At 39.6% G+C, this 144,179-nt stretch overlaps 9 protein-coding genes across 13 annotated transcripts; 7 read left to right on the forward strand and 2 right to left on the reverse strand.

Annotated features, from left to right (window-relative positions):
- Window positions 1–437: 437 nt before the first annotated feature.
- crtc1a (CREB regulated transcription coactivator 1a) lies at window positions 438–22,582 on the forward strand. Of its 4 annotated transcripts, none has more exons than XM_034196096.1 (15): window positions 438–607; window positions 2,481–2,597; window positions 4,131–4,256; window positions 5,154–5,215; window positions 5,763–5,857; window positions 6,468–6,553; window positions 6,644–6,684; window positions 7,075–7,265; window positions 7,424–7,569; window positions 9,338–9,430; window positions 11,301–11,399; window positions 13,758–13,862; window positions 16,265–16,348; window positions 16,488–16,665; window positions 17,579–22,582. In XM_034196096.1, exons 1-15 carry the CDS (start codon window positions 482–484, stop codon window positions 17,782–17,784), a joined length of 1,755 nt encoding a protein of 584 aa, XP_034051987.1. In that variant the 5' UTR covers window positions 438–481; the 3' UTR covers window positions 17,785–22,582. The 4 variants fall into 4 exon arrangements, with proteins under 4 accessions (XP_034051987.1, XP_034051988.1, XP_034051990.1 ...); XM_034196097.1 differs by having other exon boundaries at window positions 11,304–11,399; XM_034196099.1 differs by lacking the exon at window positions 13,758–13,862.
- A 1,732-nt stretch (window positions 22,583–24,314) lies between these two features.
- Window positions 24,315–29,769, forward strand: crsp7 (cofactor required for Sp1 transcriptional activation, subunit 7). The gene is made up of 3 exons (XM_034196186.1): window positions 24,315–24,649; window positions 25,677–25,751; window positions 25,841–29,769. The coding sequence occupies exons 1-3, from the start codon at window positions 24,578–24,580 to the stop codon at window positions 27,539–27,541; spliced, it is 1,848 nt and encodes a 615-aa protein (XP_034052077.1). The 5' UTR covers window positions 24,315–24,577; the 3' UTR covers window positions 27,542–29,769.
- Window positions 29,770–37,254: 7,485 nt separating this feature from the next.
- On the forward strand, window positions 37,255–45,189 carry cnn2 (calponin 2). The gene is made up of 7 exons (XM_034196153.1): window positions 37,255–37,491; window positions 39,795–39,916; window positions 40,001–40,067; window positions 40,372–40,509; window positions 40,633–40,749; window positions 43,088–43,234; window positions 43,918–45,189. The coding sequence occupies exons 1-7, from the start codon at window positions 37,438–37,440 to the stop codon at window positions 44,221–44,223; spliced, it is 951 nt and encodes a 316-aa protein (XP_034052044.1). The 5' UTR covers window positions 37,255–37,437; the 3' UTR covers window positions 44,224–45,189.
- Window positions 45,190–50,091: 4,902 nt separating this feature from the next.
- Window positions 50,092–53,159, forward strand: rps15 (ribosomal protein S15). Its single transcript, XM_034196046.1, has 4 exons — window positions 50,092–50,191; window positions 50,589–50,674; window positions 51,281–51,515; window positions 52,995–53,159. Exons 1-4 carry the CDS (start codon window positions 50,189–50,191, stop codon window positions 53,106–53,108), a joined length of 438 nt encoding a protein of 145 aa, XP_034051937.1. The 5' UTR covers window positions 50,092–50,188; the 3' UTR covers window positions 53,109–53,159.
- A 467-nt stretch (window positions 53,160–53,626) lies between these two features.
- LOC117532656 (dipeptidyl peptidase 9-like) lies at window positions 53,627–74,568 on the forward strand. 2 transcript variants are annotated; one of them, XM_034196047.1, is made up of 21 exons: window positions 53,627–53,782; window positions 55,776–55,867; window positions 56,007–56,245; window positions 56,491–56,603; window positions 58,278–58,451; window positions 59,011–59,182; window positions 59,439–59,549; window positions 59,703–59,831; window positions 60,025–60,086; window positions 60,178–60,278; window positions 60,421–60,598; window positions 63,249–63,408; window positions 63,506–63,585; window positions 65,669–65,821; window positions 67,692–67,827; window positions 70,769–70,914; window positions 71,005–71,151; window positions 71,280–71,432; window positions 72,095–72,237; window positions 72,913–73,024; window positions 73,495–74,568. In XM_034196047.1, the coding sequence occupies exons 2-21, from the start codon at window positions 55,812–55,814 to the stop codon at window positions 73,585–73,587; spliced, it is 2,658 nt and encodes an 885-aa protein (XP_034051938.1). In that variant the 5' UTR covers window positions 53,627–53,782; window positions 55,776–55,811; the 3' UTR covers window positions 73,588–74,568. The 2 variants fall into 2 exon arrangements, with proteins under 2 accessions (XP_034051938.1, XP_034051939.1); XM_034196048.1 differs by having other exon boundaries at window positions 59,014–59,182.
- A 3,510-nt stretch (window positions 74,569–78,078) lies between these two features.
- On the reverse strand, window positions 78,079–84,463 carry angptl4 (angiopoietin-like 4). Its single transcript, XM_034195916.1, has 7 exons — window positions 83,795–84,463; window positions 82,876–82,986; window positions 82,679–82,766; window positions 80,307–80,420; window positions 80,069–80,164; window positions 79,530–79,814; window positions 78,079–79,419 (listed from the first exon to the last, which is right to left on the reverse strand). The coding sequence occupies exons 1-7, from the start codon at window positions 84,353–84,355 to the stop codon at window positions 79,235–79,237; spliced, it is 1,440 nt and encodes a 479-aa protein (XP_034051807.1). The 5' UTR covers window positions 84,356–84,463; the 3' UTR covers window positions 78,079–79,234.
- Window positions 84,464–108,090: 23,627 nt separating this feature from the next.
- rps28 (ribosomal protein S28) lies at window positions 108,091–111,292 on the reverse strand. The gene is made up of 4 exons (XM_034195933.1): window positions 111,078–111,292; window positions 110,737–110,784; window positions 109,797–109,919; window positions 108,091–108,226 (listed from the first exon to the last, which is right to left on the reverse strand). Exons 1-3 carry the CDS (start codon window positions 111,114–111,116, stop codon window positions 109,797–109,799), a joined length of 210 nt encoding a protein of 69 aa, XP_034051824.1. The 5' UTR covers window positions 111,117–111,292; the 3' UTR covers window positions 108,091–108,226.
- A 1,024-nt stretch (window positions 111,293–112,316) lies between these two features.
- Window positions 112,317–116,614, forward strand: si:rp71-39b20.4 (potassium voltage-gated channel subfamily V member 2). Its single transcript, XM_034196201.1, has 4 exons — window positions 112,317–112,855; window positions 112,973–113,606; window positions 114,452–114,577; window positions 115,762–116,614. The coding sequence occupies exons 1-4, from the start codon at window positions 112,317–112,319 to the stop codon at window positions 116,089–116,091; spliced, it is 1,629 nt and encodes a 542-aa protein (XP_034052092.1). The 3' UTR covers window positions 116,092–116,614.
- An 8,374-nt stretch (window positions 116,615–124,988) lies between these two features.
- insl3 (insulin-like 3 (Leydig cell)) lies at window positions 124,989–125,665 on the forward strand. The gene is made up of 2 exons (XM_034195975.1): window positions 124,989–125,181; window positions 125,463–125,665. The coding sequence occupies exons 1-2, from the start codon at window positions 124,989–124,991 to the stop codon at window positions 125,663–125,665; spliced, it is 396 nt and encodes a 131-aa protein (XP_034051866.1).
- The last annotated feature ends 18,514 nt before the right edge of the window (window positions 125,666–144,179 follow it).

Raw genomic sequence — 144,179 nt, forward strand, 5'->3', positions numbered from 1 at the left:
TAAGGAGTAAGGTAGAGCTAATTTTTACATTCAAAAAGCTTTATTCACACGATCATAACCAGCAAACGTACTTTTGGGAGTATCGTGGATAAAGCTACCAACACGTCTCCCCCCCCCCCCCCCAAAGGATCTATTAATAATGATCTGCAAAGTAGATACTGCTGTAAAATCAAAATATAATGGGCTGAAATGTGAAATTATGGCATTCCAAGTTTACAAAATAGCATAACATGGAAATACTAGTCTACAAGTTGCCTACCTCAATTCGGCTTCCGTACTCAATAACCTTCTTAAGTCAATTCACTTAGTTACATTACATCAAAAACCTCTAAACACAATTTTAAACTGCACTTAGGTTAATTTGCGGTGTTTTTTCTTGTGTGTTTTTCTTATTTCAGCGCCTCTAACCGGAAGTCGTGTGTCCTCACTGCGTGCCTCTTGACACTGACCATTGAAGGAAAACGGAGCAGAAGAGCGAAACATGGCGACTTCGAACAATCCGCGGAAATTCAGCGAGAAAATCGCTTTGCATAACCAGAAGCAGGCAGAGGAGACAGCGGCGTTTGAAGAAGTGATGAAGGACCTGAGCATTACGCGGGCAGCGAGGGTAACGACACCTCTTCTTGTTATCCCCCTCCTCTTCTTCGTTTGTTTTCAGCGAGCTGTCAAATATGCATTTGTATCGCGGAACCGCACGCAGCCAGGGCAGCATAGGTAAACAATAACAAACGACGCTTCCTGCCAGCGGTAGGCTTTTTATCCCACGACTGACAACCACCACAGCTGGCAGGGGGTAACAGTCCGGTAATGCAGATATGAGTGACAGTGACCCTCGTCCGAAAAAGTTATTACATTTGTTGTCCCACGCAAGAGGAAAGCAAAGGGGCGTGCATGCGTATTTGACTGCGCGCCTCGACCTGCAGATGATTTTCTCCTCGTCTCGTGCTTTCAGATAGGAGGAGATAAGCCAAACGCTGTAAAATATAAATATACATTCTGTAATGTTTACATTTTTCGTAATGTAGGCCTGTGTGATATGAGGTGTGTGTGTGGCTGGGAAAACTTGTCTGACAGGTCTTCAGGCCTGTGCTCTGCAATATGATGATAGACATTTTCACAAAAGATGAAGGCTAGCAGATTATGTGGACATTTAAGCCACATACGGCACAGGCCTCCAAAATAAATCCTTTGGAGGCAGGGCTTTAGTAGTGAGTGCTACAGAATGATGGGAAGACAGCATTTAACAGCAAACATGCAGCTACTGCAGTGGTTGTTGAATGCTTTGGCTGGCAATATATACAGGAAGAATGACCAAAAATATTCTCAATACATCCCTCTTGTAATCCTAGTCAAATGAGCTTCTGCTACTGTATTATTTTAATATCAAGCAATTGATTTCGCTCTCTTTAAACTGCAATTTCAGTCTGACCAACCGGCTAAATCCGAAACACAACCCTTCCTCTCTCTCTATGCCACAGGAGACATAACATGTCACAGTAGGCAAGGCACAGGTGTAAATAATAATATGAGTGATGGCTGAATTCCATTTAGCTGATTTGTTTTCAGGCTGGAGATGAACATGCCGGCCTTAATGTAATTATTAACACCTGTGCTTTCCCTACTATGACAATATCTGCTGTAAAAATGGCTTGGTTAAGGAGCTTTGGCAGATGTGTTTTTTCGTGATAAAAGATTACCACAATTTATAAAATCACACTATTTTTATTAATTTGTCTACATACTAATTGATGACTTAGTTGTGTCCGAATGTTGTAGGGTTGAAGAATATGGAGGAAATCAAACATCGCAATATTTCTTGAAAAGATTAGGGTTCCTCTCTTCCTCATCCTGAAATGTTACAATAAGTAATCCTATGTCAACAGAGTTGGTCTGAATGTGGATACAGAGATGCACTCTGAGGTTGAAGGCTTATCACAAAACACCAGTGATGCAGGCATAGTAATTGCCATTATTAGATGTTCTGCCCTGCCAGCAGTGAGCAGTAGGCTTGCATGAGGAAATGTAATTGACCGGTTATGGTTTCTCTAATCTGAAATAAAGCTGGAGGTCGCTTTGAAATAAACACAGTTGTAAAGTTCTCAGGAATATGCTTTTGAAATGTTCAACGTTGAATCATTTCTGACGTGCTCGCACATTTAAAAGTATTTGAATTCCCATCACACTGCTGGGATGACTGCTGAAAATGGAGCAGCTTGCCTCGTACTTTGCCAGAAGACATCTAGCGTTTATCTCACGCAGGTGGTTAATAAAGAAAACATCAATACGCTTGGTGCTCTCATTGTTGCTGCCTGTTTACACAATTAAAAGTCCCAAATGGGATTAAGGTGGGATTAATATAAAAGTGTAAACATTTCCACTTTGCAGTATTTTCTTTCATTTTGCTGCCATTATTAATTATATTATTGACTCTAGTTTTACACATTTGCCTCTAGTTTTACCTGATGTTGTTCTGTTTCTAGTTGCAGTTGCAGAAAACTCAATACTTGCAGCTGGGACCGAACCGTGGGCAGTACTATGGAGGATCTTTGCCCAACGTCAATCAGATTGGAAACAGCGCTATGGACATGTCTTTTGAGGTGAAGGAATTTTTTGTTATTATTTTTGCAACTTTTCACTAACAAGTAAAATACTATGTAGATGATAAATTAGTAGGTTTATCCATTATACAGTATGTTTTCCATTAATCACCCACAGTTTATAATTATTAATATTCATTGGACTGCACTATTTATTAACGTCGCTCTATAAAACATTTTACTTTTTCTTTTTCAAACAGCTACAATTATATCCTTTTTTCCTGGGATAGATTATCTGTCTCAGAAGAAGTTACATCCTCACTGTTCAATTATGTGAACAAGAGCACATGCCAAACCAGCAGTGCATTTTTTAAATAATAATTCATGTGTCTGAGAAAGAGACTTCCACCATGACTTTGAACCTTATATATTTATCCCACAACATATCAGCAATGTATGATGCCAGGTTCGACGTTTAAGAGATACAGCAATGATGTGCCGTACCAAAGTAAATAGATTATAGCCACAGTTGTGTATTGTTGGCTAATTGTTTGATAAGAATGCAAGTTTCATGCAACTGTTGCAAAAGTTAGTTTAAAAAAATACAAATGAACCTAGGCATTTTCTAGTTGTGGGGAATTTTCTTTTAATTTGCGCAATAATGAATAGTTATAAAATTAAAATAAGACAGAGCTTGAAAGTTGTTGGTTTCATCTAAAAAATATATGGCAATGCTATCATCTCTGTCCATCTGTTTATATCAGAGTGAAAAGCCAAAGGGAATAAAGCTGGGTTAGGGAATATCTTAGTCTAAACTCATATCAAGACATTTTCAAAAATGCTCATCTAGTGCTGCAGTGAAAAAGAGCTGGGAACCTTTTCCTATGAATATTAACATTTCAATCCTTGGAAGAATGTATGTAAACAATATACTGCCATCACATGAATATGTAGTAAAATACACTACTTTAACCTAATAGTAATTCATGGGATCAATGTAGGGACATCAGTTGTTTCTAAGACCTCTGTTTTACTTTATAAGTAAGATCATTCTCTAGGGACAGAGATACAAAGAATTTGGTCTGAGACCCTCAGGTTGACAACCCAAACAACTTAAGAAGAAAGTGCTTTCTTGGTTTCTCTTCAGACAGAGGATGGTGGGAGTTAGCTGAAAAACGAAGGCTCATGTTGTTACTCATGAAATACGTTTACAAGTGCGTGTCAACAGAATGAAAGGGCCTTCCTGATCTTAATTTTTACTTTCACAGTCATTGCACAGTTTTCTATATACATTTTTCTCTGATTGGCTTACGTCCCTGTTCTACATGCTGCACATATTTTTCTCATTAATCAGACCCAAGCTTTATTCTCTGTGGGCCAAGGCCAGTGTAACTGGGCCCAGCTACATGAACTAGTGCAGTATGTATGACTTCGAAACTTAAGAAATGCTTTAGTTGTCTTTGCACATCATATTCAGTACTGTCCAATACACAGACTCAGTTAGAGAGACCTTCACAAACAAAAAATGGTAATTAAATTATGGAATCACACTTTGACGAGTAAATAATATTTGTTCCTGTCTTTGTTTTTCAGAATTCAGGGCTGGACATGAACAGATCGACGCGACACCACGGGCTGGTGGACAGAGTTTACCGGGACCGGAGCCGCATCACATCCCCCCACCAGAAACCCCTGTCTGTTGACAAACATGGACGCCAGATATCCTTTAATACCGCCGGATTACTTTGCTGTTTATGTAGATACTGAGAGCTGTATAATATTAGGATGAAGTTGTTTCTTTTTTTGTTGCCCTAACAAGCCCTAACATTATATTTATGGAGATGTTTATCAACCTCAGTCTGTTCAAAAGTTCACAGTCATTTAATATAATTATCCAAATTGAGATGGGATTTTTATGTTAATATTGTGATGGTTATTATACTGTGTTTTCTTAAATTATGCACTTTAGTTGAAGTAAATTAAGGACAATTCCTTGATTTGCATTGGTAATGAATTACTGGCTTAAAAGTGTTCATATTTTCTGAAAACACCACTACAGGCTGTGGTGTAATTGAATCGAGTCCTGTTATATTGAAATATAAATATCTTTCCACACCTTTCAAATGATTTTAACACATTGTAGAACCACCTATACATAACCCAGCCTTCAGTCAAGTAGTGGGTTGAGTGTGACATAAAACAGAACATATTTTATAGCTGGTAGTCCTTGTAACTGTATAGGATCATATAACACATTTCTATCAGCTATCACTAAACATTTCAAAGCTATATGATGTTTTATAAGATTTTTGTAGCTGATGGATGTTTCAGATACTTCTATATTGCAGAATGACTTCAGTCTATTATTAATTCAATCTAAATTATTACTCTGTTTGTAATAAGCAGCATCTACAATAATCAGTCAGTATTACAAATGAACTCTGACTAATATCAGACCTCACTTTTCGTTATCCCTCACTTTGATCACGTGCTGGTTTATTTCCCCAGCACCGTGCTTCTTAAAATATACATCCTAGTGTTGAAAGATTTTTCCTGGAATGAATGCGCCAAGAGTATCCGGTCTCATGCTGGATTTTTCTTAACCTGCATTCTCACATTGACAGCTGTCCATATGGTTCAGTATATCTGTCACCACCACCTGATACCAGCTGGAGGAGGTAAGACGGTCTCTAAGGAGGAAACGCCGTCTCTGCATGACTGTTTATTTTAGAGTTTACGCTTATAATTATGATAAACCTTCATATTCAAACTCGACACACTGCTCTGCACTATTTGCATATTTTATTTCCTAGAAATATGCATGGTCAGATCAGAAAGACACATTTGGAACATAACACAAGACTTTTGTTATCTTAATTGACGTTATACATAAACATGTTGCACAATCACACATTTAGTGACCTACTTTCACAGTTTACCATCATGCTGCATTTAGATTTTCATCACGAGATATTATAAGATCCAGGATCACATTCAGATTATTTTATGTGTTAAAAAGCAAAATTATTTAAAGTAGCTAAAGGTTAGCATGACTAAGTTGTGTTAACAATTGTTGTTTTAATGCGTAAACTTACAGTATATAATATTAAAATGTCTTACTGTGTTTACAGTGAGCGGTGTCTTTGCTTCACAACAGACCGTATCTGTTTCTCAGACTTTACTATACAAAGCACTTTGTAATCTTTTTTAATTTTTGTGCTGCAGGACGAACTCTGACTCAGCACTGCACCAGAGCACATTAACTCCGGCCCAGCAGGCCTTGTTTACAGGAGGATCCCAGGAGCTCCAGCCAAAAAGATGTACGCATTATCTCATTTGTTTTATAGTATATTTTATAGTATATTATTTATATTATATAATTTATATAGTGTGAAACATATCATATTTTCCTCCTTTCATCTGCAGTAGGTAGGGATGTGTTGTTGTATGTTTTCTTTCTTTATTTTCTGGTATTGTGCTGCTTTCTCTTGACGGTTCAGTCGAGTGCCCTCCAGGGTGTGATGAAAGGGTCTGGATGTTGCTTTGAAGGCAGAGGAGGAAAATGAGAGGACAGAGTGCATCCAAGTACCTGATGAATTTTACTGCTAATGGCCGATTATTCCCATTTCAGGAGTACTTTGATTACATTTGTATAAATCTTCTTGGAGACATTTTTTAGTTTGGTCCATTATTGCCATTCAGTATTCAAGTTTAAAACAATATTTGTACTTTTAGTAACGCCACATTAATATTCATCAGTTTTCTTTTCCACCTTTCCTTTTTGTTCTTTTCAAATGTAAATATCCCTTGGTTATATTAACCGAAGACACGTATGCTGTGCATATAATAAACTCCAACAGTTTGGACATCTTTTAAGTCCAGAGTCTATGATAATTGTTTGCATTTGTTGTTATTTCTCCATCTCTTCAGTTCTCCTGCTCACTGTCCCCGGGGCTGAAGCAATTAAACAGGAAGTTGATGAAAATGGTCAAAACCAAAACTGGGAGTGCAAAAAGGTGGAACCTCTACACTCACATACATGTTTTTTCAGTTTTTATCTGTGGTTTTCACAAAAGTCTGGTTGTTAATTGTTTTTTTCTCTATAGAACATTTCAAGATCCAAACCCTGCAAAGTTCCAGGGATCCAGTGAGTATTTTAATGTCTTCCTAGGCTGTGAGGAAACGTTTTTCTTAATCTCTGTTGGTGAAAGTGAATTGAAAATGGCGTTTTAGTATGCACAGGCCGCCTTAATATTGAGTACATTCAAATTGAAACCATCTGACAGTAATTGAACATATTTTTGGTTTTCTCCGCCAAAGTAATAAGAGTCCGGAGCCAAAGCATTTGCAAAAGTATGACTGTCCAAATGCATGATGTCCAAATATCTCTGGCATTGTTTGTCTTGGAAAACATTTCCAAATGTTGCTCAGAAAACCACATATTTAAGTTTCTGTTCCTTCATTTTGTCATTGACATCAGCCAGCGTGTGTGAGTGTTTTAACCAACAATTGCCCTGCATTCTTCTGATTTCTGCAGCATATTCCCATCTCCTGACCAGCAGTTGACCACTTCATTAAACCCGGCAGCCCACAACACTGGCGGTTCTCTTCCCGACCTGACAAACATCCAGTTTCCTCCTCCGCTGCCCACCCCGCTCGACTCAGATGATGTGGTGGCCGGCTCGTTCAGCTCCTCCAACAGCACACAGGCACTGGCCAACACGCAAGGTAGCACCAGGGACAGTCTGCTTACATTTAATCCAGAAAACGTCAGATTAGATAGTTATGTGCAGGACGTTAAATACTTCAGATTTCATTTAGCACTTCATGCCAATTTCTCGATGAAAAAAAATTCTTTCCTTGTGCCATTTCTGTGAACTGGGTAGGAGTGAATACCTCTCAGCCCGTAGTAACCATGGAAATCCAGTCTGGGCAGGACGACATGGTTCCTCTCATCTTGAATGCAGGAGACTCCCACCAGCACCAGAACCTGCAGCTCTCTCCGACATCTCCACCTCTCTCTCTCTCTCAGGTACTCTCAGGGCCGGCCCTGACCAATTTGCTGCCCTCAGCAAGATTTTAGCTGGCAACTCCCCCCCAAAATGCAGACACTCACTATGACTCGCGCATGCATGCACGGTTGTGGCATGATCACCAAAACAGAAAGATATGGACACAAGATGTGTGCAAATGTATTTAGTATCCTATCCATTTGAACATGATTAAAGTAGGGGGTGCACCTAACCTCCTCTTGGGGGTTCGTCCGGGAAGATATATATTTTTAATATTGAAGTTAAAAGCATCAATCTGGTGCACTTTGAGAGCAACATTAAGAGATCTATGGATACATCTCTCAACACCCATATGAAACAGAACTGCAAGCAGATTTTCTTTTTCTTTATGGATATTTTACAAATCACTCCCCTTTTAAACTGTAATCTTGTTTATTAATTTATTAACAACTTTTTTTTACTGTCATATAGTATTTTATACTATAAGAGAATAGATGAAAATCTATTCTCTTGTTTTTTTTATAACTATAATCATATAAAGGTGTGCCTTTACCTCACTGAGCTGAGGTTATCAGAGCCTCTCAGTCTTTCAGGAGAGAGCTCTCTAAAGCTCTCCCCCCCGCGGCCGCTTACACAGTAAATTCCAATGTTAATAAAAGCTGTATACGTTTTTTGGGAGTTTGATTTATTTTAAATTAACACAAATACCAAATGAAAACCTATAATTGCACACTAAAACCATTATTTCAAAAAAAGAACTATTTCACATAAACCTCTCTGGTTTTTACTGGGGCTGGGGCGGTTCAACTTGATTTTGGGGCGGGGGGGTGCGCCATAGTTTATGGACGTTGTACGCAATATAGGCGTAGTTCTGTTAGTATAAGATAATAAGATGTACTTTGTTGATCCAAAATCGGGAAATTGTGTTGTTATGAAATAATTTTTTATTTCAAATTTTTTATTTTTTATTTTATTTTCGGCGCCCCCCCATTGATTGATGCGCCCTTAGCATTCGCCTATACTGCCTATGCCAAGGGCCAACAACCAGGCTGAGTCGGGCTGAGTATGTTAAACTAGAGAGAGAGAATCGCTGGCAAGGGGGCTACAAGTACAACTACAACAAAATGAACATATTTGACCGTGATTTAATTATAATACACGTTTCAAAATGATGCCGAAGTAACAATATACTGATACCGGTTAGTAAAAACCATGAATTAATGCTTTGACAAATCTGCAGACAAGACGGCAGGCGAAAAACCTTTTAAAATGCGTGTTTTCTGAATGGAGATTGGCTAAGCTAACGCAGTATATGCTCCGACCGTCCACACTCACAACAACGCCCTATACAGACATAAATAAACCAGTGACTGTATACTTGTTTAACTTTTGTCTAGTTTCTGAACAGATATGAGGAGCTGTGAGCTTGAGTGCTAACAGCTAACGGCTGATGTTGTTTTTCTGTGGTTCGCATTGAAGATGACGTCACGGCTCCGCCTGCACTGCGTTACAATAGTTACTGCCCCAGCTACTAAACTGTAATGGAAATGCAGCATAAAGTGAGCCTGGCCTAACAAGGCCTAACTATACCGTACTAAGCCGACCGAGGCCCTGCAATGGAAATGCGCCATTAGTGTGAATAAGCAATGTTTCAATTGGCAGCAATAACATTTTTTTTAAATGATTGATTTGGAGATAATGCATCGCAAATCATTCAACTGTGCTGGTGTTATTGCATTTCCTGTTAAGCGTAACCTCATGTGTTATTGGTTGCTGTGCTCCCCTCAGGCGGCCATCAACGCCATGAACCTTGAGCAGCAGCTGTCGCAGTACACCTTCTTCAACCAGCAGCCGTCGTCCCAGAACCACCAGAGCCAGCAAGTGAGTTTCCCTCCAGCACTTTATCCTTTAGTGCATTCATTCTTGCCATTTTAAACTATTGAGTTTAACTACTCTTTGAATTGCTGGCAACAATTGTTAAGTTTTGTCCTATTACTGCAGTATGCAAATAACAGGGTTGCAATGAAAAGCATGATTTTTACCCATCACTGCTGTTTAAAGGTCCCCTATTATACTGTTTTTCATCAATATATAATAGGTCTCAGATATATATACAAAACATGTCTCTGAAGTGTTTGGCTCGAGATACCAAACAGATCATTGTAGCATCCCATAAACCCCTCTGTTTCAGCCCTGTTTCAAAAGTGCTGATTCTGTGTCTGTTACTTTAGATGAAAATAAGGAGCCACTCCCCACGCCTCTCTGAGAGATATTTGGTTAAAAAGAACACATTGGTGCTCTAGGAGGAGATTCAGGTGGTAAGGTGTTGCCTTGGTTGGTGATTGGCAAATGGTTACACAAGCCAAAAAATCGTTATGAAATCATAAAGTGGCCAAAATCTGATCAGCTAATTTTCAGACAGGTTGTTATATAAATGGATCAGGACTAAATGTGAGCGAATCTTTTTTCCTGAAACTCTCAGAATCTCTTTACACAGAGGGAACACATGTTTATGTATAAAAGACATGAAAAAGTGGATATTGTATAATAGAATAAACTGATGTTATAGGTCAACATTGTCCACACATTAGGATTTTGTTCACCCCATTATAGGCTTGTGTATATATCTCAAATCTACAGCCAGCATGTTATTTTTCAATAATTTGACTGACAGCATACCAACAGTACCTCAATAGAACACCAATAGAACACATTTAGTCTCAAATGACCTTTTAAGGCAGAGACCTCAGTCATGTTTGTCGTTGAGTTGTTGTTAAGCCTCAGCAGACACTTCTCTCTCCCTCACTGATTGCACTACACTCAGGGCGCCCTACTAGAAAACACTGTTGTAATAGGAAAGAGCTAATATAATTCTGCTTATTAAAGCGCAGCCAAAACCATCAATTTTTCCTGCAATGAGGAAACTCTTCCGTGTCCTTGGATCAACACTTCAGATACTGAAGAAAGCCCTTTGAGGAACATTTTCTCTGATGTACACTGCAGCAGCTGCGGTTCATAAATAATAATGATTCAACATCATTTGTTGATATGGTCATGAGTAAAAAATGAGGCCCCTATGATGTCTTATTCTGACTAATGTTATGTTATTAATATTTGAGCATAACACGTTTTTATAACGATGTTTGCCATTTGTTTGACATAATGTAAACCAAATGTGTTAAATGTACTTATTTAAGCGTTGTGTCAAACACATGTACAAGATTTGATATACAGGATATTTGCATATGGAGTGTATAAGATAGCTGTAAAGTTGGAACTATAAACCAATTGAAAAACAACTTTAAATAAGCCGTGTAGTCTAATAGACATAATCATATCAACATTTTTTATTTTTTTATTTAACCTTTATTCAACCAGATAAAAAGCATTGAGATAAAATCTCATTTACAATGCTGACCTGGCCAAGAAGGCAGCAACGTTACACATTATTACACATAACAAAGACATGTAAAGTACAGAGAACACAACTAAGTAAACAAAAAGACGGAAAGCAGTCACTACATTGTGCACATTTTGGACAGTAAGAAAGGTACACTACTTATTACTGCAAGAGCAGCTGGTGGTAAGGACCTCAATTATGTTTTAATTGGTTTATCAGATCTGCCAACATACTATAAAAGCAGATATTGATGTACTTAGTCAGTGATAAGCCAGTATCAGAACTGTAAAATGATACCTGATAAGTACACAGTGTCTGTATTTATTTATGAGCCCGCTCTTTTTTGTCCAGCAGACAGGTCTGGTCCAGCTACAGTCCTTGGTGAACTCCTGCTCCACGTCAGACAACCAGACGTCCTCACAAAACAACATGACGGTGGACATGAACACGGTGAGCAGCCTGTCTGCATTACATCAGCTTATCCCGATCGCTATTTGTTCCTGAAAATGTGTCTTCAGATAGCATCAATGTGTTGCTCTTGATGATACACATTGTCCTGTCAAATTTATATTCAGACCCCTTCGCATATACATTATATTTATATATAGAAGAGTGCATTTGGAGTTTCATAGGGATCTTTACCATCACATAGGAAAGAAAATAAAAATGTATATTGAGTGTGTATTTTGCAATTTTAAAGGTCACCTATTGTGCAAAATCCACTATTTCACGTCTTTTATACGTTAACATGTGTCCCCTCTGTGTAAAGAGACTCTGAAAGTTTCAGGAAAAAATATTTTCTCTCTTTATGTCCTGATCCATTTATATAAAAACCTGTCTGAAAATGAGCTGATCAGATGTTTGCTATTTTGTGATGTCATAATGTTTTTTTGGCTTGTATAACCATTAGCCAATCAGCAACCAAGGTAACACCCCCACCTTATCGCCTGAATCTCCCCCTAGAGCACCATTGGTTTCTTTTTAACCAAATATCTCTGAGGGGCGTGGGGAGTGGCTCCTTATTTTCATCTAAAGCAGTGTTTCTCAAACCTTTTCATACCAAGGACCACTTAACCAATAAAAAAACACTCGCGGACCACCTAACTCCACAAATATCCAAAAACACATCGTTTTTTAAAAATCGCCTGAAAATTGTACAAACAAGTGGCAACATGTGTGATGAAGGTGTTTATCTGGGCTATATCATGCAATCGAAAGTGAAACTTAAGCTCGTTCCATTGCGGAGATATTCCCGCGAGAGTGCGAAAAACTTAAATAAATGTATTTATTTCAAATGTGAAATGTTACCAATATACTCACGGACCACTAGGGGGCGCTCACGGACCACCAGTGGTCCGCGGACCACACTTTGAGAAGCACTGATCTAAAGTAACAGACAGAGAATCAGCACTTTTGAAACAGGGCTGAAACAGAGGGGATTATGGGATGCGACAATGATCTGTTTGGTGTTTGGAGCCAAACACTTCAGAGACATGTTTTGTATATATCTGAGACCTATAATATATTGATGGAAAACAGTATAATAGGGGACCTTTAAATTCAATTCAAATCTTTTTTATTTTGCACAGAGCTGAGACAAATACTCCCAAATAATGACATTATAACACAACAAAATGTGTAGGACAACAAGAAATCAGACTGCTTTTACAAGGCACCGTACATCCTTCAGATCTTGGCTCTCGCTGCTCTTCTTCTGCTGCAGTGGGAATGTGTTTGGATAAGTGCAGAAATGAAGTGGCCTACATTCTCTTGGTCTCAGTTATTGCAGTGTGGGGTCAAGTGAAACATTGTGAGGAAACACAGCACGACACCAGCTTAGATCTAACGTTCAATGGTTCCCCGGCCTAGATGTACCACTTTGTTTCAGAGATGATTTTGATAGTTTGTTTACATTTCTAAGCTGTATTTTTCAGGTCTCCATCAAATACAGTTACAGCAATGTAAAATGAATTCTGAAAAATATTTCTTTCAGTTTCATGAGTTCAATCAGGTCTACTCCAGAAAGGGTCATTGCACTAGTTTATTTCTGCTTCCAGAGGCTTTGAACAGCTTTATCACTTCTCTATCTCATGCTGCCAATATTTGGATATCTTATCTATCTATAGATTAGAAATAAGGAGGTTGAAACTCCTGTTGGCTTTTGCATGATAAGAGATTATAAATCTTGTTTGATACACCTTTAAACCTCAGTGATTTGATAGTGTATCTGTTATTTACTGTGATAGTAACTTTGATATTTTCTTTCCACAGTTATGGCTTTATGATATAGCTCAAGTCAATTTGATCTTGTGATCCAAATAAAATCATTGTTTTTTTAGTTTCTACAAATGTTATTTTTCGGTTGGACGAGTAGATTGAAACGGGCAACTATGACTGAAGATTACAAAAGGGTGTCGGTTCTTTCTGATCCTCCAGTTCTTTCACAGTATTCACTTGTTTAGCTAGCATGGCTGGCAACATTTCTCCGCTCCTAATTAATCCCCTGTAGCTTTCTCCGTTTCTCCCAGATCTTTTTCAGTATTACTAATGCATCAATGTGACATGTGCTGTTCATCACTCTAATTATTTTAATTGTTTTTCAGCATTAGATGCTAGCATGCTGGGTTACAACTATGAAAAACAGGGAGTCAATATTTTAGTTAGTCCTCAGGCAGGGTACATGTTGTTTATCCAGCTGCAACTGGAAAAAAGTACCACAAAGACATGTCCAATATGAGCACATCTACACGTTCCCCAATAAGGAACACCCTCCAATGTAAATAACTCAAACATGTCCTCTTGTATCAGGCCTCCTCCCTCCAACAGTACCGCAGTAGGATTGGATCCTCTGCCAATCAGTCTCCAACCTCCCCCGTCTCCAATCAAGGCTTCTCACCTGGAGGCTCGCCTCAAGTAAGGGCGTGTGAACCAGCGAGCTGCTGCCTCGCTCTGTTTAAACGTCACGGTCCCTGCATCGTAGTCCTGTGGTTATCGTTGGCGAGTAGGGCTCTGTGGCTGCCCCCCCCACCCCTACAACTGCTTGTGTTGTGTTGACGTTAGCAGATCTGGGCAAACAAAAGCATGTCAGTTTATTCAAGAACATGAGCAAGACAATTCAAAACAGGCTATTTATAGTGTTTATTTTGTTTCTGTAAATATTATATGCCGTACAGTTGCTCATTCAGACTTTTTAGTGTGTCACAGCAGGAAATTCACGGCAGGTGTTTTCTCTCAGTGTAATTTCCCAACGCAACGGTATTCTGATTATTTATAACTATTATTACACCTGCCGGCTATAACACAATAAAAGGAGGTCAAACAAAATATTTCAGAAAACATTCTTAGAGATCACGAAGAAAAAAAAATGATAGTATATCACGAAACATGATGAAAAACCGTGTCATGATGTGATTCCAGTTATAGATATAATGGACATTATGTCGTTTTGCCGAGATCTAACTACCAGTCTCTTTAAACACAGTGTCATTGGTGTATTGTTATGTAGCTGTTCCCCTGACCTTCCTCTTCTGCTGCTCTTGTGGTATTGGGTTGCGTCTCCACTGTCTCCTCCCAAGTCTTGCTATGTAAGACACCGTACACCGAGTTTTTGTTGTTGTTGATGTTTGTCAGATTTTTGTGTTTTATTGTGGTTTTTGCACCAGCATTGAGGTCTAAGGTAGCATGGGCGGGTATATGATATTCTTATCCCCTCAATGCGTTTCTTTAAAGAAAAGCTGCTTCTAATTCCCCTGGTTTAACAAACTCAACAAACTGCACCTTGCTATCAGGGTGGTGCTTTAAGATAAACTAAGCACACCCAAGGTAAACATAATCAGGGTGGTTAATCCATGTCTTTAGTATAAGCATTTAACATTTGTAAAACACGGTACTGGAATTTGTCTTTAAGGAAAACGGTACAGTTTTAGATGAAGTACTGAACCAGATTAAGATAGCATTTAAAATTAGCATTATCTTGATTCTACTAATTTACAATTACCACTATGCGTGTGTTTGAGATGAAGGAAGTGGTAAGTGAGGGTGTATATGCATTTTCTTTTCACATGTGTGTGTGCTGCTGTTTGCTTACCAAACTCAGGTCTGTGCTGATCTGAAGTGTCTCACTCGTGGTGCTGAGTTTATCCACAGGCTAATCCACAGCTGACAGGCTGTGTGCTGTATTATGCTGCTCTGCCCTGTGGGGACATCTGCAGCACACACAGATAATTTGGTTTTGAACTAGGAGGAGCACGGCCTGAGAATATGATCCAATTACTTATACATTAAGAGGCCGCGATGAAATAGGAGAATTTCTGTCGCTGGTTCAATGAGGACACTGAAACTTGACGAGGATTAGCTTGCACTGGATGAGTCAGTGGGGGGAGAATAAAGTCACAGAGGGGATTATATTTTCAATGATTCCCTTTATTTCATGCAAATTTCACTCCATTTAGTCATTGTTAATTAAAACACCAAGGCCAGTAGGCAGCAGAGGAAGAAGCTGCCTTTTGGAAGTAAAGCTTGTCCGTCCTTATCTTTAGCCGACTGATTTTGACGTCAGTGGTTAGTGTACATGACCATTGGGATCATGAGGAAGGGATTCATATAATTAATGAAGTCCCTTATTCATTTGTTTGTAATTCATTCATTTATCTGGTTAGTCATTATGCACCAATAGGCTATTTTTCGTTCAGGTTTAAAAATCATTTCCATGCAATATTTAACTGTTCTTGAGATAAATACAATGAAATGGAATATTCATGCACTTTTACTTGTGATAGTGGATGTACGCCTGCTACACCTGGATATCAGAGCAAACTGTAAATATTGCACGGTTTTGCAAACATCGCAGGGACTGGTTTAGTTTGCATTTATTATTGAAACAGCCAGCTACAAATTCCTCAGTGGGTTGTCACATTGTTCCGTGTGTGTCTTATTTAATTGTGAATAAAGAAGTTGCTCCTGAATGATGTTTTTGTTACATGAACATTTACTGCTTCCTCTGTGTGCCATCCTCATTAAGCTATGTAATACTACAGAGTTACAGAAATATGTATGAATGCACAGCTTACTCCTCTCTGCAATATATACGCAATCATTATATCATACATGTACAGAAGTGCATTAGCATACATGAGTTGAGCGTTTCCAGATCTTGTTTCAGCCTTGTTGCTGCCATACCTTTTCATATTCTAAATGTTATGTTTGATGTATAACTTCTGCTGCCCGGATGATGTTCATAGTTGTTGGTCCGCACCAGGAGTTTTGTCTTTTTAAACCAGAGTGATATTAAACATTTGGCTTATTTGTTGTTGCAGCATAACTCCATCCTGGGCAGCGTGTTTGCAGACTTTTACGACCAGCAGCTCCCGTCCATTCAGGCCAGTGTTCTGTCGCAACAGGTAGATATGAATAGCGTTGGGGATTAATAAAATATGTCTTCTTCTTCTTCATCTTAGATACAAGTGTCCATGTTTATTCCTGCTTTGGAGCATTTACATGCCTGATATTATTGTAATATTTCTTTCTGTTGTGTTCCAGTTGGAGCAGTTCAACATGATGGAGACGCCCATCAGCTCTGACAGCCTGTATAACCAGACCTCCACCCTCAACTACTCCCAGGCGCTCATGATGGGTTTGACTGGCCATTGCAACCTTCAGGATTCGCAGCAGCTTGGCTACAGTAGCCATGGCAACATCCCCAACATCATTCTCACAGGTGCTGCTTCCTCGACAGATCATGTAGCTCACTTAGTCTCACCGCAAGCGGCTTGTAGAGGACTGTGGCACACAGCTGCTTCTGTTGAAAAGCCTTTGTTGTCCAAAACCCCCTGAAAAATCATGATATACTGACAGATACTATGACACCATGACAAACAACATCTGATATGATTCATTGCAGGGATGTTACGTGCATTAGATTATACCGTTATACAACCATTTGGCTTTAAATTGCCTGCGATTTTTAATAATCCGACACTCAATGGGGGATTAATATATTTGAAGGATAATGTAATAGTGTGAGATCGGAATTACTGGAGAGCACTGATGAATCCCACACTAAAATGTGTGCATTAAAATAAAAAAGCATGTTACAGGAATTTTTTGTCCAACTGAATTTACCCTTACAGTGTCTGTTGTTAAAAGAAATGTGTAATTAAGAAGTCAAGCCTCTTACATGAAGTTTTTATATAATCACAACCCACACTTGTTTCTTTTATAAATTGAAAATTCAGGAAGCCGTCCATCTCCCCCTTAAATTTCATTTTTCATTTCAAACCTTTATTTATCCAGGTGTATCCCATTGAGATCATTGACCTCTTTTTCAAGGGAGACCTGCTCAAGTCGGTTCCACATGAAACATAAAAACATAAACAGAACAACAAAAAGGACATCTTACAGCATCATTACAGGGATTTACAATTTACATAACTATCCACATGAACAGGTACCAACAGCTTCCGATTGAATAGCATCCAACCGAGCTTTAAAAACATTTAGTGGCACCAGATTGCTCAGTTTCCATTTCAATTGCAGACTATTCCAAGACAGAGGAGCTGCGCATCTAAAAACTTTTCAGATAAATATCCTGATAATATTGTATTTATTAATTTGCTGTGTTGTTTCTCCAGTGAGCGGAGAGTCCCCCCCCAGCCTGCCCAAGGACCTGACCGGCTGTCTGTCCACAGATGTCAGCTTCGACATCGACTCACAGTTCCCACTGGACGACCTGAAAATCGACCCGCTGACGCTCGATGGCCTGCACATGCTTAATGACCCGGACATGATTCTCACCGACCCCGCCACAGAGGACGCATTCCGCCTCGACCGGCTCTAACCTCTGCACCACAGGCTCATGCACAGGTGTGTGAATGCTGCTGCCCCTGGGAGGGAGACAGGGGATTGTTTGTTTCTGACGGGATAAAACCAAGAGGAGCAGATTTCTTCTTTTCTTCTGGTCGAGACCTCGTCTTGGCAGAGCTTCGATTCCACACCAACCAACCAATCAAACCCCTGAGAGAGCTTTTAAAAGAAACACCCTGCTTTGAAGTTTTTCTGAAGACTGGAAACCTTGAAAACCTGGAAAGATGATTTACGACTGATGACATTCAAGTTAAGGTATGAGAAATATTCATGATTCTGTCACTACTTTTCTTTTGCAAATGGCACATATTTATCTTTTGAGGGATTTTGATGGAAATATCATGAAGGCAAAAGGAGGCTGGGCTCCTATTCTCCATCAACTGACTGACTGAACTGACTGACTAAACCATGTCGGCGGAGCAAACCCTAACAATCTACAGAATAGCTGGTATGGCTCGATGACTCAGAGGAAACACCTGTCAAGTTGACCCTCCCTCCGATCCCAGTTGGCTGCACTCACCGGTACATTCAGTTTGGATTTTAATTAAGTGCTAATCCCTTTGTAGTTTGTCATATAAGCCAAAGTCAGGCCTGGTTTAATTTATCCCAAATCTCCTCTAAAGTCTCGATAACGATGAGTCATTATTTAGCCACCTAATTTATTTTAAGGAGAAGCTGAATTCAGATTTTACCATAGTAAATAGTGGTCATAAATTATGCATGAAATCACAAATCACTGTGCATACTTGTTTTGCCTTAATAGCTTGACATTTTTGTTTTCATGCAAAGATGACTATTATGTAACGTTGCTGCCTTCTTGGCCAGGTCAGCATTGTAAATGAGATTTTATCTCAATGCTTTGTATCTGGTTAAATAAAGGTTAAATAAAAAAATAAATGTAAATGAGAAAAGAATGCTAAATGTCCAGTCATTTTTACTGTTTGGTTTGGCCTACATAATTCACAGTTGCATTACTGCCGTTGTATTTTTCAAGTGCGCTGATCTTTACCCATTACTTCATCCATTGTCACTACCATCATGTCATTAAGTTCTTTGTTATGAAGTACATGTTTACAGGCTTGTTATGTTTTATATTTTACACGTACAGAATGTGATTAGGTTTTGCGTAATAGTATCTATGCAAAACTACAGGGAATTGGTTTAGGACTGTAAAATGAAACGGATAAAATGAAACCTTAGAAAAGGAAGCCAATGTGCACAGTTCATATAAACGCACAGTAATGGTGCCATGTCATATTTCTTTTTAATAGTTTTGAAACTCTTTACATTTTCCTTTTAGACTTCGACAGTGTAGAGAAAGAAATGCTCAGTGGTCGTGTCATACAGTAAAAACTCTCCTGGTTTCCTCCCAAAGATGTGACCTCAGTGTAGTTGAGATATATATATTTTTCCAGACAATTGAACTGCCTCTATACTAGAACAGCATTGTTGACGCAATGAGAATGTATTTAGGTCACATCTGTACAGTTGTGTTGTTGCCATCCTGTCATCGTCATTGCCTCTCATCTCTAGCCTTTATGTACTGTAAGACCAAATATGTTCCACCTGTTGTTTGTTCTCCCTTTGAAGGAGATGTGGCATACTGATCTATATGTGACTGTGTTTGTTTCCTTGGTACTACAGTGACACTGAATATCTGTTTCCTCGTCATGCTCGTGTGGTCTGTGCCGTTCTTCGATTTATTTGTCTCCGGGCTTTGGTTCTGAGTTTATATGACTTCATCTATTGTTTTTTTTTTCAAATCCTCCAAATCCTTTTTTCAGTGTGCGGATCCATTGGATTCACTCACAACCGTCTCTCATAATGCACTTTATGCATTGACTTCAACATTTTTATTTGAGAGTTTATATACCAAACCTCTCCCCGACTGTTAGAGCTACAGACCTGTTTGCCCTGTCTTTGATTAAACTTGCCTTCTTGTTAAAAAAAAACCCAGAAAAAGAAAATGCATATGAAAAAAAGCTAAATTAAACTAAAGTTATTTTTGAAAAGTAATATACAGAAAGTCTATTTAAAAGAGCAGTTCTTACATAATCGGTGAGTATTTTGTTAGCTGTCTGCTGTAACACAGTTTTTCCAAAATGTAGGAAAACATTTGTATTTTGGGAGAGTGTCGGTCTTGTTGCTGCAGCTCTTTTTGCTATTGATAGCAGGTTTAAAAAAATAGAACTAAATAAGCTAGAAAAATATTTATAATAAAGTGATTAGCAAAGGAAAAGTTTATAATTGAAGTAATTAAAGATCCAGGTACAGCGAAGTGACATTTGAAATGTGCCTATTTTAATCACAAAATCGTGCCAGATGGGATCAACCAGTCCCTGGAAATATTTTATGGAATTTATATTGTAATACAGTCCAGGTGTAACAATCAATTACATGCCACTGAAATGAATATAGGTTAATTTCACATTATGAAAGAATCGTGTAGCTGCAACATCTGTTTCTGTTGATGTGTGTCAAGGTCCTCCTGTGCAAACATATTCCACTGTTACTCTCACATAATGTAAATCAAAACTTTTCTGACTAATGTGGAAGACCCAATCAGTTCAAGTTAAGTTTTAAAGTTGGAAGATTAAAAAAAACTGTTTTGGGTGCATCACATTTCTGAATTTTGATGCAGTGTTTTTTCTTTGTCATTTTTTTAATAATATTGTGACTGCATGAATATGTGGACATGTTTCCTCTTTCGGCTTGGGTTTTATTTCCTTTGGAGGTTGGAGTCGCTTTTTTTTGTTGAAGTGTTTTGTTATTCTTGTTTGGTAATTTGGTCCTTTGTCTTTTTTAATTCAGCATCATGTGTAGGCTAATGTAACTGCTAGTAAAGCCTAAAAGCATTGGAAATATGTTAATTAGCCTGTTATGCACACGTAGACGCTGTTGTTTGGTACTATGTTTTACACTGCAATATACAGTATGTGCTTATTTTCTGTGGAACACCCACAGAGTTTATTATGTTATGGTAAATTTAGACTAGCTTTGTATATTTCTGTATGGTAGAAACAATGTTTTTCGTGCTTTATGTGATATGATGTCAAAGTAAGAAAATGCACTGAAAAAACTGTGCTGCAATATGTCATTGTGACTCTGAATTATCTGCTGGACCTCAGACTTTACCGTGAGCCTGACATCTTTGTAGGTCCATTTTCTGTTTTGGTATTTCTTTGAACCTTTTTGTGCTTTTGTAAATAGCTCTGACTGACGTGTCACCTTTATATGCACCAACGTTAAGGTTTCCATTGGTATTATACCAGTGTTTACAGAGACAAGAGTTTACAACGAAGCAATGTTTGGTTTTTTTCTCCATACAAATGTTTTGTTAAATACTGGAATAACCAACTACATACAAACCACTTACAGTGTAGAACAGCAACATGATTCTTGTTAGTGAGATTTAAAGTGAATTAGTAATGTGGTTTGGATACTATGACCATAATAATATATTCTATATCATGAGGTTTTAAAGTTACATGGATTCCTTATATTTCCTTTGGACGTCATTCATAAGCATTTTGAGGCCCTGAAGCACTTTTTATTATATTTACAGACTTTCATTTAGCAGAAATTATTCTTCTTATACTTGCTATGAGCAGTTACATGCCATCAGAAGTTCCTTTTACCAAGATGGGTAATATTTAGATTTTATTCAATTTAGTTTTATAATAAATCTGTCATCAGCACTGTATATTCTTTATGTTTTAAGTCAACAGTTATACCAAAAAGCCAAAGTCCACAGCCATAAATGAGAGAATACTTAGACATTTTACCCTTCTAACTGTTGAAACACTCCTTTTGTTTTTCAAAATATAATATGGTGGTAGAAATTATTTCATATACAAACCATACATGTTACAACGCATTGTTTACATTGAACATTGTTTCAGATAATTGCATCACTTGAGCTGTGACTGACATATCTTATCCACTACCTGGGGAATCTTTTTCTGCATGATGCTGAATTTCAAAATATCTCTGAAAATACCCTGACTTATTGTATTTTGCTTTAAATTAAGTATTTTGTTTTTTGCTTTGTTTTATAAATCTGCCGTCGAACACTATTTTGTAGTGATTATTACTATATACATATTGTCTGAGAAAAAAACATAGACATACAGTAAGAAATAACATAAGAAATAGCAGATTCAAATACTGTACAGTCAAATTTAAACCTTTATATATACAGTCTATGGGTAAAACATAAAGTGAATCAGGAAGATAAACGGTCATAGTCGTATACAGTCTCGGTGGGTTACCCCCATCTTTAAATCCTTTGTGTGCATTTTGAGGACAGCCCGCTGCTGGTCAAGCCTCATACAATGGCAGCTAAATTGTTATACTATGTATTTGGTTTCTGAGTACAGTGATACTATTCCAAACACTGCACATGCATTTTACTGTCGTGGAGGAGTGCACTATGCTCCAATAGTACACTCTCAGCAACAGGAAACAATATGCTCATAGAATATGCAAAATCTAGCATTCTGCAGCACAGCTTGGCAAGTTGGTACTTTTTTTGAAATAACCCTTTAAAGATAACTGGTTCAAACCTTGTTCTTCAAATTGTGTGTTTTCTATTCTAACTGTCAAATCGGACCAAAAGAATCCAAGTTGGCTGTAAATGTGTGCTATATTAAAGATGAAATAAGCTTCTGTTTGAACTGTACCTGATGTATTTTTCTTGTGTGAAGGCTTCTGTCTTTGTATCTTTGCATTATTATTTGTAAATGAAAATAAAATATATCTGACTAAGCAAAGACATGTTTTTTTATCTAATTTGTGTCCTTTGTTGGACCACAAAAAGCACTCTAAAGCAATGAACTTAAACAGTAGTTACATGAGGATTACTGCCCCCATAACTGGCATGACTTAGACTTTTACTCCCACTCCACAGCTTCACGCCCAGCATTTGCCCTGCCTCTCCCACTCTGTCCACACCAACAACTTTAATGAGTGGATACTGGACATTTTGTGTGTGGGATGGGTATGACAAAAGTAATGACCATGATATCTGGTGGGGAGATTTCTGGCTTTTTTGGCACTTTTTATAAACTACTGTATAAGGTTCTTCACAACAGAATTCCAATGTTTTACTTTTTTTTCAGCAAAAAATATGTACATTCAATTGTTCTGTTTGACGACATTAAGCCATGTGTTAACCTTGAAAAAAACATGCAAATTAACTTATACTAAGCATAATTGATCCAGAAGGATCTGCCTGGTCATGCTCCCTGCAGTAATGTGGCCTTAATTTAGAAGGCCATAGACTGGTGTCCTCAAATGGTTCAATAATGTCTATGCAGCATCTGCTCTTTACTTGTACCTTCTTTTAGAAACTGAATGACTCCCTCTGCTGGTAGAATGCTGCAAAAATAAAATCATCAACATTGATCTTTCATAATACCTTGCATGCTATTATAGCATGCAAGGTATTATGAACCAAATATCACTTTTGAGGTATATTATATAATATACCTCAAAAGTGATATTTGGTAATGCGAATGTATTTCTAATTTGCAAGCTAGGCCTACTGACTGGAAAAGAAAACAGATGGCCAAGTTATTGTAAACAAATACACATTCTCCTTATTTTTACTCTTAAAACAGGGAAAACTGATAAAAGTGTGACCAATTTGTAGTGTTTAAACATAACATGAGATATGAAAAGATTATTAGAAATCGCAATTTAGTTGATCAACAAGACAGTTACAGACAAAACTAAAAAACACATTAACTGGTAAATATCTTTAAAATTACCCTTATATTTTCAATGAGTGCTTATTTCATAACCGGCCTAAAATGTGATTACATACACCAATATATTATATAATGCAGTGGCTTCCCATCTTGTATCTAGAAACTCAAGTAGGCCTATCCCTTCATCAAAAACCCCTGTCATCGTCCACATGTTTTCATATGAAGGCTATTTGGATATGACATATGATATTGGATATATTTGGAAACACTCTTGCAGTATTTTTTCACAAGCTACAACTGTTTCAAAAAAATTCCATACAACCAATGTCAATGTCTAGGTTTTTTCGCTCTTGTTTGCATTTCTGCTACATATAATATATATATTTAGCTATTTCAACCATTTACATAACAATTTGAACTGTAGGGTATTTTCCTTTTGTTTTAGCGTACCGTTTACTACATTTCATGCACAAAATTGCACAATACAGCTGACTCAACATATGAAGAAATATACAGATGCATTATTTTCCTATCCAATTTGTTTTTCAATTTGTTTCAAAAATAATTGACACACTTTTTTTTTTACATAAGCCCCTGTTTAGGAATCAATAACATAATGTTACAACATATTAGGAGCACAATAACACAGAAGCAGTAGAGTACTCTATTACGAAATACATTATTGTGTGTATAATACATCCACGGGTAATACCTATGAGTAAGGAGTGTAGGTGGACGGCAGGGATGTTTACGTGCAGACGTCAAAGCGCACACATCGTATCCCGGCATGCAGCAGCCAGCAGGAGGCCGTTGAGAGATCCAGCAGCTGGTAGTGAGTTGCTAGTGCGCCCAACAGGCAGCAGCCAACGGTCAACACAGAACACACATTTCCCACTCCATGTGAGAAAAACTGAGCCGTCTACCTTACAGGCGACAGAAAAATATGCAGTTCGGACGCCTGGCGTGTAACCGCAGCGGCTTTTGAGTCATCATTGTCCCCCTGTTTTCCTTTTGGAGGATTCCTCCCTCCATCCTCTGGATCGCACCGAACAGGCAATGACAACGGTCTCAGCAACCCCGCAGCAGATGAGGGACCGGCTGGTGCAGGCCATCGACAGTCACAGCAATGTGAGTGAAGCTAACAGGCTAGGAAGCTAACGTTAGCTTGTTTACCTGTACCTCCGGCAAACTGCACAAGCCAGTTCACACAACAGCTGTCAATTAACTATTTAGTTGTATTTATAACTGCATGATTTAACATTTGGGTTGGCAGCGACTTTTCGAATGACTGTGAAATATGGAGAGACACTTAGCTCTTGGTTTGACAGCTTGTAAGCTAATTTAGCAGAGGTGCTACGCTGGTTAGACAGCAATCTGGCGTTAGCTGGTTTATGTAGCATGCTAGCTGCTAGCTTAGCCGCAACACTAAAGCGGGTTAAGAGTAGTTAACGGCTTGGTCGAATATATTACATACATGTGCGTTGGAAATATCAGGTTTACTCTGAAATTATCTGAATGTTCTACTTCTTGACTGGGGTTTCTTCGTACACCAGTTCCTTGTTGGCGAAGTGTGGGAGGTAGCTAGCTAACTCTTAGCTTTTATAGCTACGTTTTAGAAATAGTAGAACCCTTCCTTCTCAAGTTAGTTAAACGCTAGCAGTAGCCACATTAGCTTACACAGGTACGCTAAGTCTGCCGACTCTAAAACGCTGGTTGACTTTCTCGACCGAATAAAGTTTACTGCTATTTGTATTTAGTTTTTGCTTTATTGCTACGATTATGTTTAAACGTTAGCACTGGTGAAGGTTTCGTGAGTTGACACATAGCCATCGTTACTTTTGAACATCGATCTGAAGCATACATATAAGCTAATTTACAAGCTAACTTGCACCCATACTCACACACGTTGCAGAGATTATGCCATAGCGTTTCTAGCATACACAGGATAGTTTCTATATCATGTGAATATCAGTCTTGTTCATAGTCGTATATTTAATATAGCTATAATATTTAGCATTCTTTAATTTACAAGGACTATTTAAAAATATTCATTTAACAGTGTCTTCCTCTGTTAATGGGGATTAGCTATCACTAAATGTTTGCTTCATACGAATGTAGCAAAGTAATACAACATGTTTGCTTGTACTCCTTGCAGATATGCAATATGGTGGCTGTAATGGAGGTTATATCCGGTCTTGAAAAGTATCCTATCACCAAAGAAGCACTTGAGGTAAGACAGTTGATTATACATGATCTTCTACCCAATGCAGAAATTGTGTTAATACAATGTTTTCCGTAACCCTCACTTTCTTTATGCAGGAAACTCGACTAGGAAAATTGATTAACGATGTGAGAAAGAAGACCAAGAATGAAGACCTTGCTAAGCGTGCTAAGAAACTGTTAAAAGCCTGGCAAAAGCTGATTGAACCTGGGCCAGCTGTACCGGCCAGCACCCCCGGTTCTACCAATGGAAGTTCTCATCCCTGCAGAACGGATGCCGCTCCGGACATTTCTGTGTCTGGGAAGGGTGTCCCTGAAGTCAAAATCAGAAACGATATTCACAACACATACTCTCCAAAAGCTGAAAAATCAAGCAGCCGCAAACGCAGAGCAGAAAACAGAGACAGTGGAGTGCACTTACCAGAAAAAATCCCCAAGTTGTCCTCGTTTGATAACTCTGTTTCCCCACCATCCACCAATGGCATTGCAGGCAGCCCTGACACCCTGCTTGACCAGCAAGTCGTCCCGTCTCCTGACAGATCTCGGATAGAGCACCTTGATAATGATAAAATAAACCGAATTCCAGTCAATGCTGTCAAGCCTCGCCCCAGCTCCCCAGGGGTGGCCAAACTACCTAGCACTTCCTCTATGATCAAGGCTGCTGTGATGCAGCAACAGGCCAGACTAGATGAAGGAGGCGGAGGGTATAATCAAGCCAAAAGTCCTCGTGGCCTCACTACCAGTCCAAGGAGCATGAAGCAAGACACAGTGACCAAGCGCTCCTCAGCATATGCAACTAAAGGAACACCTATCCCAAGCCCTTCCTCTAGGGACTCTCCTTTGTCTTTTTCCCAGCCTGTATCCTCACCAGCCCAAGCATCTTGCGCCGAGAAGCTACCACATTCTTCTCATAGGTCTTCAATGCACTGGGCCAGTCCGTCAGAAGTCCCCTCTCATTTCCCACCTCAAGAAATATCTGCCACATTGGAATCCCCAACAGTCTCCCTCTCACCCTCTCACCCCCAACACAACTCAGAACTGCACAGACCGCCATCTGAGGTCACTGTGTCTGTGTCTGATGACACGGATGGGACACCAGTTCCAAACTCAGAGCATAAAAGGAGGAAGTACAGATCAAGAGACTACGCTGTCAACCTAGATGGCCAGAAAATAGAGGACACGACTAAACCTGTACGGTTAAAAGAACGCAGGTTAACGTTTGACCCTGTCACTGGTCAGATCAAACATCTGGTACATAAAGAACCTTCTCAAACAGAGGAAGCCCCCACTCCTGAACCTGCTGAATCTAGGCAGAGAACTGAAAGCACTGTACAACCGCCCGCTGTCCTTACCCCAGTCCCAGCCCTGGCTCTGGCCCCTCCTCCAGCCCCAGGTCCCGGCCCTAACCCTTTTCATCAGACAAACTGGAAAGAGCTGTCCAGAAATGAAATCATCCAGTCCTACTTGAACCTCCAGAGCAATGTGCTTACCTCCTCTGGGGTCCAGGCTCCTAGTGCACACTTTTTCATGGCGGAGTATCTGAAAAGGGAAGAACAGGATATCAAGGACTCACGGAAGATACATGTTTTGCAGACAAACAACCCAGTAGGGGATTTACCAGGCATAAGCCGGGAGGTGACGGACGGGGATCTGGACAGAATACAAACACAGCACTGGCCGGGCGTTAACGGTTGTAATGACACCGAGGGTGCATGGTATGATTGGACAGATTGCATATCATTGGACCCTCATGGGGATGAAAGCAAATTGAACATCCTGCCATACGTTTGCCTAGACTGAGGGGTTTGGGAAAGTGGCTGTCATTTTCCAATCCTTTTCTTTGTCTCCCATCAGAGACAAAATACTTTGTGATTTTGTTTGTCCACTGTGAGTTCAGCAAAAGCCAGGCCTGCTAAACTCCCTCTCCCACGCCTCTTTCTGTGATAATCTAATTAGATTTTGGTATAAACAAAAAGAGTAAAGATTTAAAGAATAGTTTAAGTTTGTGATACCAAGGGCTGTTTCTGTTTTATTTTTCAAACTGAAAGCCACAGGAATGATGAGGCCCTATTTGCAGAGTGCTGCTACTAACAATGAAGGCAAGAAAGACAGGACAGAATTATCCCAGACAAGCAGAAATGGTGTTGTCATGTCAATATTTGAAGTTCACAATCGTACCTCTATTTCAAGCTCTCTGGGATGAAACCGTTTTTGTTTTTTTAACCTTCTAGTTTCTAATGAGGAATTACAATCTAGGGTTAAATCTGAGGGAAGGCCGGGTTTAGCTGTCCTGTCAAGGCCGCCATGTTGGTGCCCAGAAAGGAGTTGATCGATCTAGCACAGGTAGAGCCGAACATGTCCGGAGTACTGGATCATATTCGGTAGTTACAAGAAGCTTTATGTGAGATAAAAAGAGTAAATTATAAATTTCTTATCATGTATACATCTATTTATTTTTGACCAGTTCATTTATGGGACATTCATCCAAACAGACGTTCAGAAACCTTTTAGATCAGTTTTTTCCTCTGTTAGCATTGCAATGCTGTCAGTCTAAGCTTCATTGTTAAAGGGGCATACGCATCTTCTGGCATGGTCTTTCTTTAAGACTGGCCAATGCATTTTGGTTATTAACATTCCATAGTCCACCCGTTTCACACTTTCGCTCGCTCTCTCATCTCTCAGCTTCTCTATCCCCATCCTATGTTAACTCTCAAGAAGAAATGTATTAAGGAAAGTCATTGGGTTTCAAAATTGATTTATCTAACTAGTATGCTGCTAATTTAACATTAATTCAGCTTAATGGAGAACCTTACCCCTCACACTAATTCTCTCCGGAGCTTAAACTATTAAAGAATGTAAAATCAGGGTGGTAAAAACAAGGAGATATTTGAACAGCTAGGACTCACTTTGTTTCCTTTACTTCTGGATATCGTTTGCCTTCTGGATTTCTATCACAATATTTTCCTGATCTAAACAGCCTTGGTGAATGTACAGGATTTAGATCTATAATGCACTTACTCACAAGTTAACAACTTGTTGGTCATTTCATCACTGACTGAATTCACATGTGATGGTGACTGATGCAACTGCAACCTATGGGCCCACAGTTTATTTGCAACTGCTTTAAAGCGTTAAGGAAACATTGAGGATGTTATTTTGAAGAGCATTTATTTTGCTTCCATTTTTTTTTTTTTGTACAGCAAACAAAGAGAGACAAAGTTGTGAATCAGATATTCTTGGTATTTTCCTTGTGACATCTAATACTTACTTTTGATTTCCCTTTATACTCATCAGTCACTACCACTTTTTCCTCACTTACCTTAAATTAAGATTGGCTTCTGCGCAGCCTCTGTCCATTCATTCTTTCAGTCATTCATCCCTACCAATGTGCCTTGGTAAATCTGGATTTGCTTCAGCATAAAAAAACACCTTTCTGTAAAGCTGGGTGCAAGAATTACAAATCCCACGACGCTGTTTTACGCCCCGTTTCTGTTCATTTTTGTACACGCTGATCTAGAGAGGGTGAAGATGCAGACAATGAGAAACTGCACAACAGCGCTGCTGGCAATAAAGGAAAAGTGCTACAACTGGTTGATAAGAATCTGTTTTCTGGAGTTTTGACTGGGGCATCTTTATTTGTTCAGTGTCTAACATCTCAATTGTTTGAAAAATAAAAATGATCTAAATCTTCAGCTCAGTCGACTGACTCGTGGGTCCTTTACAGTGCCTTGGTGTTAAAAACTTTGAATATTTTGCCCCGTTTAAACTTGAAATGGCCAGTCTGGCCTCTTCTGTATACTTCTGCTTTTGGTTTTGAGCTTCACTGTTGAAGCTGCTTAATGCTTGAATTTGTTGTACTTACACATTTCATCCATGCGGGGGTGCACATTGTCCATTTGGATCCTTTGTCTGGCCAGTGTGGGATTGTTGTGTAATTTTCATTGAGAATTAATTGATTATACTTTCGTTTTTCAAGTACCAAAAAGAATATATGGCCATCTATTTTTAAATAAAAGATTCACACAAGATTTAGTTTTGTCCTCCATCAATGGAAGCCGAGAATTACAACACCAAAAGAAATGCCCTTACATGTAAAAAAAAAAAAAAAAGTGACTTTCGGAAAAAGCCTTAACAGTGATTGCACATGGGTCACTACACGTTTGATTGACTCATAACTACGTCACTCCATGCCGGGACTGTGAGCTGATGTAATCTCACCACAGACTTAAGGATGAGTAATTACCACCTGTTTGCTCTCAGACTGACTCAGTCCTCTGCACACCTGTATGATGTCATCACCTGCCATAAAGCAGCAGTATTTATAACCAGAGGCTGAGGATACACACCTGGGTTTACGTCATTATTAGTTTCCAAAACGTTACATCCCATTGTCTCTTGTTAGAATCTGTTGAGCAGGACGGGTTTACGTCAGACTGAAGTTGCACTATTCCATGCAATCAGTGATGCTGTGATTGGTATTACATTTCATTATGTATCATGTGCCGATGATTTTCCTAACAAACTGGATTAATAGTTTGTCGTCTATTTGATTTGTAAATCAACACAAATATAAAACATTTATAATTAAAATGAACTAGTTCATATTACAAAAAAGAACCAAAATTCCAAGTATAAACAGCTAACTAGCTTTAAAAATAATTTTTATGCAAATATTTGATTATTCATTGGCAATTCATTGCCTAATTGTTCAGCTCTGGATGTTCAGACCACCACCACAGTGTGTCTATGGTCTTATATATACAATATATATATATACAATTCCAAACCTAATTAACTTGGATGTTAAAAATGTAACTAAATGAAGGGAACAAAAATAACTGAATCAAATGTTATGGGTGTTATCTTATCTGTGTATTTGCTAATGTCTTTCACATGCTCGGCCAACAATCAATAGCTTAATCTTTACCAAAAGCCCTATTGTCAATAACTACATTATGACTTGTCTGGAGAAACAACTTTATTTGTCCCAGTCGATATGCCACGTTCAAGTTTCTTTCTTTATTACATGACGATGTAGATTCAAATGTTTATGTGAGGAGGCTCAATCAATAATGTTAAACTGTAATCTACTTTATCTGAATGTTGATTGCATTCAGGTTGGACTGTAACTTGCAACATTAGAACACTTTCTAACAAAACGATTTTACCCCTCCTAGTAAGGTTATTATAAGTGAAACTACAGTTTCCAAGGGAGTTTCCATTGTTAAAATATTGCTTTTGATTATAGACACATGCAGATCAGACTTGCTGTTTCTATGAAGAACTGAGAGAATAGAAAGAAAAAGTCCCTGATATAAACCCCCTGGCTATTTTAAACTCTCGGTCCAGTTAAATTATACCCCCTTCCATTAATATGTTAAAAAGGGAGCAATCCTATTAAGTACACTGCAGCTGTACATCAGATGTTGTTTAGTTACAACATCGAGGCCTGTCACCCGCTACCACGGAGAAATAAAACTGATAAACCGGCAATAATAATAAGGTTTGCCAACAGAAAACATAAAACTGAACTTCTGAAACAGGGAAGACGGCTTAAGGGCTCGGATGTATATATGAATGAACACCTCACTAAAAGAAATGCTGAGATCGCCAGAAAGGCCCGATTCCTGAGAAAACAGCAAAAAATACAATCAACATGGAACTGCAAACTGCAAAATCTTCATCAAGCTTAACGGATCACCAGAACAAGGCAAAGTGCTAATCATCAGGGACCTGGAGGAACTGGAAAAATACCAATGAAACAAATCAGACAAGGTAACGAAAATAAAACACTACCATGACAATTCCAGATAATATACACATATCTCCATCAAGACTAGAAACTTTTGCATATACAGAGCATAAAGCACAGGACATGGAAAATGACATTGATCCGGTAAACAACTTACTGAACAATATCAACAACAGCTGCAACTATTTCACAGAAGAGCAATTCAATGTAACGTGTCAATCAGAAGAGAACATATCAATTATCCACTTCAATAGCAGAAGCCTATATGCCAACTTCCTCAACATTAAAGAATATCTAAGTTAGTTTAAGAACCCATTCAACATCATAGCAATATCAGAGACCTGGATCAGTGCTGAGAAAGGTGTGGACTTTGAGATGGATGGCTACGAACTGAATTATACAAACAGAAGGAATAAGAGTGGAGGGGGTGTGGCGATCTATGTGGATAAAGGAATGAACTATAAGGTGGTGGAGAGCATGACAACAGCTGTTGACGAATTGTTTGAATGTGTTACAGTAGAAATGTGTATGGAAAAGTCTAAAAATGTTATTGTGAGTTGTATATACAGAGCTCCTGGAACCTGTATTGACACATTTACAGATAGGGTACATATTTACTAAATCATTACAAACAATTATGTTTATCTTTGGGGATTACAATATTGACCTGTTGAATCCAAATAAGCATAAAATGACAGAACACTTCATCAATACATTGTACAGTATGGGTTTGTATCCTAAAATTACCAGACCTAGTAGAATCACTTCTCATTCTGCTATTAATAGACAACATATTCACAAACATTATGGAAAACAATACAGTAGGCGGATTATTATATAGTGACATAAGTGATCATTTACCTGTTTTTATTGTCTATCACTGCAGTTCTAAGAAACCGAAAGTCGCAAGCCATTTCAAATACAAAAGATTGAGAACTGAAGATAACATAATTGCATTAAAGAATGACTTACTAAAGCAGAATTGGAGGGTAGTATATGAGAGAGACGATATTGACAAGGCCTATGATGAATTTCTAAACATCTTTAAAGCACTTTATGACAAAAACTGTCCTGTGAAACAATGCAGAGAGAGACACAAACAAACTCACAGTGCATGGATCACTAATGGCCTAAAAAATGCCTGCAAAAAGAAAAATACACTATATAGACAATTCATAAAATATAGAACTTCAGAAGCAGAAAATAAATATAAAAGATATAAGAATAAATTAATCCATATTCTGAGGATATGTAAAAAAGAATACTATAATAAAATATTAGAGAATAATAAGAATAATATGAAAGGTTTATGGAAAGTATTAAATAGTGTCATTAGAAATGGAGCAAAAAGTTCAGGTTACCCTGAGTTTTTTGTGGACAAAAATAATGTTATTAATAATACAGAAGATGTGGTTAATGGTTTTAATGAATTATTTTAAATGTGGGTCCAGATCTGGCAGAAAAAATTAAAACCGTAGAAAAAACTAAAGGGGAGATACGGACCTTTGGAATGAAAACAATAGCTCTTTCTTCCTCACACCAGTTGAAGAAAAATAAATCATAGACACTGTGCGAAAATGTAAAAGCAAATCCTCGACCGATTGGAATAATATTGATATGATTATAGTAAAAAACATTATTGAAGAAATTGCAGAACCATTGACTCATCTCTTTAACTTTACTTTTCAATCTGGTAAATTCCCAAATAAAATGAAAATAGCAAAAGTTATACCATTATATAAAACTGGGGATAAACACCATTACACAAATTACAGACCTGTTTCATTGCTCTCTCAGTTTTCCAAGATCCTTGAAAAGCTTTTTACAAAAAGAGTTGACAGTTTCATGGAAACACATCAGCTTTTGGATGACAGTCAATATGGATTCAGGAAAGATAGATCAACATCTGTGGCACTAATGGAATTAAGTGAGGAAATAGCAAACTGCATGGACAATAAAAAACAAGCAGTTGGAATATTTATAGACCTACAAAAAGCATTTGACACCATAGATCACAATATTTTACTGATAAAACTGGAACGGTATGGCATCAGAGGGGTGGGATTAAACTGGGTGAGAGATTATTTAAGCAACAGACAACAATTTGTTGGAATTGGTGAACATAAATCAGAATACATGAACATAACTTGTGGAGTACCTCAGGGGTCCGTGTTGGGTCCAAAGATGTTCATAATATACGTCAAAGACATTTGCAGAGTATCAAATATATTGATTTATTTTATTTGCAGATGACACTAATATTTTTTGTTCCGGTGACAATTTGAAAGAGCTAATGGAAGTGATAACAGCAGAAATGATTAAAGTAAAACATTGGTTTGACACTAAATTAAATTATCATTAAATATAAGCAAAACAAAGATTATGTTATTTGGAAAACATAATACAAATCCACAGATACAATTAATACTAGATAACATACACATAGAAAGAGTATATGAAATGAAGTTCCTTGGTGTGGTTTTAGACCACAAAATCAGCTGGAAACCTCATATCACTCATGTAAAAGCAAAACTGGCTAAAACTATCGCAATATTGGGAAAAACCAGATACATTCTGGACTATAACTCATTGCATACTCTATATAACACACTAATATTGCCATATCTGATTTACTATGTGGAGATTTGGGGAAACACGTACAAAACCAACCTACAGCCGTTATGCACATTACAAAAAAGGGCTATAAGAGTTATCAATAATGTTGGATATCTTGAACACACTAATGTATTATTTTTGAAGTCACACATATTGAAGTTCACTGATCTGGTTAAATTTAAAACGGCACAAATCATGTACAGAGCAAGACATAATCTACTTCCTAGGAAATTAAAATCATTGTTCATAGACAGAGAGGGTGGGTATAATTTCAGAGGAAATCTACATTTTAAACAACTCAAGGTCAGAACAACTCTGAGAAGTATGAGTATAACAATCTGTGGGGTGATTTTATGGAATGGTTTGGAGCAGGAGTTAAAACAAAGCACAAGCATAATTCAGTTTAAAATGATGTACAGAAACACTTTTTTGGAAAACTATGAGAATGAAGAAAGGTGATTGAAGATGAAATTATTGTATATGTATGTATAAATGTAAATGTATGTAGGAATAACTTTCATAATGATTTAAAGGACAATCATTGATCAAGTAAGGGGTGGGAATTAATAAGCATTTGCTTCCTCCTACTCCCTTTCGGACACATATGATTTATTATTATTATTATTAATATGAAGACTTTTTTTTGTTTTTTTTGTTGAATATACAAATATTACCATGAATGTGGATAAATACTGTATTATAACAATACGGTATTCTGTTTTTCACATTTGTTATTTTTTATTTGTTATTTTTTAATCTGTTCGAAATTAAGACTGAAAAGAAAAAAAGACATGCAGATTTAAATCCTGGCGTGTGAATGCAGGGCCGTTTTTTGGCATAGGCGATCGCCTAGGGCGCCAGATCAAAAAACATTTTTGACCGTTGGTGCTCATCCTAATTTTCGGCCACAAGATTCATAATTAAGTAAAGGTAACACCCTTTTTTCCCCGGTTACACTTTTCATTTGCCCTGTACGATGGGCGCTGTAACGGCCTGTCCACGCGGTGGCGTGCGTTGAAGCTTCAACGCTTCTGCCCATTCACTTTGAATGGGGTGACGTCACGCTTTGCCGAACTGCATTGTGGTTCCGTTGCTTGCTTTGCTCGCGTTGCTTGCTTTGCTCGCGTTGCTTGCTTCAAAAGTTGAGCAATGTTCAACTTTTGAAGCTTCGACGGAAGCGTCAGCCAATCAATCGCATGAATCTCCCGCCCCGGACACACAAGCCCGCGGTTTGATTGGCTAGAGCTTGTACTGGCATATGATTTGATTGGCTGACGCTTCCGTCGAAGCTTCTAAAGTTGAACATTGCTCAACTTTTGAAGGGGAGCTCTCCTGTCAGACTGAGAGGCTGATAACTACAGCTCAGTGAGGTAAAGGACTCTCAGTGTTTAGATAGTTAACTTTAGTCTAAGTGGGTCTCAAAAGTTTTGATCACAATTTATGTAAACACATATTTCCAAGGCACTCTTTTATAATTATTGGGATAAACAGGTTTGAAATAATTTCAATGTATACTATAGGACAGTAAACCAAAACTATCGTTTAAAACTGGAGAGATACAAAAAATGCATTACTAAATAAATGTCAACTAGGTAAAATAAGATATGAATGAACAACAAAAATAAAATAAGTTACATTTGTTTGTTATGGGCTATGGTGGGTTATTGGTTATGTTCACATTATTTGATTATTAAAATGTAAACTGATTTTTTTCATATGGGTGTTTAGAGTTGTACCCCCAGATCTAGTCTCCAGTAATTGTGTGCTCAAAGTGCACCAGATTGAAGCATTTACTTTAAAATGTTCAAACATTTCATACCCCCGGACCCCCCTAGAGGAGGTGATGTCCACCCCCCAATTCAAACATGTTCATATAATACTGAATACATTTCAAGCCTTTTTGATGTATTTTACCTATGTCAATAAGTTTCTGTTTTTGTAGTGTGTTTGTCTTTTGTAGAGATTTTTCATTTATTCTTTATACATTCTATAGGGAGGGAGCTAAAATCTCGCCTAGGGCATCAAATTGGCTAGAACCGGCCCTGTGTGAATGGTAGCTGCATCTCTTATCTCCAACCCCACTGCCCCGACATTACGTCACTGCAGTAGCTCATTGTGCTACATTTGAAGTTCCTCAAAAGTTCTTTTTTTTCTTTTCGACCGTGAGTCAAAAAAGTGCGACAGTGGGTCTAGGACTCTAGGCCGCTGCACGTCTGGTATGCAGGGTGGGACCGCGGGATCACTCCCTCTATTCAGGAATTTGGGAAGTTTCCTTCCATATAAGGAGTTTTTGATGTCAATCGCGATCTAAGGAAAAGAAGAGGAAAGGTGGAGTCAAGGATCGATTAACGAAGCATATAACCAAAGAGTATACAGGAAGAACAAGAGAAGTCATGTGTACTTCCGTTATTGCTGAAATGTACATATACAAAAACAAGGGATGAGTAGATCAATTTAAAAAGAAAAACGTTGTTTTAAGGATAGGCGTATACAGTTTGTATTATGGTATTTCTGTAAAATGACATCCCTCGAGTTTGTACAGGCCGTTTTGCTACAGACATTAGGCCTATATGTATTTAAAAAAACTACATCTGTTAATGTTGCCACAAGAAAGACAACTGCATTTTGTACACATTTGTGAATCGGCACATACATTTGAGCTTCTTCATTCTATTTCCTAACACAAAGTCTTACTTCTGTTTCAAAGCATTATCTGGTAACACTGGTTGGGTCGTACAAATTATACAAATGAGGTGCAGATACGCTGAAGCTTTTTTCCTATTTATATGTTTCCTGGACACGTTTTTTTCCAATATAAACATATTATTTCTGAAATACACCGCTGAAAGTACCTTTCATGCATATGTTTGGAATGTATAAAGTCACCAACCCAGGTGGCAAACAAAACTAATTGATACAAATCAAGCGACTGAAAACATCAAAACACAGAGGTGCACATAAGGGCACTTATCACTCAACAGCCTTGTTGAGTGATTTTAATTTTTTTTTTTTATTCCGATGGATAAAAAGCCTCATACTGCTAGCAAAAGCTAAAATGCTGAATCCTACACAAACCTAAAATACATTTTCGCGCGCCTGTTTTTTCTCGCTGAACAGCTGGCAGGGAACTATCTTGACTCTCGGATCGACGCTCTTTGGCAGTGACCGTGGGAGCGCTGTAATTGGCGGCTGCAGAAGATAAAGGAAGTATTTAGTTCACTGCGAGGTCTCATTGGAAGAGAAAGTCGAAGATTATTCAGAGCAGTGTTTATCCTCAAGTAGTTGTCTATTTGCTTTATCCCAAAAGAAAAAATACAACTCTTTGACAATGTCTTTTAACAAGGGTCCAGCCTTCGGATTATCAGCGGAAATCAAAAACAAGGTAGGTGGTCAAATGTTTTATATATATATTATATAAAGAAAGTTGTATTGAACTTTTCTTCTTTGTGATTCTCGCGAGTATCACCTGTCCTCCATTTTGATATGCGTGCTCAGGTCAGGTATTTTGAGGTGTATGTTAAAACGATTTCAAAATAGACTTTAAAGTGTTTTACAGGATACGCTTACTTTATCATGTCCTTAAAACTTAATAAGTACACTTTCCCAATTGTAATTCCATTTTTGAATTTTCTGTCTAGAATAGCAAAATATAGATAACTTTTCCCTCCATGCAAAACACAGATTATGGGCGTTGCCCTCTTTGGCAAAGATGTGTGTCGTAGTGGCAAAATAGTTGACCCTGTTTCCAGCATGTTCTATACCCCGTGTTGCCCGGCGTTGTGACCCGCATTATCAGATAATGTAATGTATCTGCTAGTCCCAGCTTGAATGTCATTCATCCTTTTTGTTGCCTGTCCCTGCTGCATCTTTTTGTATTGCTTCTTTTAAACTGCAAGACTAGTTTCCTACTCTCCCCCCCTGTGGTAAAATGTCGTGCTGGTTTCTTGATAACACTTTGAAACGATGTCAGTGTAGGAAGATGGTTTTTTTAGCCTGTAAAATGAGTCCTTGTGTATGCTAACATGACGCAAAGGAAACCGTCTCCAAAGTGACCTCTCTCTGGTCATTTTGAACTTTTTGAGTGTGTCCTTAATGGGGGAAAAGCACCTTGTTTATTTAGACCAGCATGCACACCCGGATCCACTTAAAATACCATGGCTGATGCTGGAGATTACAGTGTTGTGTATCACACTGAGCAGTATACAAGCCTTTTTTTTTTTTTTAAAGTTGTGTAACTCTGTTTATTCCTCTTTTAATAGCAGCACTGACTTTTATCTTTGCAATCATTTCCTTGCCGGCTTATTCTCCTGAGAGATGGAGATGAATGTTTTTGCTCGCATGCCAACCAGTAACTCACCTTCAGCTTTTTCCCCCTATTATTCTGCATTCCTTGGCTGTGCCCTTGTATGGTAGACTTGTATGGTCATGTCCCCTCCTCCAAGTCCTACAGAACAATATTTGCCGGACGTAAAGTAAACACATTTCCTCTGTCTACTACAGTGATGTCCTTGAAGGGGAGGGTGCGTTTTGGGGGGGGGGGAAGAGATGCTGATATGAGTGGTATTTCCTGCCATCAGTGACGTATCCTCCTCCGTGAAATCTGAGGCATTTGAAGATTAACACTCTTCTTAGCCCCCTTGTTTAACTTTATAGATGTATAAAATCATCATCGGCTGCAACAGTCTGAATTCATTAATTCACTGGATCCACACTCAGTTCTGCTTCATTCAGCTCTTTTTTTATCCAACCACTATGGGGTAAATTCCTTGTGTTCAGCTTGTCTTTTTAAATTACCTCTAGGACTTTTTGTGGTCAATTAAAACAGCTAGAGTTTTTTTTTTTTTTTTATAAATATGGGGTTAACTGAATGAAGGAAATGTAATTAGAAGACAGACATTCCTTAAGAGTACAACCAGCTGTGAGCCGAGTGTGGCCGCGGTCTTTGTATATGGTAGCTTTAACTCTGCGGTTCAGCTTCTCTTTGCCCTTGGGTCAGAGCAAGATTGTTAGCTGGTTGTTTTGGTGTGCACGCACAAAGTCAACACCTTATCCTTTACTGGGGAGAAGAAGTCTATAACTTTTAGTTTCTTTCTTTTCACTAGTTTTTCACACAACAGACTTCAGTCTTGATAACGTGATCATAATGCTCTTCTTGTGGCCTCTTCCGGAGCCAGCTTTCCTGCACTTATGTCATCCAATAAAATGAAGCCTGTAAATCAAAGTAGCACCTCAGTGTGACGCCCTCACAAGAAAGTCAATCTTTGTGCCCTAAAAAAGCCCCTAAAATTCTCAACCCCCTCCCACTCTCAGCCACTGCCTTCCTGTGTTTCAGGGGAGTTTTTAGCAGTTTACCAAACTGTGTGTGTGGTGTCTTAAACAAAGACAAAAAACCCTCTGTGGAGTAGCATACCACAGTGAGGCAAAGAGAAAATAAGAGCTGACCGTGAAACTTTATCAATGCAGTCATGATCACATTTTGAGAACAACAACAATCTGTGTATTTACGTTTTTTTTTTAAAGTAAGTGGTGTGTGGGAGGTCACTGGGGACAGGAAGATATATTTTTCATCTGGTAACAAAGAAGGAGTCAAACTCTATGAATGCATTGACTGTTTAACAAATCACCTAGCTGCTATTACTGCAATTAGTCTGGCACACGTGACCTTTGACCTTTCTGCCCAACCAGATCGCACAGAAGTATGACGCTCAGAAAGAGGAGGAGCTGAGGGTCTGGATCGAAGACCAAACCGGCTGTACCATCGGGCCCGACTTCCAGAAAGGCCTGAAGAATGGAGTCATTCTGTGCACGTAAGAGAACATTCCAGATGTTCTGTTTTTATCTTATACAGTGCTTTGAAACACTTTAATAACTCCCTTTTTCCCCCCTTCCAGCCTTATGAACAAACTGAGCCCAGGCTCTGTGAAAAAGGTCAACCAGTCAGCGCTGAACTGGCATCAGGTGAGTTGGAGGATGACACACGCTTTTTAACCAATTAAATGTGCGGCAGAATGAATGGCTTTTGGTAGCTCTTCTTTGAGGCTGTTTTGTTTTTCTGTACGAGGGAAGAGGCAGTTTCTTTTGCTGCTTAGAGCTGTTTCTGAAACTGGTTTCTAATACTGACGTGCAGACAGTCACAGTTAAAGCACTCCCTTATTCAAGTACGGCTGAATAGCAAAACAGTTTTTCCCAACTTCAGGACTTGTTCATATAAATAAGAAATATAAATGACAACAGACTTTATATTTGTTTGTTGTGATTTTAGCTGGAGAACCTGACGAACTTCTGCAGAGCCACCACAGCGTTCGGCCTGAAGCCTCATGATCTCTTCGAAGCCAACGACCTGTTTGAAAACGGCAACATGACGCAGGTCCAGTCGACGCTGCTCGCACTCGCTAGCATGGTGAGTGACCAGAATCTGTGGTGGGAGTAAAGTTTTCTTAGAATAGTTTTATACTATCATGGTGAAAGATCGGATTTAGTTTATTTACCATCACAGCTAATTACTGCTTCTTTTTTTTCACAGGCCAAGACCAAGGGCTGCCATTCGAACACGGACATTGGGGTGAAGTACTCTGACAAGCAGGAGAGGAAGTTTGATGATGAGAAGATGAAGGCAGGACAGTGTGTCATTGGACTACAGGTACATGTCTTTTTTTCAGTTAAGAATTAGATCTGAACCTATCTTTTACTGAGCAAACAAGAAGATACGTGTAAACAAATCCTAAAATCTCCAAACGTATCTCATCCCTTGTATTTAGACTTCTCAATTATTTCTTCTTTCATATAAATCAATCCCCCCTTTTTATGTTTTTGTTGGTCCAGTTTTGACAGTCAAAGTCAAGGCTGTGGCAAACTAAATAATCAAATGTGACGAGATAAAACATTGCCAATAAAAGTATAAAATTGAACTTGATGAAATATTACTCCATTGTTTGATATCTTTGGCTGTATCGCCAGAGGTGAGTGCCCTGACAGCCGAGCTCACTATTTCATCAATCGAAACTATTGCATCATCTCATGTCAAGCTTGGCATACTTCAGTATAAATTCGAGATGCACGATATGGTTTTTTTGAAACCGATACCGATAACTTCCTGCTTCTCAAGACCGATACCGATAACAAAAAAAAAATTACGCCACTAATTATTTTAACGCGATTAACGCATGTGTATTGTTTTCCTCGGCCGCCCCGTAGTTTCAGAGCGCATCGAGTTTAAAATACCATCTACAAGCTGATGCTGACAGCCCCGCTCCTGCCGCCCGCTTGTGGCCGACCACACTTCCACGCTCACCGGCAGGCACCGACTGGCCATCTGGAGGACCGGGAGGGTGTGTGTATGTGTGGCCCGAGCGAGCGAGAGAGACCTTACGTGTATTGTTGTTGTTGTTGTTAGCATCTGGTGCTAGCTAGCTGCGCTAACGGATATAAGGAGCTGTTTAAATGAAAACAGAGGAGCGACATTTCGCCACAACTGCGCCGAGCACTTGACTTTATGCAGGAAGCCAGACAGTGGGACATTGTAGGAAAAGTCAGCACACTCAGCACGGATAGTGCGCAACATGATTGCAGCTCCGGTTCGAGCATATGCCTTGAGTTGCACAAAGCTCCAACGCCCATACCACCAACGACATGTTTGTTTACTGTCCTAGCTTCACGAGTTAGGGAGCGCTGGATTTGTGAAGAACTCCCCTCTTCCTAAACCACTAATACCACAGTACTGGCAAAACGGGAGGAGCCGAGTGAAAAACAAGCGCCCCTCATCCCAATCCACCCACACCGCAGTATTTTTTTCTTTTTTTTTACCCAAAAAATATATTGTATATTATCGGGGCTATTAATACTGGTATCGGGTTTATCGGGATGACGTCATAATTCCTAATATCGGACCGATAATTATCGTGCATCCCTAGTATAAATCCTTAATTTTTCTCAGTGCTTCCTATGCCTCTGTTTTGTCCTTGTCACAGTTGACAAGATATATGTCAGGTAGAGATGAGAGCTACCCATTGTACACAGTGAGGGAACCTGCAGTATGACTTGCTGTTTACAACAAGCTGAGTTCTGAGTATCATTTCTGACAGCTGACTGAAACTTGAAATCTTTGCCTAGTGTCATGACAAGATAAACATCACTCACATCCTTGTTGATATTATGCAACATTGAGCCACTGTGTTCTAGAGATGGCAAATCCGGATCCTTTTACGGACTCGGGGTCTTCTGAGTCAGTCATTGAAGAGATCCGGATCATACGAGTCATTTGACTCATATGAGTCAGCATCACCAAGAGCGTAGAAATCCTACCGGTGAAACCGTAAACTTGTTGCATTTCACGAGCATATTAAACTGACGTTATATTAACCTCCGCTACACAGTGCCTTTTTCTTTAATAAAACGTGTTGATCACAAAAAAAAGGGTCATTTTGCGAATCTGAGTCTGCTGTTGACTCCTGCATGACGACGAGTCAGCTGGATCTCTGGATCTGCTGCTATACGGTTACGGCTCTGAGTCCGCACGAGTCTGCTATGTTTTGCACACCTAAGTAAAATGTCTTCCCGGCCGCAGCTATGCTCGTGCACATGACGAGTATGGATCTCTGGATCTGCTATGCTATTACGGTTAAGAGCCGTAACTTACGGCTCCTCTGAGTCTGCAGGAAGTTTCACTGATCCGCTTCCCCTGAGCCAAACGATAACTTCTGGAAGCTATCCTACTTGCTAAAGGCTAGGCAGATGGACTGGGGTACGTTGTAATGTTATTTTACATGTTATAAGGAGAGTAGCAAGTGACGCAATTTATAGTTTTAATTTGTACGTCACACTCAAAGGACTCGGGTTAATGGAGAGGGGAGACTCGTCACGACCAGCTCATTTCTAGGATCCGGGTTAATGATCCGGATGAATCAGGAGTCGCCCATCTCTACTGTGTTCTTGCACCATTGCAGAAAGTCTAAATATTTACTGTGGCTTCTGTCTTTTAGATGGGGACCAACAAATGTGCCAGTCAAGCAGGTATGAACGCATATGGCACCCGGAGGCACCTCTATGACCCCAAAGTTCAGATCCAGCCCCCCATGGACAACACAACCATCAGCCTGCAGATGGGAACCAACAAGGGCGCCAGCCAGGTACTGCAACACGTTCCAACCTCTCATGAAGTCTTGATTATAGGACGCCAGTGAAAATGAGCCTCAGGGCATCACATGTTCTCCCACTGCTGTGAACTAGTGTCATGTTTATTCTTGTAGAAACTTCTGGTTTGAAGACTGGATCTGTTCGCCAAATCATTAAATAAATACAAATCTCACAACAAGTAGGATATATCGGGCCTAATATTGCGTATTAGAGCCGATAATACAAAACTAAATAGCTTTCATAGACATTTTAGTGAAAATGTTAATGTTAGAAAAATAGTGGACAACGCATTTTTCTCCTTGTGTTTTATTTGGAGCATAAGCATCCCTAAGCCCTTGTTTAAAAAAAAAAAAGCACTATCTTTGTAATGAATATATTGAATCCTTTGATTTGACGGGTTATGTCGAAATGCTTTATGAAAACCAATGAATGTTTTAAGGTTATTTGTGGTGTACTTCACTAAAAATAAAAATAACATAAGAGATGTTAACAATAGTGAACTATGCCATATTAAATCATACAGGAAATGAACTTCTTTTGAATAACATAAACGTATAATTAGGACCATTGGACATGAGAAGTAGGTACATTTGGAATCTGCTGAAAGAAAACTGTCATTGAAAAAAGTTTTTTTACATGTGATACTTGTTTTCTCTGTCCCCCGTCTCTACTGCAGGCTGGGATGACGGCTCCGGGGACACGGCGAGCCATCTACGATCAGAAGATGGGCACGGACAAGTGTGACAACAGCACCATGTCCCTGCAGATGGGCTACAGCCAGGGAGCCAACCAGAGCGGCCAGAACTTTGGCCTGGGCCGACAGATCTATGACGCCAAGTACTGTCCTAAAGCCGTAGTGGTCCCAGACGAGCAAAACGGAGCGGTCGGCGCCCGCGAATACATCCCAGAATTACAAGATGAGGGTTACCAAGGTTACCAGGAAGAAGAGCCGGTGTGCCAAGAAGATGGGACAGATTACTAGGAAGGAAGGGAAAGAGATTGTCCAAAGGAGGCATAAACCCTCAAGTCTCACAGGATGTTGAACCTTTTTCTTTGGTCAGATCCTTTTTAGTATTGTATGGAATTGTTTTCTTACCGCTATTTGTGCGAGAACCAATGTTACACATCTCATGATGAACTGTATTTCTGTGATTTTTGTATTTAAAGTGACCACAAAAGTCAATCTCTTTGGCTTGGCTAGTTTTCTATCCCAGGGATTTTTGTATGTGCCAAAGCCCTTCTTTTTGTCAGTGTTCTTTGCTGAGCTATTGATTACATTAAGGAGATGCCAAGGCTTTAGTAAGGGAAACTAAAAGTGAAACGTTAGAGTTTGTTTTTTAAACTTTTTTTTTTTTTTAGTATGTAAAACATGTTTTTGATCAAACACCCATGTCTGTGTTAATCTTACACCATCTTCTATACAAAGAACCATGATTCCTGTGAATGTTAATGTATTTGTACTTCAGTATCGTCTTTTCCCCCTCAGTATTGTTATTTGACAAACAGAAGTGAAAATGTTCGGTTACCGAGACCAATGAGGGAACAATAGTCTTAGCTTTTTATAAAGTGTCATTTCTCTCATTCATTTCCCTTTTTTCTCATAAGTGAAGGACATATTTCCTTTGTTTGCATAACCAGTCCAACTAGAGTAAAGCTTGTTTTCTTTGGATAAAACATGGGGGGGGGGAAGTGGACACAATAACACAAGTGACGTTTTTAACATTCCGAGCAAAAATACTGGATTATTTTGTGTCAGTAAAGTTAAAGGGTTGAAGTGCAAAGCAAATATGACTATATTTGGTCATTTAAGATTATTATTTATGCATATTTGAATGGGGGTTGTTTTGCCTTGACTCTTGAGTATCATTTGGTATGTGCCGCATTTATTTCCTTTTGTATTGAGAAGTATGTTTTTGTGAAGAATGTAATAAAGATGTGTATTCATTTCCATGTGTTGCATTGTCTGGCGCATAGGATGAGATTCGTACACTTTGCAGTAGTTTTGCATTGTTTTGGTCTTTGCTATATAAGATCACACGCAAACGGTCCGTTGCTGCATGGAAACATTTCTCATTTTGAAAAATGATGAAGTGACAATACAGTTGACCAGAGATGATGAATGCACCCAAAAAAAAATTAAACACAAGCTCTTAGTGCAGTCCACAAGTTGCACTATTACTACTGCACACTACTGTATAAAACTTCCTAATGAAAGGGACTTAAAAAAGATTTTAAAGGATTGATTAAAAAGAAAGAAGTGTCTCGTGGTATCCAGGCATATATGGTTTTGGTTTTCATTGGTTTGGTTAGATTAGAAAGAACACTTGAAAGATCCATCTTGTATCATTTGTATTGAGGTAGAACTAGTCAGGATATCTGAATACCTTGGCAAAAGTAAAACCAGAGCTACAGTACATACCAATAGAGGAAGTGAGAAAATCCTGTATGTATTTTTGGGATATTGGCTGCTTCTCAGGTCGACTATTTTCATTTCCTCGCTCCTCGGTCCTCGGTCTCACCGGAAGTTGATTTGCCTGCGCCATCTTGAGTACCGTCCCATGGCTCTTATTTCTGCCGGAGGATCGAGGAGCGAGGAGCGTTCATGGAGGAGCGATAATCGAGGAACCACCAGACCATCCTCCGATGAAATCCTCAGATACTCGCCCCGCCCCCTTACCCCCCCTTATCGCTCACTGATTGGACGATGCAGTGCATGCACTGATCTCATGCTTCTTGACATGAGAGCCGTTTCCCAGCGGAGTGAAGAAAATACATGAACCTCACGGGAGTCACTCTTCAGTTTATACCGTGTTTTGTTTCAATTCCTGTTTCATTTAGTTACACATATGTGATATATCTGAACAACAAAGTGGTCAAAAATCATTTTATTCATTTGTTGGAAACATTTTCATGATCGCTTTTTTCGTTTTACATTTTCATTTATTGTCATTTCCATTCAGTCAGTCATTAAGTGCTATTAAAATGTTAATGTGCTACATATCCAAACAAACAAACAAACAAACAAACAAAGTGTGCAATCCAATGAATGTTAATCTAACTGGGTTTTGATAGATAACATATCTATTTTTCTTCTCTCAATTATTTTATTTCTATTGTGCACTCTAATCAATATTAATCCAACTATTGTTCGTTTATACATTTTAAGAATGGCGTTTATCTTTTTGGAGAATGAGTTCTTATTTTATTTTATTTATTGGGATCTACAACAGATGATACAAATGTTTGTGTCAGTAAATGTGTACTAACAGAGGCGGGGGTGTGTGTGGAAATAACGGGGACAGAGCTGGCTGCTGTCAGACGATCAGCTGTGCAGCGTCATCACAAACGGACGTCGCTTCACGTGACGCTCCGGAGGAAAGGACGTCCCATTGCTCTTAAAACTCATTTCCCTGCTTCTCGTGGTTTCCTTGCGTCTCTCCATGCTTCCCTGGTGGGAGGGACTAAACGCAGGGAAACGATGCAAGTGAGGGAAGCAAGGATTTCATTTAATCGACCTGAGAAGCAGCCATAGTGAACTCACTCTTTAAGTTCCCATAAAACCTAACATTTAAAAAGCCTAGTTCTGTGTGATTTACCGAGTTAAATGTGAAGATGCAGGTATCAATCCTTTAATATTGCAAGGCAAAACACATTTAATAAGGTTAATGTAGCAATCAGGTAAAAGTAAATGTTTACATGATTGCTACAGTGTTTAAGGAGTTTTTCATTTTCTAAAAAGCCAACATATAATCCACACTATAAATTCGATTACAGGTTTTAGACAAATGTGATAAAAGTACAATCTTTATATCAGATGTGGGTTTTTTTCTCAGAATTGAAAAACCAATACCAATACAATGGTTAAAATACTCTATTGCAAGTAAAAGTACAGGAGTAAAAGTACAAAATAATCCTGCCATGGGCAGTTTACAACTTCCCCCTCTGTCCACTCTAGAAAACATAATTTTGAAACATCAAGAAGCCAGGGGTCAAGTATCCTTATTATACAATCTGTTAATGTAAAGAATCCTCAAACAATATCTTGCAGGCCTGGAAATTGGACTTAGAGGTCCCATGTCATGCTTTTCTGGTTATTACCCGTCCCCTCGTGTGTTATGTAGCTTTTTATGCATGTAAACGGTCTGCAGAGTCACAAACCCTCAAAGTACACCTGTAGCGAGTAAAAGTAGTACAATCAGGCCCCCCCCCCCCCCCCCCCTCCTCACAGACCTGCTGCACCACCACACCCCTTCCCGCTGCCTCCGCTCATCAGAAGCCAACTTCCTATCCATCCCCACCCGCACCAATCACCGGACCTGGGAGGACAGAGCCTTCTCCGTCGCTGCTCCCTCCCTCTGGAACTCACTCCCACAACCCATCAGAGACTGCACTGACCTCACCACCTTAAAAAAACTCACAAAAACTCACCTCTTCAATCTGGCTTTTAATGTGTGATTGTTTTTGTATTATTTGACTTTAACTATATATTTATTTGTTGTTCCTTTATTTTATTTTATCTTCACTATATATGTAAAGCGTCTTTGAGCACCTGTAAAAGCGCTAATTAAATTAAATCTATTATTATTATTATTATTATTATTATTATTATGAAAACCTGTCTATGCTGCCCAGAACGCCTCGTTGGAAATTTCTCTTTTTCTTCCTGGGTACAGTGACGTATTTGGGTATAGTGACGTAACGTAACGGCTCCGCGGATTGGTCCGTTACGTTACGTCCGCGGAGCCGTTATCTTAAATCTGCTGACTTCCTCACACACACACACACACTCAATCTTTTCTCAGCTGCAGCTCCGCCGATTTATCCGCCCGAGACGGCAGGACGTGGCGAGGCTGTGAGTCAGTGTCACAAACTCCCAGCCAGGCTGCGGGTGTGTGTGTGTGTGTGTGTGTGTGTGTGTGTGTGTGTGTGTGTGTGCTCGGGCTGGTTTCAGGCTGGGTTTCGCTGTCTCGCAGACGGCCACTGGGCTCACAGGGAGGGGGGGGGGGGAGGAGCTCCAACAAGCCGTTTAGTGAATACACATACTATACAGAGATGCTGTATGAGAAACCAATGTGAGTTTGGAAAATTGCACAATATGAATCTATTTTAGTAGACCTCAACAATGGAATTATGATCAGTAGAAATGGCCATGACATGGGAACTTTAAAACAAATTATAACACAGGAGGAATGGTCAAAGGCTTGCTCCGTGGCTCAAACTCAAACAACGAACACACACTACAGTATTTTTATTTAACCTTTATTCAACCAGATAAAAAGCATTGAGATAAAATCTCATTTACAATGCTGACCTGGCCAAGAAGGCAGCAACGTTACACATAACACAGACACATAAAATACAGAGAACACAACTAAGTAAACAACAAAAAAACGAAAAGCAGTCACTATTGTGCATATTTGGGACAGTAAGAAAGGTATACTTATTACTGCAAGAGCATCTGCTGGTAAGGACCTCAGACAACTTCAATTTAAAACAGGCTATAGATACAAGTGCTGTCAATTTAAGGCGTGATTGAAGGTCATTCCAGAATGAAAAAGATTCCTTTTTCCAGCCTCAGTCCGCACAGCAGGTACCTGGAACCGTATCCAGGCACTGGTTCTGAGGTTGTAAGAGTCACAAACTGGAGCAAATCTGGCACATATGTACAGTGGAAGTATAAATGGCTAACCAGACAGCACATTACTCCGGCTAGGTTGCACCACTTTAATCCTAATATTCCTGATATATGCATTACATGTAACAACGTGAAGGGGTCGCTCTTTCATTGTATGTGGGAGTGCCCACAAATAATCTCCTTTTGGGAAAGGGTGTTAGAGCTGATCAGGGTGGTTATTGGTAAAGAAGTACCTCTTGATCCTAAATTGTGTATCCTGAATATATACCCTCATGACTTTGTAACTTCCAAGAATGTAAGGTTTCTGCTCAATGCTTGCTTTTTGGAGGCTAAACGGTGCATAGCTCGCACATGGAAGGAACCATCAACCTGTGGACTTTCTTAATGGCTGAAAGGGATTACTTTCTACCTTGCTCTTGAAAAGATACATATTTTCCTTAAAAACAAACTGGATACGTTTTGGGAAATCTGGAAAACCTTTTCCGACTTCCTGGAGCATAATGGTCTACAACATGATTGGGAGAATGAAGACACTTGAATATTATTTCGGCTGTGTTTCTATTTTCTTTTCTTCTTTCTTTCTTTTTCTGTTTTGTTTGTTTTGCTGATAGTACGTAAAGTCTGTCTTGTTTATTAAGTATTATTTCTACGCATAAAAACTAATAAAGAGATGTTGAAAAAACAAAAAACTTGAATTATAGTAAAATGGTTTAGTCTGTTGGTTGCCAACCAAGAATTCAAATTTCTAAGAAATAGATTCTGACGCTTTGTGAGATGCTTAATAGAGTAGAAATGATAGAAAAATGATAAATACAAATAAGAATAAAGAACATTGAACATGTAGGTCTATGATATTTATTACCCACCATTTTAATCTTTAACAATGTGTTTCATATTATAAACGTTTATAACAATATATTTAAAAAATAGTATTTTTTGTAAATATCTATTTTTTAAAGTAATATTAAATACATGTAGTTTATAACTTAAAATAGTTCTGTCTTTAATGTAGTAACGTAGTCGCATGAAATAAAAATACTGAAGTAACGATTAGATTAATAAAATGCTTATAAAATGTTTTTTCTGGTAAGTTTTTCTCCCTTTATTATCTCCTTGTAATAATTTAACACTCGTAAAAAAGAGACATCGTTGAAAAAGTGGACCCTATGCAGAGTTATTGTACAGCAGCACCACCTGTTGTTCACATGGGGGACTACTGCCGGAAGATACCACCGGATGTTTGCCTTAAATCGCGCGATATCAGGCTTAACGAGACTTCTGCTCGATCTTTCCTTACTGAACTTCAGGCAAGATGGTAGGTGTTCAACCGATTGTGAATCCTGTAAAACTACAATCTATAAGCATCCGAGCTCTAAAGTCACTATTTATGATAGTTGACCATGGCACCCGACAATTATAACTGTTCACTCACCTTTCCGAACGATATCTATACTGCCAGTGTCAGATCAATGTGTTTTTAAATGCAACGTATTAGCCTGGGCTATGGCTGCTCGGCTAAGCTAACCCGGTATTTCAACGTAGTCTGTACCCATAGCTAAATATGATATTATTTTTAGTGTCATTGTTGGTCCGAGCGAATGTTCAGAAAATGCTCAACAGTTTTATTAAATTCATTTTTGTTAAAGGCATGTGTGCATTAGTTTGAGTGTACAAAACACATACTTAGCTTGGATGCTGTATCTCTTTTTCAGGCGGAAACCGAGATCAAGAAGAAGCGTACCTTCAGGAAGTTCACCTACAGAGGTGTGGACCTGGACCAGCTCCTGGACATGTCCTAGTAAGTGATGTTAAAACAGCTTATGCAGATGTTGTTCAGCTGGAGACATTGCATTACCTGTTCTTAGTTACATTAGCTTGTAAACTTGCATCCTGCTTTCCAAAACAGTGTTAAACCATCGCTTAGTCAATGATTAAGTCTCTCACTTAGCCACTAAACGGGTGATTTGTTGTCTCGTATGAGACATTTCTCAGATTTGCAAACTGTTGTGGTGATGTGCTAACCTAGAGATCCACAATCATTACACTGAAACAGAAAATAAATGTTATCAGTTCCAGATGTTCCATCCAAAGTGAATGTTATCAAGGTTTAAGGCTTTTATTGGTCATACGTACATAGCTACAGTGTAGTTAAGACAATGGAAATCTTAGGTCACAGGCTCCTCCAACAATGCAACACAATAAAACAGAAAAAAATGTGCAAGTAAATACAAAAAGAGAAATGGTGCAATAAGAGTCTATATACAAGTGATTGGAATATTATATATTAGATCCAATATCATTATACAATTGCTACCACATTGTCAATCTGCATGTCATAGAACACCTATTATTTTAAATATGGCAGAGCTTCTCATTGATCACATTGTCCACTTTCTGTCCAAAGTGAGCAGCTGATGCAGCTGTACTGTGCCCGCCCCAGGAGAAGGATGAACCGTGGCCTGCGCCGCAAGCAGCAGTCCCTCCTGAAGCGCCTGCGCAAGGCCAAGAAGGATGCTCCCCCCATGGAGAAACCAGAGGTGGTGAAGACTCATCTGCGAGACATGGTCATCCTGCCTGAGATGGTCGGGTCCATGGTTGGAGTGTACAACGGCAAGACTTTCAACCAGGTTGAAATCAAGGTGAGGGGTCTGGTGGGATGGAGAGAATGTGTATATTTTGAGACCTTACATGGACTTCCTGTTCATCGCCTTGGCCAGACTCCTGCAAACGAATGCAATTTGAGGTTCCAACAAAGTTTGACTTCTGGTGGAAATTATACAATTTAAAATGCATAATATTAGGTAGGAGTATATTGTTTATGTAGAGTAGGCTGTCAGATGTCAAAGCACCAAAACTAGTGCTTTTTGACATTGACTTGTCCTAGTTCCATCTAAGCGTGGGTCTGCGCCTTGTCTATAAAGCCGTTATCACCCATTAAGTAATGTCAGGACAGTCGGCATATAATTGAAGTTGTGGACTGTTTTTTTTTTATCTTGGTTGTAAATAATACTTTGCTGAACAGTATGATGAAGATTGGGAACAGGCTACATTTCACAATGATTCCATTAAATCATTATGTAAAAGGTGGTTGACACGTTTCTTTAAAGGGGACCTATCATGCAAAATGCACTTTTTGATGTCTTTTATACATAAATGTGTGTCAGGGAACTCCCAAAGTGTCAGAACATAAAACCCTTTCTCTTTTCCTCCGTGCGCAAATCTCTAAAAACGGGGGGACAACGGAGCTGATCCAGATTTGCCGACCCACGGCACTATCGGAAACGTCGCTGTATCAGAAACAATTCCCGATGTGTTTTGGATGTAATAGTCTTTGTTTACATTAGCAAGCATCGCTAACACTCAGAGCTAAGCTGTACTGGAGAGAGCATGTGAAAGAAGCAGGATATAAAAAGGAACTCACCTTGTGGTAAACCAGCAAGAGAGAAAGCCTTTGAGCTCCATACTGTTTCAGAAATAATCCTTGCATTTCATCACCGCAGCATTTTAGACAGTATCTGCCAGGTCCCTCATGAGCCGGCATAAGCTCCGCCCCTCCTTATTTATTTTTCAGTAATAAAAATAAGCTTTATACCCAGAATCAGTACTTTTGTAACAGGAAGTGAAATAGAGGGATATGAGGAATGGCTAGAATGGGTGATCTGTTTGGTTTTTTGTCCAAAACACACCGACGTGTTGGAAATCAATGCATCACATACATAATCGTCAAGTTGAAATGGTTTTCAAAACTGATTTCTGGAAATGGGCGTGCCACCCTGCGGAATACATGACCGCTAATCACTTGACCAAAGAATGGCAATGTTTAAAATTGAGTCAACATCAAAGTTATGAAAAGAAAAGGATATTACAGGAAAAAGACAGCAGATAAAAACCTTTCCTACAGGAAGATCATTTAATAACATGGTAGTGTTTGCAACTGACTTTAATTATAAAGTTATATCTAGCTTTTTCATCTTTTATTTTCTTTATTTTTAAGAGCTGCCTAAAATCACACATTTTGTCATACATCAGATTATGATTAGCAACTACAACATCACTGTTCTTGCAGCTGTTAGTGCACAGCATGTATCTTGTTGCTAACGTGTTTCTCCTCTCCACAGCCTGAGATGTGCGGACACTACCTGGGCGAGTTCTCCATCACCTACAAGCCAGTCAAGCACGGTCGCCCCGGTATTGGAGCTACACACTCTTCTCGGTTCATCCCTCTGAAGTAGAAATGCTGTATTCTTTGTACAAATAAAACAAAAACTGGTTGTTCCACAAAACGTTTCTGATTTTCTTTTTTAAAGCACATTTTTAAAAATAACCGTTGGTTGCCTTGATAAACTATGGATTGCTTCCAGGTATCTGAAATAATAGAATGGGTTTTGCTCTGTTGTGATGAGTAGGGCGAACCTGAAAGACAAAACATTTAGCTCACCATGAGACGGCAAGAGCCATTAGGAAAATAATTTGTTGTAAAGAACATGAAAATCTCATGCATGTAACAGAAAAACCACAGTGTACATTGTACTCTTAACTGGTTCATTGATTATTACTCTACCATCATGACATTTTGAGTCTTTATCTTGACGTGAAATCTGGTAAAGAGTTATAAATGTCACAAATATTTGCCAGAAATTAGAGTTAATATGTGGTGTAAATAAATATATCTGGATATCGTGTTGTCTCCACCAGCTGGCGTCGGCAGAGCGGCGGTGCGCCCCTGAAAGAGTTCCGGGCTGTACTACAGCAGGCGAAGGTTCCTATTGCTTACGATCCGAGAGCCAGCTACATTTTGTCTGGCCGCTCTGGGCCATGGATACAACCTTTAGCAGTTCCACAATCTGTTTATTGTCACCAAGCTAATAACATCAATAATTTGGTTAAAGAAACAGTGACCAGTTTGGTAAGTATTCTACTTTATGTCCGCTTGTTTTGTAGGGACGGTGGACTTAACGTATGTTTTTACAGAAAACCAGCAAACCGCTAGGTAGCGACTCGCTAGCTTGATAGCTAGCTAACGGTAGATAGCTAGCTAACGGTAGATAGCTTCAGAGCGAAATGACAGAAGAGATCTGTCATGTCAAAATGAAGCTAAGTGAGATTTTTAAAAACATTGACACGGTTTGTTAGCTAATACTTCTTACAACGTAGGGTCTCATAATTCACCGCCAACAGTGACTTACGTCAGCACCGTTTAAAATGTTAACGCATGAATATGCCGGTGTTATTCCGAGTGTGAGTGAGTTGAAATCCGAGAACAAAGCTCTGTTGTAGGCTAGCTAACTGTTCACATTAACGGTAACGTTACTGGTGTTTAACTGATTAACCCAACGTATTTCTCCTACTCCTAGAATTAAAATGACTAGACTATAAAGTAATCCGATGAGCCGCGTAGGGCCTTTCCATATAACGTTACATACTGCAGTGTAATTCATTCAATTTTAACATATTTTACCTAATAATACTGAGGCCATGTTAGGTTAAAGTTTAATGTTTTCAGGGGAGGAATTAAGAAGAATACAAACAGTAGGTTGGCATAAGGTTCTGATTACATTCACTTTAACAGATCTACATGTTGGTTAATCTCATTTATAAATAGTACCTCATCAGTCTGATGCATTATGCTGTAGGGGCCAGGTGACACTTTAACCTTTGATACTGGTACTCTTAAGCGCAGATGTAAAGTGCTCCACCACAGCTTCATACTAGCCTGCCATAACTTCCTCACACTAACATAAGAAAGTCCTGTGGTGGAAGAATTGCTAAAATATTGTACTGAAGCAAAATCAGAACCACGAGAGTGTTAAAATAATAAAGTAACTGGTAAATAATTTAGTCAGATAAATGTAGTGGAGTAAAGAGTAAAATATTGTCTTGTAAAATGGAGTAGAAGTATAAAGTAGCATACAATTAAATACTCAAGTTACCCCAAAATTATACTTAAGTACAATACTTGAGGAAATGTACTTCAATACATTACATTACTGAGAATGGCACTTCAGTTATTTAGGTTGCGTGATTTGACCCATTGCTGTTTGTGTTATACCAATCCCCTACAACACTGAGGGATAAAGAAGGAATGTGGGATATTCTGTGTAGCTTGTCTGTCCGTTGCCTCAGGCAGGGTTGGAGACATACATCCAACACATGAGAAATCTGACAGGAAGTATGATCCTTAATTGTCCCTCTTGTGTGTAGCACTGGCCATATGGCTCCATGTTTCTTAACCTTAATACACTTGAAAGTCTTGTGTATGATTTATGTTTTTTCTCCACATCGTGTTGTAGTCTGAAAACTATGGAAGCCTGTTTGCGCCAAACAGGCTTCCATAGAAAACTGATGTAACAGATAAATCACTAAAACTTTCCCCTAACCATGATTGTATAATGTTTCAAGAAAGGGGACTGACACATACAATAGTATATGGTCAAAACAAGCTTTCATAATGAGTAGGGGTGTAATGATGCATCAACCTGGATGTAATTAGATTGTATTATCAACGATCTCAAAGATGATATAATTATCACTATCAGTGACCAACATTGATGCAGAAGCAAAACATCACTAAAAATCATCATATTTCAGATAAACCTTCATTTAGAAAATCCCATGGCACATTAGTAATACAATTGTCAAATAATACTAGTTCCTTTTTAAACGGATATATGTTATCATCTCATATTGATCACAGACCAGTGAATCTCTCTAAATTAAACTTTATCGACCAGCCTACCAGACTTTGTGGTATAAGAAAATGTTTTATTGTGGTGCAAAGATTCCAAAAAGAGTGTAGCATGATACATGTCATTACACCCCCATATGAGGCTGTACCCCTGTTTACCCTTTTTGTTAATTTTCTCATTTTCAATAATCTTTATGCTGTACTTTGTTCACAGGTTCACAGAATAAGAGTGAGGTGTGTTGACCGGTGAATGCATAGAGTCAAGAAGGTTCAACTTTGTGACAATAAAGGGGGTACCTGGAAAAGGTAGGTTCATGCTATAGCTCCTTTAATTGCGTTTATGCTTAGGAGGGTGGAGGAATACACATTTTCACCTATGGCATTCAAGGAATGCATATTTAAGCCTGTGTATCTCTTACTATGTATTTCTAATGTCAACATCCAGCTGTGTGACCGTGAGCATGACGGCTGTGGATGGCCTTTCGGACAGCACCGAGGTAGTGGAGATGGAGGACGGCCCATCTCAGTTTTATGTGGAGAAACACTCTTGGGAGGGCCTCCGTGACATTATCCACTGTAGCAGAAAATACTCTGGAATGATCGCCAACAAGGCTCCTCATGACTTCCAGTTTGTGCAGAAGAAGGATGAGAATGGGCCCCACTCCCACCGGTTGTACTACCTCGGTAAGTCGATTGACGTGTAACCACTAAATAATATGTATTTTCTTTAAACTATTTCCCTGTACTCTTTACAATAGTCCTTAGTCATGTCTTCCTGCTTTAGTCAGCAGGATATGATTGCCTCACGGACATATTAAACAATTACTGTGTCAGATTTCAGTTTTTCCACTGAGCAAAAGCCTCTTTGTTTGTTGTTGTTGTTGTTGTTGTTGACATTTCCTTTTGTGTCTTTTCTATGTGCTTACCAGGAATGCCTTATGGAAGCAGAGAGAATTCATTACTCTACTCAGAAATCCCCAAGAAGATCCGGAAAGAGGCCCTCTTAGTGTTGTCATGGAAACAGATGCTGGATCACTTTCAGGTGATTTCCCTTTCTCTTCCTGTTCGTGCAGTGCCAGTACCAAACAGCACTGCGGGATATAGCTCACAGTTAGTTCTTATTAGCCGCGTTTAGTACTTTGACTGTAACCTTTTTTTACTTTAAAGCAGTCCCTAAAAGAATCACTGTTTTTTTAAAACATGGGATATGATCAGAAACAATTCAGAAAGATTAAGCAACAATCTCATCTAACATGAATTAAATACGTCTCTGTCTGTCCTTCAATTTTCTCCAAACCCCTTCATCTGATTGACTTCATACTTGGCGGGTGTATTACTGAGTAGCTAAGGTAGCGCAGTGTCGAGTGCAACTCTAGAAGGGACATATTTATTAGAAGTGTGTTATGTACACATTTTTGTTGAGAGGGTTTCCTTTTAACTGTTACTCTGCCGAGCGGCATTCCGGGTACAGTTCGCTCTCCGATGATGTGACAGGGGGTCTTAAAAAGTATTAAAAGTTGATAAATCAATTTAGCGAAAATGTTCCAAGGTATTAAGAAGGTCCACAGCAACGACAACATGAAACACCCTTTAATTTACTGCAACGACATGTCGGGAAACCCCCTCAAGCATAGCGTGCAGTAAATTTCTGATTCTTATTTTAAGTTTCGTTGCCTTGCTCCGCCTGGGGGGGAGAGTGTTTTGGGGCGCCACTGATGGTGATGAAAGCTGGTTCGAGGGGCCCACAGACTCTAGAATTGCCACTGTCGATGGGGATCAAAGCTGTCCGGTCCCACATGCTAAGTAATAGCCAGAAAGCCGCGGCGTTTAAGTTCCGACTCTCCCGATAGTCAATCCGTGCCTCCCCTGACTGCAAGTCGTTGCAGACTCTCTGCACGGAGGAGCAGCGGAGTCCGGCCGATGCTGCTCCTCCAAGGAAGAGACACACGTTCACTAAGTCGAACTATATCCGGTCACAGTGATCTGCTATTTTAAAGTAAAGTCAACACATATCGACCCTAAATATAGTCTATATTAAGAACGAGAAAAGTGTTAACATATATATCGTTTTTTGTTTTATCTCTTGGGAACAATGCCTAAATCAAATACTAGGCTTACTTTCTAATGGTTTCTTTTTCTAATAAACCTTGCATTGGGTTAGTCACACAATTCATTCTCTTGTGCTTTGTTCTATCTGAATTATGATAAGGAGTTATCACAAGCTGTTTAGTTGTGCTATCTTACAATCCATACTGTATAGTAAATGTGAGGTAAAGTGTGTCGCCAAGGTAACCGGTTAGAACTCAAAGTGGCGATGAGGTCTTAAAATGTATGGAAAGGGTCTTAAAAAAGGTCTTAAAAGGTATTACATTTGACTTCAGGATTCCTGCATATACCCTGTTATCGCTTTTCTAGAAAAGGAAAGAGCTGTTATACAGCAGGCCAAGCTATCGTCCCGCTCGGAACAGCCAGGTTTTGAACAGGCGCTGCTCTAGTAGTAGAAACTATGAGAGGAATGTTTGCACTGTACAACCATTGTATGGTTATTTGATCAGTGGGGTCAGCTGAATGTGGATCTGCCACGTATATATCACAGTAATGAAACTGTCTATGTGAGCACACTAAAATGTACCATATAAATCTTGCAAACTTCTATAAAACACAATTCTTTAATCTAGTCTAATACTGTGCATCTGATTGTTTTTGCTTCTCTAAGGCTACACCGCACCAGGGGGCCTACTCCCGAGAGGAGGAGCTGCTGAGAGAGCGAAAGCGTCTCGGAGCCTTTGGGATCACCTCCTATGACTACCACGCCCAGACGGGCCTGTTCCTCTTTCAGGCCAGCAACAGCCTCTTCTACTGTCAGGATGGAGGCAGCAACTGCTTCCTCGTGAGTACACTGCAGTTTTTGAGTAGACAGTAACAATCAATATGGAATACGATGTAACCATGAATAAATAATACACCCTCTTTTGGTTCAATACGATACGTTCATGACATAATAACATAATCACTGTTATCGTTTGGTTTGAATCAATATTGTTTTGAGTGCATCTTGAGTGCATATGAGCTTCTTTGCATTGTGTTTGTTTCTCCCGTAGTGCCCTAAGCAACTCTAATAAGCTACTTAAATGGGCTATCAACCTTTCTTGTGGTGTTTCTCAGATTTTTAACTACCTTCAAATATTGGACTATATTTATGACCTAGATGATTCCTCATTTTCTTTGTGGGTTGACTAAGATATGATTTGAGTCTTCCCATATGTACAGTCATTTCCATGGTTGTACATTCTACCAAAAAACAAGAGACAGCTGAGCTTTGAGAATGCTTTCTGATGGAACCTCAATTTTCTCACCGTACCATTTTATTGGCTGTAAAACTGTCCACATTACAGACGATGCTTACTCTTGTGTTTTTGCCTCGGACTAAGACTGTGTGTTGGTTTTAGCAGTCTGCTCCTGTAAAGCCTGTGGAGATCAAGACCCAGTGCTCAGGGACACGCATGGACCCCAAGATCTGCCCTGGAGACCCCGACTTCATAGCCTTCATCAACAACAACGACCTGTGGATTGCCCACATTAAGACTGGAGAGGAAAGGAGACTCACTTTCTGCCACAAAGGTCAGAATGCAATATATAGCTTCATACTGTATGCAGGAACAAGCTCTTGCACTGAACATAGGGCTGTGCATTTAAAAAGATTGTTTTGATTTTGATATAAGATGATTTCAGTTTTCCCTATTTATTCCTACTCATCTTATGCAACATGAGAAGAAAACACCATTAAGATGCCTTAAAAGTGCACAGCATTCAATAATTGCTAATGTCCAATAACACTACATTAATGAAAGCCTTATTTCTTAATTTTTGTTTCCAGGTTTGGATAATGTTAAGGAGGACCCGAAGTCTGCAGGTGTAGCAACGTTTGTCATCCAGGAAGAGTTTGACCGTTTCACCGGCTACTGGTGGAGTCCTTCAGCAGTGGAAGGTAATTCTTATGCCTTTAAGCCAATTTTTTTAAACATAAAGATTTGTTTTTAACTATATAGTTTGACCTTTATCGTTTAGATAAATTAGTTTTTCATTTGCATACGTACAATAATTACTGTATGCATTTGCCTTACATTTCTTTCCCCACCAGACCCTAGTGGAGGTAAAACAGTGTACCTGCTGTATGAAGAGGTGGATGAGACAGAAGTAGAGATTATTCATGTTCCATCTCCAGCACTGGAAGAGCGGAAAGCAGACGCATACAGATATCCTCGTACAGGTCAGTGTAACTCAGTGCCGGCCTTACATTACACACACACACACACACACACACACACACACACACACACACACACACACACACACACACACACACACACACACACACACACACACACACACACACACACACACACAAGCTTGGCTCAGTCTATTTCTATCATTTGACATTTTCCCTATTTCTTTATTTGCAGGTAGCAAAAATCCCAAGGCTACCCTTAAACTGACAGAGATCAAGACAGACCAGCAAGGAAGAGTGAGTCTTTCACTACTTTTCTTATTTAGTTTTCTCTTCTCCAAAAGGACAATAAGTAATCCTTATGTGTTTTTACCGTTGTGCTTTGCAGATCTTGAGCACGCAAGATAAAGAATTGGTCGCCCCCTTCAACTCCTTGTTTCCTGGGACAGAATACATCGCCAGAGTAGGATGGACGAGTGACGGCAAATAGTGAGTGTGACTGTCAGATGATATTGTTTTTCAGGATTTCAAATTGTTATGTGAATGGACAAGATGGATCCTCTTGTTTCTAATAAAGCAGTTTTCTGTATAATGCAACCTTCTGAGTTCTCTCCTCTCTGTGTCCCTCAAGTGGCTGGGCAGTGCTTCTGGACCGCAGTCAGAGGAGGCTACAGCTGGTCCTTCTGCCTCCAGCGCTCTTCATCCCGGTCACAGACGACCCGGCTCAGAGGCAGGAGAGTCTGGAGACCGTGCCCACTAACACACAGCCATACATAATCTACGAGGAGACCACAGACGTCTGGATTAATGTAAGTCTTTCCACATGGCACACTCTTTGATTCCCTTAAAGGTCTCCTATCATGCAAAATGCACTTTTTGTATGTCCTCTATACATAAATATGTGTCCCCGGTGTGTAGGGTTGGGAACCGAAACTCGGTTCCAGATGAGAACCGATAAGAAAATGCCGGGTACCGGGTACCCATACAAAATACACAATTTCGGTTCTGCTTAACGGTTCCTAAACGCGGTAGACCCTGTATTCCAGCGGGTCCGTCTGCACCGCGGTGCTGCGGTGACCCGGTGGAATACAGGGCGGACCTGGAGAATCACAGAACAGCCGGTCGTCAGCGGGCCGTTGACGGCCGGCTCGGTACGCTGACGGCCGGCACTGCCCTTCATTTTTTTAAACGGCATCATATAAATTTCGCTGACAGGCGACAGAGGTCCACAGTTGCCCCGCAGCGATGCTCCCCCGCCCTCCCGTAGACATTTCACGAGCTCAGTCACTTCATAACACCAAAGATAGGTCGCGGTAAACACTCTGAAGTGAGGCTCCACTACACTAAAAAAGAAAAAGAAAAGGCAAAGTGTAATGCCTGTTAATAGCTTGCCACAGGCATAGCTCCGTTAAAATAAAGCACAACTATTGTGCAATACATTTGTATTGCATGTATATTTTTTAGTAACAATTTCAGTTAAAGCTTTTAAGAATACATATATTTGTGTTATCTAAACGTTTGACCTCTTTATTTTACAATTTTGGAATCGAAACGGGGAATCGATAAGAACCGGAATCGATAAGCAGAACCGGAATCGAAATCGGAATCGATAAATTTCAAACGATACCCATCCCTACCGGTGTGTCAGGGAACTCAGAAAGTGTCAGAAAACAAAACCCTCCAGACCCAAATCTCTAAAAATGGGTGTACAACGGAGCTGATCCAGCTTTTGCTGCCGATATGACGTAATATCGGAAATGTGGGCTGGCTTTACGCCCACGGCCCTATCAGAAACGTTGCTATCAGAAACAATACACACCGTTTTTTTGGACGTAATATAGTCTTTGTTTACATTAGCAAGCATTGCTAACACTCAGAGCTAACCTGTACTGGAGAGAGTATGTGTAAAGAAGCAGGAAATAAAGAAAGGAACTCACCTTGTGGCAGTGGCGAGCCGTCAGGGCCCTCTAGGCCCTCTGTGAGGGCCTAAGATATTCTAAAAAATAATATTTGAAAACATTAAAAAAAAAAACATTTTTTTTAAAAATATTGTTTTTTATATTTTTTTGTTGTTACATTTTTCATAAATGTTATCAAAAATAACTTGATTTAATTGTATTTAAAATAATATTTCCAAAGAAATAAATCCTTCGAATCTGCCTGTTCAGTTTCTGTTGGAATGTGAAGGGTTAAATGCCGTCTCTGCGAGTTATGTGAAGACGGGAGAGCTTGTTGGTCCCTCTCTACATTCACAGAGGGCCAGCTTTAGTAACTCAATGAGAGAGTAATGTCAAATGACAGTACAATTGACCAATCATATCTTCCCTCTAAATGGGCGGGCTTTATTTTCGCGGACTTTATGACAGGTTCCGCCCGCTGTGAGGTCTATGCATGGATGTATAATAAGTATGTAGGATGTATAATGGTCTATGCAAGTGGTGCAGTGACGCATCCTAAAACCCGGAAGTAAGCTTCGCTCGGATTCCCTCGACAGAAAGCAACGGGATTTCTCCATAGGATTTTGGAAAATAGCTCGAAATAAGGTCTGTGGAAAACGAACCTGTTAGATAAATGCACGTTGTGTTCAGCCGGATAATATCCACATGTCTATCCTACTTTTACTATTTTTGAATCATAAATCTAAACGATAGATTTATGATCGATAGATTTATGATTAGCATAAGTTCGTTCATGATGGCTCACTTCAGTGATAGTGATGACATCGTTGCGAAATTATTAACCGAGTCATTTTCAAGATTGAGTTACAATGATAAACTGGAGTGGCAAAGGATCAGCTGAATGACCCCGCCACCAAGTGCTTCATCCAAAAGGACAGGAGGATGGACTTTGTGTTTCAGTGATTTGATCATCAAAGGTAGGCCCAAGTCATTTTCAATGCGGGCCGCCGTGCCGACTTAATTCATTTGTAATTGTTACTTGGCTGTGGGTGCCCTGTCATGATAGGTGTTGATATAAATGGTGTTGTTCTGTGTGGTAGAGGGTCGCTGTCATTGATGCGTTTTGCACCCCGGACCACTGTTTTGATATTCCGCTGAAGTCTACGTTGAGACGTAATATCTCTTCTTTTTTTTCGAGGGAAGGGGGGTCAGAGGGCCTAGGTATAAAAGTCACGGCTCGCCACTGCCTTGTGGTAAACCCGTGAGAGAGAAAGCATTTGAGCTCCATACTGTTTCAGATACGGACCCGGAATCAGCGCTTCTCTAACAGGGCTGAAATAGAGGGATATGTGAGGCATGGCTAGAATGGGTGATCTGTTTGGTATTTTGAGCAAAACACTTCATAGATATGTTTTTTATATATCTGAGACCTATAATATATGCCTAAAAATAGTATGATAGGAGACCTTTAAAACCAATGTCCTGTTTCTAATGAAAAATATGTTATTGTTGTGATTGCCTGAACATTTTGTTCGAGAACTGATTATCCTTTTTCTCGCAGGTTCATGATATATTCTATCCCTTTATTCAAACGACAGAAGATGAGTTTAGTTTCATTTGGGTAAACGAGTCTAAGACGGGTTTCAGCCACCTGTATAATATCACGTCCATGTTACAACCGGGCTGCTACCATTGGACGGAGGAATACCAACAGGTAGAGGGTAAGTTATCAGCGATGTTTCTGCATTTATTTGAAATGATTATATCAAGTGTTCGGTATGTCAAGAGCATGTTGTTTCTGTTATCTGTTTTCTGCAGGAGACTTCAAATGTGCAATCAAGGAGGAAGTTACATTGACCAGTGGAGAATGGGAAGTGCTGGCAAGACATGGTTCCAAGGTTAGAGTCCATCAGTGTTCAATATATGGATTTACAGGTATTTAAAGTGCATTATCATTCTAATAATAATAATAATAGTCATTATGATGATCTCAAGCGTAATATAAGGGTGTTATATCTGCATCAGAGGCCTTTCTTGCTTTTTGCCTTCTGTTTTTACATATGTATTGACTGTAATGCAGTCTTATTTGCATTCTTTTACGAGAATTAAAAATATATATAAATCTCTGCTCAGGGTCGCTGTGCTGCTGTCTAAAATTGGAGGACTAATACTCAAACAATTCCAGAAAAGGCTACATTGTTCATCCAATGAGGATCTAAACCAGGGCTCTCCAACACGTCGATCGGGCAGCTTTTCAGTAGCTCGCGGCTCGATTATCGATTATAGCGCAGTAAGGTTGCTTCTTGATTTTTCGGCCGCGGCTGGACAATAACGTTTTTTAATTTTTTCTGTCACACGGATATCAAATCGGTCCGTGACGCAGAGATCAAGGAACAGACGTGACAGCGGCACAGCGACACCACACACGGAGCAGTCTGCTTTCTCCAGCAACACCAGTCCAGAACCAACAGCAGAATGACCCGCTCTGAATCAGTCCGCGTCGCTGCGGCTCAGACACACAGGGAGGGATTTGTGTTTTTTTTTTTTTAAACACTCGTTATCGTAATGTCAGGTTTTTGGTGGATTTAATCAAGTCTTGGATTGCAGAGTATGAATGTCCTCTTGCTATTTACAGTTGATAAATACTTGTGTGAAGTTTGTGAAGGCAGGAGGAAAGCTTCCGTCTCCTCTCCGTTCCTCCAAACCCCGCCCCCTCCTGAAAATAATGAGTGACAGGCTGATAGTGACCTGATAAAAACTTTATTAATCACTTAATCACTGATTGAGATATGATGAAGCTAACTTAATCTCATACATTCATGGGATTAATGTAACAGTAAGACAGAGAATGTAAGTGTGCACCCACATGCACTATTTTTGTTTTTATAATGCTGTTGTAATTACTCCTGTTGTCTGCTGTGTTCAGACTCAAGTCCTGTGTGTGATGCCACATTCAGGACATTCAGTATCCTTTTCTTTAACAGAAGACCGTTGCTTGAAGCTGCAGCTAGACTGCAGAAGCATCAGTTTTTTGTTTTTGAGGATGGAACAATTTCACACACGGAGGCTAGACCTATACAATTGATTTATAATTTCATGTCAAGACGAAGAAGAAGATGAAAAAGATGGCTGAACTGTTCAGTGTCAATCCTGTGGAGATGGAGATGGAGGTTATAAAGTCTCAGCAAAACTCACAACATTTCTGGAGCCTTGTAGACCCAGAAAACGATAAGAACATTCACCAAGCAGCACTGAACACGTCTGCTTTATTTGGTTCTGTTCTACAGACCTTTGTGAAGCAGCTTTTTCTGACATGAATGAAATCTAAATACAGAACAAGACTGACTGATGAACATTTAAATGACTATTAGAGTGAACCTAAGTGGGTACACTCCAGCATACACCTCTATGGTGGACTCCATGCAGCGCCATTCATCTCACTGACTGTAAAAAAGAGTGAATGCACTTATTTGACCATAAGTGCACGAAGCTTGTAAGGTGGTGATTAAGGACATTTATGTGAATTTTCAGTGACTTACTTGCTATGTGGGCCATAATAATATGTGAGACATTTTCGTTTTCTTGGACCTTGATGTGAAGTTAAGATTTGTGATAAGCTTTAGGTATTGCAATTTCACACGTGTACAAAAGTATAGCTTAATTCAACTGATGAGTGCTATGTGAATAAATGTAAGCGATGTGATGCAAGTAGCTCTTGGCCACTTTCATTTTTTCAAAGTAGCTCTCAGATGAAGAAAGGTTGGAGACCCCTGATCTAAACCAAACTGTTATTGTGACTGAAAAACACATTTACCTCGTGTAACCTTTTACAAATTGTATTTAAATCCAGTGCGCTAAACATAAGTCACATTAACATATAGGTGATACAGAGTTTATTTCAAAGATATTTCAGTGTCTCCATCAGCTCTTCACTTCACAGTATCATGGTTCTAATTCACCTTAATGTTTCTGATCTTGTAGATCTGGGTGAACGAGGGATCGAAGTTGGTGTACTTCCAGGGCACCAGAGACACTCCACTGGAGCACCACCTGTACGTGGTCAGCTACGACTCACCGGGAGACGTGGTCCGACTAACCAAGCCCGGCTTCTCTCATAGCTGCTCTGTTAGCCAGGTAAACCATTCATTTATTTTCACATGTCCAAATACGTTGACGGTTCTTCCTATCCAGCTGTTAATATATCCATAAGTAAATGTTTTAGTAAAGGTATATATTGGCATGGTTAAAAAAAGATTGTATATTTTCCTCGGTCAGTTGTGTGTTCTTTATGTCAATGAATTTTTAGAGGTATGTGCAAAGTCTTATAGAACTAAATCCCAACAAGTGAGTTATAGCTGACAGACTTGGATAACACAAATCAAAGGAAAGATATGGAATGGTTTAAGGCAGATCAAAGAGACCACTTCAGTGTTTCCCCTAGGTTTACTGCCTTGGCAGGGTGCTGCTCGGGTACCTGACATTTTTTTTTAAATGTTGAATTTTTTTTATCCTCTGGAGCAGAGAGAGGAGCAGTGGATTATTGTTATTGATATCGTACAGAAACAAAGTATTTGTACATTAAAAAGTAATAAAGTAGGCTACATTGTTACACTGTACTGTATTACTTTTATTCAAACTGTATTGCCTTCTTATCATGTAGCCTACACTTCTTCCTTTCATTGATACATTTAAATCACCTGACTACAGCATATAACATACCTGCTGCAACCCTGTGCTGCTGCTGCTCTCTGCCTCATCCTCTATTGCTGGAGGCAGCTTCACCTCATCTGATCTCTGATATGAAAGCAATCGTGTTATGATCATTGAGCTATTGGTGTGAGTCTAACATTAAACAAGTCATACATTGCTGACGATACATTTTAAGTGGCAATTTGTTGAGACACTGCCGCTAAATGCCGGTAACATTAAGCTAGCAAATCCTGCAATAGCCTCACATCAACAGGTGTAGACAGAACATCCAATTATCCTGAGATAATTTACTGAATAAACCAACTCACATCTCCTGTCTTTTTTTTCACCCAACTCATTAGACTATTCTTCTGCTGGCGTTTCAGTGTTCTTTTCTGTCAAATTCAATACTGTAGTTCAAAACCGCGGTACCTGCTCACCATCGAGCTATTTTTAGAATGCGCACGCTACGGTCGTTGTCGCGTTCGCGCGCGTCCACCTGGGCAGGCTGTGTGTGTCCTTCTCCCGTGACGATAACGGCTTAAGGTTAAAAAATAATAATAATCGAATTTCGAAACTGGGGACACACACACACACACACAAACGGGCAGACAGCAGAGCTCGGGGCAATAATGCAGATTTGTTTGACTTTTTTACACTTTGTTGTTCTCCTCCTTTCATCCGCTGTTGTCTCTGATTGTGAGTGTGTACATTCGTGTGTGTGTGTGTGTGGGGGGGGGGAGAGCGGCCTTCAGAAACAGAGCGGAGGGAGAATGTGAATACGCAAAGCAGTGGACACTGAAACATGCACATACATTGGATAAATAACATAGGCGTTTAGTTTATTTAATAAAAGAGCACATGTTCAATGTGAAAAGTGACCGTAGATAGATTACTTCAGTTGCAATTTGGTGCTATATATATATTTTAAATAAATACAAATACACCTTGAATTTCAGGCGGGGCTCGGTTGGCAGGGCGCAGCGCCCCGCCAAGACAATGGTAGGGGAAACACTGCACTTTACCTGCGTAAGAACGATGCAAGTTAAATCACCTTTAAACCGGAGGAAAGCTGTCAAAGCCAGGGATTGTTTGAATAGTCTGCAGTATTATATGGGATAAAGGTTCTCTGGCTGTCAGCTGTGCTTTACAACAGCAGCTCATGTTGGGCTTTTAAACCCTGATCCTTGTAGAGTGTGGTGTAGCATTGCAATGTCATCCTCTCCTCCCTCAGCCCTTCTGTTCCTTGTCAGTTATATATTTTACATAGTTTTGTATATTTATTATTTTCTCTCTTGCTTCTTTCACCCTGCAGAACTTTGACTATTTTGTCAGCCACTACAGTAACGTGAGCACGCCTCCGTGTGTTCACGTCTACAAACTGAGCTGCTCAGAAGGCGACCCACTACACATGGTACCTGAGTTCTGGGCCAGCATGATGGAGTCACCAGGTAAACAGGATGTGATGCAACCAAGAGCCACACGGTTGTTTTCTGATGAACTCGATATGTAGAGTTTTAACATCATTGGGCCGGTTTCTCCTAGTGAGCAGTTTGGCTGACTTTGAAGGTTGCTTGACTGTCTGTGGATTTTATGTTTGGAATAATCAATAAAGCTCAGACTGTAGGGGAAAGTTGAGGTTTGTTTAATTAGATCAAGGACAGTCCTTTCGATCCACCGCGGCGTCCTCCAGACAATCCTGAGGGCATCCGATAATGTGTTGCACAAACACTTTCGTCATCATGAGAGATTTATGTCAGGGTTCATTGTCGGGTATGATTCTAAAAAAGAGTGAGGAGGCAAAACTTTTAAATAAAACCTCTAGTTTAAAAAAAGTCTAGGGTTCACAGAGTAACTGCCAACGGTGTGATGACTTAGGTGCTGTTTACACGAGAACGCAAACGGTTGTATCCGCACATTTTTTATTTCGTATAGCCCGTTCGTTCACACGAGGCCGTAACGGAAACGCGGAAATGGACCCCGCAAACGATAACGGGTCCCAAGATCTGCAAACGGAACGCTCTGGGGGGCCAAACGGCTCAGTGTGTACGCCCTATACGATCATTTCCTGATAACGATGAAGCCATAGCCTAGCCTCCCTCTCCCCACCTCTGCTGTAGCATGGTCAGTAGCTACTGTCAGTAGCTACTGACCATGCTACAGATGTTAGTGCAAAATCTAGAGCTCCTCTTCCACAACCATCAGGAACAAGTGGACATGGAGAATTACATGAACTACAGGTTGCTAAATCCACCGCGGGGCATAAACAGAAGGGCAACCATAGCAACCATGCTCGGGGGTCTTCTTCGCTGCTTTTGGTGTATTTTGTGGCGGACGTACAGCGCCACTTACAGGCCCGTCATATGTACTACAGCGTCTCCAGCGCTTTTGAGCGGTCTCGTGTGAACGGAAGACTTTTTTGATATCGTATTTGGTTCGTTTGCGTTTCATGTGTGTTTGCGTTTGCGTGTAAATGGGGTCTTAATTCCTTGTTGGTTCCAGAGTATAATTTTACTTTCCACAAGAAAATGTATCAGAAGAAGAGATGCGCAGATTGTAATTTCCTTTTCCCGAAAATAAAAGTTCGGTTCACAAAAAAACTTTCACTCTTACCTAACTTACATTTTCTGAAAAACTGCACCAAGTTAGAAGAACTTCTCTCACTTAAAGGGATAGTGGAAATGGAACCTCAAATAGTTTCGTTTTAACTTATATACAAGCATAATTACGTACCAAAACAATCACACCTGATTAAAAAAATATAATAATTGCCTTACGCATGTTAGAAGCACTTTATTGCAGCTTCCCCGAAGTTTTTTAGAAACGAAATGTTCGACTCAGCCAAACCGGAAGTGACGAAAACTCAGGAAGACGATACGATAACAAACCATGGCGTCTATGCAGAATGAACGTGGAAGGGCAAATATACCAGACAAAGAAGAAGGATTGTACGAGGTATCCAGTGATGATAGCGAGTCAGAAACATCCTCTCGGCTTTCCTACGAAAATGTCGTTTTAGGAACTGAATCTGAATCCGGTTCAGTAAGCGACGATGGTGACAATATTGAGCCAGACGATGGACCATTACGTCCTTATTTGTTCGAGCCCGAGCCCGAGGTGATGGTTCACGGCATGGGCAATGGCGAGGATGACCAGGACCAGGCGCCAGATGATGCACCCCTACGCACAAATAATCTTGACTGGTAGGTCCCTAAGCATAGCTCACGCATCTTAAGATCACCTGTAGCCTTTACAAATATTAATCATTGTTAATCAGTTAAGCCCGAAGGTCCCCCCAGTGGACCCCTCCCACAGTTTTTTTTCTCTCACATGTCTCAGGGCTTCTTAACATTTATGAAACTTAATGTTTCATACCCTTTTAAAGGTAAGAAACTCCGCTAACTGACAATAAGAACAATTGTTAGCTAGAAAAAACACAAGAGTAATACCAAGCCTTTGAATTAGCATTGAGCGAAACAATGCTAACTAATGCTAACGCTTTTTTACACACAACACACGGTAGAAATGCCCTTATTACTATCTTAACTGCACAAACAAGATATACGATTTAAAGCTGAGACTCCACAGGTGTAATGTCATCACTGTAAGACCTCGAATTCCTGGAGCTATCAGCCAGAAAAGAGAAAGTAAACAACATCCGGTTCCAAAAATATTACAATAATTACGTCTTACCTTTTTTGATTTGTGATCAAAAGTTGTGTTCAACGGAATAAAAACGCATCTCAAGGTTAATCCAATGTCGTTGTGTCACGTAGAATTTTTTACTGATAATCAATCATCATATTTATGGCAATATACTCGGTATAAAGTATTGACACATCTATTCACCATAATAAAGGTCGGCTATTCACATGCAAATGCTATTGAATGTCCGCCATTGTTTGTGCCCGTCTTCCTTTGCTCTCGTCATCACCCGAAGATTCCCGACGATTCCCGAAGTATTTCGTTTCATTGAGAGGGCGCAGTAAAATTGAAAATAAAATGAAACTAGGCGCATGAAATTAAAAACAATTGTTTATTATGCTTCTTTTTAATAAAAATACATAAGTTAAACCCAAAATTCGCAGATTTCCACTATCCCTTTAAACACATGCAAAATAAAGTCCTCCCAGTCACCAGGCAAATAAAAATCCAACTGTAAATTAATTACAGTAAATCACAAGTTACATTATTTTAACAACACAGTAAATGTCCTTCTGTCCTCCGTGGCCTATTTTTGCAGTACAAATTGCTCCCTTGTATTTTAGCTTTTTTTAATACACTAAATCCATCATATCGTTTTGCAGGCCAATTACCTCTTCTAGTAGTTGCCCCACAATCCCTGATAGTATGAGATAATGCTAACCTAATGATCACATTTATGTCTTCTAGGTTGCCCAGGAGATTACAATCCACCTGAGATTTTTGACTTTGCAGGAAAGTCAGGCTTCCAGCTTTATGGGATGGTATACAAGCCTCACAACATGCAGCCAGGCAGGAAGCACCCGACTGTTCTGTTCGTGTATGGAGGCCCACAGGTTCGTGGATACATTCAGTTTAATCTGGATCTATGATGGGTTCACAATATATTACAAATCTGTTACAATGTTTTGTGTGTGTGTGTTCAGGTTCAGCTGGTGAACAACTCCTTCAAGGGGATGAAGTACCTCCGTCTGAACACACTGGCCTCTCTGGGCTATGCTGTGGTCGTCATTGATGGGAGGGGTTCCTGTCAGAGGGGGCTTGAATTTGAAGGAGCACTGAAAAACAAAATGGTAAACTAATATAAGATGCATAAATAACTTCAGAAGGGAATTTTATTTGAACCAACAACAATAATACCAAGAGCATAAGCATGATTTCCAGTTTAATTAATACTACAATTGTTCTATTGTGTTTTCAGGGTCAGGTGGAGATTGAGGACCAGGTGGAGGGGCTGCAGTACGTGGCAGAGAAGTTTAACTTTGTGGATCTGAGCCGTGTAGCCATTCACGGCTGGTCCTATGGCGGTTTCCTCTCTCTCATGGGGCTCATCCAGCGACCCAATGTCTTCAAGGTTAGTCCTTCAGCCCGTCTTTAACCCTTTAACCATACACACTCTTTCTGTCATCGATCATTCTCTGCTGTAGAGAAGGGAGAAATAAAGCATTAAATAGGGATATTTTGAATCACCATGTAATGCACTTGAAACAAAATGAAGTTTGATCTCTCTAAACTGAACCTGTGATGTAGTTGCAGCTTCCATCCACATGGTGTCTGTGTTGTACAATGTGTTGGTTTATGGCCCTCATTCAGTCATCTGCACATCTATCCTTGTGCTAGGGGGATTGAAAGTGAAAACTTTATTTAAAAAAATGTATATCCATCAGAGAACAGAGCATATGGCTTATACAGGAAATCTTAGCCACTAAGTTTCTCCTCTACCACGTTTTCTTTTTGCTTATCCTGTCAAAATGTCCTAATGTGCACAATGTAGTGACTGCTTTTTTGTCTTTTGTTTTCTTAGTTATGTTCTCTGTATTTTATATGTTTGTGTTATGTGTAACGTTGCTGCCTTCTTGGCCAGGTCAGCATTGCAAATGAGATTCTATCTCAATGCTTTTATCTGGTTAAATAAAGGTTAAATAAAAAATAAATAAAAAACCGATACTATATATTTGTTACCTTTATTTAACATTATTACATTGACTAACTGACTACATTGTGTTTCCCTGCCAGTTGGCTATTGCAGGTGCCCCAGTGACTGTATGGATGGCGTACGACACAGGCTACACAGAGCGCTACATGGATGTGCCTGAGAACAACCAGCAGGGCTACGAGGAAGGCTCTGTGGCCCTGCACGTGGACAAGCTGCCCAGCGAGTCAGTATACACACTCATACAGACACAATTCTCAATAGTTCAGATATTATTGAAACCAATGTAACCATACTGCATGTTCTGAGTAATTGCAATAGATATTGTACTGGTTCCATCATGACTGCAGGGGTACTTCCTAATTACCGTTAACTCTGGCGTCATATTTGTTAATAATCCCATCGAAGTCCTATCATTGACAGTTTTGTTTTTAACACACGTTGGGACGCCCTTCATTCAACAGAAATGTGTCTTTGGGCTCATTCTATTCTTTGATCTAATGATTCAGAATTGTGAACCATTTGAGCTCAAAGCAATGCTTAAAGAAAATGTGTCACGTTGTCACAGGCATGTACACGTTGGTGAAATGTTCCTTCCATTACTTGGAAATGAAAAACAAACTGTTCTCCCCCATCCTTTTATAGCAGCTGTTATTAAAATCTGGAGAGGCAATATTAGGATTTTTAGTGCCTGTAGGCTCTGTTTTTAGGAACTGAAGGACCCTGGATACTGAACTTGTGTGCAGCTGCAGCATTTAAACTTTCTATAAATGTATTTGAACCCATGAAGGCTTTTCCTGTTTTAAATAAAAAAGGAAGGGGGGTGCAACATGTGTTTTGTATGCCTTACCGTTGTATGGAAGCGTATCATATTGTAACCATGTAATCCTTGTCATTACAGGCCCAACCGTTTGCTGATTCTCCATGGATTTCTAGATGAGAATGTGCACTTCTTCCACACCAATTTCCTAGTGTCACAGATAATCCGTGCTGGGAAGCCCTATCAGCTTCAGGTTAGCATTACAAGCAATATTTCACCCACTCACAAAGTTACCATGAAATATCTCCGGACTTATACCGTCATCATAAATATTTGAGTTTCCCTTAAAAAAATCTAGAAAACCATCTGAACATTTTTTTGTATTTTGGCTTAGAATACTAAAATGTTTAACGGTAGTAAAAAACAACGGATGAATTACTGTCAGGAATATATGTGAAGGGTGAGAAGATATCTTTCGAAGCAGTTTTTACATAATAGTCACAGAAAAGGTGTTTCAAACTGAACCTTTTGTATCATACTAAACTGAATACCTTTTGGGTTTTTGATTAACTAAACAAACATTTAAAGACACCACCTTAGAAACTACGATTGACATTCAGTATTTTTTGACATTTTGTAGACCAATCAAATAATCTAGAAAAAGAAAATGAAAAGGATCCTTAGTAGCAGCTCTAATTTTGTCGACCTGTTTAATTTCTCCAGGTTTACCCCAACGAGCGACACAGTATTCGCTGCCCTGAGTCTGGAGAGCACTACGAGATAATGCTGCTGCACTTTCTACAACAATACCTCTGAAATGAGACAACAAGGGAGAAGTGAAGTCCCCTCTGTCCTCCTTTACCCCTTCCGCTCACCCCCCATCTTTTCTCTCTCTGACTTCTGCACCCCAACCCTAGTCTCCACCTGTACACCATGTCATGAAGAGACTATCGGACACTCTGCAGCCAAACACTCTCTCCGGTGAACTTGTCCCCTCACTATACTTCCCTCTTTTGCTCTCTCTGTCTCATCAATGCCCCCCCCCCCCTTCTGCTCTGTGTACAGTCTGGGGTATGGTTTACGAGCACAGAGAAGTGGTGTCTCACCCTGAAAGCTGAACAAAGACAAGGACACATGGAGAAATGTTTTCAGGCTGTGTCACATTGACTCATCGCTCACCCACGTCCTCATCTCTGCAACCATTAAGGGTTTTTGCCAAATGTTAAAGTGTTGCCCCCCCTTCCCGCTCCACTTGTTTTATTCAGTTGAGTCAGTGGTAGGAACGGGGTTACAGTTCACAGATAAAAAAGGAAATCTATACACGCAGACATGAGCTCACACACTAAACGTAATGTGAAATACAGTACAAACACACACGTAGAATTGCAATATCCATACATACTGTGAGTCCGAACCTTGCAATTTGTGTAACCATGAAGTAAAAGTGAGACTCTTCCTCTATCCACTTGTTTTAAGTGTGTGTGTAGTTTAAAATAAAAATATTTTATGAATTTTTATTCTTTTTTTTAAATAAGTGCTGACATGAGCTGGCCGCACAATGATATTTGTGCGTCTCTCTCTCCCCTCACATTACATTGCTCGAGATGTCTGCTTGCCTTCTTAACACATAATTTATATTTGCCAAAGTACCTCATGACTCTTGATCATGCTGGTATTTACTTTTTTTACTGCAATAAAGACAACAGGAGGGTGAGCACTGGAGTCTTACAACAGCTTTGTACCACCGGAATACAATTTGTACATGATAATGAATAAATGTATGAATCAATCACATGCTCTGTGGCTCCTGTGTTGTTCTGTTTCATGGTTTGCAGGATGCAACCAGGCAATGTTTTTAGGAAATGCATCGTATAAACTGTTTTCTTATGTTGCTATTCCCCTATAACCCATAATTAGACACAATTATAGGCCTCCTCTCTTTCCTGAAGCTCCACCACTGCTGCAACATCACGGCTTTCAAGCACCTTGCTCTAGTATAGTAGCAGCTGCTTGATGGCCCTCTTGCCTCCTTCAATTTGCAGATAGCACAGTTGCTATGGAAACCTTTCAATAATAGGGTACTCCTCTCACAAGTGAGTGATGCCCAACCTTGATCTTATAACCACACACAGATCACATGGGAGGCAGATGGCCTTATTTAAATCACCTCAGCACAAAGGCCTGCTGCTCAGCCTCGGTGTGAAACATCTTCAAGCAGGTGATAAGGTATGATGAGGACATCTTGAAACTATCAGGAATAGTTCGACAAATGTGCTCCATGAAGCGTTAGCTAAAATGATTGACGCTCATTTCAGTGTGGTTAAATATGAAGCAACAGCAAAAAAGCAAGTTAGCTTAGTTTAGTATGAAGCTAACTCTTATCAAAAGTTACAAAATCTGCAAGCAATTTTAAAGCTCGCAACATTTTTTGTTTGCTTTTACACAAACACAAGTGTAAAACGGCTGTTTATGTGGGTTACTGTGTTATGTAACTAACGTTGAGAAAAGCTCGACTGGTTACTTCCAGCCTCAGAATAGTACAGAAATAACCTTCCCATTACCAATATTTAGCTTTAAAGGTTTCTGGTTAGCATTCTTTTTTTAACTTTCAGGGTTGCCAACTCTCACGCATCTGGCGTGTGACACACGCTTTCACTCTCAATCTCACGCTCTCACGCTGCCCAAACTATTCTCACGCCAAAACAAGAATACCGAAGACTAGAAAGGGTTTTGAAAACTTTTGTCACGTAGTGATCGTCTTCTCAATAGAACATCTTTGATAATGTCTTCTGGCCAATCAGAATCACGATAACGGCGTGGTGTACTTGCAGGAAGTCCCAACGGAGAATACTTTTGCTGTAATACATCTCGATACATCGATACAACATTACGTGTTGATAGAAATCAACACGTAATGAAATAAGACCCCACGGTTTGATGATTGATAGGTGTGTGGGCTGTCTTTCATTTTGACACACAGAACAATGGGGGCTATCCACCCTTATCCACAATGTAAAGTAATTCACAGCCTCTTCCCTCTTCTCTCTGTGTGGAGCAGCAGGCTCAGCTTTCAGAACAAAATAAGACAAAACTAAAATGGCATTCATTTTTTTTTTTAAATATGTCGTGTAGTAATAGATGTATTTATTTGTATTCTCAAGAGAGTACCAGAATGTGTATTTTATGTTAGTATTTCAAAAAATCTCCTGGGGGAGAATCCCACAGACCCCCCTGCAGGAGTTGGGTTTTCAGCATGTCAACTCTTTCACTTGTGGGGAAATTGCAGGATTGGCTCCAGGTCGCCCTTTTTATTTACTACAAGACAAATGTGCCTTTTTATTTCATACAGTTCAATTTGGATTGAGACAGGGAAATAATCTAAACCTCACGGGTGGCGTTTCACTGTCAAGGGGAGCGTGTATGTAATTACATTGCAAATGCTGATTTGAGCCCCACCACCACTGTATGGGTTAGCCGGCCCTATCAGATTACCCAACAAAAATACTCCGTGGCCGCCACTGCCGCCCCGTATTGCGCATGCGCAGATCTAAGATCCAGTAGAAATGAATAGGCCAAAATAGAGTCAAAGAGTAAGAGAGTGAGAGTGAGAGTGTGTTAATTAATATATTTGGCAGTTTGGAGTACGTCTGTAAATGTGTTTGTGTGTGTGTGTTTCATGTGCATCTCACGATAATTAATTTTGTTGGATACATTTTCCCGGAAATTATTGTGATAAACGATAATATTGTCGGCACCGTTGTATGACCATTTTAGACCACTGACATAATGATAATATATAATAATAATTAAAGTACATCCTTTCAAACTGCTAGTCACATCCTCATGTAAATGGAAATTTATCGAGTTCATTTTTATTTATCGTACGATAAATCAATTAATTGCTTATCGCGACAGGCCTATGCACACATAAAACAGTGGAAACAAACATGTGTTTGACTTTCATTAGTGAATGAAACTGTGTGCCCTTTATAGTCTGTGTCCAATATTGTGTATTTGTATATATTGTATATATATATCCTATATATATGCTAAGGTCCCGCTACTGACACGATAGCAGTCATTTTGTGCGCATATGTGTAATCAAACCCATGATATCAAAATGTCACTCCAGCCAGGTACCCAAAGTTGGCAACCCTGCTTTCAGACAGAGCCAGGCTAACTTCCGCTGATAGCTGTTCCCCAGTTCCACTTTATGCTAAGACAAGCTAACAGATTGTAGCATCATATTTAATTATCAATAATATCATCCTTTACCATCAGCAAAAAAGTGAACGGAAACTATTGAATACAACTTTGCAACATGTGTAAAACACAATGGAAATGTGTCTTTGGCACTGTCAAATAAGATAAAATAACATACACCACCATGACAATTCATAAACACCAAAAGAGGGGAATTGCATCTAAATGGCAGTCTCAATACAAGTGCAGAATGGTTTGTTCATCCACTGGCTTGGTTCCATTAACACATATTAGTTGAATTAAAATATCAGTTGATTAAAATAAGTTGACATGATAAGAAAATAAGCTCTAGAGTTACCATGAGTAAGACAACACTATTTTTGACAAGAGGTTTGTAGAGTAAGTAAGCTGCTCTTTATGTTTCTCTGCAGGTAACAAGGCTGTCCCCATGTCTTTACATAACGTATTGCGTGGCGGCCAGCATTGACTTTGACCTGCTTCTACACCGATCAGCTGCAGGCAGAGGTCAGTTCAGAGCACACTGCATCAGATCAGCTGTTTCTGAGGACGATCTTGAGCCACTGTCAGTGCTCAAGATCAGTAGGGATGAAGCACCTTGACAGTAAGCAGGAAGTTTTACAGTGAAAAATTAAAGCTGACACACTAAAGCTTCTCAAGTTGCCTTCCACGTAATGTAACTAAGCTTATATAAAAATAAGACAGAGACTAACCATGTGTGGCTTAATGCAATGGTTTAGTAATACTGTATGGGTTTAGACCTGCAGAGGATTCCAAAGAAAGTCTATTTTTCCACCCAGGTTTGGTTACTAAAAAAGATCATGTTCTGTTTAACTGAGAGGGTTATTTTTCAAGTCTAAAATGTAAATACATAGTGGGTAAATCAAAAGGCAAATCTTGATCCTTCGAAAATAACAATCTATGAACAATTCGCAATGTTGTATCCATATTTGTTTTTCTGATATTTGTGAACTTTTGTATTAGTTCTGTGGTCAGTTTACTTTCATGCTCGTATACTACCCTAAATTGTGTTGCAAACTTGTGGATACTTGTAGATAAGGGGCACATAACACACAGACAAAGCAATGATAGTTTAGAGACATTTTATTAGCTCATAATGGCCCCAAAATGGTTAGGCCTCTTAAAAAACAACTGTACATCTGGTAAACACGACAAGGACAATATAAATTACAGACAGCACCAGAAATATATATTTATATATATATGGATTCTTTTGCATTTAAATAAGGAAAGGGAACATCTAAAAGAACAAACACTGAAGTCATGAGAACAACAGATAATGTCACAACAAATCAGTAACAGTTATATTCTGAAAGACAGAAGACATTCCTTCGTACACTATGTACAAAACCATGCCTCTCTTTTTTAAATAGGTCAATATGACCTAACATCGTCAAAATCACCAAGGAAAAATGTCAGTAAAGAATATGCTTGATTTTTTCCACAATTGCAAATGGAAAACATGTTGTTCAAAAGGCTGGAATGGTTTTGAGTGCGCCATGAACATCAGTCTTAACACAGTTTCTGCTCATTATACTAGTTTACAGTGATTTATAACTTTACATAATGCTTTTGAAAACAAATGTCATCATGCTCATGCAAAAAACAAGTCTTTGTTTAAATTAGGTCATTATTTGGTCCGCACCATTGGGCTTAAAACTCCTACTTAATCGGCCTCCATTTCACCCCTACATGCATTCTTTACAAATCTGTTTTTGAGCTGGCAGTGCTGTTTACCTGCTACAAAACCACATTCAATCTCAACAACAGCCCACATATATAGTTAACACCACATGTCTGGCGATGCGCCTCTACCTGTTGCAAATCATCAGTGGCTCACAGCACAGTGGACGTGCCGGGACTCGCCCTGCAATGTTCTCTTGTCTAGGGGCCCCTGCTTTGTGCCAAATAGAAGGAATCCTTTGCAATGGTTCAACATATGAAAAACTTTCCATCTGTGGCTCTGGGTGCAGAGGAGGAATCTTTTCTTCTCTCAGAGAACAGAGCAGGGGAAACCTGGAACTCATGTAATGTGAGTTATTTTTGCTTCTTTTTTTGAGGGCCTTGACTTTGTTGTAAGGTCTCCCTTGCAGGGAGACAACCAGGGGAAATGATGTGTCTACCTCATCAACCAAGCATCAAGAAAAGAAAGAATAGTACAACATCTACTTCTTTCTGCCCCCTTCTTTTTAACGCAACTTTAATCTGCCTCTTTATATTTTTATGACTTATTGGTGATCACAGCGGGGGCGATCATCATACTGCTGGACTTCAGAGGGTAGTAGCGGCCCCTCCAGGTCTTCCAGAAGATGCTCTGCTTCCTCTGGTGTCGCTGCTTGGGAGGGGGACTCTGGAAGTATCTGCCGTTCAGGTTGGAGCGACCGCAGTTACTGAACCACCAGCCACCTAGCATGACAAAGGACAATATGATGTTAGGTGCTGCTTTCTAAGAGATATCCTGATTTTTAAAACTGGGAATAAAATCACATAATCATTTATCATTGTGATTGTCTTACCAGAAAGGTGCTTGGCGCAGTTGATGTCGTTTTTCAGGTCGTTGTCTTGGTCGCTGGTGGAAAAAGGCAGGCCGGAGGTGGCGTCAGTCCCCAGGGAAGTCTCCAAGGGGCTGAAAGCTTCGGCCTTCTCAATCTTGAGCGAGTACTTGGTTTCCTCTCCGCCCAGATGAAAGGGGAGGCGCACATCTTCTGAATCTCCACTCCAGTCAGAGAGCTTGATGTTGAGAATGTAGTTGCCATCTTTAGAAATGGAGTGGATCTTTTCTAGCCCCAACCAGAACTCTCCTAGAAAAGAACAAATATACATGGTGAGAAAACTACCCTGAGTGGGGCCATTGACTCCTGCTACTTTGTTGACTTCCTTTTGACTTTGATCCATTTAAGCTTATCAGCAATAAGGTGCTTTGGGGACAGATCCTGCCCTCTAATGCAGTGGTTGTAAATGACAGTAATTCTGTTTGAACTAATCTGACCATGGCCAGGCTGGCTAGCACATGTTAAGTTAGTGAGAGTGAGATCAAAGTCAAAAGAGCATTTACCATTCAGGCTGCCAAAGCCCTTCTCGTAGTCCTGCCACTGCTGGTCAAAGTCAACTGAGCCATCTTGGCGCCTTTGGATCACTGTCCATCCGCCATCTAAACAGAAAGACAGAAACGGATTGATCAGAAAATGTTGGTTCAACCAAAACATCAGGGAAAACTGCCAAGTCGTTGACTGATTGTCTAAGTAGTAAGACAATTGAACTGATGAGGACTCAAAGGGACAAAATGGGCTTACCGGTTTTCATCTCACAGAAGACTTTAAAGGGCTCTGCATTGATTGGCTGGATGGTATAGATCCCACTGGTGGTCTCTCCTCTCATGAACAGCTCATGACAGTCGGATGCCATCTCTAGAAGAAGAGTGAACATACAAAGGTTAAGACAATCAGCTCATCATTATCATCATCTCAGGGCTTGGCAACCTGAATATATGACACATGTGTTGCTCAATCGACTGCCTTGAACTCTGTTGATGTAATGGAGGTTCTCTGGGCTGCTGCCAAACTTTAGCTGAAATCTGAGCTTGGAAACCTCTCAGCGACGTGTTTCTCTGCACAGCATGAGCCGGGAGTCTGCAAATACGATTATCGTTACGAGTGGGCTTATCTTGAGTTATAAATGTTTACCTGATAGAGCATTTGACCTAGCTTCAAGTGAGAAAATGTCTCGGTTTTGAATATGACCTTTCTCCCAGTTCCCAAGAAGACCTCCCTCTTTACAGCTGCTTGGCCTACCAGGCTATTGAGTTTCACTCACTACTACCTATTACATTCCTCAACCCCCCCTTCTCTTTGGATCGTCACATCCCCCTCACGTGCACAACAGCCCGGCGGTGACGTAGCGGTGCATGGCTGGTGCATGGCTAGTGCATGCACAGAGAGTGATCAGAGGATAGTGAAGGGGGGGGGAAGGCAGGGGACTCCAGAGCCACTTGGAGCTGTAATCTGCCAAATGAGGAAGGGGTAAAATATCGCATCTCTTGCATTCCTTTTCTCATCATTCATGACATCATCATGTGATGCTATTTGTTGAATAGCTGTAATAATTACAAATGTATTTATTATTGTTTGGTATTGGCCTGCATATTGTGTCAATGTGAGGACACCAGCTGACCACAGAACCTCATTAGTGTGTAATGACCTTTCCTCTAGAGGCATGAACCCTTGGTGGCTGGTTGTGGCTGTAATGTGCCTCAGGGTCAGGGGTTGTCCTGAACTTTGGCACACTTCTTCCTCATTACAATGGGAGAGAGATGGAGGTGGGTGGTTTGTGTTTGGGGATGGGGGAGGAGAGAAGATGAATGAAGTGGAAGAGGAGGAGGAGGGATGTCTGACTCCCTGACAGATCTAGGGGAAAGGTTGCTCATTCTTGAGGGATGTACAAATGTTTGTTTTACACAAAAAGGTGGGACGTCCTAAAAAAGGAGGAGGAGGCGAGGGTCTTTAAAAACTGCGGGATATCTGTACAAAGTTCACAGATAAATATAGACCACCTTTTCCCATTTTCTCCTCCTTTTTTTCTTGGCTCAGGCTCAAGGGCTGTAATCCGAGCAATATTGCATGCTAGATTTGTACAAAGCCTTCTAGGTTCCCCTCATCCACCTCCCACCCCCACACCACAGAAACGAACAGTATGAGTAATCCCGTTAAACTGTGTGACCCTGAGTGAACACTCCGAGAGACCAGCAAACTTTCCCCCAGTTGAAACCTTGCCAAATAAACTTGTTCCTTCTTTCCTCATTCCTCAAATCCTGCTGATGTCAGAGCTCTGAGGTGTATTGTGACTGGCTGACTAGTCTCAATTGTTGCCTCAGCAGTGTTGATCTGTCCCCTACTTCTCATCCACGGCCATCAGAAACAGAGGTTCAATGTATTTCCAATTGACTCAATTGTATTCATCTTTATGAATTAAAATCTACCATCTATGCAGCAATTCACTTTTTTCAGCATTTCCTCTCTTCATTCCTTTTTTCCTCTTTAAAGGCCAAACAGACCTTAAGTTTGACCAGTGTGTGTTGGGTAAGAAACCTGAGCGTGTGTCCCAGTTTGAGAGTATTCAGCCAGGTACAGTCTGGATAAAAGCATTCATTATGACTGCTGGTCTGGGAGCAGCAGCTGCTTGGCGTGGCTTCACACTGAGGGCATCATTTACTTCCTTTTACAATTACTGTAAGCCACAGTATGAGGGGACTTAACTGAACCTCATGCTGACAACTTTAATTTGCCCATTTCATTCTGTAAGCACTTGAAACGCTGATGATTTAAATACGTTTCAAATAATGCTATTAAACCAAATGCAAATTAGATATACTTTAGTTCAGAATACGGAAAAGTTGGATGCCTAAATTATATATTTAAATACATTTAAAGTACAGTAGCTAAAAAGCACAGCTGCTGCAAGAAGCCTAACAGTTTATATTTCTGGCGTCACGCTGGGTAGAGAAGCGTGTCCTCAATTGATTAGATTCCTTGATTTTAATTGCTAGTGATTTTAAGCTTGTTTCTGACCTTACTAAACAGATGGTGTGCCACATTTGGCGTCAGAACTTGTCCAGTCGGCTTAAGAAGGTGTAAGGAGAGGATTTTGGGCGCTTTCTGGCTTTACTTACCGACTGGTGAGTCGCTTTGCTCGGCGACGCTGCTCTGCATGTCATTCTGGCTGCTCTGCAGGGAAGTTCTCTGACGGGCCTGTTGAACCTGAAGAAGTGACAAACCAATGATGTAATTGCAGAAAAATAAATAAAAATAAGAAAGATAATTCTCAAAGATTATTCTGATGCAAGTTGTAATGGTAATTTTTCCTCACCTGGCTCTGCAGTGTCCTGATGCGCACATTCTGCTTGTCAAGCTTCTCCTGCTGGAGTCTGATCCGCTCCATCAGATCGTCAATGCGTTTGTTTTGACCCTCCAGCATCAGCTGAGAGAAAAACCGACACAAAAGAACCAAATGTTCAGCTTTTGGTCATCTTTATTACACAGTGCTTGTGCATACAATGTGGCATTGAGCTTCACAGCCACAGAAGTAACCAGATGAACACAACAAACAGTTTGCAGGGTTTCATTGAGAAGCCCTAAACATAGACACATTTCCACTCCTCAATGAAAAGCCCTTTTCCTTTCTCACCGGCTGTGGTGTGGTTATGTAACTCACTCACAGCGCGGGTTTTCCATCCCACTATGAAGCCTTTCAGGCTCACATACTTCATTGTAAACTGAGACTTGCAGAGAAAGCGCAACTCGCATAAGCCCCCTTCTACTGTATCATATGGCCGAATACTCTACAGGTTGTAAAATCACCCAGCTGTGGATAATTATTCACACATTCTTGCAGCTGATGCGTGCAGATCCCTTTGTCTGTCAGGCTGTAGTGTTTCCCTGCACTACTGCACGGTCTAGCTCAATGCCATGCAGGCTTGTTAAGCAACCCCCTCCACTCCACTACACCCACCACCCACTGCTTGCCCTTTGTGCTTTTTAATTTAGTGCCTTTGAGCTGAGGGGAAAAAGCCCCCCCATAAAAGCCAATGGCCCATGCATACTGTACATCCACTAACTTGAGTCTCTTTCTGCAGTAAAGCAACATGTCATACTCTGAATGGGACTTTAGTTTGAAGTGATAAGAATATGAAACATGTTTTGAAAACAGAAGAAACCTTATTTTCCTCCCAAACTAACTATAACTCCAATGCTTCACTGAAAAAGGAGAACAAGTATTGCATTCTCACCTGGATGTTGAGAGCATCACTGCTGTTCTTGGCCCCAGCGTTGGAGTCAGGCAGCCCAGCACCCCTCTGCAGCATGCTGTCCACCCTCTCCTCCAGCCGGTTCATCCTCTCGCTCATCGTCTTCCTCTCCTGATGCATCTCCTCCGCCTTCTCCCTCAGCTCGGCCGTGACATTGAGCAGCTGCCCCTCTCTGTCCTCCAGTCCATGGGCTCGAGCCTTCAGGGCCTCACCCTCCATTCGCAGCTTCTGGCTTTCCTTCCCCAGCTCGGTCACTGTGCGATTGAACACCTTCAGCTTGGTGGAAATGTCCCTCATCTGGACTTTAGTTTTGTCCACGTGCTCCTTCAGCCCCTGGCCCAGCTGCAGCAGGCCATGAGCGATGACATTCACATCATCCCAAGCTGCGTACTGTACACGCTTCTCCTTGGCAGCACTGCCGGAGGATGAGCCCCCTTTCTTCTCCAAGGGGAAACCTGTGGCCATGAGCACCACCAGGCAGAGAGTCAGAGTTGCCAGTGTTGTCTTCATTGTTGCTGTTTTCAAATTGTTGTAATATTGCATTAAATCTTGTGTCCTGTTTCAGAAGTATGTAGTGTTCTGCCCTGTGTTTTTGAGTTGGATTTGAGAGCTCAGTCGGCTGGCAGAGCGATCAGAGCGTGAACAGTTTATATAGTTTCACAGCCCTCAACTCTAAGCTGTAAACTGCCTGCCATTGGCCAGCCGAGGAGAGGGGGGGTGCAGTTACTCTCAGGTTTTTGTCCCTCCTCCACCTCTCTGTTAACTATTCATGTCAGAGGCGGAGGAGGGACATAATAAATCTTTCCTTTCATTTCTGCACTGTTGGAGACAGGGACTTCATGACTTACTGGAGGAAACTAATCGCCAGCAGTGAAACAAATGCATTATTTTACTTCTGAATTAACACTAGTGGTAATATGTGTGTTTTTTCTGAGAACATGAGCTAATCTGGTTTATCGGGACACAGCAACACCCTGAAATTGGTCAACAGTGATACCAGAATCCCCATTAGGCTCATAGAATAGAGGGTGTGCCTGTTGGTGATAACTCAACAGATTATCAGTCAAAAACATCTCTGATGCATCTGCAGAAACACTGCAACCTTTTAACTGTACATTTGCGAATGTAGGGCAGCACCATTCATTTAAGCCTGATTTGAAATCAAATGTTAAAAATAAATGGACTAATTATGAAAGTGAAATGGGGAAATGCCATTACAGACTGTGCATGTCATCCTCACAAGACTGAGAAAAAATCATGGCGAATTAAGGGAAACTGAATTGCTCTGCATGACGAAAAAGAGATACTAGTCAGTTTGTAGACAGTATAAAATGCCAAGACAAACAGATATTGCTCTCTGACTGCATGTCATGGGAGAGAAGCATTTTCTAAATTATTAAATGTTCTTAAACTCTATTATCCTGATGATAATCATAAACCTTCACGAAAATACCGATAACCTTTAAAAAAGCTTATGTCCATATGTTATTTTACTGATAGCTGAGATCATCCTTTAATAAACACATTTCAGTGTTTCAATATCCCTATTTCTTAATCCTCTAGCGTTTTGTGATAATGTGACTAATGGATGAGGTCAGAGACACTGTGGCGCACGTCAGGAATTAAATGCAATTTGGCCTTGGTTGCTCTTCAGCAAATATCAGCTTCTGGAAAGCAGTGAGGACTGTGAGAATTAGGGGAAAGTTCACAGCAGACAGAATGCCCAGATTACGGGGCAGTCGTTTTTTTACAACCCCGTCAGGGAGTACGTGATTAAGGGCCAGACCACAAATAAGGAGCTGCTTTAACCCTCTCCTGTCTGAAGCACAGACTAAGTAGGTGAAAGGTAACTGGGAGACTGCTGACAATGCTGAGAGGGGAAACTCAGAGCAGAGGAATTAAAGGGCTCCTTTCTTATGCCCATGGAATGTAACAAACTTAAAGCCTTGGCAGAGAGGGCCTTCAAATAGGATAAACTAGTCCTGCTGTGATTCAGTTAAAAATAGGTGTTTCTAATTGAACCTATTTTATATACAAACAGATTAGCTTTTGTTTGTTCAAACGGTACGATCCAATACAGCAGGATTATCACATGGGAACACATCTCTTAATTTGCTAAAGTATTAGGTAAAGAAAGGCTAAGTGGTTGAACATATCTGTTTGCAACAGAGTCGCAACATCTCAGTATTTCATTTTGGTGACTGTCTAGTAGACGATTGACATGATTTTACATGTAAAGAACGCACATATGCATTCTTGCATTCTTTTAAAACAGTAGGTGTGTTAAAGAAGAGCAGCAGGCGTTTTCTGCGCTGATCGATGCTGATCAATTACAGCTATTTGTCATCCAAGGCGCTGGTTGTGGCGTTACATGTAACGTTATACAATACTCAAGCAGGACATTTGTATGGCACATTTCTGGGAGGTATGAGTGTTGTTTGATTTTGTGAAGATACTGTAAATGTGGGATGACTCATTCTTGTTTCCATCATGACCGTAAAGACAGAATTTCGTCGTAATTAAATAGCAAATTGTCAGTCAGCATTTAAACCCTTGTGACTCAGTTGTGGAAGAAGAAGTGTCAAAAGTAGACTACAAGGCAAGTAAGTCGGATTGTGTCAGTACAGATGAATAAGAACAAGCAGAACCAACAGACTATAGGTCACATACAAGTAGACAATATTCACTTGAGGACAGACTAGCAAAAAGATTCGATAAACATTACTTTTTTGGAATAATTTCTAGTATAATGGGCCTTTCTCACAGTGATCAATGTTCTCGATATCCTCTAATTCACACTCTTAAACCAGGGTTGCCAACTTTGGGTCCCTGGCTGGAGTGAGATTTTGGTATCATGGGTTTGATTACACATATGCGCACGAAATGACTGCTATCGTGTCAGTAGCGGGACCTTAGCATATAGGCTATAGGCAGGGGCGGATCTACCGGGGTGGCATGGGGTGGCAACTGCCACCCTAAACAATAGCCTTGCCACCCCAGCTGCCACCCCAGTTGGCATCTTTGTTTTGAAAGAAAAGTTGTGGCTCATCGGACATTTATGAGAGAAAGTCTCTAATGTCCGAGTGCAAGTGAATGCAGCACAAGATGCACGTCATGTAACCCCTCCCCCGGTCCTGGCGCGAGAGTGGAAATATGATTGGTGGCGAATTCACTTGAACGGGGGGACGGCGCAAAACGAGAAGCCTTTCGGACCCAAGCACTGAAGGAATGAGGTAGTTGCGGTCTACAATGACAGAGAAGAGACTGTCAGTTTGGCTGTACTCAGCATTGAATCAAAACGCACTACAGCTGTTGATCTTAATAAGTTTGTGAGGCGTTTTGCTGAACAAAATAGTAATCGCCGCATTCAGCTGTAATAGGCATGCCAACTTGATGCTCTGCTCACGGATGACTCGATGAGAATAACAAACTGTTAAGATGATGACGTGTATATATTTTTTTCTTTGAGGGGGTCTGCCCCCAAAAAACAGTTTTAAGTCCTGAGAAAGTAAAATAAGACGGTGTGTAAAACTACACTGCCCAGCCAACAGAAAGTAACCACTTTGATTTAACTAGGCCAGTAGGTAAGGACCTTCCACTGGATAATAACTGCAGCGATGTTTTAGCTGAATACACGTTTTTTAACCCTAACTGATGCAGTTAGTCACTTCTTTAATGTTTGTTCTTTCTGATGTAAAGTCAAGGTTGTAACTGTATATCAATAATGATATAATTACTTGTTTTTCAAATTTGAAGGAGGGTGAGCAAGCATCTTGATGAACATTCATCATTAACTCCTCCAAAGAATATAGTTTATTCAATAATAAATGAATATGTGAATCATAACAGTTCTTCACTATATCTGTAAAGCGTCTTTGAGCACCTGTAAAAACGCTAACAAATTCAATCTATTATTATTATTATTTATTAACAGTGATTGACAGCTGATAGGAATAATATGATTGTTAATAGTATCATATTTATTCAGACAAACATCGATGAGACAGTTAATTAATGTACTTATTGCAGCAGTCTGCATAGATTTGGTACCCCTGCTGGTCTAAGAGTGAAACAAACTCATTCGGTTATTGTTCAGTTAAAATTCATTAAATTACGTCTGCCACCTTGTAAGGCTTTACTGATGTGCCACAATAATATCACCTATGTGATTGAGTTAAAATATTCATATTGTGGCTTTCCAAGTTAACATTGATTGTAGGGGTGTAACGGTTCACAAACATTTCGGTTCGGTACGTACCTCGGTTTTTAGGTCACGGTTCGGTTCGGTACGTTTTCGGTACAGCAGAAAAAATTATAAATAAATAATCTGTATTTGAACTGTACTGTACCTAAGCAGCCAGCTTGACATTAGGACTTGCTTGTCATTGTATTTTCATGTTGTTTAAAGAAAGATGAACTTGTCCACATTGCTTGCTGAAAGGGCAGATCTGCTGGCACTAATAATGTCTCCTGCTGTGGAGAACACCCTCTCGCTAGGGACAGAGGTAGCAGATTCAGCCAGGTAGCGCTTTGCTAACATGGCAACATAAGGATATTTGGCGTTTGTAATAGCTTTGGCTCGGTCTGAACTTTTTGCGAGTGGTGGTACATGCTAGTGGGAGTTGGGTTTGCACTTCAGTCTTTTTTCTTTTGGTACCGGTGATATTCACATTCGGGTGATGCCTTTTCAAATGAGTGTGATGTATTGCCAGCCGCGTAACCAATGTTAGTTGAACAATGCCGACAAACAGCTTTGGTTCGGTCCACCTGTCTTTATCCGTCATCCTTGTATGTAACAAAAACAAAATGTTCCTAAACCGGAGACTTCAATGATGCTGGAGGATTTTCAGCTCAACTTTATCTGCGTTCGCCATTTCGACAGTTCCTCAAATTACTGACTAGATTTGAACGCATCCCTCTGACCAGCTCTCATAGTAAGCCTCTCGTCCAATGAAATGACTTGGTCGCTCTATGATATATACCTGAGATTACTTCCAGAAAGTTGTTCATGTTCTCAATTTTTTACTTTTAACGCTATATTCGTTCGGTACACACGTGTACCGAACCGAAGGGCCCGTACCGAATAATTTCAGTACGGGTACGTGTACCGTTACACCCCTAATTGATTGATATGATTGCGATTTAAATCAGCATATACTTCTGTCAGGGGATGCCACCCCTCAACATCTCCTGCCACCCTCTTGCCACCCCATGAATATTTGTCTAGATCCGCCCCTGGCTATAGGATATATATACAATATACAAATACACAATATTGGACACAGACTATAAAGGGCACACAGTTTCATTCACTAATGAAAGTCAAACACATGTTTGTTTCCACTGTTTTATTGTGTGCCTGTCGCGATAAGCAATTAGTTGACGTATCGTACGATAAATAAAAATGAACTCGATAAATTGCCATTTACATGAGGATGTGACTAGCAGTTTGAAAGGATGTACTTGAATTATTATTATCATTATGTCAGTGGTCTAAAATGGTCATACAACGGTGCCGACAATATTATCGTTTATCACAATAATTTCCGGGAAAATGTATCCAACAAAATTAATTATCGTGAGATGCCTATACATGAAACACACACACACAAACAAATGTACAGACTTACTCCAAACTGCCAAATATATTAATTAACACACTCTAACACACTCTCATACTCTTTGACTCTATTTTGGCCTAGTAGAACAATAAGCAGCAAACTTTTACTTTTTATCATTTCTACTGGATCTTAGATCTGCGCATGCGCAATACGGGTCGGCAGTGGCGGCCACGGAGTATTTTTGTTGGATAATCTATGGTAGGGCCTTTATATATACAGTCTATGGGTAGGGCCGGCTAACCCATACAGTGGTGGGGCTCAAATCAGTATTTGCAATGTAATTACATACACGCTCCCCTTGACAGTGAAACGCCACGCGTGAGGTTTAGATGATTTCCCTGTCTCAATCCAAATTGAACTGTATGAAATAAAAAGGCACATTTGTCTTGTAGTAAATAAAAAGGGCGACCTGGAGCCAATCCTGCAATTTCCCCACAAGTGAAAGAGTTGACATGCTGAAAACCCTACCCCTGCAAGGGGGTCTGGGGGGATTCTCCCCCAGGAGATTTTTTTAAATACTAACATAAAATACACATTCTGGTACTCTCTTGAGAAGAAAAATAAATACATCTATTACTCCACGACATATTTAAAAAATTGAATGCCATTTTAGTTTTTTGTTACTTTGTTCTGAAAGCTGAACCTGCTGAGGCTGTGTGAATTACTTTACATTGTGGATAAGGGTGGATAGCCCCCATTGTTCTGTGTGTCAACATGAAAGACAGCCCACACACCTGACCAAACCAAACCAAACCTGACCAAACCGTGGGGTCTTATTTCATTACGTGTTGATTTCTATCAACGCGTAATGTTGCATCGATGTATAGAGATGTAGGCCTACTTCAGCAAAAGTATTCTCCGTCGGGACTTCCTGCAACAACACAACGCCGTTATCTTGATTCTGATTGGTCAGAAGACATTATCAAAGATGTTCTATTGAGAAGACGATCACTACGTGACAAAAGTTTTCAAAACCCTTTCTAGTCTTCGGTATTCTTGTTTTGGCGTGAGAATAGTTTGGGCAGCGTGAGAGCGTGAGATTGAGAGTGAAAGCGTGTGTCACACGCCAGATGCGTGAGAGTTGACAACCCTGTCTTAAACCACGTTGTCAGAGTCGTATGTTACTGATCATCACCGGATCAACCACACTTCCCAACAGCTGGTTATTTAATTTCCCAAAATGGACACTCTCATCTCTTGCCGGCTTGCTGACCTTTTACCCAGATTCCAAACACAGAACATCTGTAAATCCCAGTGCAGCCCCCACGTAGTACAAGGGGATGGAGGCAGGAAGAAAATAAAAAAGAGAACAAGAACAAAAAACAGCCGTAAAATTCTGGTTCCCATGGATCAATTGGGATATGGAATCTTTTCCATTTGGGACTGTTTTATGTGATTTTGTGGTTTTATTGTCACAGATTTTTTCCCCCGTCTATGTATGCCAGAAATACATATCTGATTTGATCAGCCTTCAATCAATATTTTTACCAAAGTTGAAGAGAAAAACTAAAGAAAAAAACGTTAAAAAAATCACTGATATTTTATTTCTATCTGACCTATCAGATATGAACATATGAATATCGAAACAAGGCTTAATGTTGTTACATCGTCAGATTAGGAGTCAGACAAATGTCACCTGCCCTACATGTATGTTCCTCATTTCTGATATCATGAGATATTCATGAGTGTCAGGGAAGCAGTGACCTTTTTAGCCGACTGCACAATGACCAAGGTTCAGGGTTAGTGGTTGGATCTCATGACTGCCTTGTGATTGAGTAGAACAATTAGTGAGGATGGATTGGATAGGTCAATCTATAGGGGCTTCAGGGCAGGACACAGTGGACGCTGCTTTTAAGGGGTATCATAAATAATGGATGGAAATAAGTTAGAAAAGGATTATAGAAGTTGTAAGATTTATATTTTTGGTTGGGGTGTGGTCAGGAATTTACAGTATTTTAAGTCAGAACTTTTCTTTGATTTATACGCATGCCTTTTGAATTTCATAGCATGTAAAGCACAGGTGTAAAGGCCTCGGTTCAATAAAAGGGAACTACACCCATTTTTTAAAATCCATTCTTATTATTCCCATGATCTAATACAGTCCAAAAATCTAAGTAAACATGAGTAATTCTCTCCCAAATCTCAAAACTAGAGACTCAAAACTAAAATATGTATTTGTATAATTTCTGATTCCATAGAAAATGAATGAGAAAATATGCTATAGTTGACACTGAAAGCATGCATGGGGATGTTTTGAGTATATATGGACATTTTCTGAGGACACTTTAAAGCTCATTCGTTAAAAAACTAAACGAGATAACCCCTCTGTTCATAGTCAATAGAGAAGCTGTTGACTGTATAATTGATGTTATAACAAGTTAAGACTTACTTCTCTGGTTTTATAGCTTGACTATAGAGTAGCTCATGTTCCCAGATTTTGTTGAACTTTCCTACGACAAGTAGATAACATATTGGAATTCTCTCTTATCTTAGTGTCCACGTACAGTAGGATATGTCAGTGTGTCAGACCCTGAATCTGGTAAGCCTAAAATGAATGCAGCCATAATTGGTTATAAGTTACACCTGTGCCCATTTCCTGCTAGCGTAACAGTGTCACTGTTTCATACATTTCACAGAGAAAGTGATGACTTTAGGGATTTATAGGTCTTTTTTGTATTTCCTTTTAAATGAAAAAACGTTGTATATGGAAACAAACAACCAACCCCAAGGAAACAAACAACCAACCCCAGTTTTGAACCACACCATTTTACGTTTTTGAGAGACATAACCGAGAGACTGCACATTCTGCCAAAAAAAGGGAATAAATCAGTTTGGGCAGATAACATGGATATAGTTTTCCTGATTCATACACCAGCCAGTCAGGTAAAACACACTACTGCCTCCTAGTGGTGTGAAGTGAGAGCATATCATGTCTTTTTGTTCAGTCTTGACCCCTGACCATTTCATCATTGGGGCCCCTTTGGAGATTGCTCTGCTATTCTTGCCCCAGGAGCTGCATTTGAGTCTGCAGCGGTCCCGAGAGATAAGGTGCGATTTATTAACCTCTGGTTTAGTTCATAGCAAACAGGCACAGGCAGGGAGAGGATATGAGAGATTTCCTGAGAGGAATCCAACATGTGGTCCTCAGACATTTTGCACCAGTGTCAGGAGACTTCCTCAGTTCCCACGCAAATGTTTGACTTGTGCCTTTTTATGACGCAAATACTTAAAATATGTGCTTAGCTTTTGTAACCTTCTGTAAAGTTTCCAAAAAGCAGTTTTGAGGTCAAAACCATAGTGATAAGTTATATAAGGCTCCAGTGCCCTGTTCGTGCAGCTGACCAAATAAGTTCATGCATGTATCTTTTACGGTGGCCCTGAAGTGCAAGACACCACAGCATTTCACAAAACGCCACAGCATTTCACAAAACACAACAGCATTTCACAAAACACAACAGCATTTCACAAAACACAACAGCATTTCACAAAACACAACAGCATTTCACAAAACACTACAGCATTTCACAAAACGCCGCAGCATTTCACAAAACACAACAGCATTTCAGAAAACACCACAGCATTTCACATTGGACGGAAAGGGTATTCCTTAGGGAGAACACTTCTTGTTTGTGATTGGACAGAGCCAGCCATAGAAGCACTGCTGTGATTGGTTGTTTTTGCTGCCAGTCAAGAAATGACGCTTCGTGATTGGCCCAACGCATCAGCCGTTAACTGTTAGCACACACTAAGAGCTCACAGCTCCTCATATCTGTTCAGAAACTGGACAAAAGTTCAATATATAAAAAACACAGACTGTCTATGTCATGGTGAATACAGTCGCTGCTTTATTTATGTCTGTATGACGTTGTTGTGAGTGTGGACGGAGCAGCTACAGGTTAGTTTAGCCTGATCGATCCGATTCCGATAGGATTTACATGGAGATACAGCCCGCCCCCTCTCCAGCGTCTTGTTTGAATGACAGGAGTAAACACAGAATTAATGCTTTATTAATTCATGGTTTTTAAGGGGCTTATCTCCATGTAAATACTATGGTAGACCACCCAATATTCGCATCGTTCTAATCGCTCGAATTTCACCGCGGCTGTCAGCTGTGTTTGCTCCTGTCATTCAAACAAGAGGCGCTGAGAGGGGGCGGGGCGTATCTCCAAGTAAATTCTATGGGAGATACCAACTACAACAAAATGAACATATTTGACCGTGATTTAATTGTAATACACGTTTCAAAGTGATGCCGAAGTAACTACATACTGATAACGGTTAGTAAAAACCATAAATTAACGCTTTGACAAGTCTGCAGATAAGACGGCAGGCGAAAAGCTTTTAAAATGCGTGTTTTCTGAATGGAATCGGATCCATCAGGCTAAACTAACCTGTAGCTGCTCCGTCCACACTCACAACAACGTCATACAGACATAAATAAAGCAGCGACTGTATTCGCCATGACACAGACAGTCTGTGGTTTGTACATGTGTAACTTTTGTCTAGTTTCTGAACAGATATGAGGAGCTGTGAGCTCTGAGTGTGTGCTAACGGCTGATGTGTTGGGACATATTTCGCTGTCGGGTGTTGACCAATCACGAAGCGTCATTTCTTGACTGGCAGCAAAAACAACCAATCACAGCAGTGCTTCTCTGGCTGGCTCTGTCCAATCACAAACAAGAAGTGTTCTCCCTAAAGGAATACCCTTTCCGTCCAATGTGAAATGCTGTGGTGTTTTCTGAAATGCTGTTGTGTTTTCTGAAATGCTGTGGCGTTTTGTGAAATGCTGTGGCGTTTTGTGAAATGCTGTGGCGTTTTGTGAAATGCTGTGGCGTTTTGTGAAATGCTGTAGTGTTTTGTGAAATGCTGTAGTGTTTTGTGAAATGCTGTGGTGTTTTGTGAAATGCTGTAGTGTTTTGTGAAATGCTGTGGTGTTTTCTGAAATGCTGTAGTGTTTTGTGAAATGCTGTGGTGTTTTCTGAAATGCTGTAGTGTCTTGCACTTCAGGGCCACCGTAACTTTCTTGCATGCTTAGATACACCCATTTATACAGTGCACACAGTCGTCTCCTCTTACATTCCTTACATCTCATGCTTAGCTTACGCATGCACAGACGTGTTACGCGATACAGATGAATGTGTTTTCGTTATTGCTTGTGCTTGACTGGTTCAGTATTTGTTTGCCATGAGATACGTTTACTCTTGCTGATGGACGACCCAAATACTGCTCATGCTGCTCCCTCTGTACTTTCACTGTTCATGGACTAAATGAGTATCCCAGCTGGCAGGAAGCAAAAAAGTACAGAATGTCCACATATCCCAATTTGGATAATGTAAATACGTATAGACTGTGATTGACCTCAGCAGCTGTGTTTGCTGTCAGTTTTTGTTATGGTGCTTGAAATCTATACTGGTTAAAAAAAAAATCTGAGCAAGGAAATGATGCCTATATACTAATGCAACACTACTTGACTTGATGCCCAGGCAAACTGTGGCGAATACATTTCCAAAAAATGTATCTGACTTTTCAAATCAGGGCAGTTGGGAGACAGATTGCAAGGAAAATTGAGTCATTTCTGCTTAACCTTGATTTGTCAATATTTCCAGACAGGAAATTCAGACTTACACATATGCTGTAAAACAACAGGACTTGCTGAGTGTGTCAGTCATGCAAGACACAAATGAAGGAGATATAATAGACTAGATGAACTAGAACTGGTGTTTAAAGAAGTATTTCCATGTTTTGAAAATATACTTGAGCAGTTAGGGCCAGGTGATGATTAGCTTAGGCTATAAACAAACTACATCATAGTTGCATGGCTGCTGCACGGCTGCTGCATGTCAATACCGTCAAGCTAAATATAGACTGTTTTTCTTCTTGATGACATTTGCTAGTCTTATTTAGTCACTTGTTAGCAATCGCCAACATAGAGGCTTAGGACATTCAGGAGTAAGGTATTTACATATTTACTGATACATTTTATTTTGTGGAAAAAAACATCAAAATCTCTTAATCTTGTATAAACCACAGACCTTATTTCAGGTTTCTAACCACAAACACATTAAAAAAACTGTTGACTTTGAGACAAGGGAACCAGACGTGGTAAAATACAAAATAGGTTTTTGGACTGATTCCTGCACCACTGTTTAGAAAGTTCTATTTGTTTACTTAATAACAAACTGATGTTTAGCTGACTGGCTAGCTGTTTCACATATCCAGGAATTATGCCTAGATATCATGTAGTCGTAACAGTGCTATCGATTGTCTTATCTAACTCTAGAAAATGAATATGCGTATTTCTGTAAACAAATTCTCCTTAAATAATGTACATACAATATTAAATACTGAATTATGTTTGGCATAACAACATCAAATGTTGTATTAATGGAGATAAAGAGGAACCCTGCAGCAGTATATGCTACTGTTTGCTCAGTAAGAAATCCATTGAGAGACCAAAACAAGTTGCCAAGGTGACCGGTCAAGGATGAATTCCATGCTAAATGCAGGAGCTGTAAATAGCTGAAACACATATTTGCATTGTCTGGGGATTCTGCTCAAATGAGGCAGCTGTGGGTGCTAAACAAGCTCTCAAGAACCCATCTTTTACATTTCATGGACCCAGAGCCCCAGATATAATAAACAGTAGCTCTTAAGTCTCCCCAGAGTTTCTGAGAAATATTTTTTTCCCAAAGATTAGCCCCTTGGTGGTGTGAGCCCCTGTTATCAAGTCTGAATCCCATGAACTAATTGGCCTCATGGAACATTCAAATACTCCTACTGTGTTTACCATGGAGTAGGAAGCACTGAAGGGCAATGGGTGTAGATTTCTGATCACAATGATACTTATTCATTGCCCAATTAATTGTAATCAACAGGAGTTGGATTGAGGGGCTCCTTGAACTGAAGAGGGATCTGACTGTGAATGTGGCCTATTCTGGAAAAAATGCTTGTAACTGGCAGTCAGCCTCTCAGTGTCAAGTGCTAAGCAGCTGGTGATTTGGAGAAGAAAAGGGAAAAAGAGGGCTTGAGTTACAAAGTGTTCTTCCAGAACAGTAGGGGTTCTGAACTATAATTGCGCCACTGCAGCTGTGCACTCTTTAGCAGGAACATTTCTGCAGAAACCATGCACTTGTTTCTTTAGTTTCTGTTTTAAAAGGAAGAGTAAACCAACCACCCTCTGAAAGTGCTTTAGTGAAACATACAGTCAGTGTTGCCAAATTGGGCTGGATCCTCTAGAATTGGGCAAAATATGAGGAAAAGCTTTTTGTGCTTGTGCAACACAGTGCTGATGAAATGCAGTTATAGTCCCATTTTGCTATAAGACTAAACAATGTATTGTCCTTTATTATCCTTTTGGCTTTTCACTGGCAGCTCTGATGAAAAGCCATTGTGTCATTGACCGTGCACATGCCAGATTGTAACGCTTCCAGTCAGGATGCTTTCTGTTACCCCTCGTTAAAGTCAAAAATAACTTGGCTGTGTTATTTAGCCTTATTAAGATTTCTTAAAAATGTACATTTTTTTATTTAGCTTTATTCATCAAGATCGTGACATGAAATCACCATGTTAGGTTGTTGGTGATCCTGAGTGCCAGAACATTTAAAAAATCCACTTGCTCTACTCTATTGATGTTTTAAACTTGTATTAAATCAACGATCCAATCCTTGGTTTACTGACGATGTGAAGTAAGGTATTTTATGAGCACTAATTGCAAGATTGTTGATGATCTCGCTATATATAAAGTCTAATCGTTGTTTGAAATCCAGCTGATGATTGCTGGTAGTGTCATCCGCAGATTTACTAACAGAGTTCTCTTCGAGGGCTACAGTCGTGGGTGTACAGCGTGAATATGAGGGGGCTGAGCACACAGCCCTGGGGGGCTCCGGTGTCCAGCAGTAGAGCAGAGAAGAGTGAGTGTGACCACAAATCCGAAACTGCCTATTCAATCATATTTAGTATTTAATCATAGTTAGACTAAAGCTGCTATTAGATTTATTGTTACATATAGAGAGAGCAAGGCTAGACAGTTTTTATGCAAGTGAATATTAAAAAAACACATTTCCACTAGGTTACCTGTATGAGGCATTGCCTCATAACAACACCTGCAGGCGTTATTTTCTCTAGTGGTTTATTTTTACTAAAACTCCTTGCACACAATTCATTATTATCAAATAGGCATATTATTTTTGTGTAAAAGAGGTGTCCGTTACATTTTGAAGGCACTTGTGAGATGAATTAGTAAATATTTAATGACGGGGAGATTTCTTTAGCGAGACATTTTATGGCAAAGCCACATTTGCACTTCAAGAATGATCAGATGTCACATTAAGTTAAGGACCTCTGACCATCTGTTCTCTGCTGAGTCTCTAATGACTGACCTGATCCATGTTTAATCTTAAATCCTGAAACCTAATTGAAATTGAATGGCCTCAAAGTCCTTTCAGATTTGTGTTTTTTTGTGTTTTCACAATGCTGGCCGCAGGTTGTTTTCAAGGTTCAGCAGGCCAGACAAACATATTTAGTGAGTCTTCTCAGGAGACGTGTGATAGCGTTAGTTCTAGTTAATTATTTAGCATGTGTAGCAGTTTTAGTCTGGCTATGAAAAACAGTTGTTGTATTTTGTGTTATTTAGTTTTTGTTGTTTGTGTTGCCTACTTTTAAGATGAAACAGTCTTTGCCTGCAGTAAAAATGTTTGGTTGCCAACTAGAGGTATGTTGGCGGCACACTTATTTCCAAGCAGTCAAAACAAAAATCATGTCCAATATTTGTCCCACTGACTCCCTGAGTAGATATCTAAACACTGGCATGATTAGCAGATCAATGCAATCTTTTATAGCAAGTGAAAGTAACCTTGCATGAAAATATTTTGGCTAAAAACTAATCAAAATTTCCAAGTCGTTTCCTGTTAAATATTGACCCAGCTTGGCTTCCTGCATAAACTCTCATCAGGTGTGTCAACAGCTACATTTTCTTCAGATGTATCATTTCAATTAAAGAGTAAAATTATTCCTGGATCATGTTATAAAAGCAGATTGAAACACATCTGAAACTCAACTCTGCTGTGAGATATTTGAGATTTGATAAAATGTTATTGACTGGTGGAAAAACCTTTTTAATCAATGATTTTATCACTGAGCACAATCTCGATTTTATGTTTTTAACAGAAACTTGGATTGAACAAAATAACAGTGCAGCTGTTCTTATCGAATCAACCCCTCCCAACTTTAGTTTTATGAGTCAGGAAAGAATGCATAAGAAAGGAGGTGGAGTTGCTATTCTGTTCAATGATTCCCTTCAATGCAGGAAGACATCGTATGGAAACTTTGATTCTTTTGAATATGTGGCCCTTCGGCTGAAATGCTCCTCTCGAGCTCTGTTCCTAAATATCTATAGACCACCCAAATACTGTGCAAGCTTTTTTGATGACTTTACTGAACTGCTGTCTATAGTGTGTATTGACTTTGACCGTCTAGTCATTGTTGGTGATTTTAACATCCATGTTGACAACCCCCAGGACAGAGGGGCTAAAGAACTGTTTTGTGTTCTTGATAGCTATGGACTGACTCAGCATGTGACGGAGCCCACGCACAATAAGGGGCACACTCTGGACTTAATTATCTCAAAGGGTCTGAATATCTCTAAGGTTGTGGTGACTGATGTTGCACTCTCTGACCATTCCTGTGTTTTCTTTGAGAGCTCTATTTCTGTTCACAAAAATGTTCAAAAAGAGATAACCACAAAGCGATATTTAACTGAAAATACTAGGGAAATGTTTACTCAGAATTTTTCTACCACACTTGCCCCTGCTAACATCTCAGTAAATGAGCTAGTAGATCATTTTAATTCAAAAATTAAAAATGTTATAGATGCCATTGCTCCAACTAAGGTAAAGGAAGTGTCTGGCAAGAAAATATCTCCATGGAGAAAGGCCATGACCGTGAAAACAGAAAAAAGCGAATGTCGAAAAGCTGAACGCAGGTGGCGAAAAACAAATCTCTAGGTTCACTTTGAAATCTATAAAGAGAGACTTGGCCTTTATAATTTGGAATTGAAAAACGCACGACAATCGTTCTTCTCTGACATCATTACCAAAAACAAAAACAACGCACGTGCCTTGTTTGCTACCGTCAACAGACTAACTAACCCCCCAGTGTCAGTAGCCTCTGAATTTCTATCCACCAGGGCGTGCAATGATTTTGCCTCCTTCTTCACTGACAAAATTCAGAAAATAAGACAAGCAGTCAGTGCCTCTGCATCAGGAACAGCAAATGTGTTGTCCCTATGTCCACCTAACATCAATTCAGACATCATGACACAATTCCATCAGATTAATGATATAAACCTAGAGGACATTATTCAACTTCTGAAATCCTCCTCCTGCTGCCTTGATATTATTCCAACAGGATTTTTCAAAGATGTTTTGCCTTGCATGGCCTCAGATCTACTTCATATAGTAAACAAATCTCTTCACTCAGGTATTTTTCCACAGGCCCTGAAAACTGCAGTCATTAAACCGCTCTTAAAAAAGAATAATCTAGATGCTTCAGTAATGAACAATTACAGGCCCATATCAAACCTCCCATTTCTAGGTAAAATCATTGAAAAAGTTGTTTTTCAACAGTTGAGTAATTTCTTGCATTTAAATAACTGTTTCGATGTGTTCCAGTCAGGCTTTCGTCCAAACCACAGCACTGAGACTGCTCTTGTAAAGGTCTTTAATGACATCCACTTAAACACAGACAGTGGCAGAACTTCAGTGTTAGTATTATTAGATCTCAGTGCTGCGTTTGACACTGTTGACCACAGCATATTACTAGACCGACTGGAAAACTGGGTGGGACTTTCGGAAACAGTTCTAAATGGGTTTGAATCCTACTTAAAGGACAGAAACAACTTTGTTTCTATAGGTAAATACACATCTGAGTTGACAAATATGACATGTGGGGTTCCTCAAGGCTCCATCTTGGGGCCTCTTCTCTTTAACATCTACATGCTACCACTGGCTCAGATAATGAAAAACAACAAAATAAGTTACCATAGCTATGCGGATGACACACACATTTACGTAACAATTTCACCAGGAGACTATGCTCCAATTCAAACACTGAGTAAGTGCATTGAACAAATCAATGACTGGATGTGTCAGAACTTTCTCCAATTAAACAAAGATAAAACTGAGGTAATGGTTTTTGGAGCCAAGTTAGAACGTATAAAAGTTAGCGCTGAGTTTCAACAGTCACATTAAAACAGTTACTAAATCAGCCTACTATCACCTAAAGAATATATCTAGGATTTAAAGACTAATGTCACAGCAGGATTTGGAAAAACTTGTCCATGCCTTTATCTTCAGTAGACTGGACTACTGCAATGGTGTCTTCACAGGTCTCACTAAAACATCTATTAGAAAGCTGCAGCTGATTCAGAACGCCGCTGCTCGAGTCCTCACTAACACTAAGAAAGTGGATCACATCACTCCTGTTCTGAAGTCTTTACACTGGCTTCCTGTGTGTCAAAGAATAGATTTAAAAAATATTGCTACTGGTTTATAAAGCACTGAATGGTTTAGGCCCAAAATACATTACCGACCTCCTGCTAAATTATGAACCATCCAGATCTCTCAGGTCTTCAGGGACTGGTCAGCTTTCTGTCCCCAGAGTCAGAACTAAACACGATAAAGCAGCGTTCAGTTATTATGCTCCAAATATCTGGAACAAACTCCCAGAAACCTGCAGGTCCGCTGCAACTCTTACTACTTTTAAATCCAGGCTGGACTTTTCTTTTTGTCGCTGCTTTTAATTGAACTATTCATATCTTAAACTGCACTGTAACTTTTATCCATGTACTTTTTCTTTTAATGTTTATTTTATTAGCTTTTCTTTTTAATGACTGATTTTAAATGCCCTTTTCTTAATGTCTTTCATTTTTTGTAAAGCACTTTGAATTGCCTTGTGTTGAAAAGTGCTATATAAATAAACTTGCCTTGCCTTGCCTTGGTGTATCTCATATACTGCTTGTATTCCAATCGACACAATCTGTCCCTTTCTTTAGCTGTGAGAACAAGCCTGAACACTAGGGAAACAAAACTGAAGGAACATAACACAACCTTTAACCCAGATAACCTTATTTGAGTTGTTCAAGCAAGTTGACTAATGTGTTCTGTACATAAGATGACTGTTGACAGAGTGGAAGACTTGCTGATTTATATAACTAATGTTTCTTAACGTTTGACAGTTAACTACTGACTCACTGTCTGCAAAACAAACTGTGACAACAGATATCACAAATGCTGTAGAAGGAAAAACTTCAACATATGAGAAATGTTTTCCTTGCCTTAATTTAATTATTAGTATTTAGTTTGTTTTGTAAATATAACGCTGCATCTAAATCCTACTAATTAACACATTTGTTAAGTCTTTTCAAAACACAAAGTCCCATTAGGTAGTTACCACTGCCCTGGTACCTTCAACAAATTGGATTGTTGAACTAATTAAGCTCAGTTGCAAACAAACGTGTATGATACTCACACATTTTGATCAGTCAGATGATTTCAACAAATGAACACTTATGATTTTGAAGCCTGAATGAAATTGCCAGAAGTAAATGGCTAACAAAGGGTTATAAACAAACTACACCTCGGTCAAATGACTTCAACTTGCCTTCTACTGAGTAGATGAGTTTCCCCATGCAGCATGATAACGTTTAAAATCCCTAACAACCTCAGTAGTCTCAGTGCAAAGCATTAAAACGTACAACTGTTGTCTTGTGATTATACAAAGTGTGAACATCTTTAAAGGTTGTTGTTAAAACAGACTTTATTTTAAAAAAAAAGCTATTTAAAATACCAGTTGACTTTGAAGAGAGGGTACCAGAAGTGCAAACATTTTTGTGTTTTAGGACTCATTCCTGCAGCCCTCTTGAACAAATAATACACTTTTCCAAAATGTTTAACTACTGCTTAAGGACCATTCCTCTCTTAACTGAAAACTGCAAGCAAGTAGTTCCTCTTCTCAGGTAAAGTTGAACCTAAATCAACATTAAGATCACAGCTCTCATGTATAATGCACATAAAACAAGTCTGATCACATAACATATTTTCACTCAGTGCTATAGAAGCACTAATGGAACCTGTGGAACAATACCCGACTGTTACTGCAGGCAGTAACCTGTGCCAGCATTCATGTGAGTCCAGTCCACAGAGATTTGTTTTTAAAGTGTTTACTCGAGGACGTGTGGCTACAGGCCCATCATCAGCATCAGACCCTACGTTTCAGCCTGGTTTAGTTTCTGTCTGTCTTTGCACCTGCTGTTTGTGCTGGGACATTGTTATGCAGCAAATTGAAGAAATATATTTGGTCAAGTCACATGCATTGCAGGGGACGAAGCCTTAACAAAATAAATGAATGGCTTGTTTTTATGACCTTCACACACTGGAGTCTCCCCCTTTTGCACTTTTGCTTACATACAAGTAAATCAAAAAAGTCCAAGCTGTGTTTGGCTTGTTTTTTCAACCTCAAAGTCATTTAACTCGTTCTGGTTAATTGTTTATGTAGGACATCGCTCTTGCTAACAACCATCTTTCATTTTGTATTCTTCAATTCAATTCAATTCAAAACCTTTATTTATCCAGGTAAAATCCCATTGAGATCAATGATCTCTTTTTCAAGGGAGACCTGCAGCAGTAGGTTCCACAAGAAGACATAAACAACAGAACAACAAAAGGACATCATACAGCAAAATGTACAGGGATTACAATTTACATATTTAACCACAAGTACAGGTACCAACAGCATCTGATTTTGTAGCATCCAACCGAGCTTTAAAAACATGTAGTGGTACTAGCTTGGTAATTTTCCATTCTTTTTGCAGACTGTTCCATGTTAGTGGAGCTGCACATCTAAAAGCTTTCTTCCCTAAAACAGTCCTAGCACTTGGCACATTTAATAAAACCACAGCATGCGATCTCAGGCAATAAGTACTTTCAATTCGCAGAGAGATCAGGGAGCAGATATAAGATGGTAGTTTATCCAACATGGCTTTGTAAATGAAAAAGTACCAGTGACTGAGCCTCCGTACAGTAAGTGATGGCATAACCGCCTTGGTATACAGGGTACAGTGATGCGTAAGTGCTTTACAATTTGTCAAAAATCTCAGTGCACTGTGATACGCAGCATCTAACTTGCTCAGGTAATTGGCAGGTGCATTCATATATAACAAATCACCATAATCCAGCACAGGTAAAAAGGTCACAGTGACTAGCCTTTTCCTGGCCTCAAGCGAGAAACAGGACTTATTTCTGTAAAAGAAACCTAGCCTAACCCTCAGCTTTTTAAGCAGGTTATTGACATGAAGTTTAAAAGTGAGACAGTCATCAAGCCAGATACCCAAGTATTCTTACTAAAGCTCTCTTCATTTCTGCAGGTGATAAAACCTTGGCTTGCCCTCCTTGAGCCTAACAAGAGCAGCCTCTCCCAATGCAATGAATGGCAGGAAAGGATTATGGGAAGAGATGCTGGGTTTACTAAAGTTCAGAGTGTATGAAGATGCTTGAAAAAAAGAGAAGGACAGAAACTAGCAGAGGCAAGAGAGAAAGAGAGAGGCAGGGAATATCTTATAGTTACCTCTGGGGTAATTATGTTCCCTGCATCCTATGGGCCCCATTTGTAAATGTGCGGACCATGGCCAGGTTCAGTGTGTAAATCAGAGGCCTCTTCCCCCCCCCCGGATGCTCCATGACCTCCCTGCTGCTCACATCCTGTTAATCAGCATGGGAGAGACAAAGCCCCCCGCCTCCATCTTTATTCATCCTCTGTGAATACTGTACTTATTTTTACTCCACTGCATTTATTTGCCAATTGCAAGCATACATTTGTATTTTAATCTCTTAAGTACATTTTGCCAATATAACTTTTGTTCTTTTACTTAAGAAAGTTTAAATGCAAGGAATATACTTGCCATTAAGCAATTATAAGCATCATCAACTAAAAGTAACTATACTCACACCTGCAAAACTGTCAAACTCTCAGCACTTTAAAATGGATTACATCCCAGCTTTCACTACTACTGGTCATTGAGGGAAGGCATATTAACAAAGATGTGACTATAAACAAAAACAAAAGTGTTGATGTCTCAATCTCTTTATAGATAATAGAAGAAAGATTTTGAGATTTAGATATGGCTCAGCCACGCTCTTGTTCTGACTGATGTGTGCACGTGTGCCTCGGTGTTGCAGATCCCAGACAGTGCCTGCAGACACACATGTCCACTGCTGCTGATCTCTCAGAGCTGAGTTTGACATTGGCATGCAGATAAACTGTGAGTGACATTGGGGAAGATGTTTCCAACCTGGTATGCCTGTGCTTCAGGGATAGAAACGGAAGAGGAGAGATGGTAAACACATACCACCCGTAAGTCTATATGGATGGGTGAGGCAGGGGGATGGAGAGGTGTGGAATTCTGTTGACAGGGGATGTTAGGTGATTCCGAGTTGTTTGTCAAGCCCAGAGCTGTTGTTGACTGTGAAGCCTGCTGAATAACAAACTGGGAATTCCCTTCAAGAATAACACTTCTCTTTTCTTTTCATCTGTAGGACAAAGTGCATTTAGAGGATAAAGCAGGTGCAGCTTTTTGAACATGAGTCAGACTGAAGCTGTAGGACCTGTTTATAAAATCTTTTTCAGTTTCACTCTTACATATAACTCTGTCTCTGCTTCAAGTGCAAGCCATCTTCTTGGTTTTGCATGTCTAACTTTAACTTAAGGAATAGCTGCCAAGAATTAATTGGTTGGTGTCAGTTGACACTTTGGTTACTAGCCGCAATGCTGGTTGTGTTTTTACCTTTTGAGTCTGTGTGTATGTCTTCATGGCAAAGTTGGGGAAACATACTGTAGCAGGAACTACCACAGACGAGGTTTTGAGTACTGTGCCAGGTTTTATATTTCTGTCTCTCTATTTCTGTTTATTCATTTCATCACGGTGATGGTCCCTGGCCACATTCTTTGGTAGATTGAGATCAAATGAAGGCTGAGTTTGAAGATGGGTGTGGTCTCTGGTCTGAGGAAGGGTGGCAGAAGTTGTGGGGTAGGAGGTAGGGAAAGGTTCTATGTCCCCCCCACACACCCACTTAGCACTCCTGGCCCAATTTAGCCTCGCTGCCACTCTGATCCTATCGCAGACGGTCTCTAGTTTCACATTATTGTTGATGCTCTCTTGGCAAGAGCCACAGTAATTATTGGAAGTTTCAAAGCCTCAAGACGCAGCTGCAATACTCTTTTCATTGGTACATATGATGGTAAATAATCTGCACAATGAGAAAACAAATGTATACACTTTTTTCATTCTGCACGGATATGCCGATGACTATGACAACCAAAAGCACAATGCTTTTATAGTCGTTTTCCAGCATTCTCTTTCCACTCCAGTAGAACATATAAGGGATTTGGGCCTACCTTAAAATAGGGTCCAATGCATTTTGACATGTTTGTCGGTTATGATTTACTGTGTGTTTTAACTTGTTGAAAGGTCCCACTGCTTGCAAGCCAAAGCCATAAGAAAAACAAGCAACCATAAAAAGCTGTGTGGTGTAAACAAAACAGTGGAAAAAGTTGTAGTGTTTTTAATATGGTGAGTGTTTTATTTATTTAACAAATATGAAATGCTAAATCAATGCACTGTTTATATACCTGTCAAAGCAGTATGGTATAGTACCACTGTGCCTGGTAAATACACTGCTTTCACATCACTGTTGATTTTAAGTCAAATAAAGTCATTTTTCTCCACTGCCACCATTCAAAGCTCTGTGCAAAGTAGGTCAAACTGAGACGGAAAGTATAAGGACATTTAACATACAGAATACATTCTGCAGCCAAAGCCCAACACACAAATCAAACTGCTTTCCTGTTCAAACACTTGACTCCTTCATAAACCTCAAACTGGAGTTCACCCAAATACCTTCTTGCTGGAAAAGCAAGCCTGTCAACCAAAATCTTTAATATATAAAAATGTGAGGTTAGAAACATTTATCCAAGATCATGCATTGTAAAAAGTAATTGGCTTTAAGTTATTTTAAAACTGAGCAGTTATAGATCAAGCTATTCAGCATCAGATCATCATTTGCATTAGCATCCCCATTAGCACTAGCATGAGCATTTGCTAATATTATTAAAGCTCTGGCTTCATAGATTGTTGTAAGAAGCAAAAGTTGATCCAGAAGACACAGGACAAATAAAACAGCATGAAATAGGGTGGGACTCATTTGAAATGTCTCATCTCATTAACATTTCAAAACCTACCAAGATTGCCAGTAAACTGATCTGTATTCAATCATCAGGATTTGTTCTTACAATGCAGGAAGGATTTCTGCACATTGACAACACTTGATTCACATGAAATAAGCTTTGATACAGCTTGGTTATAATCAACACCTTGAAAAAGCAATTCAGGCGCGTGTGAATATGCCTTGACGACGCCATGAATCCTTGCAGCCAACAGATAAGTGTTGTCACACCCAGGAACAAGAGTGGAAAGCATCTCCACTGGCATCAGCCGTGATGTTCTGTTCAGTCATTGCACTTGTTACTATCCACAAGTGTAGAACAAGTTAAAGTCAGGGGAGGTGGGCTGGGAATAGGTTCTTAGAGCAGGTAGTTTGCCAAGAGGCTTGTTTTAAAACAGCTCATCCTTCAAGACAAGACTCGGGGATGAAAGCCTGTATTTGTTTTCTGATCAGTGAAATTAATTTAAACTCCCCAAACAACTAGGAGTGATGCTGCCCTCTGTTGGACAGAATGTAATACACATAACCTTTTTTCCATGATCTAGGCCTAGTGAACCAAATGAAGACATTGCATCTGTGAATGTCTTCAAGAATGTTATCAGACAAACTCACTACACTGCACGGATGGGCTGATATTAAAATTGCTCAACAAAAAAATTGCAAGCTTCCCATGCTTGTAAGAAAACAATATCCTTTTTTGTGGCAGTAAGTAAAGGTGAGGCTATCGTGTATTACTCTATACATTGCAAAGTAGCCAATTATCTAATTATATATTAGTCGTTTTATATTATCCAATTATGCAAAGTGACTTTTATCTTAAAAACGAAATATAGTTGACGTAAAGCATTAATATACTTTTGCATTCAATTGAAATGGGAGTTTCATCCCACAGGCCATAAGAATGTTAAACACCTGAACTTTTGAAAGAAGATACATCAGTTTGCAACTCACATATATCAATATTCCAATTACTGTATATAGACTCTATTTTATCTGTTTGTGTTGCACTGTTCGAGGAGCCTGTGACCCAAGATTTTCATTGTCATAACTGCCCCGTAGCTATACACACGACAATAAAAGCCTTGAGTATCTAGATTTTTGATCATTTCAAAAAGGATACAAATCTCATAACTTCATGAAGTAAATGTACATTGAAACTAAATCCTCTCAACGTCCACATTATAAACTACATTTGTAACACGTTAGCATATTTATTTAAACAAGATATCGTCACTGATGTAAAGGAATGATAACTCTGCAGTGGATTTACACACTGGTGTGAAATAATCACTAATATGCCTTAAGCTAAATGTAATGATAATATTTATGAATTTTTTTTTTTTTTTTACTATGAGTATGAACAAAGTAAAAACAGAACACCAACTGATCTTAATAACCAAATTTATTTCATAGCATCTGAACAAGTGTCAAATAAGACCACATTTATTCCATAGCATCTGAACAAGTGATATCGAGTGATTCCTCACTGCATTGGTCTCGCATCTCACAGCTCAGGGGCACTGCAAAGAGAAACAAATTGAAAAAGGTCAACACACCACCTCAAACTCAACCAGCATAATAAAAACAACATTTTCCAGTATAAAACAGCAGGGTCTTTAGTTCAGGTAACGGATTGCTAAATCTCATTTGTAATTTGTGAATAGACAGTGCTACGTATTCGACTCAGCCACCTGTCGCCTTCACTCGTCTGGTGATTCAGGAGGAAATAAGTCCACGAAGAGTAAACCAAGTGCAGTCATGACAAGCTTACAATATGAGTGGTAGACAACCATTCATCACTAGGTTTACTAAAAATAAATATGAATCCGTTACATAACACAGGCATAATCCTTGATTTGAGAAGCTTAGCGTTTCTGTTACCGAGTGTCAAAGAGCTCTAGTTTAAATTCTACGGTCATTTCATAAAGAGAGACTATAGTGTTTTTATATTTGACTATTAAAATATGTTTTAATAACATGTGGTCTGACATACATACATACAGAGGACATGACATAGGAAAACCTTTTTTGTGGGTCAACACTTGTTGCAGGATTCAAATATTAACTTGCTGAACATTGTGCTTGAGCAGAGATTATTTCTGGTTGCACAAGCTATTTAACGAGACAAGATGCATCTAAATATTTTTTACACTCACTTTATTGTATTAAATTATACACGTGCCCAGTTCAAAATAGCAGCCTAAGCCAATGTTTTTTTTTAAATAGTTCTCTAATGCAGTGTTTTTCAAAGTGGGGCCCCGCCAGGGGGGTCACGCAAAGTTTAAGGGAAAGGGGAATTTTTTTTTTTTTTTAATGTAATTAATAACTGCATATCTATCAATCTATGTGTCCTTTGATACCAATCTTTTAATATTTTTTATTTTATTGTTTTTAAATCACACGACCGCCCTTCAAGCCAATCAGAATCGAGCTGCCGCTACTGAGAGTGAAACTGAGTATCTGCTCAGCTTTTGGAGCAAGTGAGAGCTAGTGAATATTTCGCTCTGCAGCTGGATGAGAGCATGGATGTAGCAAATATTGTTGTTTATATATGAATATAAATATGTTTATTGTTAATATTAATGTTGAATATTATATATAATATTATTAAGGCATAAGTAGCTTTCAAAAATGCTAAAAATATATGTTAATTGTTCATATTACTGTTCAAAATTATATAATATTATAAAGACAGAAATCACTTTAAAAATATGTTTACTGTTGATATTACTGTTTAATATTGTGTTAAGAATGTTTATAACAGAAGACACAATGAATGTAATGAATGACAAACAAAAGATAAATACAATTTTTTTTTTGAAGAATAACTGATTATTAATACAAATATATATTAAGAAAATGTATTAAGCTGTATGATTAATTTGTCATATTTTCCATCATATTGTACTCCTCATTAAAAAAAAAATTGCAACAGGTGGGTCCCCGACGGAGGATAATGCTATATGGGGGTCCTTGGCATGGCAAAGTTTGGGAACCCCTGCTCTAATGCACAAAGTTAGCTTGATGTACTCTAACACCTACTAGTGAACACTCCTAACAGACATGACTGACTGGGTTTATTCCCCTCACCTATCGCAGCCTCCTGGCTTCTCTTTCAGACTCCAGAAGTGTCAGCACATCTCCCTCTCTGACGGGGCCCTTCACGTTCCTGATGATGGAGCGGTTGCTGTCGTCCATGAACTCAACACGGACCTGTGTGTTCAGATGAAGAGACATGATCACAATTAGAAAGAGATCTACAGGTACATCCTAGTTAAGAAGTTAGTGTCCTACACAGGTATTACCATTATCTATATATCGCCATTTTCGTAAATACACAGAAGCTTGTTGAATGTTCAAATGTAATGGTGTATCATAACAAAATATACTTTATGATCCCCAGGGGAAATTGAACTGTGCAACATACTTTTACCATCCTACATGTGTTTATTACCTTTAGTTACCAAGAAGATTTGGATTAATGGTGTGATATATAAAATCAACCCTTAAAATGAAGTAAATTCACAAGCTACCCTGCATTATACAAAGTCATTAAAACTAGCTGCACCTTTACCAGCTTTGATAACACTTTAATACATCAATATTTATAATAAAAACAAATGTTATAACTTATTCTGAAATGGGCCAATCTGCATTATGAGTACTTATAATAAGTACGTATTTTGCGTATATTTTGATGCCACTTTTCCTTGAGTACCTTTTGATAGCAGGGCTTGTAACAGAGTATTCCTTCACTCTTACTCAAGTAAAATATGCGAATACTTTTTCCACCTCTGCTTGAGACTAAAACGCAAGCCCTTACGTAGATTTGTAGGATGTAAGAGTTGTCTTTTTCCAGGTAAAAAATAAAACAATTAGACGAATAAACAATTGCATTAATCTACAACGTGGGATATTTCGGGATGTACTGTGTTTTTTAAAATATAATTATGAAGGCTTTTGCTAAACAAAAGACGCGATGAGAGACAAGCCCTGTATTAAATGGGTAAACTGCTAGCTGTTAGCATACCTGTGTACATTGTCCCTGGGAACCAGTTCTTCCGAGCACCTTGGTGACCTGTTAAAAAAAACAACACAAGTTATAATGTAGATACGATATGTTAAATTAAGCTTGTTTTCTTGTGTGAACTAGAAACAGTATCAAACCGTCTACAACAGGCTAACAGTGGGCAGGCTGTAGCATGGACAGGCCTCCATGTTGGAGGCATGAGCGCCGCTGTGCCTCCGCTAAACTATGTTCTAAAGTAGTTTTAGCTTCAATATTCTAGGACCGTATATTACATTATTCGTTACTGTAGCCCTCTATCCGTTCGGATATGATTATTTTCGCCTTATTATGCATTTTCTTACTCTGGCGAGCTTGATCGGCTGCACGCGGCTGGCGTCCATGTTGTCAGGTTAGACCGGAAAGGAAGTCACGTGGTGCGCGGCAGTGATATATAGTAAATGTAATTCTTGTTTGTTTTTTTTACGTCCCAATTTTGTTAAAAATGTTATCAAATTAAAACAATCATATATCAAAAATAAATGTATAAATAACACGCAATATTATTTAAAATAATTGAAATAGTATTTAAGATACCCACTTCCTTTTCCGGGGAATGGCCAAAACCATTCACACACTTTCATGGGTGGAATCCAGGGCTATACCATTCATCCTTGTATTGTAATCTTTTCTCCAATAGCACTTATTTTAACTTTTGATTTGATTGAAATTTAATATGGAATGTCTCTATAAGGTCAACCGTATTTTTAACATATATTCATGCCGTTGTTAATTATTGCCTGTTTTTTTATTGTATTTGTTCAGAGACACATATTTTCCATTTCTCTATTGCAGCATCAAACACATAGGCCTATTTATTTTTTAAGCATATTCTAATTATTAGAGTGCATAGTTAAACTTAATCATAGTTGTATTCTATACACTGTAATTTTGTTTTGTTTAATCAAAATGTGATTTAACTTTGACTATGCTATGTTCTGAGAAACTAATGTAAATATCCATTTAAAATGAATGCTCCAATGCCAAACAGGAATTATATTATTTATAACAAAAATATATTTTCTAACATGATGATTTATACCATTTATTTATTCTGTGACTTTAATTGAAATACAAACTCAGGCTTATTTTTGACTGTTATTTTTAGCTGTACACTATAGCCAGTGTAATATAACTGCAGCATTCAAACGAATTCCCTGTGCTAAAGCCTCTTCATAGCATTGTTAGCTTTACAACACTGTGATCACAGCACTCTCTCCGCCTCTCTCAGAACTCAAAGCCTTAAATCACAACACTAATCCTCGTGAACAGTATTTTTAACTTGCGTTTGGACAGAAAGAACAGCAATAGGATTAGAGAATCAGTAAAGAGGCTGAATCCCTCACTCATGCTGTTGATCTTCTTGGACACTGAGAGACAAGCACGGTCGCTCTTTCTTCACATTTATTTCAACCTGAAAGCATTTTTTTCAGAGGACGATATTAAGCCTTAATGGAGATGTCTTTGAATACTTATTGTTTTTCACTGACTTGATTGACACAAAACCGTTGTTTGTTTGTTTTGTTTTCTGAGGATCTGTCACAATGGAGGCTTTAAAGCCCAATATCAAAGTACTGAAAAAGCGTCGCTCGAGTCTTTTTGCAACCATAAAACGGGAAGTGAGTTTCTCACACAGCATTGAAGACCAGGATTGTGAGTTCCCCTTTTCACAGGACAGCTCTATAAAACCATGGACATCTATGGAAAACCTTGATGCACCTGATGAGAAAAAAAAGACGGGAAAAGATCAGGAAAAACCTGTGAAAAATCCTAGGAAATCAAACATTGTCAACCTTAATGTAGGCGGAAAGGTATTTCACATTCCGACGCATTTGATCCTCAAACACCCAAAAACCAGGATTGGAGTCCTTGTCCTCTGTAAAGATCCGGCCAAACGTCTGACGCTCTGTGACGATTACAACGTTCAGAACAACGAGTTCTTTTTCGACAGGGACCCCATGTTTTTCCACTACATCTTCCACTTCTACTGCAGTAATGTCCTGTGGGTGATGGATAGTCTCTGCCCTATCCACTTTGAACAAGAGATGTTATTCTGGGGGTTAAAACTGAAGGACACTCCAAGGTATGCTGTAGATACTGAATATTTACTTTGTGTAAAGTAGAGGTTGGTCTGTTGCTTTTTGTGTAATTTAAGCGAACGTTTCTCTTCAGAATAGACAATACATTTTGTTCTTCCCAGGTGCTGCCGCATTCTGTTTGAGGAGAAAGTAGACGACATCAGAGACCAACTGAAGGTGAACCAGGAGTTGATCGATGAGATTAAGCCTCACCAAGATGACGATGGATACAAGAAGATGTTTCTCGGAGGCTTAAGGAAGATCCTCTGGGACTTGATGGAGGATCCTTACTCCTCACTATCAGCAAAAGCATTTGCCGTGTTTTCCAGTCTCTTTGTGCTCATCTCCATTGTTGCCATGACAATGAACACAGTAAATGAACTGAGGCAGTACAAAATTGGAGGCAAAACCTACATGGAGTGGGTAGAGATATCTTCCATCCTTTTCTTCACCTTGGAGTACTTCTTGCGTTTACTCACCACATCCAACATCAAGCATTTTCTGAAGAGTGCCCTGAACTTTGTTGACGTGGTCGCTGTAATGCCCTACTTCCTCCAGATCATGTTTGAAACATTTGTAATGGACTCAGAAGACATTGGTGCAAAAGAGGATTTGAAGGCCATGGCGAGGGTCAGCAAAATCAGCAAGGTGCTCAAGGTGGTCAAGTTGATGCGCATCTTTCGTATTTTGAAGCTTGCTCGTCACTCAACAGGCATGAGGGCTTTTGGCTTTACCATCCGACAGTGCTCTGAGCAGGTATGGAGGCAAATATATGAGAAACACAAAAATACTTTATTGAGGGGACGTGCACAAATAAAACAATGGATCCCAGCTAACTCACATACGAAGTTAAGGCTATAATAATTGATTTACAATAAAAGTAAAACTACTCATATTAATGAGCCTGACACAGAACGATTACACACACTTTAGGGTCTTTCAACTCATGGTTTTTGTTTTCACGCCTGCCACTTCCTGCCAAGCTCTTAACTGCCAAGAGACAAAGTTTACTGCTAGCTCGTAAACAAAGTGGTGCATTAAGCAGCTAAAAAGCAGATATTTCCCTCAAGAGTGCGCAGAGACCATAACAAAGCCAACAGCAGATGCTAATGTTGCTTCTTCATCATTAAGCTAACAAGTCACTGTATCAACTTTATACAGCTTTGTATGATCATAACATTAAAATATGTTGAGCTTATGTTCCCTGCCGCCTAAATCCCCCCAAAATCCATTGATGAATGTGTACTGTTTATCCTGGGAACTTGATAACTCAGGACCCACGAAGAGTTATGTAAACCTTCGCCATTTTTAAAAGAGAAGAAGCACAGTAAAGGCTTTGTTGTTTTTAAGTCGAGGTGGTAAAAAGTAATTACGCTTTAAGGTGTTCTTGGCAAACTGAAACTGAAAATGTTGCTATTCATTTAAAAAAAGATCTGCGTGACCATTTTGTAGTAGTTCATGTACAATATTTAGGTATTTTAGTTCAGTCATAATACAGCTTAAAATTGTCATGTGACTTGCTGGTTGTCTTCAATGTATGAATAGATCTCCAAACATGATTGGGCACAGCTGTTTACATGTACTTTTCTGTCACTATGTAGGTGTGCTGTCTGTTTCTGTTCATCGCCATGGGCATCTTCACCTTCTCTGCTCTGATGCACTCTGTGGAGATCGATCAGCCTGGAACACCGTTCACCAGCATACCAGACGCCTGGTGGTGGGCAGCGGTGAGTGGAATAAACTTCAACGTCCAAATCATCCTAAACTCTGGTTCTTGGTTTATTTTCTTGACCTTGACTAGAGAGGTAGAACTCTATTTTTGCTGAAAAACATTTGTATCATACGATCTTAGCTGCATCCAAATAGTGTAAAGTCAGTTATTTTTCCCCTTTCTTACCATTTTCCTTGACCTTGACGGACACGTCATGAAACAACATTATTTGTATGGAACAACTAAAGGTACTAAGCATTTAGAAGATGGGACCAACTCTAATGGTAACTCTAATCTTCTTATAACTCATGGCATTTCCCCCTAAAGGTCAAACTATTCTTTTAATTATTGGAAAGAGAGATAATGGTGTAAACCGAATATTGGACTAAACACATTCTGACCACCAAAGAAATTGCAAAAGATTCCGGTTTCTTTTACAATTCTAGTCGATAGAAATTGTGTCAGATACATCCGGCAATTGACTATGGGGTATAGGATGCAGTACATTTAGCTAATAAACTATCTGAACTATATGCTAATGTTCAGGAATACATATTCAAAGGATCCACCAATACTTTTGATTTCCTTTAAATCATTTGTTGCAAACTATGGTAATTAAAAAATAGTATTTCTTTATCATTTCTTATGAACCATGTTGTGTTGTTCTGCTTAAAAATAATAACTTCCCCAAACTTTGGTTGCTTTTTGTTTTAATTTACTAGTCTATTTTTCCAATTTCATGAACTGTCATTTAGGGTCATTTGGGTTGTATTCATCTGGTGGCAGCTGTTACTGATATGTGTCTAATCCCCTCTAATACGGTGTAATGCATCTTGTTTGTGGCTAGACAGAGTGATTGCATTCGAGAGACGGAAAGTGTTGAAGAGAATTTGATCCTCTTAACTCTCATCTTAGCGACACATCAACTGATCAGTACAAGAAACATTTTAATTATTGCACTCTCCAAGGCCAAAGGGCATTTTAGGATAGGCACGATGAGGATGAGCATTTGCTCTTTGGGGGTAAAAAGGGAAATCCCAATTTTACATTCTTCCACCATCTTAAGTTATAATTTTCAAAAAAATAATCAAAACAGAGGCACAGGAGTATTGAGCATGGGGATCCTGCCCCTTGCTCTTGCATTTTCTTATTTCAAATAGTGCTGCATGTATGCTGACTCACTTGATTCTTTTCCTACAGGTGAGCATCTCTACTGTGGGCTATGGGGATGTGGTCCCTATCTCCTATATGGGCCGCTGTGTGGCGTTTGGATGCATCTCTTTTGGCATCATCCTCAACGGCATGCCCATCTCCATCCTGTTCAACAAGTTCTCAGACTATTACGCTAAACTGAAGGAACAAGAATACACATATTCAAACACTGTGCGCTCATTCCAGCTCAAGAAACGTCTGAGGCGCAAGTTTGACAACTGCTTCGAACCCCAGCTGGAGGAGTCTGACGACGAGATTCACTATCGGCCCATTGGAAGGCAAACTGTCCACGAGAGCGAGGACTTAGCTGCCCAATAGTTTAAACCTTGCACATTCTGAAAGGCCTTATCACCAATGGGTGGGGAAATCGTGAGACAGTGTCTGCCTCCCAATTTACAGCCTACGTGATTTAAGACAATCCAGGGGAGGGGGCAATGGAGGCGGTGGCAAGTTGAGATAAGCTTTAAGCTTCAGCTTTGCAGTAGGTACTGTTTGCACGCTATGGCCGATGACTCCTCTGTCAAATGGACAAGATGCTCCTGCTGGACAGCTTGTTGTCGGCTTCCAGGAATAGTACTCGACTGCTACTAATTCCAGCTTAACTGAAGGAGGAGGTCAAGGAATAACATTATTAAGAAGCAATGTCATACTTTAATCAATTTAACAGGAAGTGCTATACATAGTCTATTTTAAACAGCTAATCTCTTGACATTCTTGATTTTCCACACAACTGCAGTATAGCCTTGATTTAAATACCAGTCAGTTTTAGCATTGTAGTCATTGCCTTCTACTTTTCTAGTCTAAGAAAATACAAATGTACAAGCAATAAAGCCTCACAGATTTCTGTGAATGCATCATCATGATATTATTGACAAATAAAGCATTTATTTATCTGTCTAGTCAGCGTGCTCTTGATGTTGTGAGGGGAGGAGAGGTGAACCAGGGTCTATCACAGGAACAAACGTGCAGTAGTGTAATTTTTATTTTGTCAAGGATTACCAGGATTTGCGCTTAGGCCTCCTGCCCGATCAGACAACGGCAGAAGTCATGTGCTGTGACTATTTTGATGGCACAGATAATCGGATCAGGTGTGCACCAATTTCAGAACCGGCTTAAAGGTGGGGTATGTAATTCACTTCAGAAACACTGTTTGTTATATTCAATGGAATGCTCTTAACATCCCGAGAGCAATGAATACATTAAATGCTTTGACAATAAATACATACAAAAAACAAATTCATCTGTGGAAGCCGTGGCGCAGTAAAAAGCACGACCAATTATTTTAGCCGGCCCGGCCAAAATAACTGGATGGCCTACCTGCCTGTCAGCCTTCCATCTTGTGCACAAACTTATCTTGTGCCCTCATTGGTCATGTGCGCATTCGTGTGTGTTGGAGGAGGGGCTCTGTAAGGAAGTCTGAAGGAAGTGGCAGATTTTTTTCGGCTGCGTAGTTTCAAATTCTAGCGCACTCGAGCTGGTTTCTCCATTCTTACATACCTTTTAAGATGGGGCAAATAAATAAAAAGCTAAATCTTATCAGACGATATCTGATGGGTTCCAAGATTGCATTTCAGTCAATGCATTTTGCTTTTTGAGCTTTTTAAACAGACTATTTTCCAACATTCAAGCAGCCAGCTAACACTTATTGGGTCAATACTAGTTGGACTGCAAGTGGAAACCAGAAAACTTCCAATACCAAAATCTTGTCCTATTGCCAACAGATTCTGCATGTGTATGTAGATATCTATTCATGTATAGGTTTGGACAGATTATGATCCGCTTTCAGGAAGGATGGAAGTAACATTTGATAAAGAAGGAAAAACTACTTTTTGGGCTACAGGTTACATGGGCATTGTCAATTACTGTATTAAAGTCATTCAACATGTCATTATTTGGCTTGATCACAACAGGGAGGGAGAGCTAAACTCTCTTGACCAGAGGTGTGAGGATCAAGCATGACCCTGTCCTGCGTTCAAGCCGTGACCTGCCGGCTTTGCTTGGCTAAAACCAATAATGAGATTCCTGTCCTGGGCAGCAGTTCTCTGAAGACCAGAGAGCTATGAAGCACATTTATATTGTATTGATTATTCACTAAATGCAACAGACCACGATTACAGTTTACTCTCGAACATATGTTTATGTAGATTTACACACCTTTTTCAACTGAAGAGGTTCCTCCACTCATGGCAAAACACCCAGCACATGCACTGGTTGCATTTGATATAGAAAAGCAGAGCCCTGTGAAGTATTAGCTCCCGACTTCTCCCATATGAAAGACCATTTCTGCATATTTATGAGAAGTTTATAAAATGTATGTTCAATGAGATGATGTGAAAATCATCAGATTAATATAGCTATTACCCCCTTGTTATCTACAAAAATAATTAGTGAAGGAAAAAAACTATATCCAGTTTCTGTGTTTTTTGACAGCTTTAGTGCTTTAAAATATGTTACTGTATGAACTTTAGTCAGAAAGTGCAAACAAAAGCTGGCCAAAGAGTGTTCATTTATGATAAGTATTTCATTTTACAGGCATTTTCTAGATATTTCATAACATTTTGATGTATATACATGCTTTATTTTTTGTAACAAGAGTCCAATCAGTTACTGCAAATATACACAAATATTTTTCTCCTGCAAATTCTGAAAAATGGGTCAATATTTTATTATGTCATTGTTTTTCTTTGTTGTGCAAATGCAAAAAACTACAGAATACAGAGTACAAACACGCTGGAATTTATTATATATAAAAGTACTTGTTCCACAGACCGGTTACAATTACAAAAAGAGAAAGAGCACCCCATCTTGTATTAGCCTCTCTCCACTATAATCAGGACCATCCACATTCCCTTGAGACAAACTTCCATTGCTATTAACAGACACTTGGCTCATTTGTCTGAGGGACGATGCTTCCTGTCTAATAGTATTACAGGATAATGCGAAAGATGCCAGTGGTTTAGTAGTAGGGGTGCACCGAATGGGAAATTCTTGGCCGAAACCGATACCGAAAATAGGAAACAGTTGGCCGAAAACCGAATGCCGAAAGGCCGAAAATGATTAATAGAAATATATATATATATAATGTATACATTTTTTACCAATGTTGTTCAGCTACCTGATTATGGAAATAGACATGATTATGGCAAAACTTAACTTAAATAATAATCACTATTATGGGTCCATAAAACATTTATTCAGCACTTTTGAATGCATACAGTACATTTATATATGTCATGTATTATTGCTAAAAACATTATATCGCAGTCTTAGTGTCGCCAACTCGTTTCTAAAATGCAAAGACAACAAATTCGTCTATGATGTATTTTCGATCAGACGAGATCTCTCTCCCCCGTCTGTGTGCGAGGGGGCGGGGCAGTTTACACACACGCAGCTGCTACATGCAGCGGAGCACACTGCGGAGATGGCGGAGAGAACGCGCTCCGTATGGGCTCAGAACAGTCTCATAATACACACATGCACACAGAAGGATTCAAACTTGTATTTCCGGATCCATACTTGTGTTTTTCAATGCACACACAAATGTATTCCGTTTCATATACATGTAAATAAAATCCAAATACAGAATTTTTTTTTACATATGTATTTTTGATCCTCACATATTTGTTTTCCGTTTAAAACCTCTGCACCTGCAAACACAAACAGCTTTCTGTGCACGGATCGCTTTGCATTCGTGTGTGGGTTTTATGAGACTCCCCTGACGGTCAGCCGATTCGTACTTGTAATTTTTTCTATCTATAGCCAATCAGATGTCTCCTTCATTCTAAGCCAATCACATGAGCGCGCCCCCACGAGGGTAAGATTACTTCATATACGCATTTTGCGCAGTCCGATCAGCTCGCTAAACAGAGGGCGGAGCATCAGGTGATCATGCAGAGCAGCGTGTCTCAGACTCAGCAGCTGATCTGATCTATCTCTTGCATCCGGTTATACTTCACTCGCGTTTATGTCCATATCGATCAGATCCAGCTCTCCTGATCGGCCTTTATAGAGAGCACCGATCAAACTATTAAGAGTGAATATCGGCCGATAATGACCGGCGGGGCTCCCCCCCGAGGTCACTGTCTAGCACTGGCTTCGTAGTGCACTGATCGATTAGGCTAAGCTAACCTGTAGCTGCTCCCTCCACACTCACAACAACTTCATACAGACATAAATAAAGCAGCAGTATTCGCAATCGCCATACAGGAAACACACATTTAAAACGGTTTTGCCTGCCGTTTTTGTGTACACAAGCATTCATCAATGGTTTGGAAAGTGGCGCGGTGCCTTAATAATATAAAGGCTTGTATTTTCGGGCATTTCCTGTTCGGAAAGTGGCGCTGTACTGAGAGTGGAGGGTGTCCTGAGATTAGCGCCTGCAGGCAGGCTCCATGGAGCTGTCAGCTCCGGACTGCGCAAAATGCGTACATGAAGCGCTACGTCATGAACGCAAGAAATCTACCCTCGTGGGGGCGCGCTCATGTGATTGGCTTAGAATTGAGGAGACATCTGATTGGCTATAGATAGAAATAATTACAAGTACGAATCGGCTGACCGTCAGGGGAGTCAAAAAACCCACACACGAATGCACAGCGATCCGTGCACAGAAAGCTGTTTGTGTTTGCAGGTTCAGAGGATTTAAACGGAAAACAAATATGTGAGGATCAAAAATACACATGTAAAACTTTTTTCTGTATTTGGATTTTATTTACATTTATATGAAACGGAATACATTTGTGTGTGCATTGAAAAACACAAGTGTGGATCCGGAAATACAAGTGTGAATCCTTTTGCGGATCATGAAATACAAGTGTGAATCCTTCTGTGTGTATGTGTGTATTATGAGACTGTTCTGAGCCCATAGCTCCGAGGTGTGGTTAAACTTGACCCGTCTCGATGTGGAGAATACTTGTTACCATAAGTGCAATAAGAGTTTAGCATGTAAGCACGAGCAATTTGTCTAAACATTTAGCAAAAGTGCACCGCATGCAGACGGAGGAATGTACCGGGTTCGACCGTCTTTCTAGCAGCTCTGTAGCCCCATCCAGGAGTAACGTTTCCACGTCAGGTGTTATGTATGCTAGCAGCAACACACGGAGTTAACTACATTATACAAACATGGGTTAATGATTAGAGGTAACTGAGTTATTTAGTTTGTTAAAATTTCAGCTATTCTGTTTACAGTCTGTCATCAGATTATTTAATACGATTTGTTAAAGGCTCAGGGCAATCTCGATGACAAATGTCAATGTTCCCCCCCCACTGTGAGCCAGCCGCGAGCATGGTCGCCGCGTCTTTATTACGTCATCACAACAACACGTTAGGTTACCAACGTAAGCCTGTTCTGACATTCGGTGATATTTTTTCGGTGCTAAAACCCTTTCGGCCGAAAGCCGAAAGGGCCTTTTTAACCATTTTCGGCCGATAATTTTCGGTGGCCGAATATTCGGTGCATCCCTATTTAGTAGTGTCGTCAGCATAAATTAAAACTCAAGAGTACCCAGAGATTCTGTCTGTCTCCTGTGACTCAGCCAGGACTGACTGGAGGGGAATATATGTAGTCAAGAGGGACATCAGGTGAGGGAAATACAGACAGACAGGCAGAGGCCCAAACCCAATGTTGGAGAAGAGATGAAGATCAAAATCTTGACTTTAGTTTAGCTTGTAAAAAGTTATATTTCATATATCATCTTTGTCAAACCAGAAAAAGTGTGACTATACCTCATACACAAGCATATCAATTTGAATGAACTTAGAGCAGTATACATGACATACAAGGGCCTCTATTGTGCAAACTCCACTTGTTCATGTATTTGAAAAACACTTGTGTCCCATCCGTGATAAGAAAATTAGTCGGAAAGTTTCAGGAAAAAATATTCTCTCTCTTTTGAAGTCACAACTGTTTTTTGGGGTTGGGCGAAAATTAGACAATAACCAACGAAGGTAACACCCGCCCACCTCTTCCTAGAGCACCAATTGTGTTTTTAAAAAAAAATCCAAACACTTTGCAGAGAGGTGTCGGGAGTGGCAGCTCATTTGCATTTAAAGCAAAAGACACAGAATCAGCACTTTTGAAACAGTGCTGAAACAGTTGTAGTATATGACATGCTACAACGCATGATCTGTTTGGTTTTTGTATATATCTGATATATATCAGATATATGTATATATCTGTTTTTTGTATATATCTGAGACCTATAATATATTATATATATATATATATGTATATTTTTTGAAAAAGAGTATAATAGGGGACCATTAAGCAATACGTTTTAGCTTAGAGGTGTGGTTCACAAGCACACACAGCAACACTGCTAACTTTTTTTAAGGAAAATATAAGTCGCCACAAACTTCTGATGGCAATATCTGGCAGCTAAATAATCCACTGTGTTACCAGCTAGTTGCTATTGTTCCCTTTCTGCTGTTTGGTGCTGGGCAGGTAGTAAACACACATTTTTATCAGAGCTGTGAACAACTGTTGCTGCTAATCAAGGTTGATGATGGCGGTGACAGAACAGTCCTAAAAACAAAAGCAATAAAAGCTCAAATGCTATGTAGGAATGATTGGAAGTGAAAAGTTTTTACACATAGTAATTTACTCCATTGTTTGTATATTGTAAAAATATCAATTTGAACTTTTTAACTGAAAAAAACTTTAGGACCTTCTACAGGAAATACACATTAGGAATCTGTGAGTCAAAAATAATAAACAAGTAAGATTGTTATTTTCAATTCCTAATCCTGCTATCTAATAAGCCAAACACTGCTTACCCTTGAGGAGAATGAGAGATATAATTGCAATCAAGACAGAAGTACATTTAAGATGTTAAACTGCCACCTTCCATATTTGTCATTTGCTGGGAAACAGTCATCTCCGTCATGATTATGCAACCACAGTACGTCCTGGGGTGACCATGTGTGTGAATAGTCAATATCCTTGACATATCTTTGCCCATCACTCTCTGTTCCAATTAGCTCCATCCCTCAAGATGTGTCAAGATAAGTTGCAAAAGCAACACGTATTCAAGTAGTTCACGGTAACACAATAACATGAATTTGGACTTTTCAGAAATTCCAAATGAATATAAGTAAATGTTACAGACATGTCTGTAAAATATTACCATGATTTCACAATATTTAGCTGTAATATTTTACAATAAATTACTGTTTTACCACTTTACAGTCTTTACCTGTAATGTTCACAATATAACACTGTAATTTAGAATTTCACAGTGAAATCAATACAGGCACAGTTAATTACTGTGAATGTACAGGATAAATTATTACCAGGATTTCACAACGTGTTACTGTATTATTTCATAGTAAAATACTGTATTCAGACCATCCTCTGTGATAACACAACAAATTAAGTGATTTTCTTGCTTTTATCGCTCTTGCTTGGCTTTAAATACTAATTTATTTCTTTGGTGCAGGTTTTACTTCAATTGAAAGGGGCACCGCTGCATCTGCCTTCAAATAAACGATGCAACATATAAATCTATGTAACATTTAAATTGTTGTCTTGGCTTAGTGTTTTTAGGTGCATCCTGGGCATTAATCCTGAGACGGACTCGAAAGCCAAAAAGAGGCATGGCAATTTAAACCCCCATGTCAGCACATTCTTCAGAAAAATGGTTGACTTTGAGTGGATGTCTGTGTAGACATGTGTTAAGTGCTCCCCTCCTTGTTTTCTGTCTCCCTGGCTCCGCCTCTGCCCAGGTGCACCTGGTCTGCCCCTGGCTCCGCCTCTGCCCAGGTGTTCCAAATTCCACTCAGCCGTGTGTATATATAAAGAGAAGCTGGAGGAGAAGGATGTCTCGCCTATCCTAACGCCGGAGACACTGTCCTTAGAATACCTCTTTGCCATTCTGAGCTGTAGGCCATATTTTTGCAGATGTGTTTATGTTTAGCCTGGAGGACCTGGTAGTCCAGTTTTCGTGGCTTTATTTGGTTTCCCATAGGGTTTATATTTGATTTTTGGTTAGGCGGGGGAGTTCTGGGTCCTACGGCCCGTGGTGTGGCTCGGGTTCCCTCCTTCTGTTTGTTCCTTTTGGCCAGTCCTCCAGACCTCTTTTTGTTTCGCTTGTGTGAGCAAACGGCTGATTATCAATAAATGCTCGTTACCAAGTACCGGTTATTGCGTGTATTCTTTCGTGTTGCGGGTCTCAGCACAAGCCACTACCGCGGAGTAGAGGTTGGGGCCGTAACAACATTTCCAAGACACTGTGAAATGTACTTTGCACTTCAATGGAGTAATAAAAAGTTAAAATGGGCTTTTTCTTTGTTGATTGAGCTGATTTAATTGTGTAGTTATGGTACAATCCCAGTCAAATTTACAATATATTATCGTATTATTTAGATTTGTATATTTACAGTAAATTACTGGCTACTGTGTTGCATTACTTCTACAGTAATAGCGTGAACATACAGGTAATTACTGTAATTTATGTACAGCAAGGTACCATAATACCACAGCTCTGTACTGCTATATCACAGTAATTCCATGGGCATGGCAACTGTAAAGTCACAGTATTTAGTTGTACTTTTATTCTAATTAACTGTAAAATATATACAGTAAATTACTGTGAAATATTTACAGTCAATTACTGTGAAATATTTACAGTCAATTACTGTGAAATCCATGCAACTAGTAGCCAGTAATTTACTGTAATTTTACAGCCAAACATTTTACAGTGCATAAAAAGAGTGGGGAAGAAAATGAAAAACCCTAAAACAACATTAGGATCTGTAAGCACAGGGTTTATAAGCTATCTCGCTTTTCCTCTTTACAATTCTTAAAAATGACCAAACTCAGACCTGTGTTGGGTTCCAAAGAGTGTCAAAGGCCAAAATAATTAGCTAATTCTTCGGACTTCTCTGACTGATACCCCAATGTTTTTAAGATTGACCCTGTCAGGACAGGTTTTTAATCTCAATGAGAGTTTCAGCCTTGAGGAGACTTTGCATCATTCTCAGGGTAAGCACTAGATCAGGACATACTTTTCCTTCACCAAGGCTAAATACATTTTTCGGAAGACTCTGTAGCCTCAGCATTTTTGAAACCACATTGACTATAAAAGCCCCCTCAAATTCATCTCATAAATCACCGGCGTGCATCCTTCTTGCTCACTGCACATCCCATCCTCACCTCTCAACCACCAGTCCATTTGGTTCCTTTCTCCACTGACCACCCTAGGATCTGAAACAGTCTTACAATGTCTTCTGCTAAGTGTTTGGTGTCTCTGATGGTGGTGCTGGTGGCTGCTCTGTGTGTGGTTCATGGGGAGGAGAGGATCCAGTTGTGTGGGAGAGACCTGATTCGTCTGGCAGTGTCGCACTGTGGTAACTCTCGGCTGAGGAGAAGCATCTCGTACGTACATCTGGGGCAGCATCAAAACACCTGTAAGTGTTTTATATGAAATATTCAAACAACGGTTGCATTGCTGACTTCTATACTAAACATAGGATCACTACTGTTCTTATTTAACTTTTTGAATGTCTGACCTCTGTTTAAGCAATATATGATGCACAATATAATTTGTATTCACTATTCAGGCAATATCTCTTGTTTGTGTTGACTCCAAACCAATGTATATGTTTCCTTTTGAGTTTCACAAGAAGTTTCAAGCAGACGACTACACATTTCGAGGGCTCTCTCTTAATCCCAGATGTTTTCTTCCTCGACACAGGGGACCAGGACGCCTCTGCAGAGGAGCACCAGGCTACGGAGACGGTCCACACTTCGCCAGAATCCAATGGAGAAAAGGACGTGTTCACCTTGGCTCCTCACTTGTACCGCCTGTCCCCTCGAGTTAGACGGGCTGTCGGAAAAATATCTGACATTTGCTGTGAGAAGGGCTGCAGCATGAGGGAGTTGATCCAGTTTTGCTAAATGTAGTTAGGTCTACATTGTAGAATAAAATAGTGTCTTAAAATGTCCTGATCTGTACTGCAATGTTGAAAGAAACCTCAACAGATTTGTCTTATACTCGAGTAGATGGTTTTGCAATTTTAACAATAATGTAGCATCCTTGAAAATACTACACATCCTTAAAGGTGGGGTAGGTAAGTTTGAGAAACTGGCTCGAGATACACTTTTTGTTATATTCCATGGGATGCTCTTAACATCCCAATAGCAATGAATATCTGAAGTGCTTTGACAAAAAATCCATAAAAAAAAATGTCATCTGTGGAAGCCGTAGTACTGTAAAAAGCACGACCAATCATTTTAGCCGGGCCGGCTAAAATAACTGGATGGCCTACCTGCCTGTCAGCCTTCCATCTGTGCACAAACTTATCTCGTGCCCTCATTGGTCATGTGCACGTTTGGGTGTGTTGGAGGAGGGGCTCTGTAAGGAGTGGCAGATTTTTTCCAGCTGTGTATTTTCAAATTCTAGCGCACTCGAGCTGGTTTCTTCAAAATTACCTACCCCACCTTTAAGTATAGAGAGTTGGTCATATTTAATAAATTATTTAAAAGACAGAAAACTGTGTTTGAAATTGAAATTATGGTTTATTCTGTGTTTATTTGATTTATTTCCTGTATCATTGTAGAATACGTTTATTTCCTACCCTTGAACTGTAATAAAGCTTTTGATGAAAATTCACGAGGGTTTCTTTGATTTCTGTGATTCATCACCATTTTTTATGACTTGTTCCCTACTTTGTCTAATGAAATGCGAAGCAAAATATCCATGTCAGCTCAACATATTGTAACCCACACACTCCCCCCCCCTGCCTGAAACGGCTCCATTGGACTTTTTTGTTTACTTCTGTAACATAGTGACATCACTACGTAACACTAGTGCTTCCATTGGTTAGCGCTCCAATACATTGTACGTGATTTGCGTACAATTTGAAAAACGGGTCAATTAAACTAGATTGTAAGTTTAGGAACATGCACACACACATAAGTTAAATGTCAGTGTCAGTGCCATTCACAACACTGGTGCTGTCTCCGATAGTGCTAAATCGGATTGAGCCATTCAGCTCCATAATAACAGAAATAATCTCTGTAAAGAGGCCAGTTCCTCACATCGAGGAGTCTATAATTCCCTCAATGGATAATCAAATGTGGTGCTGATTATCTGCCGCTCTTTATTGCAGCCCTCACTAAATGACGCCTAATAGCAAATGAAATCAGCCTACAGTGACTGATTGGTTAATTGGTTTTATTTGGGGAAGGGAGGGATTGCGTACAATTGGTTTTTGTGTAATTGGTTTTATTTGCAGAGTCATCAGACAAAGCACCCTAAGATAAATAATACATTTAGATCAGTCTGTAAGCATATCATTTAGTTTGCAAGGGAAGTTTAATTTGAATTTTTAAATTGCAGATACTTAAGAATACAACACTCTGACAAAGTTTATAACTATTGGCTTAGTTTAAAACCTGTTAAGCCCCAAGGTCCCCGCCGGCGGGTACCCTTGTTTTTTTTTCTCACGACACTGTGTCTCAGGGGATCTTAATATTTAAGAACCTATTAATGTGTTATACCAGATTAACGGGAATAATCTCAGCTAACTGATGATACAAACCATTTTTACCAAAACAAAACACAAGTCTCATAAGAAGCATCTAAATGACCCCTGAGCGAAAAATGCTAACCTATTACTGCACCGATAATCACTCCTAGCTCCCTTATTACTTATCCTAGGTGCACATCCAACACATCGTTTATGATCGCAAGGAGACACAGAATCTAACGGTGCCGATGCACCAAACTTACGTAGGAGAATGTTTGCTTGTGCATACATCATGCGGCATTGCCTAAGAAAAGACAGAGATGTCACATGTCAAAATCGAAGAAGGGGGGCCAGAGATAAGGAAAATCCACCCAAATCAAATGGCCCCAGAAGAGGTTTCTTTTGCTAAATCTGTCTAAAAAGGTCAAATATCACTTGTTTTGCATCAATCTTGATACAGGGTACTTATTATATGTTGTACTTTGGATTCCTAAAGCTTTTAGTCTACTAACCCATCATCCAAGGTTAGTTTTCACTATAAGTACAAAATATATTTTGGACGGACACTATAATTTACAGTTTTTTACCATGTTCAATCTGAATTTTCTTTAAAATAAAAACATCTATATTGATTCTGACATGTCTACATCAAACTCACAGTTTTATCATTACTTTGAGAAAAAAGATTATTAATTTAACCCTTTTAGAAGGGAAGATACATGGTCATTTGTTCTGAGAATGTCATTTTCGAGCCTGAAACCTGAAAAACAGGCTCGGGGCCTAACTGCTGGCCATGGAAAAGATTCTGCATTCGTAGACATAAATATATATATATTATAGATATAGATAGTATAAGACACCTTTTAAGATTGTGGCATTGAGCGAATTGTGATGATGCATGTTGTAAAATGAAAACATTTACAAATTTAAATAATCTTTAAACATCATTATTAAGAGGAATGGAAAATGCTCAGATAGAGTCATTAAGAAAATGAATTATTTGAAAAAAAATGAAATAATTAAAATCATCAAGGAAGTTTCCTGGAAATAACTATGTGTTACTAAGTATAGGGAAAATAAAGATTGTTCTCTTGATACACTTTCAACTTCTGGTAATTCATTTCGTCATATAGAGAGCCAAACATGCCGAGTTATAAAGGGAATCAAGTTTTCAACAAGAAGTTATTGATACATAAATATATAGATTTTTTTATTTAAAAAAATATATAAATTATGTTGAGAAAATTCTTCTTAATCAAAAAAATAAATAATGCGACCAAACCGGTAAATTAAAGTTGAGGTAAATTATTTTCTGAAGTAAAAATCCTACATACATTTTTCATAGAGGGCAGAGATGAAGTGCAGCGCCTGAGGTTAACCAGCAGAGAGTGACAGATATCTGATTTCAAACGGTGAACTTCCTGCACTGCTTTTCTTCTTGACAGCAGCACTTACCGCTCACAGCTGAATCTGGTGAGGAACTGGTTCATTCTGCCAACTCAGGGGGTGTTACAGCTTCAATGTATCAGTATCAAGTTTAGTCATTACTGCCACGTTCCCCACCTGCTGTAATGATCAGTCTCTCAAAGCTCATTATTTTAAAATGCTCAATCACCTCAAGTGATCCTTTATCTCCTTGTGACAAGAGGAGAAATCTGATCAGAGGACACTTAGGCCTCATCCCATCATTGCTCAGAGCCAACAGGAGATGACAAACACCAGGCGGCATGGGGCCTTTGATGGGTTCCTGTTTGTGGCTGTTTTGTCAGCTGAAAAGAAAAGCTGCTAAACCAAATATGGAAAATGAAATCAGAGCCGCTATCTTTTTTTCTGCCTTTCTATCTCTTTGTGTCTAGTTTCAGTGAGCAGGAAAAGCAGCAGGACAGAAAAGCACATTCACAGAGTGCCAGCAGATCTGCTACACTGCTCACACACATGCATGAAGAAAAGTACACAATACGACAAGCACACACACAGTCAGGAGAGTGTGTGTTGTGGACCGGTGGGTGTCAATTTGAATGCAAATTAAACGGCTCTCAGATTATTTTTTTTCAACAGCTAAAGTGTCAAGGCTAAAGATGCAATTTTTGGTGAATGTGTGTGTATTCATGATTTCATTCTCTGCATGTGTCCATTTTAGGACATAGTTGTGTGTCTGTGTGGGTGTGCAAGACCAGGAAACCCATGTGGAGCCCATGTTTTTGTGCATGTAGTATTTTGTGTGTGGGAGCAGAAGTAAAGATGATGATTGACTTTTTTATTGTTGTGTGTTCATTATCATGAGTTCAGTAATCAGTCTCTTCGCTTATGTAAACAATAACATTTGCGAGTCCCAATTTATTTGCATCAAAAAATGTAAAGATTACAGCTACTTTTACTAAAACGATTAATACAAAATTATGAAAAAGTCTAATGCTGTCGCGTTTGAAATGTTATGTTTTGACAAATAAACACATGGTGGCACCACCAGGACCTGGACCTGGATTTTTTCATAATTTTGTATTAATCGTTATCACCAGTAATAAAGAGGAAGAGAGATATTTTTGTGAAAGCTTTATCGAAGCTACTTCTGATATTTAAAACATGTGAGCGTTGGCACCATCATGTATCTCAAAATCGGTGTTTGATTGCACGATAACTGCACAACATGTCAATAAGAACAACATCTGTTCTTAAGGATAAGTTAGTTGACACACCTGAAACAAACAAAGAAAAAATGAATGTTGTTACAACTACATCTGTGCTTTTGAGTCTGCCAAGAAAAGGGAGCCTAACTCTGCTATCACTGCGATACTTTGAAGTAGCATCCCTCATCGTAAACACTACAGAGTAATGTTAATAATAATTATAATAACAATACAAATAACAATAATAGCTACATTACATTAATATAGTGTTTTCCTAATTTCCTAAGATGCTTTACATGAATGCAATTCACACAACAACAAAGATGAAATGAAGTAAATTAGAAACAAGAAAAAATACAGTTCAGTCCTGATAAACAGTGAAAATTAAACTGAAGAAAAGAAATAAATCTGCAGCTGCAGCAGAGAACAAGCTGCAGGTGTTTGTTTCGCTGCAGGAGGGCAGAGCTCGTTAAAACAAGTGGCATCTACCTTGATAAAAAAAACTATTTATTGCACCACCTGGTTAGGACCATAGCAACATAAGTTGTACTGATAATCAATTACAAATACACCACCAACTTCACAACATAGCCGGCACAGAATCAAACACACCCTCTCTGCGGCGTCATCTACAGGTGCATGATGGAGGTAGCTTACATGCTAAGTGCTAACATGCTAAGTGCTAACATGTGTGTGTTGTTGAACCTACAGCAGATATCTATACATTCACAGATGGACTTTAACATTTGTTGGGTGTGTGAGAATTAAAATTAAATAAGAAATAAATAAAAAATGTATACCAAATAAATAAATAAAATAATAATAAATAAAAATAAAAAATAAATTAAAAAAAAGCTTGAATGGTTGGAAAACTTGAGGAGCAGTGGGACAGGGAAACTGGACTTTTGAAGATAAGGACTAGTTAAGAAGATGAACCTGGAGTAGAATGAGGAGGGCCTCAGTTCAGACAGGTGAGTACAACACAGTTTTTGTAATCATGGCGTTTCTTAGTAAGTGGTGTGTAAGTGTGTGTGCGTGCTACACTTTAAAAAAAACTGCCCTACTCTTCTTTCTTTTGCTCACATGTTTTACCTTTCTGTGTTTTCGCTTTGCTGCTGATGTTTTTTTCTGCTGTTGATAAGAAGTGTCAAGTTAAATAATGTATCTAACTAAATATTGCTTGTTGCACCTGCTGCTGTGTCACTTCTCTTCTATTTATTGTTGGTCATTTTTGTTTCTGAGTTGTAGCCTCTTTTCTGGGTGATCCTTGTGATAGTGAGGAAGTTGGTTGTGTATTTGTAATTGATTATCAGTTGTATGCACAGGCTGTATAGAGCTGTTTATATACATATCATTTTGTTTCGGATGATGCACTTTATTTCCGATCATAAATGTGAACTACTAGTTCTATTTTCATCCATGATTGTATGTAAAGTACAGGAAAAAACCGCTGTTCTTCTTCCTCCCCTGCAACATACAATTGAGAAACACAAGGCAACATTTTATACCTATGTTCCCACAATGGCATTGTGTCCTTCTTTGGTGATGACAGCTTTGACAGGTTTTACAGCCCTGCTCAAAGCCTTCAGGGCTTCACATTAATCTGATGTGAACACATCATGGGGCCATTAGGACTCCATTAACCACCATCAACTGAACGTATGTGGTCCTGCTCAGAAAAGCTTTAAAAAAAGACAAAGCGCACCTCCGCTGATGAACACTTAAAATTCAAGGTATAAGTCTTCAATCAATTTCTAGTAAACAACTCCCCCTCCCAACATCATCCCTTACTTGGTTGTCTTTTCCACACTATCCACCATCTTCTTCAGCGATGCAGAAGTCTGTCTTCCTCTCTTCTTAACAGTTAGACGCTCTGACCAGCAGTGACAGCTTCAGGAGCAGCGTGTGATCAGGCGCTGCTCCCAGGGGACGAGGGAGAGGAAGACCGAGTCTCCAAAACAGATTTCTTGTTGTCTCTGATCTCCTCATCAACCAGCTGCATGCCTAAGGATATTGCTTCACTATTAGCATCGTTACTACGAGACATAAAGAGGGAAAAACTGTAGTAAAGCAGTACATTTAAATGGCTTTATTACTTACGGTCAACCCCTTTTAATAGCCATGTTGTGATTGAAAATACCTTCCTCATTTGATTATGCATATAGTATTTCTTTCTACATTCATCTGTATGCAACATACATTATGTTGCTCATCAGAGGTATTGAGCTATTTTTGTCCTCTATTATTTCATAGATGCATCAAGACTATTATTATTTCTGGGGGTTCTTCATTCAAATATTATAAATGGTCTTCTATTGGGCCATGAGTATTTAGTGTCAATGTTCAGTTTTAGTCTTCTACGACTTAAGCGTCCCCAGATTCCCATAGTGGGTGGCCTGTGAACCAAGGGCAATTATTACCTCAACTTCCTTAATTAGTTTCTCGCCCTATACGGTCTTTCATATGCATGTCATTATATCCACTTAATCTGTCCAGTGAAAGAATAGCAGCACATGCAGCAAACAGCACACACACATACAGAGACATTAACTACCACTTTGTCACAACCTTGGGGCCACTGGGAGGTGGTGAAGCTGAACTAATAGAGCTGAGCTGGTAGAGGGCAGTGTGGCAGCAGCAGCCGCTTAACTGTCTGCCGGCGAGTTTTCTGCAGCTGCGCAGCTGAATGCCACCGCGCAGCACAGAGAATGTGACGCTCTGTGCTGCTGCTGCTGCTCACAGACGCATGCACGCTGAATATCCGGAATCCATCGTTTGTTTTGCATTAAGATACTAAGGCAGCACCGTATCTAAACTTAACCTAGTGCAAACTATTTCTATTCTCTTATTTTTTCTTTTAATGTTTATTTTATTAGCTTTTCTTTTTAATGACTGATTTTAAAAGCCATTTTCTTAATGTCTTTCATTTTTTGTAAAGCACTTTGAATTGCCTTGTGTTGAAAAGTGCTATATAAATAAACTTGCCTTGCCTTGCCTTTCTCTGATAAAAGATAATTTTCTATAATATTTATTTCCAGTTGCTTTCTCTCAGACATTTCCATCTCTGTTTCACATTTATAAAGATACAATGTACAGTTCCTACAAAGTAGGCTACTTTCCAATTTTTTATATGAACAAACAAACAAACAAACCGTTTTCTCCCAAGCTGTGTTAGATCACATTTTTGTACCGTCTTGCTCCCTTTCCCTTTCTTAATCTACTGTTAACGCTCCCTTGAGGTAACCCTAGATCTGCCCTGACCATAACTGTGACGTGATGCCACTTCATCTGGCATTCATACGTGATGCAATTACTTCACGTCCACCCATGCAGCGCGGCTCTTACTCTGATGCTTGAAGTCATGGGTTTCTTGTGATTGGAGTAAACACCAAGACTCAGCTGGCTTTCTGTATCTGTGCACATCGTGTTTGACAAACACACATGCGTACTGTCGGTCGGAGCTCAACAAACATGTAGAAAGTGTGCGAGTAGGTAAGAAAAATAATGCCACTTCACCTGGACAAAAACAAGAGAGGGTGACTGAGACAGCGGTGGGCCGGCCCAGGAAAAAAACGATTACTCCAGCCGCTCTTTCACAGCTGCTCCCAATTGCTCCCTCTTTTTCTCCATCCATCACTATGGCCTGTCTAATCTTCCACACTCATGTGTGACTGGGCTGTTGATGCAATCTTGACAAAATACTCCAGAGTGGGGGTACTCTCTTTCAATGCTGTACAATTGAAAGACATTGCTGTAAAGGAGGGGATCGTACTTGGGGGTAAAGTGAGTTAAATAATGGAGGTAATAGTGGAGGAACCATTGATTTTATGGCCGTCACTCCCTTTTTGTTTAAGTTAACGAAATGTTTATTTATAATTTCTGACTTATTAACAAATATCTCATGTCTTCTCATGAAGAAGGGCAGTATTAAAACAACCACATAGACACACACACATGCATCCTTATCTTGCCTGCTTAGATATTCCTGTCAATGTTATCAGCAGGGTCCATCTGGGGGGGAGGCTTCTGTTAAAACATGAGCAGTCCACTCAATACACTTCACCTAATCAAAGCTAAGCTGCTTGTGTAACTTCCAGTTCATCAGGGTGTGTGATGAAGACCAAATGAGCGTTTCCTGGCAAGTGAAGGTGCGTGCATGTTATGTCGCCCATTCTCTCTGTGAGTCAGTGGGATACCTAACCCCAGAGGAGGCAGTTACAGTATTTTAGTACAGTTAGGGGGCTTTTTAAGAAATTGAAACAGCCTTGGTCACTTCCAGTGAGTGGGTCCATTTGTGAAAACAGGGGCCTAATGGTTTCGAGGTTTGGCCCCCTCTGCAGTAAATGTGCCATTAAGCACGGTACACCCGAACCGAACCAGAAGAAAGAAAGAAAGGATAGGGACACAATTTAGTTGTCTTGTATTTCTTACATACATCTTTAATAGTTAGTTGTCTCACATTTCTTCTTCAAATCTTGTTTTCACTTCAAACAAAAGAGATTAATGTGTTCTTTCGCAAAGGGCCGTGCATGGTGACAGAATAACTTCTTTTAGCTCCTGTAGTGGCTTCCTGTCGTTGGTAAAATTGGCACAAAGAGGAATACTGTGATGGTTTTGTTTCTCTTCTGGCAGGGCAGGGTTGAGTTAAATTGCATGTATAGCATGGCTAGTATAGCCCGCTCCATCAAAGACTCCTTTCGCTTAAAGGTTAGCATTTTAAAGACAGTTAGTATTTGGTCAACCATAGATTCTTGCGACAGTTTTTTCCCTGGATTTTCTTCTTGACCTGACTTAGTCTTAAGGCAGAACCCTGCACTGGTACTCTGCACTCTGTACCACATAAAATAACATTTCACGACTGTCATTTATTATATAAATACATATAGTGTTCTATCTATTTCCCCCTCTTGACATTTTTTGTCCATTTGTGCATTAATGCTATAATATCTTGCTAAACCTTGATAAATGTTAATGATTTAATGTGAGGATGGCTGTCGGTGTCACCACATCTTACAATACGTAATGATTGTTTATTGTTTGTTTTTCTCATAATGTTGTTCCTTGATCAGACCAGATTAACCATTCAGAAGAATCACCTGCAGCTCAGTCGACACAATGGGCCCTCTTGTGTATTTTCAACTTTAACCACCCACCACCCCCCTGAAGCATGACAGAAACATCCCCCCACCTCTTACTCATTTTTATCTTCGTTGCCCTCCCTACTCCCCTTCCTCTCCACCTGCCCCCGATACCTCTGCGTAGGTGGGTCCGCTTCTCTTTCCCTCTCCATCCATCTCTCTTCCTTTCTTTTTGCTCCAGCTGCCCTGCCATGCATAATTAACTTTCAAGTGGGAGTGCACCCTCCCTCCCTCTTTCTCCATTTTATCTTCTTTAATTTATCTCCGTCTCGTCCTGTCTTCCTTTTTTGGCTCTCTTGTGAATAAGAGAGGTGAGGCTGACCGGAAACACTGGACATCTCTTTTTTTTGTCCACCCTTTCTCTTTCCCTTCCCGGCTCTCTTCGGCCCGACACTGGCCGAGTGCCAGGGCTGTCTTGTTAAGTGATAATGTTAAAATGCTAAATCACACCACCACAGCCACGACTGCCGCCGCTGCCTCCCTCCCCGCCTCATCCGGAGAAGGGTCTCTGGTTTCACTTTGTCATCCTATCCTCATCAATACTCAATGCAGGATCTCCATCAGCTTGTGTATTTCTTCTCCAGCGTTAGACGAGGGGATGTTTGGGGTCTGGCCAACTCCATGTTAATGTGCATTTCAATGAGTTTGAAGTATCGGACTTCCGTCTTTCTTTCAGTTTCATGTATTTTCATTAATTCAGCAAGTAAGGCATTGGGTCAAACTCAGGGTCTCTCAGATTCACTCCCACATCCTGTCTCCACTACACTGCAGAATACAGTAATACCTGATTTAAGAATCTCTTAGATCATCTATTCATATCAGCTGGTGAATATGAATCACTCTGACTTAAGCAGAAATTCACTGTTTATTATATTAACTTTAATTTCAATTGTGAATCTTAAGTTGCTGACATGCTTGCAAATGTTGGGGAACTGCCATATCACTCCTTACAGCAAAGTCCTGCACTCTAATCGAAGACATTCATTTAACACCATTTACACTGAAAGTAGAGGCTCCGGCTGTAAGCCCAATATGATAAAGTGTCAGACAGTAACAGAATTGTGATGAATACTATAACGCTCCAATAATTACATTACATTTTGGAATGTCAGCTTTTCTAAGTTTTGGCGGAAAGCTCCAGAATTGACTTACTTTCTATGTTTTGTGTGGTGTCTTACCTGGCATGCTAACGATAGTAACTGTAGCTAACTTACTAATATTTAGGAATTGCATGTTTCTGCACTTCACAAATGTGTTGATTTAAAATTTTAAAATGTTTTTACCTTTTGATGGTGCTGTGATTTAGTTAAGAATAATGTAACCGATTACTTTAGCTGTTTAGTAACAAGTAAAGCAATGTACATGTTCATGTAATAGGATGATTACGTTGATTTACATTGCTGTCTATTGCGATATGCAGACATAAGACTTTGTGTCTTCATCATCCCGCTTCAGGGAAGCTGTTTGAACTGGGACTTTATCACGTTTGCTCTCAGGTTCGGTCCCCAGGTTAATGTAACCCTTGGAAGAGGGTGGCACTTCTTAGCCTCTACTGTTTTAGTACTATTACACAAGGTAGTCCATCTTATCAGCTAATGCATTTTCCAGCAGCTACTGTACCACTGACCCACTGGTGGCCCTGTCACCAGCTTTAAGGCTTTACAGGATTTAGACTGGTAATGTTTCTGGCTGCTTGCTCAGCCATAGCCAACATTAGGATAGGATATCAGAGATTCATTACATCGGCAAGAAGTAATTCAAAATGCCTGGATTGTATCAAAATACAATATATAGAATAGTTGGCAAATACTCCCTCTGAGTCACTGCAGCAGAGAAACTAATTCGGTCTTGAATCATCCTTTGTAACGACATACAAAACTACTTAAAGTAAACAGCTAGTTTGCCTCTACTGGAGGGCGTCCAAACCCTTCCTGGAGATCGGGTAAGTGCTTATTCATGATTATAACATGTATCTAGTGGCCATGAGCACACAGAGAGGCAGTTCCTGTGTCAGACATTTCCATCGCACTAGCTTGAGCCAAGCCTTGAATATAATCCAAGGCCATCTGTTGGGTAGATCCTTCGATATGCTAATTAGGTTGTGCCAATCTTTTCTATTTACAATTGAGGCCTGACGGTGTCACAGATGAATTTGAATTAAAAAAACTTGCTAGGGTATACCCCTTTCAGTGAGCCAGTGTTACAGATGTGTGTGAGTAATTATAAGATGTTTCTATTGCAAGATGTTTACCTATAGTTAAGGGGACTTCGATCAAATGTTTCATTAGAGTCCTGATGGATATGTATTGTTTCAGTACAAAAAAAACATTCTAAAAACATCCTTTAAGCTGAAAACTGTCAATAAAGTTGCTGACTGAATCAGAACATGTATGGCATTAAAATATGGCTCATATCTAGGGGTACCATTGGGATTCATTATTAGGGGGAGAACAACCTACAACATACAGTGTAGTTCTTAACTTCTGGGTACTTGTATTGTAAAGTTCATTGTAAGAGGTTACATTATTGGCATTTCTGAGTAATACAACATGAAGTTTATGGTTATATGCCGTTATGATTAATGTAGTCTTTTATACATCTGCTGATTAATCTTCAGACACTTTCCCATCAGACCCAGCATGTTTCGATATTCGTTTTTCTCAATACAACATTTTTGGTAGTTCATGCTTTACTCTTTTTTTAGCTGCTTGCGTCTGCTGTAAACAATGCTCATGAGAGGTGATGTTGGACCAAAACAGTGAAGACACTAAATTGAAAGAGAAGCTCAGCTACCCAAAACATTTATCTAAGCAGATAAAACAAGAACACTCTTGAATCTGTTGCAAAATGTGTATTACTTTGAATAAAGGAGCAAACTGTATCTAGCAGTTTTACCAAGTGTGCTACAACTCATCAGTCCAAAGTGTGTTGATGTGTTTGGTATGTCATGCATTATGCCTGGTGGATTTAGCTGCAAACAGTGGGGGTTGTATCATACATTGCTATCCAGAGCATGTCAGTCATATACAATGAAACAACCTTGTTATGTGCCAGCATCCATTACTCACGTCCAGCTCTTTCTGATCTTGCAATAAATTAAAGCAACAATGTAAACAAATCAACATTTTACCACACAATTTTATATAAATAAAACGGTGGATGCTGATTCTGTTTCAATCCATATTTTTCTCTCAGTTCTACCACTCTTGCTTATTCAAATCTCCAGCAAGAGCTTTAGTCAGTTTCTAAAATAAGGACTGACTTGACGCAATGGGAACATTGTCAAAACAACCTCGATCTTTTACTCTTCTCTTAATTAAAGGCCCAATCTGTGTTTATTTTGACTATATATGTAAATGGATTCCACATTCATTATTAAGTGTTTGAGTTACAGATGTGTGTTTGCTTTTGATTGGGATTCAAAATATGGGCTTTATCAACACAAATGTACCAAGCATTTATATTATGATCAAATATTTTATAGAGTTTGAAGACGTAACATTTTATTTAGCTTTGTGTAAGTGTATATATCTAAACCTTGTATACAAATATTTGACTAAAATGTATTTACCCTTGGGAAAACTGGAGAGAAAAACTGTCCTTTGACATATATACCAAATAACTCTATATTCAATTATTCATCTTCATATGCACAGCTGCATGTGTGTCCATTCAGACCGTCTAGCACATGCATGGATTGTATTCAAAGTCCACACATCCTTAACAAAATCTCTGACGCACAGCTTTCCTCCCTTCCTTGTCATTCTCACACATAACTTAAAAAAGAAATGTAGCCTTGAAATCCTCGTCTTACAGCCGTGGCTTTGGAATACAATCCATTGCAGTTCATGATGAGGAGGCAACTGCTGTAAAATCCAATTGGAGGTTTATGGAGATGGCTGGAGATGAATAGCTCTCTTCGTCATTCCTCTCACTTTCTCCCTGCCAAACAAATGCACAAATATGGACTCATACACTCACACATGGACACACTTACTCTCCCGGTCAGTCACATCAAATCCACCCACAATTATATACAGAGTCCCCCTCACAACTGCAAGGGAATATTTCAGCAGGTTTGGTCTCAGCGGGCAGCGCTTCACTGCTGAGTGTGCAACCTCTCTCCGTGGTGGGGGGAGGCCTCCTCTGTCGAGGTATTATCCGCTCCCATCTAATATTAATCAGCTACTGGGAGACTCGTGACGACATGTCAATTAGATAACAATGGTGGTCGTTTTTGTTGTGCAGGTATTTGAGTCTACATTTAAAAAGCATAAACAGTTCATACATGACCATGGACTCCTCTGAGAATACATATAGACAGGGGTTGGTTATTATAAGTTAAATCATTTATAAATATACAAAACTTGTTTAAATTATTTTTACTAAGATTCTAATGAATACTATAAATAAGTGAACATGTATGCATTTAGCACAAAATTATTACTTTTAATTTGAATTTGAATCATTTTATAACAAATGAGTTTTACTGTGCAATTTAAATGCAAATGCAGCAAACTACTTTATAATTCATTTTACGTGTAAAAAAAAAAAGGTTTTCCAATAATTTACCACTATTTCAATATAAATCATGTCTTTGTCTGAATGTGAGAGTGTGAGACATGTGATGATGGGTCATGTAAAAGCACATGTGTGCACTATGGCCAAGTGTTCTAAAATATGGTAAACAGTTGTTCACACTCTGGACGTCACCACTTGACTATTTCTAAATGGCTTTCGTGTGGATGTATATGTGCATAAGTGTCAAACAGAAACGGCTGCATTACATTCACCAGCACAGTTTCCTCCTGATTCCCACAGTGTGTCTACACACACACACACACACACACACACACACACACACACACACACACACACACACACACACACACACGCACACACACACACACACACACACACACACACACACACACACACACACACACACACACACACACACACACACACACACACACACACACACACACACACACACACACACACACACACACACACACACACACACACACACACACACACACACACACACACACACACACACACACACACTCCTCCCCTCTCTCCTCTTTGCCTCTCTTTCTTTTTGGCATCCATCACTGTCAGTGGCAATGGACTGCGAAACACATTTCTATCACTATACATTACAGGTTAAGAAAGGGAGCTGGGAATGTGTTATATATGCCGGGTTAGATTTTGATGTAGCGTCTACGGCTCGTCCATCATTGCTCTGCCAGGCACCGTTGTGCACCGGGCCCCTGACGAGATGTTGTCTTGGCACTGCTATCAATCACCCTACGCTTGCCCGAGCCCCGTGCCCGATGTGCAGGAGGGGGCATGTGTTGTGGTTGCGGGACTCCCTCCCTCCCTCCCACTCTCCTGTACCTCCGTGCCGGTGACGCCAACACTTACAGTCATCCGTCATTTGAATGGTGCATTTTATAGCATGTGTTTTTTTGTATTTGGGGTCTTCGTCTGCTGCCTAATCTCTGGCAGTCTTCCCTTCCATCTCAACCCTATGGATCCTAGGCTTTTAATGACAGGAGAGGGTTGGGTAATGTGCGGGCCGGAGGGGAAACGTGGTTGGTTCAGACCCACCTGGCACCACTCACCCGTGCAATGATACTTGGGTCAGAGCCATTAAGAAAACATGAGGTCATGCCTTTGTGAAAAATATATGTAAACCCCGGCTGTATAGCCAACAAGGGGAGCATCGTAAACCAACAGCATGCTGCTTCATGGTATATAAGGGCGTTGGATGAAGTGCATGGCTTTGATTTGTGGCTTTATTGCCTGATATAATTTCGGTCCATAAACATCATGAAGGAATAAGCCTCCACCACGCTGATGCCTTAATATGTCTATTTGTGTCTTTATATATGACATTATGGGTTAAACAGACTCATGATGCTGAAGCTGCTCACGCTATACTGTCGGACTAATCCTTTTTCTCCCAAAGTCAGCCGGATTACGATTTGAGGAGTACTCCTTTTGCCCTTCACACTCCGGTGAAAGTCACCGACCTATCAAAAGAGCACAGAGGGGGTGGGCTCGTGGGGGGGAAGGTGGAGGAGGAGGGAGATGGGGAGAGGGCTTAATTAGGCCAGATCACTGCCACTCTCCACCACCAGCGTCCCCAGTCCCCACACTATTCCCTGAGATCCCATCCACTTAATGTTCTGTGAAATCATATTCCATTCCCCAGAGAAGAGAGAGAAATCAGAACAATAAAATGACACATTTTAAAGAGAGGCAGCACCACAGGGAAATAGACCGTTAGCGGCACATGGAGGATGTTGTGGGCTGATGGATGGCGAGCACATCTGTCTGGCCAACAAACAGCATCCAGCTCAAAACACAGCCCCTTAACTTAAGGGAGATACTGATTTACAAAATAAATGTATATGAACTGAGATATGATGAAAAAACGTAGTGTTTTAGATCAATATACTGCATATTCTAACCTACTGAAGACATTTAGTTGAGAAAAAAAGTTTTCCGTCTGGCGTTACGAAAGTGGTTTCATTTTATACAGATTATTCAACCCCTAGTCATTATTGTCACATAACACCCTAAAATGCAGGCTTCCCAGCTATTAAAATAAGTTAACAATTGATACACTTTTGAAAGTCAGATTCAGGTTGGAATTCAACTTTGACCAAATAGCTTTTTCCTGTATGCACGCATTAACATTAAGAGACAAAATCCTAGTGGTGACAGTGAATCTCCAGGGTGGTTGTCTGCTAAAAATAATCCATAGCCTTAAGGACTTGGTGAAAAAATACAATGGAGCGAGATTGGAAATGCCACTGTGTCCCTTGAAGGTTAAAACAATGCTGCTTAATGGCTGATAGCGGTTGAACCATACTTAAAGATTATGAAGATGACGTCAGCTGTGAATTAGAGCTGCATCCTGAAACAGCCCATTCTAGGTAAGGCGTTAAATTCTCTGATGCACGGACCTTGTTACAAATTAAACCTAAGCCGCTTTAATTCCTTAATTAGAACTGTGTCATTGTTCCGTGTTTCCCTTGGCTCCGTTTTAAGTTAGCCACCAAATGTACACATGCAGAACAGTAAGACTCATAGCAGAAAGGTCGTATGGAGAATAACAAAGTAACGTTTATTTTGGGCGGGGCTAAGATTTCAATTTTATATTCTATTTTCGAGGCAGTGCAGCAGACGGGCGAATCGGCACGCAGCGAGCAGAGACGTCCTGCAAAATGGATGAAGTCAAACACGGAGCGTCAATACACAGGACGACATGAGAGGGAGGCTGTCAGGGAAGATACACAAATATACACATGGAATATAAATAATACACAGACTGGACAAACAGCTGGCCAGACAAAGACTGACAGGCGAGTGGACACACACACACACACACACACACACACACACACACACACACACACACACACACACACACACACACACACACACACACACACACACACACACACACACACACACACACACACACACACACACACACACACACACACACACACACACACACACACACACACACACACACACACACACCCCTAGGTTGATGGATATGAGCAGGCAGAGTAGATGGAGAACAGGCTGCAGGGACCGGCCTCTCCACCCCTGGAGGACACTTTGGCTGTAAGGAGAAGCTAAAGCTAATCCCCGGCTTTGTTTAGCCAGTTAGGGCCCTAAATAAAGAGACAAAGTGGCTTCACACCCTGTACAGAAAGGGAGGGAGGGAAGAGGGCTATCATTTTCCAGCAGCGAGATAGCATCTGTTTTTTTTTCATTAGGACACAAGGCAACATTATCATCTAGAACATCTGAGTTTACCCCCATCCATAGGCCTACGCTCTATCTATCGCTCCCCTCCAATCATTTCTAATGCACTCTGTCTCCCTCCCCTCCCTCCTCAGCTCCCACTCAATCGGACAACCCTATTTTTTTTATAACTCACTACCTCAGAGTCCTCTATTGTTCTCAATTGTAGTCTTTTCACTTCATGTCTTTTGTTTTATTGTTCTTTTACTTTGAGTTCTTCTCTCTATTCTTTATTTAAGAGCAGATAAAGCACCATTAAGTGTACTTCTCAATATCCTCTAAACCAGTGGTCACCAACCTTTTTAAGCCCAAGATCCCCGAATTCGGCCTTGGCGAGATCTACCTATTGCAATTGAGTGAAAATACAGCCCAGACAGTATACTTCCAAGTTGAGGCCTTTTATGTAGGCTAATTGCATCTTAATTACATCAAATCATTTGGTGCAACTTCCAATTTGATTAAACCAAGAACACAACATAACTAACATGTCAAAAAGGATAAATATATATATTTACATAATACCCATCATTTTAAGTTTAATTCATTCCTTCATTACAATCCTAAATATGTATGTGTATGTAAGTATGTAGCTTATTTTCCATTTGTTTGAGTGAATGAGTAGGCTACATTATTTTGTTGACAGCAACAACAAAGAAAAAAACAACATCTTGCAGTGAGCAGATAACATAAAGTGCCATTTTAACTTTGAGGCTTATCCACTGAAGCTTCATGCAAGTGCAACATTTAAGATTGAAGAACATTACAACTAGTTATTTTAACACAATTCTTACAAATAAAAAATTCTAACAACATTCTTTATCCATGCATAGACCATTGGTGCGTTCACACCGGACGCGATGCGAATGACGCGTTCGCGCGGTAGCTAATCAGCGGTGAGGATCTCAGCCTGCCGTCACTGATGTTGAATCAGAAAACCAAAACAGCAGCCGTTAGCTGTTAGCACTCAGAGTTCCTTATATCTGGTCAGAAACTGGACAAAAGTTAAACATGAACAAAACACAGATTGTCTGTGTCATGGCGAATACAGTCGCTGTTGTATCTGTGTCTGTATCATGTTGTTGTGAGTCCGGACGGAGCAGCTACAACGTTAGCTTAGCCTGATCGATCCGATCTCCATTCAGAAAACACGCATTTTAAAAGGTTTGTCTTCTGCCGTCTTGTCTGCACACTTGTCAAAGCATTAATTCATGTTTTTTACTAACCGGTATCAGTATGTAGTTACTTTAACATCATTTTGAAACATGTATTTCAATTAAATCATGGTAAAATATGTTCATGTTGTTTTAGTATCTACCATAAGTGCAGTGAGTTCAAAAATATG

The sequence above is a fragment of the Gymnodraco acuticeps genome, unplaced genomic scaffold (genome assembly GCF_902827175.1).
Source record: "Gymnodraco acuticeps unplaced genomic scaffold, fGymAcu1.1, whole genome shotgun sequence".
In the NCBI taxonomy this organism is placed as follows: Eukaryota; Metazoa; Chordata; class Actinopteri; order Perciformes; family Bathydraconidae; genus Gymnodraco; species Gymnodraco acuticeps.

Coding starts and splice junctions, on each gene's coding strand:
- crtc1a (XM_034196096.1), top strand. CDS start 482: ATGGCGACTTCGAACAATCCGCGGAAATTCAGCGAGAAAATCGCTTTG. Junction 5,216..5,762: donor CCTGATACCAGCTGGAGGAG/GTAAGACGGTCT, acceptor TTTGTGCTGCAG/GACGAACTCTGACTCAGCAC. Junction 6,685..7,074: donor TGCAAAGTTCCAGGGATCCA/GTGAGTATTTTA, acceptor TGATTTCTGCAG/CATATTCCCATCTCCTGACC.
- crsp7 (XM_034196186.1), top strand. CDS start 24,578: ATGACAACGGTCTCAGCAACCCCGCAGCAGATGAGGGACCGGCTGGTG. Junction 24,650..25,676: donor CCATCGACAGTCACAGCAAT/GTGAGTGAAGCT, acceptor TACTCCTTGCAG/ATATGCAATATGGTGGCTGT. Junction 25,752..25,840: donor TCACCAAAGAAGCACTTGAG/GTAAGACAGTTG, acceptor TTCTTTATGCAG/GAAACTCGACTAGGAAAATT.
- cnn2 (XM_034196153.1), top strand. CDS start 37,438: ATGTCTTTTAACAAGGGTCCAGCCTTCGGATTATCAGCGGAAATCAAA. Junction 39,917..40,000: donor AATGGAGTCATTCTGTGCAC/GTAAGAGAACAT, acceptor CCCCCCTTCCAG/CCTTATGAACAAACTGAGCC. Junction 43,235..43,917: donor CCAACAAGGGCGCCAGCCAG/GTACTGCAACAC, acceptor TCTCTACTGCAG/GCTGGGATGACGGCTCCGGG.
- rps15 (XM_034196046.1), top strand. Junction 50,675..51,280: donor CAGCTCCTGGACATGTCCTA/GTAAGTGATGTT, acceptor TTCTGTCCAAAG/TGAGCAGCTGATGCAGCTGT. Junction 51,516..52,994: donor TCAACCAGGTTGAAATCAAG/GTGAGGGGTCTG, acceptor TCCTCTCCACAG/CCTGAGATGTGCGGACACTA.
- LOC117532656 (XM_034196047.1), top strand. CDS start 55,812: ATGCATAGAGTCAAGAAGGTTCAACTTTGTGACAATAAAGGGGGTACC. Junction 60,279..60,420: donor TGGACGAGTGACGGCAAATA/GTGAGTGTGACT, acceptor GTGTCCCTCAAG/TGGCTGGGCAGTGCTTCTGG. Junction 71,433..72,094: donor AGCGACCCAATGTCTTCAAG/GTTAGTCCTTCA, acceptor TTTCCCTGCCAG/TTGGCTATTGCAGGTGCCCC.
- angptl4 (XM_034195916.1), bottom strand. CDS start 84,355: ATGCAATATTACAACAATTTGAAAACAGCAACAATGAAGACAACACTG. Junction 82,767..82,875: donor TCAGGACACTGCAGAGCCAG/GTGAGGAAAAAT, acceptor TCACTTCTTCAG/GTTCAACAGGCCCGTCAGAG. Junction 80,421..82,678: donor GCAAAGCGACTCACCAGTCG/GTAAGTAAAGCC, acceptor CTCTTCTTCTAG/AGATGGCATCCGACTGTCAT.
- rps28 (XM_034195933.1), bottom strand. CDS start 111,116: ATGGACGCCAGCCGCGTGCAGCCGATCAAGCTCGCCAGA. Junction 110,785..111,077: donor AGCCGATCAAGCTCGCCAGA/GTAAGAAAATGC, acceptor TTTTTTTAACAG/GTCACCAAGGTGCTCGGAAG. Junction 109,920..110,736: donor CCCAGGGACAATGTACACAG/GTATGCTAACAG, acceptor CTGAACACACAG/GTCCGTGTTGAGTTCATGGA.
- si:rp71-39b20.4 (XM_034196201.1), top strand. CDS start 112,317: ATGGAGGCTTTAAAGCCCAATATCAAAGTACTGAAAAAGCGTCGCTCG. Junction 112,856..112,972: donor AAACTGAAGGACACTCCAAG/GTATGCTGTAGA, acceptor TGTTCTTCCCAG/GTGCTGCCGCATTCTGTTTG. Junction 114,578..115,761: donor ACGCCTGGTGGTGGGCAGCG/GTGAGTGGAATA, acceptor CTTTTCCTACAG/GTGAGCATCTCTACTGTGGG.
- insl3 (XM_034195975.1), top strand. CDS start 124,989: ATGTCTTCTGCTAAGTGTTTGGTGTCTCTGATGGTGGTGCTGGTGGCT. Junction 125,182..125,462: donor GCATCAAAACACCTGTAAGT/GTTTTATATGAA, acceptor TCCTCGACACAG/GGGACCAGGACGCCTCTGCA.